The 144179-nt window shown below is 43.2% G+C and overlaps 1 protein-coding gene across 2 annotated transcripts; it reads right to left on the bottom strand.

The window, feature by feature from the left end:
• Positions 1-49172: 49172 nt before the first annotated feature.
• PCGF5 (polycomb group ring finger 5) lies at positions 49173-114308 on the bottom strand. Of its 2 annotated transcripts, none has more exons than XM_066619660.1 (10): positions 114179-114308; positions 78178-78490; positions 75986-76082; positions 70515-70570; positions 70341-70400; positions 68479-68627; positions 65998-66096; positions 63172-63261; positions 60075-60134; positions 49173-59103 (listed from the first exon to the last, which is right to left on the bottom strand). In XM_066619660.1, the coding sequence occupies exons 2-10, from the start codon at positions 78287-78289 to the stop codon at positions 59056-59058; spliced, it is 771 nt and encodes a 256-aa protein (XP_066475757.1). In that variant the 5' UTR covers positions 78290-78490; positions 114179-114308; the 3' UTR covers positions 49173-59055. The 2 variants fall into 2 exon arrangements, with proteins under 2 accessions (XP_066475757.1, XP_066475758.1); XM_066619661.1 differs by lacking the exon at positions 114179-114308 and adding an exon at positions 79357-79576.
• Positions 114309-144179: the final 29871 nt, after the last annotated feature.

Raw genomic sequence — 144179 nt, 5'->3', positions numbered from 1 at the left:
TCCGCCAGCCAGCATTTGCAGCTCCTCTCCAGCAATGCACAGCAGCTGCTCAGGGCAGCAGAGAACATACAATTGCATGCCAAGCGCCTTACCAAAGACACAGAGTATTCTGATACCTGAATTGTATTGGCAACCTTCAGTCTCGAAAGACTATGGTATCACGCTCTGAAAGGTGGTTCTGGCACAGCGTCTAGTGTGGCTGAAAAGGCCAATCCGGGAGTGACAATCCCTTCCACACCGGGAGCAAGTGCAGTCTGTCCCTGGTCTGTCTCCCTGGCTATGGGCCTTCCTTCTTTGCCTCTTAGCCTCAGACTGTTGGCCAAGTGTCTCTTCAAACTGGGAAAGGCCATGCTGCACAGCCTGCCTTCAAGCGGGCTGCTCAGAGGCCAGGGTTTCCCACTTGTTGAGGTCCATCCCTAAGGCCTTCAGATCCCTCTTGCAGATGTCCTTGTATCGCAGCTGTGGTCTACCTGTAGGGCGCTTTCCTTGCACGAGTTCTCCATAGAGGAGATCCTTTGGGATCCGGCCATCATCCATTCTCACGACATGACCAAGCCAACGCAGGCGTCTCTGTTTCAGCAGTGAATACATGCTAGGGATTCCAGCACGTTCCAGGACTGTGTTGTTTGGAACTTTGTCCTGCCAGGTGATGCCGAGGATGCGTCGGAGGCAGCGCATGTGGAAAGCGCTCAGTTTCCTCTCCTGTTGTGAGCGAAGAGTCCATGACTCGCTGCAGTACAGAAGTGTACTCAGGACGCAAGCTCTGTAGACCTGGATCTTGGTATGTTCCGTCAGCTTCTTGTTGGACCAGACTCTCTTTGTGAGTCTGGAAAACGTGGTAGCTGCTTTACCGATGCGCTTGTTTAGCTCGGTATCGAGAGAATGAGTGTCGGAGATCGTTGAGCCAAGGTACACAAAGTCATGGACAACCTCCAGTTCATGCTCAGAGATTGTAATGCAGGGAGGTGAGTCCACATCCTGAACCATGACCTGTGTTTTCTTCAGGCTGATTGTCAGTCCAAAATCTTGGCAGACCTTGCTAAAACGATCCATGAGCTGCTGGAGATCTTTGGCAGAGTGGGTAGTGACAGCTGCATCGTCGGCAAAGAGGAAGTCACGCAGACATTTCAGCTGGACTTTGGATTTTGCTCTCAGTCTGGAGAGGTTGAAGAGCTTTCCGTCTGATCTGGTCCGGAGATAGATGCCTTCTGTTGCAGTTCCAAAGGCCTGCTTCAGCAGGACAGCGAAGAAAATCCCAAACAAGGTTGGTGCAAGAACACAGCCCTGCTTCACTCCGCTTCGGATGTCAAAAGGGTCTGATGTGGAGCCATCGAAGACAACAGTGCCCTTCATGTCCTTGTGGAAAGATCTGATGATGCTGAGGAGCCTGGGTGGACATCCAATCTTGGGGAGAATCTTGAAGAGGCCGTCTCTGCTGACCAGGTCGAAAGCCTTTGTGAGATCTATGAAGGCTATAAAGAGTGGCTGTCGTTGTTCCCTGCATTTCTCCTGCAGTTGTCTAAGGGAGAATACCATATCAGTGGTGGACCTGTTGGCTCGGAATCCACACTGTGATTCTGGATAGACGCTCTCTGCAAGTACCTGGAGCCTCTTTAGTACAACTTTAGTACCTGAATTAAACCATATTTAATTGCTTGTTTGCAAACGTAGCTGTTTCTATGTGCACCTAAGGACCCCTCTCGTGTAAGAATTCCTTTTTTGTTCTTACTCCCACAGTTGCTTAGAGTAATTTTACTACATGGAACTCATGTAAGCCATTTTTCGGAATCCATTCACTGCTTCCTCTCCTCGAAGTAGTACCACACTACATACTACATGCTACAAGTGCACCTGTACAGTATTTTTCCCCATGTGTAGAAAAAGTAGCTAGGGGAAAGGGGATGTGGAGATTGACAGCCCAATCCAATGCATGTCTACTCAGAAGTAAGTTCATCTTTAGGGAGAAGCACATAAAAAATATTTTATTTCTCCAATAAAAAATGGTTTATAAATAAATAAAAGATTAACAAGTTGTGAGTTCCTGCACCTTTTCTTTTACAAAAAAAAGCACTGCCAATCAGTATAGGCTTTCTGCTATCTTATGTCCCCCCCCCCCCAAAAAAAAAAAAAATTAGGCCCTTGGGATATCCACATTCATGCACAGATAGAGTACTCCTTCTCAGGAGATACGATGAGCAAAACTTGTGGAGAATGTAGCACAAAACCTAACAGGTGCATTTAATGTCATTACAGCATAGAAATCAGATCCTAGCTCCAAAGAATGGGCAAAAAGAAAGAAGCTAGCAAAAATACCCCATTATGTCAGAGTGGTGATATGTTGATGATGTGAGTTCAGTGTCCTAGTGTTTCAAGCACATATTATACAGAGGGAGAGTCTGGCCATGATTTGAATCAGTTCCAGGCAGAGTGTTATTTGACAACAGTTCTCACCAATAAAACTGTCATCGGGAAGGCCACACCTTCCCTTTTCTCCTCTTTAATACAGTATATGGGGAACCTGACAGGGATTCGCCTCTTCTGACAGCTGCACAAGATGACCAGAAATATGTTCTCCATTCCATGCATGACCTTTGGAAGACCTTCCCCCTCCCTGCCATACATAACTCATTTTCATATGAAAACAAGCCTGACATTCAATCCAAAAGCTTATGTAAAACCACTCCGGGGTGTCTGTACAAGGACATTTATAACTCCATCTTTAAAGTACAGAAACTTAACACCAGAACTAATGCTGGTGATGGTATTGTCCTTTCCTTCTTCTCCCATTCCTGCTCTACCTGTAGAGAGGGCTACTAAACATATAGCTTGCCTTTAAGCAGAGGCATAATGCACTGCTACAGTGCCTGGGAAGTGACATCATGCCATCATGTGACATTGCATCACGTGATGTCACTTCTGGGTTCTTGGAGGAGGTGCTTGATGTAGCAGCTTCGTGTCTCTCGTTCTTTCTGTTGAGGAGGCTCCCCTTCAAGGGGAGTTTCTACAGGGGAAAGAACAGGAGGCATAAACCCGCCAGCGCCTCTTTTGTTAACTAGAGCAGAGCCTGAGGTGCAGTCATCTAACCCCCCCTTGGTGTAGCACCTGGGCCAGGTGCCTCTCAGGCTCCACCCTAGTTACGCCTCTGCCTCTAATGATTATTTGCTCCCCACTTTCCTGAGCAGTGATAAGTTTTAGAAACTGTGCTAGAGAGGTTTTGCTTTCATAGCAAGAGCACTGGATTCTTATGGTCATGTTATATTTATTACAAATGTGTAGAGTACAGTGGAAGCACTCCTATAGCAGATCCCCAGAGAGCACCTTGTAGCCCAATTTCAGGTAATTCTAATTAAAACCACCTGTACTCTCCCCATCTCTCTCCATTGAAAATGTTGGTTGCCTTTTTTGTCTATCTCTGCCCACTTTCTCCAGTTTAGAGGGAAGTCACCTTCTCTAAGCTCTGAGGAGGCACACAGCAGAAAAGCTCAGGAAATTCTTGGCTATCATCCCCTCCTATCAGCTCCTACTGAATAAGCAATGACTGATCATCTCTGCAGTGATAAAGCAAATCAGTCTGACAAAAGAAGGGTCAGCCAGCATCTGTAACAGTATGTTGATAGGGCATCTTCCCATTAGATGACTTCTTTCATTAGCTTAAACAGCTAGGGAATATGGCCTTTTTGATCAACCATGAAATAGTCTGTGAAAAATTAGCTATGGACATGTTGATTCAGTTCATTAAACAATGTGAACTTGTTCAGCAGAGTATCGCACCATCACACAGCCATGAGCAGCTATTGGCTGAAGACAGTTGTTTTTTTCCCAGTGTGTTGGAGGAGGTACTATAAAGGGAAAATTGCCCATAGTGTTGATATTGCTCTTCCTGTCACCTCTGGTAAATAAGCCTGGTAAACAAAGGGCCAGTGAGACACAAAAGCAATGCATGTACCCAACAAGGTCAACAATGAAATGCCTCTTTCAAACCACTTTCAAATGTGTTGAGAGTTGAGATAGTTCTCAAAGTATTTATGTTTTCCTTGCTGAAATCCTTTTGATGATTTAAGTTTTCTTTAATAAGAAAAGTGTCTCCTTGTTTGTTTCTTCTCTTTTTCCAGAAAAAGTAAAGAAGACCATTTTGGTTGTAGCACAGATATTAGGTTTGCATTCAGTTTTTGAGAGTTGGACCTATTTTTAAATAACAGAACAAGAAAGATAAGAACCAGCTTGATTCTTATGGTCTTATGGGATCAAGAGAAGTAGCCCCTACTCTGATGGCAATCCTGAGTACTTGCCTTTCTCCATATCAATGGATGGCTGTCTTGTACTCCTACAGGGGAGGGGGAGAAAATCATTGCAATAGGGAGACACAAGGACTGCCTGCCACCCCTGACACCAAGTGAACCAGCAGGGACACTAGCAGACAGCAGCAATGCCTCCCCTAACCTAAGCTTACAGGTTAGTAGGGGAGGAAGCCTTTTGTATCTAGATGCCACATTAATCACTATTATTGAAATTATAGGGAATGACATAAAGGGCAAATCAGGGCAGCTTATCCTCTATCATGAGTGGGACTGTAAAACATAGCAGGTGTTTCTGCCTTTCTTCCCAGTCTGCTTATGACCTTTGCCTATACTAGCCTTTGGCTAGTATGAAATCATGCACTCAGTGGTGTGACAGGGGAGGGTCCCTCTAAGAAACCAGCCAACCAAAGAGTGGTTTCCATCCTTCCCAGGGAAGTGTCTCCATCAGATGCCTCAGCTCTGTTATCTTTAAAAAAATTCAAAACCATGTGCAGCACTAAACATGTTTTCAGAAGTAAGCCCCAGTGTGTTAAATAGGACATACCATACGTGTATTTAGGATTGCAGTCTTGGTTTGACTCATCTGAACATAAAGAGCTATTGTGATGAATGGGAGGCTGAGATCCTATGTAGGTCATTACTATGTGGGCAGCAGCAGTGTTAGTCTAAGAGCCCATTGAGTGTAAAAAAAACCCAAAAAAACCAGGTAGTTCTTGAGACAAGAAGAATTTATGTGATTATTGTGAAATAGTCACTTACCAGTGATGGGAAAACCCATTGTGGCTTGACTCAAGTCGAGTCTAGAGTCACCCCCCTGCAACTTGACTCAAAAATGAGTCATAATGGGGGTACTTTCTGAGTCTCCGAGTCACCCCTTTGTGACTCGATAGGACTCAAGTCTAGTTGCCCCCCCCTTAAAAAGCCTGCTGTGGAAAAAATGAGGCTGCTGCCAGGCTGTGTATGTGTGTCAGAGTTCTCTTTGAACACTCCCCTGATGTCCCCACCAATCTGTAAACAGGGCAGGAGGGGGTGGGAGGGACTGTGAGACAGCAGGGACAGAAGCAGCAAGAGGGAGGAGGGTCATATGCAGCAGCTGGACGATCAGGACAACCTGATCCTTTACAGCTCTATGCAGAAGTAGTCTCACTGTAGCCTGTCATTCAATGAGGGTTCCTCCCCTCATTCACTTCCAGCCATGACATGTCACTTCCAGCCATGACATCACTTCCAGTGGGTCCTGGACAGATTGTCATTCTAAAAAGTGGGTCCCAGTGTTAAAAGTTAGAGAACCACTGCCTTAACTGAAAACAGACCAATGAGACATTGGAGGGGGGGGTGACACCCTAGTGACCAAAATTCTGGAAATAATTGCTTTTAATAATAGTACCATCATGTTATATACCACTTGATGCAGAATTTCATCCACTGCTTGTGGGGAAATATTCACCGCATTTATTTTTCTGGCCATTATTATTATTCATTCCATGTCATGACTATTACTATCTCTGTCTCACCTACCTCACAGGGTTGTTGTGAGGACAAAATAAGGGGAGGAACCATGTACACCACCCTGAGCTGCTTAGAAGAAGGGTGGTATAAAAAGTGAATTAATTAATTAAACAATATAATTAATAATTAATTAATCATTATTAATAATTAATTAATCAATTAATCAATCAATTAAGTTATATGGGGTGACAAAAATTTATGGACCCCGAGTGTCAAGTGACCTAGCTACGCCTCTGCTCCTTCTTTGCCTCTTCCTCCCTCTGAGTTTCTGCAGTCAAGAACCCCCTTTTCCTCCTTCTGCCCTCCCTCAGCAAAACAAAATACAAAACCTCCTGTCCTTCAACCAGTGATCATCCATTCCTTCCTTCCTATCAGAGAATCTGCTCCTGCCTCCCCCCTTCCTGCTTGGATGGAAATGCAAACATTAACCCTTCCCTGCCTCCCAGCTGGAACTTCCTTACTGCTTGCCTGGTCTGAATGATGGCCCCACAAAGTTTTTCATGCTGTTAAAACAGTAAGCAAGCACACCCAGGCACAGGCAGACTTGGGTCTGCATGCATGGGGATGAGTGCCGAGTCACAGGGCCCTGACTCAAGTGTTTTTCCGAGTCTTCCATGAGCGTGACTCATGAGTCCACAAGTCAACAAAAAACGTGCATTTTTGCAACTCAAGTCTGAGTCATCCAAGTCAAGTTCCCAATCCTGTCACTTACCAATGGTTATGTAGGGCAATAAGCGTTCAAAAGAAGGAAAGATAGTCTCTTATATTAAACTGAGGTTGACTCAAAAACCTGTAAGCATTGACTTTCACAGAATTCTTCATACACCAAGCTCGGTTAGTCTAACAAATTATATTTAACCTACCTGTTGGGTCCAAGAAAGGAGTCAATGTGTACTGAACAAAAAAAAGAAACCGATATGTTTTGAGGCTGTTTTTGTTGAAGTGACCCATGACAAATCATACTACTTGTCAAGGGCAAAGTCTCCTAGCCTAGTTTTGACAAATACAATTAAGGGTGCATGACTGAAGTGTCATGTGAATGGCAGTGGTTAGTAATGACACCTATGGAATGAGAGATGATGTTGCGGTTTTGATTCCCATCTAGGGAGCTTCAATGTGTGCCTAAAAATACCCTATGTTGGGTGCTTCTAAAGAAGCAATGTTTCCCCATGCAGTATGAAAAGATAGAGCGTCAGGTGCCACAGGAAAAGAGGGGGCATTGAAAGATTTAAACTGTTAAAGGCTAGCAAAACTTGTTTCAAATTCCCTGCTTTCTCTCCCCTGATGAAAAATGATCTATAATTAGAAATGAGTCACAGATACAATGTGTTACATTAACACCATATAGAGTTCTAATCTATGGCAACACATAATGTATGTTTTAACTATATTAGGATTACAGGACTTCCCTTTAATTTAGTTGGAAGTGAAGTTTTATATTATTACTAGGGTTACCAGATAAAAAGGGGGTCAGAGTTCCTATACCTTTAATCATTGTATAGAAGTGGGAATTTTGGCAGGTGTACCTCAACATGGAAGGATTTAAAAAGCTGCACCTGCCGAGACTCCCTCTTCTATGCAATGGTTAAAGGCACTCTGTCCCCCTTTGTATCTGGGTAACCCTAATTATTAGCCTCTTATATTTGTGTTTAAAGCAAGCTTGCTGTCAAAATGATATTAGTATTAATAATCAACTTTACAGCCAACCTAAAAAAATTACATTTTCTGATGAACAGATATGTAAAGGTGTACTGTAAATGTGACACATTGCTACATTAGCAGAACATAATTCAATACAATGCCACACCTATTGTGTAGATCTTCTCTCCTGCAATCAAAATGGTAACTGCATAACTGCTCACAATAGGTAATGGGAATTGTTGTTTGACTGACTGTAAGCCTACTAAATTTGCAAGCCACTAAACCAAACATAGGGTGAAATCCTAACCCATTATGTCAGTGCTTTCCAGCACTGGCATAGCTGTGCCAATGGGATATGTGCTGCATCCTGCAGTTGGGTGTCACTCACAGAGGCCTTCTCAAAGCAAGGGAATTTTTGTTTCCTTACCTCAGAGTTGCATTGTCCTTATGTCAGTGCTGGAAAGCATTGACATAAGAGGTTAGGATTGCACCCATAGCCCTTAGCCATCCATAGCATTCTGCTAGGTTTGGTAAATCTCCTGATTTTCTGCTTGCTTGGAACTATAAAACAGGTGTCATCAAGCATCAGTCCACTGCAGCTTAACTCGAGTCAAGAGTCTCCCTCCCATGACTCAACTCAAAAACGAGTCCTAACAGGCAGACTTTCCAAATTGTCCAGAGCATTTTTGTGACTCAAAAAGACCTGAGTCACAGGTCTTGCCCTTTAAAAAGCCAGCCTCAGCTCTGGAAAAAAGGAGCTGCTGCAGGGGGGGTCTGTGTGTCGGAGTTCTCCTTTAATAGGAGAATAGGGCAGGAAGTCTGGTCTAGAGGGTAGAGCCTCCATTTGCCCGAAGATAACATCAGAAGGTTGCCAGTTTGAGAACACCAGCAGCTCCCTGAACGGCAAGGCCTTGAAGCAGCTGACAAGCCGAGCCAAGCTATTCCATCTGCTCTGGCTGCCCTCCATGTGAGAGATGAAGGAGCTGCTTGTCATCCTGCGTGGGAGGCACTGGAGGCCAGAAGAGAGATCAGACCAGGAAGATCCAACTGAAATGTTGTGTGGTTCTTGAAAGAGAGAACCGTTTATGATTGTAAAAATCCCCTTGAGGGATTTAGAAACGCCTGCCTATGTAAACCGCCTTGAATAAAGTCAGAGGAGTAATCTGATGACCATAAAAAGGTGGTATATAAATACCTAGTTATTATTAATAATAATAATAATACTCCCCTGATGTTCCCATCCCATCTGTAAACAAGAGGGTGAAACGAAATGCATGAGAGTGGGGACAGAAGTGGCAAAAGGGAAGAGAGTCATGCTCAGCAACTATGAAGCTTACCAGTATGACCCAATCCTTTACAACTCTACTCAGAAGTAGTCCCATTTTACTTTCGTGCTGGCTCTGCAGAGCCCAGGTCTTCCCTCCTCCTCTCCTGGTGGCGTGAAAGTGCCTTATGGCACTTTCATGACACCTCTAGGCCAGCACATGTGACTTGCGCCTGTTCAATGGCTGGTTAGGATTGGGCCCTGAGTCTAGTTTAGGAACAGAAACTGCCTTGTTTCAGAAACAGAACAGAAACATTGTCACCCTACTGACAATGGTTGCCAGGAGATAGATGGGGTATGATGATCCTGGTGATAAATAAAGTTAGCATTTACATAGTGATTTAGCATGTTGAAAATGCTTCACGTATATTATCTTGATGAAAACCTTGCAACTTGCAATTGTGAGGTAAGCATAAGTGTCATATTGTAGTTGAGGCTAAGAACAGTTTGTCTAAGATCATTTTGTGAGTTCATGCAGAGGTGAGATTCAAACCAAGGAAGATGAGATTAACAGCTCAGCTTTTCAGCCTTCATGCAGCACCAACTCTTTTGAATCACACATTGGTCTTCAATACCATCAACTTTGGCAGTGTTTCCCAAACTTTTACAACTGACTGTTCCTTTGACCTACTGGGCCATTGGCTACAACTCTCCATTAGGGTTACAATCCTATACATTGTGTAGGGTGGCGGGTTTTCCGCAAGGATTTCACGGCTCACCTGGCTGGTTTATGCAGCTCCCTAGGGAGCCATGGCTCACAGTTTGGGAACCACTGAACTATGTTATTGTTTTGAGCCATTTCGCAGCAATGGGTTTTGGGGGCATCCTTTTTCAGTGGCTCTGCTCAAGCCTGGAAAGTCAGTCCCAGAAGGTGATGTTGTAGTGATAGCCTTGAACCATAGCCTTGAACCATAGCCTTGAACCATTGTTTTCAGCCTTGAACCATTCAGTCTTGAGGGACTGAATGAGAAGGTTACCAAAAGAAACCTAAGCCAGGGAAGATGTGAGTAATGATGGCTGATGATCTCTCTGATTTGGATGCAGGTATACAACATGAATTAAATAGGATTGCATTCTCCCTGAAGAATTACATGTGTATGTTGGGGAAGTGCTCTTTCATCTGACAAGACTCAGGTGGTGAAGGTGATAAGGAGCATCTCTTATCAGCTTCTGTGCATATGCGAGTTATGCCCTTTCCTAGAACAGCCAGATCTTGCCGCAGTCATTCATGCTCTGGTTATCTTCAGACGTGCAACATAAAAATGAATAAAGGTATAATTATTACAACATTATATTTTAAAATGTAGCTCTGGACACTTAACATGATGTGTAAAGTTTATATCATTGGAAAGTTCCTGCCTCGTTCCAGAGAAAGTCATTGACCTAGTGGCTGTAATGCACATTGTTCCAGTACACTATTGCTTTCAACCAAGCATTCTTTCCTTTCCTTCACCCTTCCTGTGAATTTATTTTAACCACCACTAGATGGAGCCTGCAGTAAGGATGAGGTAATGCAAGTACTTCAGAAAGTAATCTATCAATTACAGGTACTTGAAAAGAATGGAATGGATATGGGTTCCATCACCATCGTATTTTACTTACATATTTATTTATAAGAAAATGTATATCCCACCTTTTCACTCATACACATACCCGAAGCAACAAGCAACATTGAACAAATTAAAAACATTTTAAAATGATCACATTTCTTTTCAAAAGTGATAGCTAAATACAAGAAACACAGAGAGGGCAGATGAATGAGCGAAAAACAAAAATTTAAAAATCAGCAAATCATCTTCCTCCCCAAAACAAACAAATCTTAAGAAGGAGCTGGGAGGGCAACAAAGAGGATGTCAGATTGATTATTTGGGGCAAGGAGTTTGGGTACCCTACAGAGAAGCCCCTCTTCTGTGTTTCCACCAAACATACATAAGGCAATAACAAACAACACAAGAGAGCCTCCAGAGTTGATAATAAAGGATCATATGAGAGGAAATGATCCTTTAAGTTCTGGTTGCACAAGACCCAAATAGGATTGCACTGTAGAGCAATTGCCACCACAGCCAAATCAACCCTCTCAAGAAATGAGCACAGTTGTTTGACCAAACCAAGCTAGGCAGGAGCACTCCTGGCCATAGCTGCCACTTGGGGATCCAGCAGCAAAACTGGCTGAAGGAGCACTCCCAAATGGCAACCCAGGTTTTTCAAGGGGATTGCAACTCAACCTCCTCTATAATGAGTTGAACTCTTATTCCCTGATCAGCAGACCTACCGATCAGGAGTACAGTACTTCTGTTTTGTCTGGATTGGGGATGGACAGAGTGGATAGAGAGATGCTCTTTACACTCTCACATAACACCAGAACCAGGGGACAGCCACTAAAATTGAGTGTTGGGAGAGTTAGAACAGACCAAAGAAAATATTTCTTTACTCAGCGTGTGGTTGGTCTGTGGAACTCTTTGCCACAGGATGTGGTGATGGCGTCTGGCCTGGACGCTTTTAAAAGGGGATTGGACAAGTTTCTGGAGGAAAAATCCATTATGGGTTACAAGCCATGATGTGCATGTACAACCTCCTGATTTTAGAAATGGGCTATGTCAGAATGCCAGATGCAAGGGAGGGAACCAGAATGATGTCTCTCCTTATCTGGTGTGCTCTCTGGGGCATTTGGTGGGCCGCTGTGAGATACAGGAAGCTGGACTAGATGGGCCTATGGCCTGATCCAGTGGGGCTGTTCTTATGTTCTTATGATTAAGCTTCAGTTGGTGTGCCAACATCCAGTTCTTAATTGTTATGGCTGAGATATCACTACTCCTGGTTTTTAAGGATGACACTGGCAAATCAAACAAAGCAAGTCCTTCCTACAATAAAAAGAACACTGTGAAAGTTGTGGACCCTGCCCCCGTGCCACCCCAGGCATAGGACCACAACATGCCACCCGCTGCAACACACTGCCCCCTGAGGATACTTACCCAGCCACACGGAGTCTTGCACAATATTCCTAGGCGCTCTGAAAGTTTTCTGAGGTTTCCAGAGCACCTTGTACTTCCTGTTTTCCAAAGAAAATAGGAAATACTGCTTAAAGGCGCTGTGGAGGCCTCAGAAGGCTTTCAGAGTGCCCGTGGACACAGCGTGGAGCTTCACCTGCCCCCAGAATGGCTCTGGATGGCAGGTGGAGGCGGTGACACACCCCGACAGGTGCAGCAGAGCCACCCCCACGGGGCCCACAGGTGTGGGGCCTGGGACTTTTGCCCCCCCACCATCCCCAGGACCGCCGCTGCACTGTGAAACACTTCATTGGAAGAAAACACTCATTTTGACAAACAGAATGCACCCAGAATAACACACAAATTATTTGCCTAAGTAGCACAATGACCAACATACAACCTTGTTTAAAGCGTGGGTGGAATAAGTTGCTGCTCTCCAAGGATGCTACCTTACACCTACTAGTGGTGTAAACCAAGTTACAGGGCTGAAAGAACTTTAATGAGCAGTAAGGCCCTAGAATGTAGAGAGCTGACTGCCTTTGGTTTTAGTTGTCTGACAGCCCAATCCTGAGCTCCCATGTTGCACGACTGTGGCGGCACTGAAAACAGCTACCACTACAGCCGCGCACCTCAGGCAGCTGTGGGTGCCACCTCCCCTTCCCCCTGGTAAGGGAAGTAGCCCCTCAATGGGGCTACTCGATTCACCTCCAACCAAAAGGTCGGTAGTGAGGGAAGAGCATTTGTGTCAGCCAGTGAGCCCCACATGAATGCTTAGGATCTGATTGAGCAGAGCTCCACCAGTCCTGTCTCCCTCCCTCCCTGCTCCCTCCCTGACACGCCTCCCCCGCCCTCTCCCTGCCTCCCGCCTCTCCATCATACCTCCTCCCTGTCCTCTCCCTGCCCTCCACCTGCCTCCCCCCTCCCCGGAATGCCTCCACCCCACCTCCCCGCCTCCCCCTGCCCCCGCTTTCCTCTCCGCAGCTCAGTGGCTGAGCAGCGAAGGCTGGGCACCTACCCAGTGCTAGCCCAGCACCGCCCAGCGCTGGGCTACTATGGGGGCTGGCTAGGCGTTAGGCCTTGCAAACGTGCCTAATGGCACGTTTCAGACATTGCGCACCGGCGGTAAGCTGGCGCATCAAGCCCAGGATTGGGCTCTGAATCATTCATCAGATAAGGACCTCTGTAAAAATACAACCACTTGATTTAGCTATCTGACAGTTGTAAAAAAAAGATGCAAACAAATTCAGACCCAACATGCTGTGATCATCAGAATAATCATCTTCATCAAATTAACAACTCTGACTAAGCTCCTCTTTCAAAGGGGAAAAGTAATGTTTCAATTTTATCCAACTCTAAATAATAACTCTTTTACTTTTTTAAAACTTAAGTGCCTACTATTTTATTTTCATTCTATAGTTCTTCCCAGATGACTTGGATTCTTTTTGGAGTTGCATGAACTTCTTTGTGCTCGGCTTGTATAGCCCATCGCAAAGTGTGAGTTCACAGCCATGATCACCTCTAATTTGGTTTTCCAACATTGGTGTCCACTCTAATTTACACAAAGCTCCATGTAATTGTGTGATGCATGTGTGATATCACACAACTGCTTGGGACATGTAATGTGGAAGCAGATGGGGAAACACACTGATGGCTAAGACCTTTTGTAATGGATTTAAATGGGGGGGGTGTCGTATACTCCCGGGATTTGGGGTACTCAGAGTTCTTAGTTCTCGAACCCTACAGCCCTCAAGGACCCCTGTTCAGTAGTAATGCCACCACCCTGTATGTGCCAGTGTCTCAGTCCAGGGACACTGATACCCTCTAGGCTTAATTCTATCCCTTGCAGGCCCTGAGCACTTTCTTTAATTATAGCCTCAGTCCTCAAGTTACTAGTCCTCAATGGGTATTTGGTAGCTCGCTGAACGGCTAGGCAGGATTCTGAACCTTTGTCTCCAACAGACAACGAAACAACTTAGTAAAAGGATTTTTACTTGATTAAGTACATAGGGTTACATAAAGTTACATAAAGTTACAAAAAGCAGCAAATGCTAGAGGCATAAAACTTCTAGGAAACATATCAGCATTAAAATAACAAAACTAACTGGCTATTATTCCCTAACTCTCACCTGGGTCAGTTTTCTTTTGTAGATCTTTCAGCTCCAGGTTACCTCTGAGGCCACATGGCCCTGGTGGACCAGGCTCTCAACATGCAGGATGTTACACCTACAACCTTTTCCACCAAAAAGACCCAGACACATCCCTTGGGCTTTGTTCTTATACTTCTGAGGCTAACAGGATGGAGGTGACTCTGTACTTATTTAAGCTGTCCAATCAGAAACTCTTGGGGACAGAATCTTCCTGAAGTGGGGCTGGATGCTAGCCCTCTTAGTTCTTCCCCTCCCCACTGGAGATCCACAGCTGTATTCCATCCTTTATGTCCACCTTTCTGTCTACATAGGTGCTACATTATTACCTTCCATTGAGTTGTTAATTTCGTTGGCTGTTGTTACTCACATCCTTGCAGCTAGAAACTGCAAGCCACTTCTCTGTTACTGGTTTAGTTTGGTTCAGGCTCTACATGCTACTAGGCCTAAACTGTACATATTCATGACAGGGGGCAGTTGGACTTGGGGGGGGGGGTTGCTGCAGCAATTTTTTTTTCCTTTGGTGCACAGCTTGCCTCTGATGCAAGCCACAATAAGCCTCTCCCTTCTCACTAAAAACAAGTGAGAGAATCAGATCATGTTCCATCCTCACATGGTATGCATTCCCTTGAAACATAAAACCCCATGCAAAGGCAAGGCATAGGAAGTAGGCAAGGCCATTTTTTTTAGGGGAGCATGCATGTGCACCTCTGTGAAGGCAGCAGCAGCAAGTCAGGGGCTGTGTTAGGCAGCAGACCCAGTTGGGTCAGCCCTGTTCCTGTCTAAGCAGGTGCTAGAATGAGGTGGCAACAGCAGACTTGGATTGAAGGGTGTCCCAAATCCACTGTCCCCTTGCTCCCCTCGCCATCTACCACTGATGCAAGCTGCATCAGGTCACTTCATGGCAGGGCTGTCCATGGATGGAATCTATGGCCAACTTCTATGGCAGGGGTGCTCAAACTTTCAACTTTAGGGATGCTGGACCTTTAACAAGTGTATAGAAGAGAGAATTTCAGCAGGTGCAACTTGTCATCCCACAGATGACAAGCTGCACCTGCTGAAATTATCTCTCCTACACAATTTTAAAGGTCCAGGGTCCCTAAAGTTGAAAGTTTGAGCACCCCTGTTCTATGGCCATGGCCAGGTTAGAGCATGAGAATAATTAAGGGCACAATCCTAACCCACTTTCCAGCACTGACATAAGGCCAATGCAGCTCAGAGGGAACAAACATTCCCTTACCTTGAGGAGGTCTGCGCGACTGCCCCCCAACTGCAGGATGCAGCACATGCCCCATTGGCACTGCTATGTCAGTGCTGGAAAGTTGGTTAGGATTTGGGTCTAACAGTCCAATCCTATCCAGGTTTGGCCCAAAGTGCATGGCAGCACGGATGCAGCCTCCACTGTATTCTGTGAGCTGGCTGGGGACCAGGGAGCAACAGAGAGGTAAGTAAAAAATTTGAATACTTTCATACTGCGTCCCTAGTGAGCCTACTTGGATGCATGAAAGCTCTTTTGCTGGTGTAAATTCAAGTGGGTCCAAGGGGATGTTTCAGGTTCAGGCTAGAGACATAGAATACCAGTGCATTTCCGCTCATGGCCTGCCCTTGATACGCCCCCAGCCTAGGCCTGACCTCAATTCTTCCCCAGAATGTGCCTGTCATTGACATACCAGCTCCAGCAGAAACTTGGCACTGTGCTGGAGCATGCAAGGGCACCAGCCGTTTGTGCTGGTGGCTCAGGCCTATGCGTTGCTGCAGTGGCTGTTGCACCAACAACCTCGGCCTCACACTGACAGAATGTGACTTCCTTCAGTGCAAAGCCCAGATAAATGCAAAGCCCAGACAGGTGTGCGAAAAGACAGTCTTGCACACAGTTCTGGGCGGGGCAGCTACACACAGCAAAGGCTTCTAGTTTTATTGTCACTGGCTCCTGGTAGCCTCAAGCCATCAGCACCACAGCTTGCCCATATGAAATAGGTTATAATGAACACGAGCATTACAGAACATGTTCCTTCATTAATTGAGCAACTTTCAAGAAAATCAAGAATATTACATTAGGCAGTTAATTTCATTTGTGATTGTCTTGTAAAATTACTTTAATTGACTCGGTATATGCCACCTTGAGTAGTTAAAATTCTGTGATATGAAGTTGTAATCTGATTGCACTTTCAATGGTTTGGATAAGGATAATGAAATTAGCTTTTTTTTCTTTTCCATTTTCTTTTGGCTTACACTGAGTACAGATTTGAACATGTGCTGGAAAGATGAGACCCCTTGCCATACAGTTAGATCATGTGATGTATGCTGAAATGGCCATGTAGTAAGAACTGATTTACAGTTGTGTGAATTGACCAATAGCCTTTCATTCTATTGTAGTAAGGTATAGTAAGGTGACATGTAGTAAGGCATGTAAGTTTGAGGCATATCTCTGAAAAGGAGTGATAACGATGAAGGGATAAAGACAAGACCTGAGGCTTGTGAACTCTGAGCTCCTGTGGTTATAGGATGGATAAATATGGAATCATTTTTTTAAGCTGGTAGTAGAGTAGCCCTGCCTTGGCACATCAACCAGGTCACCTTGACAATGGCCTAAAAGAGGAAAATACTCTTATACATCTGGACAATAAAGAGTATGAAAATATATCCCCAGGCCAGTTTGTGCTTATCACCTTTTAATACAATGTTTGTTAAGGTTAAAGCCTTTTAGAAAGCGGCTGTGAAAGGAGCATTCTGTCTTACAACAGTGCATTCAATTGTTTGCCTTGGCCGAGTTCTCTGTTGATTTTGTGCTTCTGTGGCTGCACACACAAATTTTACTCTTTTGCAGCACTGACTTTAAAAGACGTTAATTTGCCTAGCAGAGATGTGCCAGGTACGGCTGCTTTCAGTTCTGTCAAGAGCCACTACAGATATGAGCTCATCCTACGAGCAATTGCTTGGAAGAGACTAAAGTAAGGCGGCATAACTCAGCTACCCAACTGCAGATGAAAGCTCGTGCTACAACTGCTTACATAAGCTTGGCATTTGGCTGAAAGGACAAAGGATCCTTAAACCCTGATGTATCAGCAAAAATGTCCCTATATAATGTTAGTAAATAAAAGGATCACTTTACTCATTAATCAGCAAAGTATATGATGCAATTTTTTTTTTTTTGATAAAAATGTTGTGTTATTGTGAACAATAAAGAGCTTCAATTTTCAATAAAAATACAGTTCAATCACTCCCCACTTCCCACGGCAGTGAGAAATCTAGGGGCAACATTGCAAGGATTTTGTCTGGGAGAGCACTGGAGGCTTCTGTTTATTTACAATATACCGTACTAGCAGAGCACTTTGGGATAAAGCAGATTGCTTACCCTGCTTCAAATTCAAACTGCAAACTACCCCCCCCCACACTCATACATACACTCCTCACCACCATGCTTGAATCCAAACAGCTCAGTAGAATCTTGGCGTTCTTCTTTTCGAAGACAGACTCCCGTACCATGCTGCCGTTCAAACTTTCCTAGCTTAAAAAGAGGTCTACCTCCTTTGGGCCAGTTGGACCAGCCCACCTATGAGGCGGGGTAAAGCAGCTATTTCAAGTGATGGATGGGCACAGATGACACCTTATACCCATTGACCAGTTTTGCCTCAACTTACCTCCACTTGCCCTTGTACCTCTTCTTCTTTGCACTGGTACTCTGTGTTTAGCAGAGCAGCAGAGCGAGGCCATGACAAGGAAGCCGAGAGAAGCACTGCCCCACTTTGCAAAATGTCTTCTTTTTTTGCACCTCCCCAAAAGGATTCATTTTCCTTGTTAGGAAGTGGGATGGTGCTTTTCTCAGTTTTCTCGCTTGGGCCCTGCTTTGCTGATCTATTTCAAAATACAGAGTGGGAGAGTGAGGAGGAGGAGGACAAAGGTAGGGAAGGGGGGTAGCAAGCTGGGTTGGGCGGTGTACCTGCTGACACACACTCCCTGAAAGGGGGATGGAATTTTGAGCCCCGGTTCAAGTGCCAAATTCAGCTTGGGGATGATGTCCTACATGCAGTGTGATGTGGGGGGAGGGGAGGTGCTTCTGTTCAAGAAATAGAAGTTCAGCTCTCTCTTAGGTGCACAGTTGTGCTTTTCTGCACTTCCAAGCCACCATGTGCAAAACAGCAATTTGTCTCATGCCCCGCTGCTGCAGATGTATTGCCAATTACGGACCCTCCCCCCAATCAACCAATATTTCAGCCAATCATCACTGACTATTGGCAAGCATTTAGTTTACCAAACTTTGGTTACTCAGGAGCCCTGTCAAGGCATATGTCATTGATCAAGAGCTTTAGATAGGAGCTGGCTGGCATACACTCACCCCTAAAAAAAGTTAGTTTATGACAACAGAACCTCTTTTTCTTCGCTGATGTGCAGCTCCTGATTGAGAAGCTGGCACATGTACTCATTCTGCTGGTCCATTTGGACTAGCAGCAGGCGGTATGAGCACTGGCACTGGTTTGTACTTGCAAAATGCTTCATCTGGAAATGCTCTTTGAAGTTTCGCTTTGCTGACTTGCTACTTAGACATGAATGACTAAGAAAGGAACTATGCAAATAAACAACAAAGTACCCAAAGTACTTATTGCCCACATAAAATGTGCACATGTTTATTCGGGGTTTCTTTCATGATTGATGACAATCTTCTGGACCCGGCATGCAATTTGTATTCAGCACTGCTTTTGTGGGGGAGGGCCTCATAGTTCTGCCACCCCCCACACAATAGTCTCATCTGTACTCCTTTCTCCAACTCCAGCCCTAATGGATTTCCTTTGTTTCCAACCCAGCTTTGAGTTTAGATAATCAACACAACTGTCCTGTAAGTGCTTGAACGCTCCTGATGGATTTTCTTGGTCACAGCATCAAGTGAACAGTTTGACCTGTGATGTGTGAGCAAGAAAATTGGCATCTTTTTGCTGTAGCTATTCAGAATTGCATAAGTGCCTCTGCACTTTGTGATGGTAGTTGAAAGATGTTGTCTGGTAATCATTACTGTCTCCTCCTCATGTCCTTGCATTATTAACTCATCATGGATAATGGGAAGAAAGCAAGCTTTAGGTGTTCTGCCAGTGCCTCATGTTGTCAGCCAGTTCTAGCACTATTGCTGTTATTTAAACCCTCTTCTGGTGACAGACATATCTGGAGTCTGCATCAGAAGAAAGTGTAGGAGTACCTCTGAGCCTATTGGCATTGCATCCAGGAGGGTAGCATAATGAATCTCCCCACACTATAAACTTAACCCTTGTCATTTCTCTGTTCAAGAAAGTCTGTCATTTGTAGCTTTGTGGATATCTGACAAAAAAGTCTCTGTGCCTTCACAGAGGCAGGATTCCCTGGGAGAAACAATGACAAAGTACGTACCATAAAATATAGAGACAGTATCACTAAGCTCATTGCGAGTTGCGAGTCACCAACCCCATGACTCAACTCATGAGGCATAGCATGCACCTGAAAATTGAAAAAAAATTTAAAATTTTTAAAATTATACGAATTACACCTTATATGAATAGCATGCACCTAAAAATTGAAAAAATTTGAAAAAATTGAAAAACTCATGAGGCATAGCATGCACCTGAAAATTGAAAAATTTTTTAAAATTTTTAAAATTATACGAATTACACCTTATACGAATAGCATGCACCTAAAAATTGAAAATTTTTTTAAAGTCCTTCAAGTAGTGAGTCTGAGTCATTTCAAGTCATGAGTCGTGCGTCCTTGAACAAAAATGCACAGAAAAAAGGAAGGTGGTGGTGGGGTGTGTGAGTAAGCAAGAACATACAGACACAAAAGAGATATGGACTGGGGTCATTTCAAATCCATACTCTTTTTTCAAGTCACTGGCCCCAAGTTGCAAGTTAAGTCGGGATCAGTGATGTCCACAACTTGACTCAACTCGAGTCATCAAACACAGCTGCTTAGCGCAACTTGAGTTGAGTCAGCCCAAGTCAAGTGCCCATCCCTGGTGAAAAGAATGCCACTTCAGGCAGAAGCATCAAGAATCGAGGAAGGAAGAATTTCAGTCTGTGATCTATTTTCCCACACATAGTGGCATCATAGAGTCAGAAAAGCATGTTTTCCTGTTTAATTTTTTCTTCTTTCCTATCCTGAATTGATTATTATTTTACAGTTCAATCCAATTAGGGCCTTAGGCTGCCGGAATGAGTGTTCTGGTGGCATAAGGCCCTTTATGGCTGTCACAAAATGTGACAAGCCCTTCTGTGCACGTGGGCTGCCTCTGCATGTGACAAGGTGCTGGGTGCACCAGATTCACACCAGATTCAGCAGGCACCATGTTGGTGCTGCTGCATTGCTACAGGAGGATTTTAGTAGGATTGGGCTGTTGAAGTTTGAATCAGTTCCTCATGTCATTGCAGCTGCTTTCAGATTTTTTTTTTAAAGTGTTTTATTCTTAAGGTGGGGGGACATACCTTCAAACAGAACAATTACAGGACACATTTGATGATATTTGGCAAGAATTTTTATATCCCTACAAAACCATCTCAAAAATCACAAAGGAACATCATGAATTCATATGCTGAGTAGGTATGTTTCATATATTGAACCATATAGTGCAGAAGGTAATGCTCAAATTATGGATGGAAAGATAAGGGAGCCCTTTAATGAAATACACAAGCCATTCTTTCTACTTTCCTTTATCTCCTGTTAACCAAGTCAGTTCCCTATAGCCTTCCAAAAATGTAGCCAAGGGGCCACCACAAAAGGTAAGGGGGTCAAGTCCCTTCTGGCTCCCCTTGTAATTCAAGCCCTAAATAGGGTATATCAATACAGCATACCTTCATATATGTGTGCATATGCATTAGGGAGCTGCAACTCAATCAGGGCTCCCAAATGCTCATATATGGGTTAAAGATGCACAATGGTCATTGGTATTTTACAGCACATGTTTGCTGTAGAAAACACTAGTATAACACTGGTGTATCCAGCATAAATGCAATTATCCAATCAACGGTGGATCTGTTCTGAGAATCTGTTCATACCGTTGGGTGTGCAGGTTCCACTATACATCTGGGGCCCCCAGTCCGAACTTGAGTTCTGCTGTGCTAGCTATGTGATGAACAGTTGTGCCATACGGGAACCAGGATATATGCCCATTGCACAGTATAGATAAGCTGTTTGTTGTCTTTAGAGCCAGCAAGCACAACCATCCAACACAAATGGCAACATCACAAATTACTATTGTATTTGAATGCACACCAGATAATTCTGAACTGTAGGTTGGAAATGAATGAGAAAATATTTAAAGTAAAGATGCATTTATAACTTTCTGTTCCTTCACTCATCCTTAATATGTGAACCAATGACTTGTAGTGCTTGCCTATCTCCTTCAAAGAAGCAACAGTGAGCATTGGCAGCATATTGGTAAACTCCTCTCAAAGGGCGAGTGCTGAGTGTTTATTATTAGCTCTTACTGTGCAAGTTCAGGAGCCAGGGTGAGGCATCTCAGTCATCTGAAAACCACTTTCCCTCAAAAGGCTGCGGTGCGCATTCATCTTCTGCCCTTGCAACTTGTTATTTTTAAAAATGCTCATGAAGTCATTTGCCTGAGTGCTGACAACTTTGTGATCATGTTTCAGCTCTGTGAGATGGGAAACACTCAGCATGTCAATCCTGGAGAACCCCAGAACTTGTACCAGAAGCAGTGGCTGAACTTAAGCTATCTCCCATAACCGACATGATGAACATACAGCCTGGGCATCATCGTAGGGCAGATATTGCTTTGGCTTTTTCATTCTGACCATACCTTTATTGAAAAAAATGACTAGCAAGTATCCATGCCATTATGGCCCCTGAAGCAAAATGTCCTCTCCCTGCTCTAGATTGGAGCTTATTATTATTTTTTAATGACACAAAGGAATGAAGACTGGTGGCAAGAAAATGGTGCTTCCCTGGAATCTGCTGCCAGATTTAATTACCTCCATGTTTTGTCATGGTCTTGCCTGCTCTGGCAACTTCTGGCTAAGTGTTCTCTGCTGTTTCGATTCCTTCTTGCTAGTCACAGAGTGGTGTATTGGGCACAAAATTTGACTTGCCAAGAATCATAGGTTTTTTCTTCTTCTTCAGCCTGATTTTAGCTAATGTGGCTATAAAGATATGCTCAAATGTGTTCAACAATGCCAGGTGAACTCTCAAAAGCCCAAAGGGATGCTGACTTCCAGTGATCAGGACAGGACTTTTATGCCCTGCATAGTTGCTTGCCCTTCTCCAAAATATGTTATGTGGAATACCTAATACAAAATAGGGGAAAAGAACAAACAAACGAACAAAAGAATTGTCCCAATTGAGAGGAATTATGGTCATTTGGGCAACTTGTACAGTTGACAGAATTCAGGTCTGCTTGGCACAGAATCTGTGTTACCCTCTTACCGAAATTTGAATTATCTTTGTAATGTAGTGTATATCCATGTATATAGCCATATAGGTTTATTCTAGTATTGTATAACTTAGAGCCCAATCCTGAACTCATTGGTGCTGGCAGTTCGAGTGTACCACCAGCACTGGGTGTTGCAAACGTGCCATAAGGCATGTCTGTGGCATCCAGAGAGGAAGGCCACCAGCACTGGGCCAGGGTTTTAGGTTGAGGAAACCAAGTCCCAGTTGCAAGGGAGCTGATCTTCAGTAGCAGAGAAACTAAACTGTGTTTCTTGCACTTAATGAAGGATCTCTTTATGCCTCTTTTCTGGAGCATTCATTTACAGCGCAACACTCACCAGCTTGTATTATTGGAATTTTTCTTGGTGCTGAACAAGGTTAACACCCTTTTCCCTACTTCCATGTCTCCTCTTCCAGTTGCAATTAAAAATGGCAGCCTCCTTAAGATGCAAAAGGTCTGCGGGGCGGGGGTGGGGGCAGGATTCTAGCTGCATGACCCTGGTGCCTTTCTGCACCAGCATAATAGTTTGCCAGAGGATGAAGCTGCTGCCACTAATACAGACCAATGGGTGGCCTTAACTCCCCAGGGGTCTGATGACATAAGGGGTCATTAGGATTCGACTTGCTCATGTAAAGCCTCTGAGTCTGCCTCTTCAGTCTTTACAAAAATACTGCAATGACTTGGGGATGGTTTTGGGGATGAAAATGGCACAGGGTGAAAGTGGTAACCCTTCACCTCCTAATATGCACCACAGTCCTATGTGCAGCTGATTTTGAACAGAAAAGAACTATTTCCTGTTCACTTCCTGGTTTAAGCCCATTTGTTAATTATGAGTTTAACAGCCTGTGTTGTTTGGCCTAAAGCAACCTGTTGCTTAGTTGTAGATCAAGCCTTCAGTTTGGCCCACCATCACAGTCCTAAGTGCCTTTGCTTATTCGTCTTTGGGCGCAATCCTAACCAATTTTCCAGCACTGAGGTAATGCAACTCCAAGGTAAGGGTGCAAACATTGCTTTACCTTGAGGAGACCTCCATGATTGCCCCCCAACTGCAGGATGCAGCACATGTCCCACTGGCAAGGCTATGCCAGTGCTGGAAAGTTGGTTAGGATTTCACCCTTTGACCCATTTTCACCACTGACAGCTATTCCTTGGGGAATCAAGTCTTCCATAAAATGAAATCTCCCTTGTGCACAGAATGTTCACTTCAGAAACCGCTGGGGAACTGTGACTGAAAGCAGAAGTGAATGTAATGTTTGCTTTTCCTTCTTTCACAGGTGGATAAACCATGAAGGAATTGCCTTCCTGTGCAGCTTTGCACAGCTGAGTTTGGGTCATTTGAGTGTGACATTGTGAAAGGTGTCTTCAGATTTCTAAAGACTGGGGTTGGGGAAGTACATTGACTCTGCAGCTTTGCACTGAATTGTCTAACCTATACCCTGTTCAACTAGAGCTACGGGCTACAGAGAAAGCAGCAGTTCTGGCTTTCACTAAAGTGCCATTTTGGTGCACCACTGTTTATGACATTAAGCATACCACAATCCATTTGGAATTATGCCAGTGTTTGCTTTCAATTCAGAAACAAAGGGGGGGGGGGAATCCAGCATGTTACCATCTAATGAAGCTGTGTCATGTCCTTGAGATGTATGACTGAAGTTCCTCCTGAAGGCAGACTGTCAATCTACATTCAAATCACTCCTTCAGGAACTCCCTGCTGCAAGATGCAACTAAGGTTCCACGCTGAGGGCTAGATTCCACATCTATAGGTAATATAAGGCAGAGGGCTGCTTCTCTTTTGGATTGTGCCTGAAGAAAGGTATCATTTTCAGCAAGAAGTTAGGGAAGAGAAGAGCAAGGTACTCTTGCTTTTTTCCTGAAATTCATCCCTCCTGTTATTTTCTCATGCATGGGTTCCGTGTTTACCTCAGAAGTGTTGCCCTGAGACCTAGGGAGAGTTACTTGGGGCTGATGTTTCAGGGCAACGATGGCTAGGACTCTCTAGGTATGTCTGTCTGATACTGTCTTAACTGTGTTTTAGGCACCAGGCAAAACCTGTCCTTTGGGAACTTTAATGATTTTTAGGTCTGTCCCTTTTTAATTGCCTGATTTGCTGTTTTTATTTTGGTAGTTTGTGTTTTCATGACCAGCTTCTTTTGGCTTTCTAAATCTGCATTTTCAGTATTTTTATTGAAAGTTTCTTTGAGGCTATTGCAAAAATCAGGGTAAAGATATCTCAAATCACATACATACATACATACATACATACATACATACATACATACATACATACATATAATGCACACAGGTTGGCAAAAAAGCACAGATAATGAAATCTGTGTTCCAATCTCTGGACACAACCAGAAGTGTCTTCTGGTCATGTCTGGTGGGGTTCTGAGGCACAGGGAGGTCACATGACCTCCTTGCAACTCAGAAGTCATCCCAGAAGCAACTGCTGATCACACCAGAGAGGCCCCTTGTGGGCCCTCCCAATGCAGGTTCAGAACCCACATTGGGTCATATCCAAGGATTCCAAACCTGCGAATGAGGAGGGCCCACTGGACTCATATCTGGGAGCTTTGTACAATGTGCACTTCATACCTGGTTTAAATGTAACACTGGATATGCAAAAGAAATGTAACCATGGAGATGGATGCTGATTCTTGAGACTCCAGGCCAATCTTGGAAAGTTGGCAAGCCTAACCACAGTTGACTTCATCAGATTCATAAAAGAATTATCTCAGATATGTCTAGAGAAACAAATGCTAAATAGAGTCCAATGGCTAGGAAATGAAAGAGACCTAGTCTTGTGCCAATTCTATATAAAACTTGAAAGTATACAAGATAAGCATATTCACAACTGATGATAACAACATCCTCCTAGCAACCCTAAATTAATTAACTCTATAAAGTGGCTGAAAGCCATCACTGTAATTCAAGCCCAAGAGAATGGTATCAAATCCTGTTATAAATTCTATTCCAACTATCATACACTGGAGTCTCCCTTTGAAGTTGCTCTGCTGAAGAAAGGCACGTTTAGGTCAGTAGCAATGGGTCCTGGAAGATTAAAATGCTCCCTCACTTGTGAAACTATGTTGGGTTACACATACACAACATCACATTTATATCAGGTGCCAGTTCCTATGACTTGCAGGGTTAGTGCACAAATGCAGCATCTACTTATGCTGTAGTACTTTCAGCATGCTAATGCTGCACTCATAGGAGCTGGCAACTTAGTTCAAGAAAACATGGCTAAAACATATAGAAGATTTAAAGAACCAGCGATTGCCCGTTGATACAATGAATCATTGCCATGGATCACAATGAATGGAAGTGCATTGTGATTAATGCATCGAAACCTGTGGCACCTACAGCAGCATATTGGCTGACAAGACAACCTGTAGGCCCAAACTCCAGCTAAAGGAAGAAGAAGAAGAACTTAGTTCAAACACATGTGCAACTCCTAATGGGTTGGTTTCTTTCATACTCCTAGTGTCACTTGTAAATCCAGCCTCTGACTTCATGGCCAGTCAAAAATTGTAAGGATATGTTTTAGTGGCTATTTTTCAACCACTTTCCAACTTGCGTTTTCAGGGAAGACAAGTTCAGGGAACACAGGGAAAGTGATCAGGGCCCAGAAACACATGGAATTTAGTTATTTATATGTGGTACAATCATATTATGCCTCTGACATGTCGAGCAAGCGCTTTGCCAGTGCAGATATGATGAACGTGCCACAAAGTGTGCTGCAACAGTGTAGGAGTTAGCAGTGCTGGTGGGAAGTCCTGTGCTGTCCTGCCAGTGCCAGTGCAGGGCCCAGCATGCGCTGGAGAAGGTAAACTCTGTGCTGAGCAGCAGAAGGGCAGTGTAAGGACAGGAGGAGGTGTAACTGTATGGGGGAGGGTGGGGAGGGCACAGGGGATGGGCTGGTCGGATTCCAGGAGGGGATGGGATTGGCAGTGCTGGCACATGTATTCTGCCCCCCTTGCCAGGCCAGATCTGCTGACACTGATCCACTTGGACTTGTGCCAACATTTAGCAGGTGCAGGTCCAAGTAGACCTGTTGCTACAGCTGCGGCTTTTCCTGGGGCAAGGGGACACCTTGAGAAGTTGTCTAGACTCCAGAATTCCCCCGTGGGAATAAGCCATGTTGGTGAGGGGGAATTTCAATAGATTTGGACTGCCCAAGCATTTATGCCCCCCAGTTTCCTCCACACTGTAGGCACCCAAGGAGATTAACTACAAATACACTCTTCATCATAAAACAGTAAAAATAACCATCAAAACAGCCTCCAACACATAATAATAGTAAACAATAAAATCAGCAAAAGCAACAGAGTAACAATAAAGGTAGAGGTAGATGAGGTAAAAGTTTCCCCTGAACAGTTGTGTCTGTTCATCTCCAAGATGAGGGAGCCAGCATTGTCCGAAGACATCTTCCGTGGTCATGTGACCAACATGACTAAACACTGAAGCACATGGAACGCTGTTATCTTCCTGCCAAAGTGGTACCTATTTATCTACTTGCATTTACATGCTTTTGAACTGCTAGGTTGGCAGAAGCTGAGGCAAGTAACAGGACCTCACCCTGTTCCGAAGTACCGAGATCTCGAACTCCTGGCCTGCCAGCCTTCCAGCTGATAGTCCAGTGTCCTTAACCACTCAGCTACCATGCCTCTAAAAGCAGTACAACTACTAAAAGGCAATAAAACCAGCAAGAAAAGACAGTCATAAAAAGTGACAATAAGAGGGGGCAATAAGCAGTGGTAAAAACAATAAAAAACGCAATCTTAATAGACTCACTCAATTACAACCCAAAGACCAACTGAAACAAAAAAAGTGTTTTTACTCCCCTCTGAAACATCTCAAGGAACCAAGCAGCTCTTAAGTCACAAGGAAGGGAGCTCTACAACTGTGGTGCTGCCACAGAAAAGGCCCCACTTCTTGTTGCTGACTTCCTTCTTGGGGTGACTGATGCAGAAGGGCCTTCTCTGAAGATCTCAGTTGGTGAGCTGGCATTTATTGGAGGTGGTCCTTCAAGTCCTTCCCCTGGGGGCTAGGGATAAGAATAGGCCCTCAGTTTGGCTGTACTTGTCGTAAGAGGCGACTAAACAGCCACCTGGTAGATGGAACTCGATAGCCTGGGAAGGCAGCTCATCTGAGAGAAGGAAAACTCTGATCCCAAACCTCCACTGCCTTGTGGCTACATCCAGTTATGGAAAAGGCTTCAGGAGTCAACCTCGAGGCAAAATCCGGAGCTGGAGTCCCTGAGGCAGTTTATGGCTGAACACAGTCACGTTCTGGCAACTCCTGCGATGCCGCTGGAACCAACCATATTGGCTTCTGCCTTTCCGTTGGACCATTTCAGCGACGTGGCAAGGGGGGATTTGCTGCATGGGTAACAGTTACCCAGGCTTCGCGCACTGGAGAGGACACTCTGTTCCAGAACCACCATTCAGAGCGTGATACCATAGTCTTCCGAGACTGAAGGATGCCAACAACACCTTCAAGTATCCTGGGCCTATGCTGTAAAGGGCTTTAAAGGTCACAACCTTGAATTGGGCCTGGAGACAAACTGGCAGCCAGTGCCTCTTATCAGTGGTTGTGACTCTTGGTTCTTTTCTGTTGGATCTGCCACCATGGGCACTTCTCCAAATCTTCCAGTTTCCTGAATGTGGCTCACGTGTGTTCTGTTTTCTATTTGGACAAGATTTCCCCTTTCTAATGGAAACCTTCTTGCCTTTCATGGCTTCCTTGACTCCGCTCGTGAACCATGCTGGCAATCCACAGGTGATATCTTTTATGCTTAGTGGTGTATATTCTGGTTGAATTTATGTTCTTATGGTTTAAAATAACCTCCATGCAGTTTGGACAGATTTGACTCTCTTAACTTTCCCTTTCAGATTACTTTTTACTAGCCCCCCCCCCCCATTTTTGAGAAGTCAATCCTTTTGAAGTTAACTGCGTCCAACTTCCTTGGAGGAAGTGATGGGTGTAACCTCTTTGCAACTTGGTAAAAAGCTTAGTGGAGAAGGAATTGTGGAATGTCCTTGAAAACATTTTCTTCCAAAGAAAAAGCTATAAAATTTCTCAAAACACATTTAAAAGTCACAAAAGATTTGCCTCACTAGAACACGTCTTATTTTAATGGGATGGCTAGGAAAGGTTTTGTATGTTTTGTTTTAATGCATGAAATATCTGCTTACAGGGAATTCAAAAGAAGCATTAAGTGCTGTAGAATGAGTTGAATCCTAAAAAAAAATGTAAGCTATTATTAGTCCAAGATTCAGAGCTGCCCAGAAATGGGTGTGTACTAAGCACTACAACACAGGAAAATGATTATACATCCCCTTTGCCATGTTATGCTTGTACTTGAAGAGCTGAGTTTCATGACGTCAGAATATTAACAAATGGGTTTGCCAAAGAATCTTAATTACTGGGTAGGCAGTTGTGCTGGATCACTGGCAACTAGTGCTAATCCCACCATAATGCCACAGTATATCATTCTGTAAGATTCCACCCTGTGTTCACTTGTGCTTCCAGGAACAGGACTGCCAAACAGATGAGGAAGAAGCAGTAGAGAAATAGAATAGATTCAAAGAGACAAGTTTTATAGTTTTATGTGTTACCCTAAGTAACTTTTATAGAACATAGCATATGCTTAAATGCCCCCTATTTACCAGGGGTCGTCTTTATCTTCTGACGCTTGCCCTAGGGAAAGACTGTCTCTCCTTTTTTCTTTTGGGGTACCTGCTAGAATGCACCTCCATGCATGTAGAGCCCAATCCTATTCTCCCCCACCACCATTGCAATAGCCCTAAAGGCCTATTCAGATCTGTGCAGCTGGTGTAGATCTGTTCTGTCACAGGGTTCGTATCAGGCCCATTGCTTGTCCTAGTTCCTGCCAACCTAGCACTTCGAAAGCATGGAAAAATGCAAGTAGATAAATAGGTACCACCTTGGTGGGAAGGTAACGGCGTTCTGTGAGCTTAGGCATCAAGTCATGCCAGGCACACGACCACGGAAACTGTCTACGAACAAACGTCGGCTCTTTCGCTTAGAAACGGAGATGAGCACTGCTCCTAGAATTGGACACGACTAGGCTTAATGCCAGGGGGAACCTTTACCTTTATTGAAGGTGCGTACAATTGACTGCTACATTCACTAGTGCAGGGTTTCTTAAACTTTGAGGGAACTTTACTCCCTCAGTAAGTTATTGCGGAGGAGGGGCTAGGTCAGCGATGCGATCCCCAGGATTGCACCGATAAGGGGGGCAAGGGCAGGTGCTTGTGACTTACTTTGAATGATACAGGGCTGCTGGAGGCTGCAGGAGGTGCAAGGAGCCCTGTGCAGCCTTCCGCAGCGCTCCCCAAGGCTTGGAACCTGCAATAGAAGCGGGCGCAAAGCACTTCCATTTTGCAGGAGGTGCTTTGTGCCTGGTTCTATTGAGGCTTCCAAGAGTCAGGGAGCACTGCGGAAGGCTGTGCGGGGCAGCCCGCATCTCCTGCAGCCTCCAGCAGCCCTGCATCATTCAAAGAAAGTCACAAGCACTCCTCTCGGCCCCCTTAGTGGCACGATCCTGGGGATCAGTCGCTGCCTCCCTCTCCTTCCCCAGCCCCTTAAAGGGACAGGGAAAGCATTACATGAACTGGTGGGTTGTGACCCACCAGTTTGAGAACCACTGCACTAGTGAATACCATCATTTTCTAATATTTACTTCTGGGCACCTTAGGAATGACTGGCATGTGGCAACATTTACATTTCTCTGACATTGATTGTATTTGCACACTCACTCTCAATAGCATACTAAAAATGCACGACTCAGATTGGGACACTGGCCTGCTGGTTTAACTGAGTTAACACAGCTGCAGGCCAAGGAATAATTTTAGTAAGATACAGCCAGATGGCTTGAACAAGCATGTCATGTCAGACATGCCAGAGCAAAGCAAAAATCCCTCACAGTCACCACTCAGTCTGACAACTGTGCCATGCCATGATACATTTAGATAACAATGTGCTGTGGCATTTCTCTTAATAACAGATTACATAGGTAGGACTTTTAAAAATGTGTATCTGAATTCTAAGCATAAATGGTAAATTTGGGGTGGGTGTTTGCTCTCTGCAAGTCTTTGCTGGGACATGGAAAAATGCAGCCTCTCTGAGAAGCCTGTCTCATCCTAATAAGGCAGAGTTCTCTACTGGTAGCATAGTCTGAATACCTTCTCTATGAAATAATGTTGATCATTGGGAGAACGGCATCCTCGTGGTGGAGTAGCTGTATCAGTTTTCCATCTATAATGAAGCATGATCATTTTTAAAGAATTACTCATTCTGAGCCATACAGAACTGCTTTCTTGAGTGGCTTCTCCTGTAGCAAGGAAATGACATAAAGAATCATATTAGTAAAGTGCTCTGGTGTGCATTTTGCATTTTCCAAGTATAAAATGAGTAATGAAAAAGGAATAATCATACTTGGGGAAATAATCAGTTTGTTATTTCTAGGTGCAATAGGAATTTGGATCCATGAAATCTAGAACCCTGATTCCAGTAGTGACTTACCAGAGCAGATCATTACAAGTCACTAATCCCTGATGACCTCTGCCACTTTCCATGTGTTGTATTTAAGAACAACTTCAACGTCTAGTGATATAGAAGTTTCCTGCTTCCTGTTAATGTTTGCTTAGTACTTTCTAGCCTTCAGGTTGTCTGCCTGCTTGTTGCTCTATAAACTTGCATGCTTATAGTGTTCTGTAAAAGGAAGAGACATTCTTGGTAAGAAGCAAAACAAACTTAAAGGGCACATAGGGGAATGCGATGAGATAGAATTTCTTTGTATCCATGGTTTCCAAATCTGTATCCCCCTGGAATGTATCCCCCACGGGCACAGGGAAATGCCTGTATTTTCAAAGTGCCTCTTTTCCAGCTCTTAAATGGTATTTCTCTCTTCACCCCAAAAGGAAGCTTATGTGACTTTATTTTGCTTCCATTTTCTGCAGCACCAGAAATTGCACATAAATGGATATACACCCATTTTTATTATTATTCCTCTCAAGTGTAGCACTCCCATATTTGGAAAACTCTTTTGGTGTGGGAAAATAATTCCAGTGGTAGGTTTGGCTTTAGACCTTATTCTAGGTCTTTGTGACAATGCACTGGGGATTCCACAGTCACTATTATTTTAATGCTTATTTTAACATTCTCAGAAAGGATTATTGATCCAAGTTTACCAAGTTTCCTTTGGCAGTATGAGGGACAATGAAAAACAAGAGTCTCTTACATTCTGAAGCGTTCTCTCTCTCTCTCTCTCTCTCTCTCTCTCTCTCTGTGCATGTGTGTGTGTATGTTTTTAATTGATGTGTACATGAAAGAGAAGAACCCGCTTCCTTTTTTTCTTTCTCTAATTTTCCTCAGAAATTCATATATGTTTCTCTTGGAGGCAAGAGTGCCCCGGAGTGCCCTTTTCTTAACTTTCAGTTGCCAGTATTTAACATTAGATCTCTGAGGAATCAAAGGCCTTATTCCAAGGAGGAAAAAGGAACAACTGTTCATTATTTTCTTTCACACCTTTTGCTTTTCCTCTCTCTCACCTTCCTTGTAGGTACAAGGTTGATACAACTGATTTAAACCTTTTGGTGTCCAAATAAACATACACATGGTTTCACCAGGCCTCAGGTTTCTCCCCTGATTAAGGTTTGGTCCTAGAATATGGAGACTAGTAACAAAGAGACTGCAGACCATGTACTGAGTGCTTCTCTCTCTAGTGAGCACTTGCATCTGGGATTTGGAGGAAGGGCTTCTGGGGAAGGAGAGATTTCATTAAGGTCCTACACTTTTCCTTTGTTTGGAAATCAAATAATTCTTTTAGCTCTTGTTCTTGATAAGGAGACAACAGTAAGCAAGATTTGGATGGCCACCAGTTTCTTACTCCTTTCTTATAGCTTTTGTCACCTTGCTCTTTCTTCATTCTGCCCTTTCCTCAATCATCTTTTCCCTTCCCCTTTTCTATCAGGGCTTTCTCTACAGACAAGTTTCTGAAAAACATATGGGAAGAACAGACTGTAGTTATAAGGATGTCAGTGTGTAAGTGCTGAAAAGCTGCTTAGGATTTGGGCCTGAATATGACAAACAAAAGCTCTTCAGTAGGGGGTCATTTGCCATTGGTTGGGCCTTTGCTATACTGGAAATGATGTTTTGTTCCAAAGGGCACAAAGGGAATGCTCTTCTGTTCCCTGCTTGTAACTTGCGCTTCGTCTGCACCAAGAAGGACTCCAGCCACAGATGTCAGCAAGCTGTCCTCTTGCCAGTGCTGAATGAGGAAGCCAATGCTGAGCTTTCTTCCAGTAATTGGCCTTCTTGGCCTGGAGTGTGTGGCCTGCCCAGGAAGTCGTTAGACCATTGTTGACATCCTCAGAGCAGACAAGTAGGGCTAAGAATAGAAATCTTTGCTGGTTTAAATAAGGCAGTCCAGATAGGGAGAGGTTGGAAACAACCGAAACCATGGCTGTCACCCAGCTTAGGCATACTCAAGCAATTCATTGTTTGCATTTTATCAGTTAAGTCTGCATAAATGTGCATGTAAAAAAAAAACAACCCTAAAGAAAAATATACATTATTGATTGATGTACACGTGCCATAGCAGACTGATACAGGCTAATGAAAGCAAGCCATTTATGTTAAAACCAATATTAAGAAATAAGAAAAGTGTTTATATGTATAGCAATGCTTATATGTTTGGGGGGGGGGAAACATTTTTCTGGTCTTTGTCTGCAAAATTGCAAGCAGGCAGTAAATCAGTCTCAAGGAATGTCAAGGACTAGATAAGGGTTCAGGCTTCAAAGCACTGTTTGTGAAAAGAAGCTGGATTTTCCATCTGTCAGGCTAATTGGTAGTATGAACATAAGAACATAAGAACAGCCCCACTGGATCAGGCCATAGGCCCATCTAGTCCAGCATCCTGTATCTCACAGCGGCCCACCAAATGCCCCAGGGAGCACACCAGATAACAAGAGACCTCATCCTGGTGCCCTCCCCTACATCTGGCATTCTGACTTAACCCATTTCTAAAATCAGGAGGTTGCGCATACACATCATGGCTTGTACCCCATAATGGATTTTTCCTCCAGAAACTTGTCCAATCCCCTTTTAAAGGCGTCTAGGCTAGATGCCAGCACCATATCCTGTGGCAAGGAGTTCCACAGACCGACCACACGCTGAGTAAAGAAATATTTTCTTTTGTCTGTCCTAACCCGCCCAACACTCAATTTTAGTGGATGTCCCCTGGTTCTGGTATTATGTGAGAGTGTAAAGAGCATCTCCCTATCCACTCTGTCCATTCCCTGCATAATTTTGTATGTCTCAATCATGTTCCCCCTCAGGCATCTCTTTTCTAGGCTGAAGAGGCCCAAACGGCGTAGCCTTTCCTCTTAAGGAAGGTGCCCCAGCCCCGTAATCATCTTAGTCGCTCTCTTTTGCACCTTTTCCATTTCCACTATGTCTTTTTTGAGATGCGGCGACCAGAACTGGACACAGTACTCCAGGTGTGGTGTTACCATCGATTTGTACAATGGCATTATAATACTATGATAAATGAACACTAAACTGAACAGATGAAAACACATAGGAAAAGGCTTTTTCCAGATTTAAACCTTTTGTTCCATTTTAAACCAAAATACAGTCTTAAATAAAGACTGGGAAGAGTTATAAACACCATAGCATCACAGAAGTGCCAAATAAACATGCCTGCAATCCAATAGTTCTTTAATGCCTCAATAATTGTAGAGATTGTTTTTTGAGGTGTGATCAACATATGTGAAGGCACAGTGATGAGTTTTAGCTGTTAGAATAATTTAATCAAAGCATGAAATACACAGAAAGAGGAAAGTTATTAAGTTTTACTTAAAGCCACAAGTTTGGAAATTATAATTCAGATGCAACCTTGGCAGAAGCAGACAGCTCACAGATATGGAATATGGGAGCTGTATCCCTGTAACCTTGAAAAGGCAGATGTCTGGCAAAGTTAATTAACAAAGAGACTCTATGAAAAGTTACTCCTCACGAGATAAGAACTCAGTATATCTCTGTAGACTCAAAGTGACAGATTTAGATACTTTTAACTGGAACTCAGAGACAGATTTACAACTCAAAGAGAGATTAGACTACAACTCAGAGACAGATTTACAACTCAGAGAGTTACAACTTAAAGTGAGATTAGATACAACATACAGAGGAACTAGGGAGTAGCCAGGAAGCCCTCTTGGCACCAAGAGAGGTTATACACAGGTTAGAAGCAGTTTTAATGAGAAGACAGTTTATCTTGTTTGTCAGACAGAAGATAACAAAAATAACATCTATGAGAAAGCCCCTAATTAGCAAACATTCCCAAGAACCTCTGTCAGAGCTAAAAGCTGACAGGATGGGCTACATTTAATTGAAATAAAGAGAAAGTTTTCTTAAAATCCTTTCTTTCTTAAAATCCTTAAAATCCTTATTCTTTACAATAAGAAGTTATTTTGTCCTGTATTAAATAAATGAAATTACACCACTATACAGATCACATATGAAGAATTACATATGGGATAGAGGGAAAGACCAAAAGGGCTTGGTTCAAACAGAGGTTAGCAGAAAGCCCACAGTGATTAATGAGACCAGACAGAAAGAATGTTGAATGGATAAGCAGATGGCTGCTTGAAACATGTCAGGGTCAGGCCAGTGAGGAATAACAAAAGATAAGCAAAGACATACCAAAGGCCAGTAATAAATAAGTAAAGAGTAGCAAAAGATAAGAGCAAAAGACATAAAGTTATCTGTGGCCAATCCTGAGAAAGCCTCCATTTCTGATGTCACACATCAGCCAATGAAATGTAAGACTCCTCAAACCAGAATCCAATATAAGAGAGAGGCTCACACTGGAAAATTGCTTTTCTCTGAGGGCTCTGAGAGTTCCCACATGGCTCTCATTGCTCTCTTCATTTTGGACAGGAGTCCCTGAGAAGCCCGTTGCTGGCAACGAAATAAAGCTTGCAGACGATCACCATTCTTGCTTACTGAGTTTGCTTTTGAACTCAGTAAACCTTGCAACAGACCTTGGCATTCTCTCCAGTGTGAGAAAAAAATGGCTCTCTGAATACTGTACAGGCCTCTCACGATCTTTTTAAAAGGACTTGTATTAGAAGCAGTGAATTTTTTTTAAATCAGTACCAATTAATTGGGGGTAACTTTTAATTGATTATCTCATTAATTGGCTAAAAGTCATAGTCTTGATTGAAACAGTGCTATCCAATACATGACTACACAGAAGTAAGCCCCATTAATTGAGTGGAACTTTATCCCAGGTAAATATGTACAGGATTGCAGCCTGAGAGTTACTTTAGATCAGGGGGGTCTCCAAACGTTTTGGCCAGAGGGCCACATTAAATAACTTGCACAGTGTCAGGGGCTGGAAAAATAAGTAAATTTTAAATATAAAATTTAAATAAATACATTAGAGATGGAACTTAGGTGAATGAATAAATGAGCTCAGAGCTCTAGGATTTCTCCAAGAAATAGGAGAAATAGGATTTCATCACAGAAATAAAGCACACATTCAAAGGGACTCCCATTCCCCCACCCCACAAGCAGCTTACTTACATGTACAGGAGTAAATACCTCGGCACCACCATATCACAGGGAACACCCAGAGCATGTTCTGATGGCCATGGAGGCCACCCTCAGAAAGCTTTTAAAGGCCTTCAGAGGGCCCAAAAATGGCACTTCGGGATTTTTTGGAAAAAGCTAGGAAAAGATTATTTTAACCATTCTGAGGGCCTCCCCGGTCCTCAGTACACCCCCCCTGGTTGCATAACATTGAGTGGGCCAGTGGCCCACAGAGGACCAGAGGCTTGCCGTGGACCAGATAGAGGCTTGCCACAGGCCACATCTGGCTCCCAGACCAGGATTTGGAGAATCCTGCTTTAGATGATGCAGGCATGGGTCATTGTCATCCAGCAGATGGAGGATGTAGTCCCAGACAAGCCATCAGCTCATGTGGTAGCTTTTGGCATCTTGTCCTCTGCCACAGGATAGATTTCTTCAGAGGACTCTCCAGGGATTCTCATTAAGCACACTTTGAATGAATTTATTATTTACATTTATGTCATAATGACATTTAATATGTCATATATATTATATATTATATATTAAATGTCATAATGACATAGATGCCCAGGTGACATAAATAAGACTGCACAGTTAAACAATGGTAATAATAATACATTAAACCATTAAAGCAGAAGATTCGCAGAAGAGCAGAATTTTTAAACCTAAAAGTTTAGACAATGAAACTGTGAGAAAAGCATCCATTCAAAGTCTGACTAAACAGAATGGTGCCTGAAAATCCCCAGTGAAGATACCTCCTGGATCTCTTTGGAGTTTTGTCATGTAAAAAATGCAACTGTTAAGGAGGCCCTCTTCCTGGTAAGCAGCTGTCTCACCTCCCCTTGCCAGGCAGGAGTAACTGGAAAAAAGAGCTTTTTAGGGTGGGTAGGTACATGTGTGAGAAGGCAGGCCTTTGAGGTTCTTTTCAGAGGCAATCTTCAGCACCTCATCACACAGATAGCTAGATAAATAATATATATGCTTGTTTACTTACGATATCTGTAAAATCATCAATGTACATGGTGCTTTGTAAAGTACAAGAGGACAGGTCCCTGGTGGAAAGCATATGCTGCTCTTACTTATTTCAAACAGAAGTCACATGAAGGAGACAGGATTCCTTGACATGTGAAATGACTGTGCCTTAGAACACCTAGTCATGGAGCCCACAAGAGGACAGGTGACTCTGGATTTAATATTGTGCAGTACTCAGGACCTGGTTAGAGATGTAAATGTTACTGAGCCATTGGGGAACAGTGACCATGCTGCGATCTGTTTTGACATGCATGTCGGGGGAAGAGTACCAGGCAAATCTGTCACAAAAACCCTTGACTTCCGAGGAGTGGATTTCCCTCAAATGAGGAGGCTGGTTACAAGGAGGTTGAAAGGGAAGGTAAAAAGAGTCCAATCTCTTCAGGGTGCATGGAGGCTGCTTAAAACAGTAATAGAGGCCCAGCAGAAGTGTATACCGCAAAGGAAGAAGGGCTCGACTAAGTCCAGGAGGGAGCCTGCATGGCTAACGAGCCAAGTTAGAGAGGCCATAAAGGGCAAGGAAGCTTCCTTCCGTAAATGGAAGTCTTGCCCTAATGAGGAGAATGAACATAAATGGTGGCAAAAGAAATGTAAGAAGGTGATATGGGAGGCCAAGAGAGACTATGAGGAACGCGTGGCCAGCAACATTAAGGGGAATAATAAAAGCTTCTTCAAATATGTTAGAAGCCCTCTGGATAGTGAGGGAGGGAAAGGGGAAATAAAAGGAGACTTAGAGATGGCAGAGAAATTGAATGAGTTCTTTGCATCTGTCTTCATGGCAGAAGACCTCGGGCAGATACCACTGCTCAAATGGCCCCTCCAGACCAAGGAATTAAGTCAGATAGAGGTTAAAAGAGAAGATGTTTCAGACCTAATTGACAAATTAAAGATCAATAAGTCACCGGGCCCTGATGGCATCCACCTAAGCATTATTAAGGAACTGAAGAATGAAGTTGCTGATCTCTTGACTAAAATATGCAACTTGTCCCTCAAAACAGTCACGGTGCCAGAGGATTGGAGGAGATTGGAGGAAATGTCACACCGATCTTTAAAAAGGAAAGGAGAGGGGACCTGGGAAACTATAGGCTGGTCAGCCTAACATCTAAGATGGTGGAATGCCTCATCAAAGATAGAATCTCAAAACACATAGACGAACAAGCCTTGCGGAGGGAGAATCAGCATGGCTTCTGTAAGGATAAGTCTTGCCTCACAAACCTTTCAGAATTATTTGAAAAGGTCAACAGGCATGTGGATGCAGGAGAACTCATGGATATTATATATCTGAACTTTGACATGATCCCTCACCAAAGGCTGCTGAGAAAACACCAGAGTCAGGGAATTAGAGGGCAGGTCCTCTCATGAATTGGGAACCAGGAAACAGAGAGTGGGTGTCAATGGACAGTTTTCACAATGGAGAGAGGTGAAAAGCGGTGTGCCCCAAGGATCTGTCCTAGGACAGGTGCTTTTCAACCTGTTCATAAATGACCTGGAGACAGGGTTGAGCAGTGAGGTGGCTAAGTTTGCAGAGACAACACCAAGCTTTTCCGAGTGGTGAAGACCAGAAACGATTGTGAGGAGCTCCAGAAGGATCTCTCCAAACTGACAGAATGGGCAGCAAAATGGCAGATGCGTTTCAATGTAAGTAAGTGTAAAGGCATGCACATTGGGGCAAAAAATCAAAACTTCACGTATAGGATAATGGGTTCTGAACTGTCTGTGACAGATCAGGAGAGGGATCTTGGGTTGGTGGTGGACAGCTCGATGAAAGTGTTGACCCAATGTGCAGCGGCAGTGAAGAAGGCCAATTCTATGCTGGGGATCATTAGAAAAGGTATTGAGAACAAAATGGCTAATATTATAATGCCATTGTACAAATCGATGGTAAGGCCACACCTGGAGTATTGTGCCCAGTTCTGGTCACCACGTCTCAAAAAGGACATAGTGGAAATGGAAAAGGTGCAAAAGAGAGCAACTAAGATGATTACGGGACTGGGGCACCTTCCTTATGAGGAAAGGCTACGGCGTTTGGGCCTCTTCAGCCTAGAAGAGAGACGCCTGAGGGGGGACATGATTGAGACATACAAAATTATGCAGGGGATGGACAAAGTGAATAGAGAGATGCTCTTTTCCCTCTCACACAACACCAGAACCAGAGGGCATCCACTAAAATTGAGTGTTGGGAGAGTTAGAAACAAAAATATTTCTTTACTCAGCATGTAGTTGATCTGTGGAACTCCTTACCACAGCATGTGGTGATGACATCTGCCTAGATGCCTTTAAAAGGGGATTGGACAAGTTTCTGGAGGAAAAAATCTGTTATGGGTTATAAGCCATAATGGGTATGTGCAACCTCCTGATTTTTGAAATGGGCTACGTCAGAATGCCAGATACGCCAAGGGAGGGCACAAGGATGCAGGTCTCTTGTTGACTTGTGTGCTCCCTGAGGCATCTGGTGGGCCACTGTGAGGTACAGGAAGCTGGACTAGGTGGGCCTATGGCCTGATCCATTGGGGCTGTTCTTACGTTCTTATGAGATACTGTATATGGAGCTCTGGTGGTCTGTTGACACCATACCTGGAGGTCCCCCATGGCTAGAGAGGGGGGCAGAGAAGCGGCCCACTCCCTTTCCCTTTTACTTACTGGAGCTCTGTGTGCAGCCTCACCTCCTCCTTGACACCACTTCTGTTTGAAACTAACAGAGGCAGAATGTACTGGGCACAAGCACATGCTGCTCCTGTTCCTTTCAAACAAAAGAGGCTTGGAGGAGAGTGGTGACATGCTTCACTCAGGTAAGTAAAGGAAAGGGATGGGGGTGGTTGGGCTCCAGAATTGTTCTCCCTACCTATTTGGAGCTTCATAAGCACTGGGTGGGTGAGGAGAAGTAATCTGGAGCTGCAGCAGCTTATTTTTTTTTTCTTTGCTGCCACTGCAGTGATCCTCTTTTGGCTTGCTCCTTTCCAAAGATGCCATTTCATGCAAGCATTTCAGGTCACTTCTTGACAAAGCCAGATCTGACTTACCCCCACAAATAAGGCCCAAACGACACATAATATTAAGCATGTTCAGTGTTTGTGTGCTTGTTTTTTCCCCCCTAAGTAGCAGGATGCAGGGTTTGGAGGACAAAGACTGTGACATGGGAAGGAAAGAATTTAACGCTTTGCCCCAGTGCAGTCTTAACCTGGATCCTCTGTGGGTGCAATTTTTCCAGAAGGGAGGGAAGCTTTTTCCCACTATGCCGTATCAGATTATCATTTATTTATTTGTAATGGACATGATGGATTTATATTCCACCTTTCCTAACCAATGCCACCCCAAGGCAGTACCAAATTGCATAGTCCTTGGATAACATTTTACACAGTGTATTCACATTAATTCTAATAAATCCAAAATTTAGTTGTTTGCATTGCAGATTCTATTTGGGGATTTTTTTTTTTTTTACTTTAAAAAGTGTAAAAAAAACCACTTTTTTTTACTTCAAAAAAAGTAAAAGTATGATATTACTTAAATGCCATAAAAAACATTTTCCAAATCATTTACATGAATCTTTTGGAAGCTGCATGATTTACTTTAATATTGCTTCCATATAAAACAAATGAAATCACAACAAAATGCCAACGAACACTTAAAAATAAGAGCCAAAATCATTTCTGCTGCCACTGAAACTGTCATTTTAAATTATAAAGTAAAATTTTTTTTTATAGGGTGGTTGGGAGGGAGAGAACGGCAACAAAATTGTTCCTTGATGTTATGTATAGGGTGCACTTGTTCAATCCTTGCAGCTTGAAAGAAATTTGCTATACATCAGGACCCAACATTTGAAACACAAGAGAGTTGCCTATCTGGTCCAAGTGTGGGACAACATGATAGACTGGTTTCTGGAGCCCTACATACCAGCATTCCCTACTTGTACATTGTCTCATATAATTTATAAAGCTCTACTTGTACATCACCTCATTCTCCACAAGGCCCGGTCAGACTAGCTGCATGACATACTTGTTGCATATGTTGTGATAAGTGGCTTCATGACAGGACCTTATATTTGGCAGTAGCGTAGCTAAGGGGGTGCAGGGGGTAGCTAATACACTGGGCTACAGGGTGGGGGGGGCTACAACACACAGGCAACAATGCCCACATGCCTGCTGAAAGGCATACACAGGAGGAGAGAGGCTGCTGCAGGCATGCAGCAGGAGAGAGGAGATTGGGGGAGCAACAGTCAACTCACTCGCTCCTTGCTGCCATTCCCCACCCCCAGCGACTTAGATTGGGCTGCAGGTGCGGGGCAGGGTGGGGCGGAGCAGCCTGCCAGCAGCTGAGATGGTGGTGGTGGCAGCGGCGGCGGCGGCAGCAGTAACAGCAGCTGGGGACTGTGTGGTCTGCTGCTGTTTGCCCTCTGCGACTGCTGTGATCGATCTCTGCAGGGGGGGGCGTCGGCAACAATTTAGCTCCAGACAGTCACACAGGAGGGAGGCATACAGGAGAGAGGAGAGAAGCCCAGCCCTATGCATGTCTACAGAAGTAAGTCCCATTATAGTCAATGGGGCTTACTCCCAGGAAACTGCATAGACTGTAGCCTAGGTTCGGCTGCAGGGGCGGACTGGCAGCCAAGAGGGAACTGCTTGATGTTGCTCCTCTTCTGTTCTCCCCTCACCTTCCCTCCTCCCTGCCTTCCTGGCTGCGATCTCGCCCATGCCAGTTGCGGTGGACTTGTGCACCACAATCTTTCCTCCGAACATTGTCAGGCGGGAGGGAAGAGCTGGAAACTAGACACTTGGTGCTGGGACCAGCGCGAGGTAGGGAGGCAAAAGTGCATGTAGGCCAGTGCATGCCTACAACTGCAGCCCAATCTAAGTTGCTCACTAGGGTTGCAATCTTATCCACACTTTCCTGGTAGTAAGGCCCAATGACTATAATGGGACTGACTTCCAAGTAGGCATGCATAGGATTGGGCTCTCAGTTGGCTGGCTGGCTGGCTGGCTGTGATGAGTTCCCTGCACAGGAACCTGAAGAGGAGAGCACACAAGGCAAGGCATGAGAGGCAAACTGCAGGAGCACTGAGCAGCACCTGGCACTCAGAGCAGGCCTGGCCTGGCCTGGCCTCTTAGTAATCATCATCATCTCATCATTTATTTGTAATTCATGATCCCTATTCTATTCCAGTTCCTAAAGGTAAGCTGCTGGCTCTTATGGTTGTCTCCAGCTCCCTGCACCTCTCAAACTGTATTTTCCTGGGAGTAAGCTACATTGAATATAATGGGACTTACTTCTGAATAGACAGTCACAGGATTGGGCTCTAAATTAGATATGCCTTTTAGATTTGTGGAAGGTGGTGGTTTGAAAGAGGGCCCCTTAGGTTTCCTCCCTTTTTAGAAACCTCCAGTGATTTCTAAGAACATTTCTATTTTAACAAGCCTTCTAATTTCAGTCTTCTCTAGCACCTGACACCTGCTACTTTTATTGATGAATTTATGATTTATTGTATTTTATGTGTTTTTGTGTTCATCCATAATGCCTGTGATTGTTTGCTGCTTTTTCACATTGCATTTTACAGTTTTATTTTAGATGTATATATGTTCAAATTGTTGTAAGCCACTTTGGATGCCCCTCAGAAGAGAGTGGGATGAAAAATTAAATAGGTAAATAAATAACTCAACTTAGTTTTAATTGATACTACTTATGACCCAATCCTAACTTTCAACAAATACAAATGTTTAATGTTTAAATGTACAATGTACAAATGTTTAACAAATGTTTAACTAACATTTTGAAAAAGCAAGTACTTGTTAGTTAATATTTCTACATATAATATTTCTACGGGGGGGGGGGGGCTACGAAATGTTCTTTGCACTGGGCAGCAAATGGCTTAGCTACGCCACTGATATTTGGAACTCTATTTTCCTAACAAAAGACACAAACTGGATTTCTAAAGGCCCTAGTTGCATGCATAATTTCATTCTCTACTGTGGGCCTAACCAAACCAGACATGGTATGCAGGTGCCAGTCTATTTGCATTGAGAAATTGCTATATGGGACCCTGGGTCACTGGGAGGCATTGCTCACCACAGCAGTTTGCTTAACCGGGCCTGTGTTATCTAGCTCAACCCTGGCTGCTGCAAAAGTGGAGAATCCCCTTCATCTTTAAGCAGGAGAAGGATCTGGAAGTGACACAGAACGGGTGACCATTGGTTCCCAGTCTATAACAACACGCTGTCAAGTCTAAAAGCAAAAGAACTACAAATGCAGATGAAAATTCCAATGGCATTCCAAAGGATCATACAGAATCTGCTTGCAGTGTGCTGTGGAACCTTAACAGTCCATAGTAACCTGTAAGTAAGATTTTTCTTTTTCTTTTTATAAAGCAGCAGGATTAATGGGCTGCTTTACATCCTCAGCATTTTAAGGGTAATTTCATCCTGCAATACAGTATTAGGAAGTTTGCTAGGGATATGTTCTTTGATCTTCTCACACAGTGAAAACTGGGATTCAAAGAATGTCTATACATGAGTAGAAGAGAAGCGGGGCGGGGAAGGGCAAGAAACAGGACTGGAGATTTGTTTGCCAGAAGAGAAGCTTTTTGTTTAGGTGCTTGTTTCTCATGGATACACACCATCCTACTTTGGATCCTAGTCTAAAGGTGAAATCCCAGACCCATTTTCCTGAAAATAAGCTCCACTGAACACACTGGGACATTTTTCTGAGTAGACATATATAGGACAGTGCTGCAAATCTTGTATATTGGCAAGACCTGTATACAGCTAGCATTGGGCAAAGTATGGTTTTGTGTTTCTGTTTGCATTTTCTCCCTGTGTCAACAGAATGAGGAATGAGACAAAGAGGTCTCTTTCACAGAACACTGGGAGATCATTTCTGTCCATTCTTGCTCTGGAACCACATCTCCTCCTATAAGTAACTGGGACTGTATTTGAGGTCTCTGTCCCCAGGGAAAACATTTGATCTTCAACTCTATCATTTGGGACCATTTGTGTTTCTGTTGCAGTGATATGCCAATACGTTACTTTTCCATGTTATAAATAGATGCCCCAGGCTCAGAGCAGTGCCACTTCTCTATACAGGAGATGGCACTGGCAGCATTTTGTTTATTAATCTAATGATAGAAAACTAGAGACTAATATTTCAGGTACATCATATGCTCACAATGAATGCTTGTTGGTCATTGAATATTTTTTATTGTATTCTCTCCTCATCAATATCTCCTGGGCCTATCCATCCTGCCGCATCAAAATGGGCTGTGCTGAATGCTATGGTGAGGGGGGGCCAATCAGGTGGCTTGGAAGAGTACACGAAAAATATTTCCCTTAACCCTTTGTAAGCCCCTAGGCCTCCACTGGGTCTCCTTGGGTCTGCACCTGCTCTTTAGCTGGAGACAAAGGGGTGTGTGTCAGCTTGCTCAAGAGGAGATAGCATCTGGTGCAAGGTGCCCATGCAAGGCGCCACCTCCATCCTGCCTCCAACAAGCTTGTGGTCCTTCCCCATTCCACCCCAATATGCCCACCTCCTTATGCCCATCCCACTGATTTACTGGTTTCCGTGGGTCTCTTTCACCCTGCCACTGCACACGGGCCTTCATGACGTCTCCAGTGGCAGTCTGAAAGTGTGCAGCTATGCATGGCTTTTATCACCATTTGCGGCAACCATAAAGTGTGTACCACTGACAGAACATAAGTTCCAGCAGCCATAGTGCTGCATAGGATTGGATCATAAGTATTTTTACCTCCGTCTTCCCTAAGTTTAGGATTTATCTGCACTCAAAACACCTGTCAGTTTAGCTTAATTGTCATGACTTCCCTGAATCCTGGGAGTTGTAGTTTGTCAACTATTTTGAAAGTTCTCTGCTAAAGCATCCTGGCTTTATCACATATCACTACACTCCCCAAAGTTCTCTGTGGAGGGGGAGTAATTGTTAAAGCAGTTTGAGGCACTAGCATAAATATACCCTCAACTGTTCTTTCAGAGTTCTTTCAGAGTATAATCTCTGCTCTTTCAGAGTTCAGCTTACTGTGAAACAATATTAAACCTCCTCAACTTACAATTAAACATAAGATTTTTTAAATGTTTCTGCTTTTCCTTGATTTAGTATGTGTATTTGCTCAAACCCGTTTGAAACACTATCAAATCTGTCTATCTGGACAGGTGATTGTACAGATATCTTGCTTGCCACAGGATACTGAGACAAATGTAAAATACTGTTATGCTTTCTATTAATTGCTAGGACCTTTGGGGTACATTTCTATACTGGCATATGTTATAGCATATGCCCTCAGGTGCTGACAAAATGACAGTTATGCCCAGTACAACGATAGCCCTGCCGTTGTAGCCCCAGTTCCACTGATGGAATGACATGGACAACATTGCAATGCTACCCTGACATATCTCTGATGCCAGCACAACCACTGTTGGTGCAAACCCCCCAAATGTGGTGATGTGGAAGGGATACAGAGGAGATCCAGCTGCTGCTTGGTGAGGTTGTAGACCTTCTAGTTCTAGGCAGGTCCCTGCGGTTTTGCAAGTTTCATGGCAGACAGTGAACCAGCCAGTGCAGCCAGATCTCACTGACACCAGTTATGTGGCTGCCTGTTGGATGACTTGCAACAGCACAATAACCCTGAGGAAAGGAGATGGCTGACCACCCCACTTTTGTGTTTCTCTTTCAGATGCTGCTCCACCTTTCTGAATGTGCAATGAAAAACTGACCTGATCACACCTGTTGTCTCTTTATTATTAGAGACGTCTTCCCATTCTAGTTGTTTCTTACTGAAGTTGGCCTCAGGGTAGGACTCTGCAGGGGAGGGAAGAGAGGTCTGTCTGCTCCCAGGGCTCAGTATACATGAAGTTCTCTTTGTCTGACTCTTTTGGCTTCAGAGGCAGGGAGAAGCCCTTGTTGGTCATGAACCTCCTGTTCTTTGCTGCCATAGTGTGTGAGGGGGAGAGGGGGCAGTGTATTGACAGCTGTGCTATGGCCACCCTGTCTCATTAATTAGTGGAATTTTTTTTTCCTTATGAAATAATGCAGGAGAGGCACATTTGGGATTGGAACCACAGCAGGGATCAAGTACTGAAGCCCACTTCCCCTGCCACAGTTTTGCCCTATTTTGGGTGTCCCACGAGTTCCATTGAAAGTCAAGTGCATCATTTTTCTTTTCTTTTAAAAATAGCACACATGGGGGACACAACCAGAATCAGAACTCTAGGCAAGGCAAAGCCCTCCCAACACCATTTCACCCCATTTTGAGTGCCCCCCCAGCACTACTGTTAAAAAAAATAAAACACTGGGCTGCATTACACATGTCTCAGGAGGTGCTGGTCAGCCATTAAATTTGAGCACACAAGGTTGGTCAGACTATGAGCCTCAAGAGTGCTGATAAATGTATCTCTGCTGTGCAGCCTAATCCAAATGTTGACGGTTTTAAGATTGAATATATACTGCTTCACTTATTTCTGCATCTTTTTTCTCTTCTTGCCCAATTATTTCTTCTTTATTGTTTTTAAGATTGTAATCTGCCATGGGAAGAGGTCTGTTTATTTTACCATTTTTCTGTTATGAAAGAAGAATGAGTGAATAGTTTTCACTCTACAGGTGGTTTTTCCGGTGCAACAGCTCTGTGTATCCATCTTTTCTTGCATGGAATTTTCCCTGGGATGGAAAATGTGATTTAATCATTCAGTTTTGACTTAAACAAAAATGTGCTGGCATCCTGTAATGTGAATGCCTCATTCTAGTGGCAGGCATCCAGCAACTTCATTTGGAAAGAGGCTTCGGCATTCATAATTCATAAAAAGGTTGGCATGTGTCCCACAAAAATAACAGAGGAAGAGCAAATCTTCTTACATTTAAAAGCACTCTTCCCCAGCTTCTCAGAATTATTATGCCAAAAGGGCTCTCATTTCCTAAATTAAAATATATAAAAACAATGTGTATATGTAGACGTGCGGAGGAGTAAGATTAACAAAACTTAAAAAAGGACTATTTGCAATAGTCACACATTCTTCAAATGTTTAATTATCACTCACTGCAAGCGACGAAGGAACAGGCAAACCCCCATGGTAGCAAAGAGATGCCCCGCACACTTGCCAGACTTAATAATAGGCCCTCTCTATCTAGCAGCAGGACTTTTGCTAGCAATATCTGAGCTTCTCAAACCTCGCAGAATGCCCCTTGCATTCATTTTGGCAGGAGACAGAGACTCTATGGCATGCAAGAGCTGTTGAACAGAGTAGGGAATGTGTCACTGCATTGCTTTGTAAATAAACCAATAGATATCAAGGACATTGTGTCATGTGGGGCAGTTAAGACAAAGTCAAGGAAGCACAAAGCAGTGGGACAAATCAGGAAAAATGCTCAGGATTGCAGGAGAGAGAGATGGATGTCAAAGTGACTTGGGGGTGGGTGGGAGGCTGTGGTAGGAAGGGTAAGTAAAAAGCCCCCATGCACATGTAGAAGAACCTGGCCTAAATATTAAAATGCCACATTCCAGTAATATCGTTATGAGGACCAACCAAATAAATACAGAATCTTAGGTAAGTTTCATGTTCTTCCACTATCTCCATAAGGATGGATGTTAAGCAAAGCATGACATTAAGCCCTCAAAGTCTGCAGTTTGATAAGACTTCTAAAATGGGAAGATGAGACAATAATGACTGTTTCCCACTTTCAGAGTATAATTACTGTACTGTCCAGCTGTTACTCTGTACTGTCTTCTTTCCAAAACCCCTGGGTGCAGTGGTGTCACTAAGAGGGAACAAGGGCGGGTCAATTGCCCCAGGCTCCATGTATCTGGGAGGTTTCATGCTGGCCGCAGCCAAGATGGTGGGACCAGCATGCACTCTTCCCCAGTGGTACCATAGATAAAGTAAAGGTCTTCGGAGCCTTGGCAATGGAGGGCTTGGCAGGGGCGAGCAGGAGGGGGGCTGGGTGGGGAAGACGGCGGAGCAAGGGGCAATGAGTGGCAAGGAACTGTGTTTGCTGCCACCTCTTGAAAACAGCTCCATGTTGTTTTTTTTTCTCTAAAGAGGTGGTGGCTGTGAACGCAATCCCTTGCCACTCGTCTCCCTTTGCTGTTCCCCACTTTCACAGTACGAAGTCCAGCTGTTATGTGGGGGGTGTCATTTTCAATTTCCCCTGGGCACCAGGGTGGCTAGCTATGCCACTGCCTGTGCACAAACTGAGGTCTGTCTGTGCTAGACAGGATCTCAGTTTGTGCACAGGGAGTGGCTTAGCTAGCCTACTAAGGACGCAATCCTAACCCCTTATGTCAGTTCTTTCCAGCACTGGAATGGCAGTGCCAATGGGGCATGAGCTGCATCCTGCGGTTGGGTGTCACTCATGGAGGCCTCCTCAAAGTAAGGGAATGTTTGTTCCCTTACCTCAGAGCTGCATTGCCCTTTTGTCAGTGCTGGAAAGCACTGACATAAGAGGTTAGGTTTGCGCCCTAAGGTGCTAGACCTACATCATCTAATTCCTCAAGTACTATGTTTTAGGACTGTGGCAAAACTGCAGTCTCTGGAGGCTCCGCCTCATGTCTTGCCACCCCACATCCCTCCCCTTTTTGACTTACTTAATATCCAGCCCAATGAGGAGTTAATTCAAAATCTTGCTTAAGATTTTGCGTTTATTTGGTTGGTCCTATTGCAGGAATGTGGCTTTTAAATTTTTCTTTTCTCTAATTTTCTAATGGACTAAGGGCCCAGTCCTATCCTACTTTCCAGCTCCGGTGTAGCCACAATACAGCCCCATGGTAAGGGAACAAATGTTCCCATACCTTAAGAAGGTCCCAGTGACTGCCCCTCCACCACAGGTTGCAGCGCACACTCCACTGTCACTACTGCACCAGCACTGGAAAATTGGATAGGTTTGGGCCCTAACACAGCCACCTACAATTTTGGGAGCCTAAATATATAACTCCACAAGAAAGTATGTGTATATGGGAAGTTATGCAAATTTTATTTGAAACAAGGAGGCACTAAAAAAGTGAATTGAAATTAAATGTGACAGTGCTGGTGTGGATGCAGCAACTTGATTGCCTGAGCTGGTGCTGCATAATTTGAGTCCAGAAAATACAGTCATTTCAGAACCTATTACAAATGAGACAACTTTCCAGATGAACCAAATAATTCTTTTTATAACACAAAATAAATTATATAGAAAAACAAACTGCGACAAAATGCCTCTTATGGTAGGCTGCACAACAGATGTTCCAACATGAATATATTTATTGCTTTCAGAAAGGAGCAATTTAGTGCTAACAAGTATATGCTGTCATACAACTTGCCCAACAATTCTTGTGTGATTTTATCCAACTGGTCCTGGAGCATAGTGCAGCATATGGACCACACTGGGCATCATTTCCATCCATGGCTAACAATGGTGCTGTGTTCATCTTTGATATTAGCATTCAACACATAGTTTGAAGCACACTTAAAGTAACATGTAATCTAGTTAATCACCAGCTTGTAAATGGCTATTCTCCTAGTTGCCTGTGGCAAGGATGAATCACTGCCAGAAAGGAAGGCAAGGCTTGCTAAACGAGAAGATTTGGTTCTGACTCTTTTTTCCCTTTATGCCACGAACATAGATAGCTGTGGGTAGGTGCAAATTTACAGATTTGTGTGGTCTAGTACCTTTTGTCCACTGGTTTCCAAGGCTGCTTAATAATATCCTTTAGCCAACTGGTTTGTTTATAGAATGTGAACATTCTATGAAGTGCTTTACTGGTATCTCCTTCCCGTACAAGACAAGTAGCAGCCAAATATTGGCCAAAATTAAAAACCCAATCCCAACCCAACCCACCATGCTATAGCATTCAGCAGCATCAATGGAGCACAAACTACATGCTAACGGGAATGGTGACCAGAAAGCCAGCAACTGGTAAGTAAAAAGTAAGTTTTTTATTTCCCCACCTCAGTAGGTGTTCTGGCCTTCTCTTGGTCTTCTTGGACCAACATCAGCAATCAACAATCTGACAAAATATTCAAAAGACAGGACATTCTGAGTAAAGGTGGAAAACTTTGGGTCTGCTGCTTAATTTGGAAGTAGGTCCAAATTACTCTTTTTTCCACTGAAGGGGAAGCTCCACAATTGTCCTATAGGGGTCCAATTGAGATAAGATAATCACAAATTATCTGCAGTCAGCATCTGATTGTGGTTTTGCTTCCAACACTGTACATTTTTAGCTTCTCTGTATACTGTAGAATATTTTAGTTGCTAATGGTTGGCTTAAAAAGAAAGATTAAAAACAGGAACTAGGTTTCAGCCACTGCACAATTTCTGGTGGCTAGTTTTAGTCTAAATCTCCTTTCTCCCCCATAAAGTCTTTTAAGAGAGCGGCTGGAAGCAACCCCTCTTTGTATTAGTCACTCATGAATTGGAGTTGAAACCTTGTGTGTTCCAACAGCCGTTTCCTAGGAAACAGCTTTTCAAAATATGCAGGTATACAATCCCCCCAACCCCCTGCACTGGAAAAAATATATATATTTGAATTATCCATCATGCTCCCCCCCCTTCTCAATTCATTGAACATGGGACTGTATTTTATAAGCCTGGTTGTCAAGCAGCCAGTATTTTATTAGTCCAACCACTAAAACTGTCTTCTATTGGGGTTGAAAAACCATATTCTTCCAGACTCCATATTCTTCATGACTTCCAGGGTCATGCCTATGACCCACCATATTTTGCCCTAGCTGAGCCTTTCACCAGTAAAATTCTGTCCTGGGTTTTTCCCTTAGCCGCCAGAGTCCATTCTCTTTCTGTCCATGCCTTGGCAGATTCTTCTATGTTGTACCCTGACCCACCAGATTCTGCTTTTGCTTCTCTTGCCCTATCTCTACCTCCAGTCAAAAGCTGCCAACCCCATTTACATTATTTGTCAAATACATTATTGTAAATGTTCTTGTTCTTCTCATACCAAGGATTACTTTGTGAGCCACACCACTTTCAGTATTACATATTGCTGCAGGTGCTTAATTACCTGCTGAATGTATATTTGTCTGCTCTGAAATCAGTCCCCCCCTTTAAAAACAAAAAAGATGATGGTTGTCATGTTTAAAGACACAGAAGAAAGCATATTTATCCTACAGTAGGTTAGTAACAGTTCAGAACATACCTCGGCAGCTGTAATTTAGGAAATGTGAAGGTGTGCTTTGCACACTGTAATGTTAAAGTGCATGTATTTACATGCACATGTGTTGGAGACCAAATGTATCTATCCACACACTGAGCTTCTAAAGACTGCAAGGGGAGAGATGAATCCTGAAGAACAATGGTGATGGGCTCATATAAAGAAATGTTAACAGGTCATCCGCCCAATGGTAAAAATAAGGACAATGATTTACACAAAAGATAACAGGAAATATGAACAATCACTGTTATATATTATCAACTGTAAATGGAAAGAAAAAGTACTCTCTGATACATCAGTTGGGAATGTGACCTTGACAGTGAAATCAGAACTTGGTTATAACTGTGACTACAATTAAGTAGGAATGTTGTAAGGCTGAAGGAAGCTAATATCAAAGATGATGAAACAGCATCATTACTTATTCTGCCTTCAGGTAGATTTAATAAGAAACCTTGTGGCATACTTGGCTAAGTAAGTCCACATATAAAATACATTTAGCCCAGTTGCAATTGCTCAGCTATGTACAGGATAAACATACAACAAGTGCAAAGAAAATCCAATTGAGCACAGAACAAAAAATGTTTAGGTTATTCTTTAAGCAGCAGCATTTTTTTTTTCCCAAAAACAAAACATAGGTAACAGACAGCTTAAATATTTACAGGTGCAATTCTTTTACAAAAATACATATATTCTTAATAAGTAGGATAGACTAAGTCATTAACAATGACCTGGTATTTATTTTCACTTCAATTTGAATGATTTATAAGCTAAATTTACAACCACAAAAAGGTTTGTTATAAGATGTTGCCACTTTTGACAAAAAGCTTAAATGATTTCATACTTTAAAAGAAAATTAGCAACATAATATTATGCCTTAAGATCTCTACATATTGCAAGAGCTGTTATAGTACAAATGGAGAACCACTAACCAGATACAAGGAAGCACAGAGAAATTACTATGCATGTCATACTCCTCTCTTGTCATTACTTGGATGACACCTTGCATACGTAAGGACACTTACAGCCCTATCCTATGCATGTTTACTCAGGAATAAGTTCCACTGAGTTCTGTAATGCTTACTCCCAAGCAAGTATGCATTGGAAGACAGCCCTACTTCATCTCCTTCAGATTTACCATTTACCTCAAATATGTGTTTTTTTAATGCAGTGTAGTTTGTTTTTTATATAGCTGACTGTGCAATAGAGGGAATAACTTGTATACATTCTTTGTTTTCTCTTCTAGAAACCAATAAAATAGACCAATTGCTAATCTAATAGGCATGCTTTAAAATTAAGCTTTTTTTAAATGACTACCCTGGAAAAGGTGTGTCAAATGGATGGTGATGGATACAATGCATCACACAGTGTTACTTTTATTTGCTGATCAGTGGGGCAGACCTAGTGGAAGCAATGAACTGCTAAAAGATGCTATAAATGAATGTTAATACCTTGCCACAAAGCTTGAACTTTCCAGTTTCAAAAGGTAATCAGGGTGACCAGTGATACAAAGGGGGGTAGAGTGCCTATACCTTTAACCATTGTACAGAAGAGGGAATTTTGGCAGGTGCAACTTTTTAAACCCTTCCATGTTGAGCTGCACCTGCCAAAATTCCCTCTTCTATATAATGGTTAAAAATATAGGCACTGTATTCTTGATTGCATCTGGACTCTCTGAAAGATAATATAAACCCCACAACTGATTTTTTTAATACTACCATTAGTTTGGTCAGTAGTTTGTGCTTTGCAGATTTACAAAATAGATGAGACACTGAATTTTTGGTTTATAGGCCAAGTATAGCAGAACCATCAGTACTGAAAGCAGAAGTGTCCTTTTTCTGTGAGTGGGTGTTAGCTGAACTTGACTGTTGCTTTGAATTCCATGCTGCTTTCTGCCTGGATGACCTTGGGTGTTAGAATAAAAATCAGGAAGCAATATGAAGGTTCCTTTAAAACTATATAAATATTTTAATATGCAGAAAAGAAGCTTGTATAAAAGATAATTTAAAAACAAAAACAAAACAAAAATCACAAATGGTTTCAAGGCCAATTCCACAGCAACACAAAATCCCTCTAATGCAATTCAGCATCTGCAATAATGGTGTGACAAAAATACAGTTCTATGAGAATAATGCCATTACTGGAAGTTGGTATGATAAGCCTGACATACATTTTACAGTAAATCACTTTGTTTTTTGTTTTTAAAAAGGAAAAACAGTTTCAATACTAGCCTCAGTATGCAACTAGATAGCCCTGGGGACATTTTCTATTTCGTGCCCTTCTCTTTTAAATGACCCTGCCTTTCACCTATTTCTTCAAGAAAATGCATAAGCCAAATGTGCACTTTCCTGCCTCATGGATTTATTTTATTCATGTCACATACTGTGCTCTGCACTCTTATACCAGATATACAAAGGTTGCTGCAAGAAAATCGTCCACATTGCCCAGACTTATCCTACTTTCCAGTATGGATGCAGCCCCAATGCAAGGGAACAAACATTCCCTTACCTTGAGGAGGCCTCTATGACTGCCCTGTCCCCCAAGATTCAGCCAATGGCATTAGCACAGGTACATCTGCACTGGAAAGTTGGATAGGATTGGGCCCTAAGTTATCCTGCAAATTCAGTGATAACATGCAAGTTGGACAAGCCAAGAATAATCATGGAAATGTATCCTGTAAAAGAACAAACAAACAAAAAAACCACTATCTGGAGGCAGCACACACTTTTGACCAAACAAGATGCCCCTTTTTGAACAATCTTCATGTAAAATAACAGGAATAATGGGGTTTGTAGGAATGAACTTAAAAATGGGGCAGTTGAATCTTTCAAGTTAAAGGTAGTGGCCTCATGCCGCAATCTTATCCCCTACCACTTGCTCAGAAGCAGTGGTGCCATGGAGCTATGTGCTGTATCCTATGGGGGGGGGGGGAGATCAGGAGGCCTCCTTGAAGGGAACTTTTGTCCCTTACCTCCAGGTAAGCCTCCTTTTGTCCTATGGGTTCACTCAGATCTGCACTAGTTCCTTGGCGGATGAAAAAGTGAACATGTGGACCTAAGGGGGCATGGCAAGGGGGGAAGGGATGCACAGAATATTGGCTGCAACTTTGCTGCCAATCTGCCTCCTGATTGCCCTGACATTATTCTGGCAACCCTAATACTCCCCATCCCCACCCACCCCTATGCCAACTTACCAGCACTGGGGGAGCCAGATGAACTGCTGCTGTGTAGCTGGCACTGCCCACCTTTTGAGGCAGTGACCAGGTACCATGCAACAGCACACCCATGTTTTGTGATGCTCCAAATGATACTGCACTTTTGGAGCATGAGTTGCAGCAGTGCAGATGGGGGATAAGATTAGGCAGTAAAGCTAGCAAACAAAATCTATACATATATAAGTCCATGCCATACTTTAGAGCAGTGTTTCTCAAACTGTGGGTCGGGACCCACTAGGTGTGTCGCAAGCCAATTTCAGCTGGGTTCCCATTCATTTCAATATTTTATTTTTAATATATTAGACTTGATTCTACCATGGCATGTGGCTGCATTTGGGGAAATCTTACAGACTTGTACTTTTAACAAGCTACTATGTATATTCTTTTAACAATGGGACTTACTCCTGGGTAACTGTAGGTGGGATTGCAGCCTAGGATTGTTAACAATTTTCCTGCTTGATTATGTCACGTCTGGTTATGTCATCACTTCTGATGGTTCCTGGCAAATTTTCATTCTAAAAAGTGGGAGAACCACTGCTTTAGAGGGTACCTGTGAGTCTACATTTGAGCACTATACCTTTTTCTCTGTGGGGAGAAGCTGAGCATATGGGAGGCTCATGATAAGAGATCCAGAGCAGACAGCAATGCTACTGTCAAACATGATATTTGTTTTTCTAATGGAGGGTTGTTGTTTTTTTTTACTGATTGCTTTAGAAATCCCCTTATCCATTGTACAACTTTGATGGAAAAACATTTCTCCATTTATGCGATCTTTCTCTGGCTCAAAAATCTGAAATGGTTAACTAATATCCAGTTAATCTTCCATTTTTTTCTTGACACTCAAGTATTTTCTCAGTGATCAGATGTACATGTTTACATGAATGTACAAATAAGTGAGGATGTTTTACAGAAGATGTCTGTAGCTGGCTAGCCACTGAACAACAGTGAGGAACTATGCAACTATACCAAATATGCAAAGGTATAGGCCACAAAGGAGGTTGGGTTACATGTGCAAGAAACATTTTAAGGCTCTTCATTTCACAGCTCACAAGTCTACCTTGGATTTCTGTATTTCAAGTGGAAGATATCTGCTCTCAATCCAAGTTTTTAAAAGCATTCTTAAAAAGTGAAATACTGCAAAATGAAGCAGGTATTATTTCTCAGCCTGAAAAATTTTGAAGGTCACTGAACTGACACAGCAAGTGTTTGTATCTATGCTTGTCTTTGTGTGGTCTTTTCAGTTATGTGAAAAGCAAAATTTCTTCTGAGGTACAGTGAAGCTATAAAATGTTTATCATTACAGGAATTTAATGTTTTGTCCAAATCTTCTAAAATAAACATATTATCAAAAGAAATTTACTTGATAATATATTTTAAACAAATTGGGATGAAACTTTAAAATGTTACATTAAGGGCACAATCCTAACCAGGTCTAGTCAGAAGTCCTATTTTGTTCAATGGGGCTTACTCTCAGGAAAGTGTAGTTAGGATTGCAGCCTAACTCTTATGAGTTAAACCAAAGCTTTAAACAGCTCATTTTACACAGAAAACTTAAAACAATTGTTCAGATATAGGTTTCACATACTTCATTTATGAAAATCAGATTTATAAGTAATTGTATACATGTATACATTTTAACAATAGTCAAACTTGGCAAAACACCAGTAAGAGAAAATAAATGACGAATACCTTATGCTGGCAAATTAAAATTTTCCATATCATAAGTAAAGACAGTCTAGTTTCAATATGAATGGGCAGGGTAGGCTTGCTGAAGGGTGTAGTACTAATGTATCCAGAGGATCCTTCAGGTATGGCACAATTTAAGTCAACAGCAAAATGTCAGTAATTTCGCATGGCTGACAAAAACGGTTTTCTTTGGGCGCCTTCAGATATTACTTGGAAATCCTGAAAAATGGAGCATAGGTCTCTCTTTCTAAGCTTCTGGATAACATCCAAAATGGTGACTTGCATTATCTTCCCCACAGCAAGATGCACAAGCTAGACATGCATCTAGCTCAGGAATTTCCTCCACAGGAGAGATGTGGGAGCTGCTGTTTAGCATGTTATCCAGAACTACAGACAGTCATGCAGCAATCACTTGGACTTTCAAGTAGTGTTCAAAAATTCATCCTTATGAAATAGAATGGTTAACCCATTTTTGCCCAGCCCACAGGTGTATACATTTGGTCCCTGTTGCATATATGCAACATTGGGCAGAAATGGCTTTTAAAAAAAATTGCCCCTGATCCAGGAAAGTCAGTCTGTATTCAGAAGCAGATTTCTTCAAAGCAGCCATACCTGCTGCCAGATATTAACTTGTATGTTTGTAAATCTGGCCAGTTCAAATCCAGGGCTAGTTCCATAAGCCCAAAAGAACATTAAACATGTTCTTCTCAGAAAGTAGCTCCACATGCAGTATGGCAAACTGTTTTGGAAACTGGGGGGAGTTTCAAAAGCAATTTTTGATGTGGTGGTAGTGGTGGTAGTAGTGGAGGGCTAACTATGCAATAGAGCAGCCATTTTCAACCACTGTGCCGTGGCACACTGGTGTGCCGCGACCGGCCCCCAGGTGTGCTGCGGGAATTAGGTAGAGGGTCATTTATCAATAGGACCATTGGGGGATGTGAGCCCCCATTGACAGCACAGTGTGCCTTGTCAATTGTCAAAAAGCTGATGGTGTGTCTTGACCATTTCAGTGCCTTGCCAGTGTGCCGCGAGATGAAAAAGGTTGAAAATCACTGCAGTAGAGAATAGTTCTGCACTGGGTAGGTGCATGCCCACTGTATGAAGCTAAGCAGCTCTTTGGATCCACTTCCTTGGGGGCTGTGTGGACAAGTGGATATGCAAGTAGTATCACTGCCAGTGCACACAATATTTCACAGGTGATCAGTGCTATCAACTCTGACAGTGTCAGGCAGTATGGATTGGAGAAAGTAAATACTGGTTTCAGTCCAGGAATGCCCTTTACTTCCATCAGCACTATCAAGTCTGGCAGTGCTGATCATATTGGTGAGTACAGGAGAAAGGAGAATCACATGCATAACAGTGGACACCTATCACTCTAATCTACTACTGGTTTCCTGGATTGGAGCGAATGCCTTTGTTACATGGGCTTAGGCAAATCTGGGATTTGCTCTTGAGCAAATATAACGCTTCTCGGGAAGTAATGGCCTATTATTTTTCACATTCTAGCCCCTTGATTTGGTCTTAGTTTTGTTCTGATTTGAACTTAGAAGTTGTTGAACTTCTGACACATCACCCAAAAGTGAATTAATTTCGTTCACTACTTATGTAATTTATACTACCAGTAAATGCGTTGATTAAAAAGTGTACGAATGTTTGAACTATATTGGTGTTTTGGCCTTTAAATGTGCAAAGATAATGGAAGACAGGAAACAACATACAATATATTATGATCTCTGTAATGATATCCATAACCATAAACACAACATTTTAAACAAACAGGAACACATGTGCAATATGTAAGGCAACTATCAACATTGCTTGTAACACTACCGATTCTTAGGAAAAAGCAAAACAAAACCCTGAACAGTTAGTAGTTTGGTCAGGTAGCTTTGTCTGCCATATTTCATCTACCTCAGCTTCAGATGTGACAACCAATTCCATAATAGCATCTAGATTCTAGATAACTATAGAATGCTGTTGTGATGCCATTAAACTCGCAAATTTTGCAATATGCCAATGTATATTCTCAAACAGGCTAAAAGAATAAACAGGCATAAACAAGGATGTTTAAGCACAGTGACCCCAGACTATCACACTGCTTTCCTTTTTGCTGGATTGTTGCCAGCACCAAAGAAAAGCTTACATTTCAGAAGGAAGAGTGCAATGGCAACAGTTTCAATGACATCATTAACACATATTAGTTAAAGTAAGTTTTCATGACAGTTTCAGTTTTTCTCAAAGGCATGTATTAAAAAAAAAAAGATGTGGACTTAAGAAAAAGATAAAAATCTTACCTGCTGCATGTGTGCTGATTTGCTACTCCTCCAATTCAAAATTCTGGATAAGTCATATACATTACTGAAGGGAGTCTATAAGACATTATATGATTGCCTGTACACACCATTTCAGTTCAGTTCAGTACAAACTGATTGTATTTTACCTTTGACACAAAATCTAAAATTTCAGATACTGCCAATAAAAAAGGGGATAGAAAGAGACTGTGGCATACTAATGAATGAGCTATACTTGGACCTATGAAAAATTGAACAAGAAAAAGGTGGTGGTGTAACAACCACATTTCTAAACATATATTATTTACAAAATATTTCCAAAGATATAGTTTTAACCTTTTATACAGTACTTCTTTTAAACAACTTTTTTTTTTTTTCAATAAAACAGTAAATGTGAAAAAAGCCACATGTGAAAGAGCACATGGCTATCTCTTCTAATGTCATCAATGTTACGAACCAGGGAAGGCTTCTAATAGGCAGAGCAAGTATTTCAGGGATGTGACTCTTGACTATACATTTAACAGTGTGGCTACGAATTGCAGACTTTGATACCACAAATATTTTATGAATGTTCAGTAGCAGAATGGCACTTGGCTTAATCTAACTGGGGGGGAGAGGGAGTGATACAGTCAATCAATTGAAGAAAATGTTCATATTTGCATGCTGAAATTCTGGTGGTGTTCCCCCCAATCTAGGCACATCCATTCATTGTGCAATCTGTCGATGGGTAAACATAGTGCAGGGTTAATCTCAGTGGGATCTTGCCCTTTGGTCTAACCGAAGTCAATTCTGGGTCGATACTGGAGTACCATGGGATAAGACTAAAATTAAAATGAAAACAAAATAAATAGAAACCATGACAGAATGCAGGCATAAGTACAAGAGTAGCATAATTATTAAGAAAACGAGTTAGTTAAATTTAGTTAAATTTACTCATGGCTTACATGTTAAAGGAATCAAACAACCAGATGGAGCTCTCTACATATTGTAAGAAATACTCAAAACAGAAAGGCTGTACTCCAATCGCAGCTTGTGTGTGCAGAGGGCAGCGTCTGAAAGTTCCTCGCATCTAAAAAGGACCTCAGGAGCTAGGTACACAAAACTACATGCACCACCACATCCAGCCCCCCAAAGACATGCACACATGAAGCCTCTTTATGCATATTGCACCAAGACCATGCTAGGCACACTCTGGTATAGCAACAGCCCTCCATCCCTCACTAGCCACTCTGCCCTGGAACCTCATGTACAGCTTAGTATTGGCAACCTTCAGTCTCGAAAGACTATGGTATCGCGCTCTGAAAGGTGGTTCTGGCACAGCGTCTAGTGTGGCTGAAAAGGCCAATCCGGGAGTGACAATCCCTTCCACACCGGGAGCAAGTGCAGTCTGTCCCTGGTCTGTCTCCCTGGCTATGGGCCTTCCTTCTTTGCCTCTTAGCCTCAGACTGTTGGCAAAGTGTCTCTTCAAACTGGGAAAGGCCATGCTGCACAGCCTGCCTCCAAGCGGGCCGCTCAGAGGCCAGGGTTTCCCACTTGTTGAGGTCCATCCCTAAGGCCTTCAGATCCCTCTTGCAGATGTAAGATGTACAGCTTACTGTGCTTGAAATGCATAGAACTGAGGCCTGGCTGTGGTTGCAAGGAATGGTGGCTGGGGAGGAACAGAAAGAGACGAATGCCACAACTGTATGCTATAATATGGAATTATAGGGGCACCCACCTCCCATCAAATTTGAATTACAATGTGCTGATGTCATAAATGACTGTAATGTGTACAGTCAGGAGTGCCTCTTACCTGATAAAAAGAGCCATCCTGTGAGCAGACTTGCGAAGATAAACAATTCTGACACCGAAACTGCGAAGGAGAGGATTTTCTGATCAGATAAGAGGCATCCACAACTGGACATTGATAATCAGTCATTTCATTATTTTACTTTTTTGCTTTACATGTACAAATTTTATTATTTTACATTAAGACAGGTACTGCATTGGTCTCAGATAAATAGGAAAAATTATAACTTCTAACAGATCAATTTTTGTTGTAGGTGTATTTTCAAGTTACACAGTACTTATCAGGAGAATCAAAAAAGTACCAAGATCATATGACATGTAGATTGGTAGCCAAAAGATCCTGCTGTGGAACTGGAAGGCCAGGGATTATTTGGTTTGTTTTTTTCCCTGATTCCCCCCTGCTCTCATGAACCCCCATGTCCTTAAGATGACTGCAGAGGATTAGGGGAGGCTTTGGAGAGATACCTAATTCTCTAGAGCAGGGATTCCCAAACTGTGGGTTGGGACCTGATTTTTAATGGGTTGCCAAAAGGTGATGGAAAGATCAGATAACTAATTGCCTCAAGACCCAAGGCTATTCCAAAATTAGACAGCATTGCTGTTAATTACTCTGCAAAGAGCTCAGCTCCTGCAATTTGCAAGTATGTGTGAATTTAGGGAGATAAATACCTAGAGTCTTTTTAAATAACTAATTAAATAAATTTAAATTTAGAAATTTCTTTCTAGATCTTTTTTAAAAGTCTGGTAAACTAGGTAGGGCCTGATAGAGTGTCATTTTAAAAAGTGGGTCCCAGCGCTAAAAAGTTTGGAAACCTCTGCTCTAGAGTCAATTTGAAGAACTGCTGATAGAGTTCTTTGAACTCAATTTGAAGAGTTGGCGAGTTTCTGTTCTCACAGAAGGATCTTTGGATGCAAGTCAGAGACAACAGGGTTAGATAGAAGTGACTAAAATCTTGCACTGCAAATAGTTTCTCTGTCACCAAGTGTTTAGCATTCAACTGGAAAAGAACAAATATAATGTTTTGAAATTTTATGTGAAGTGGGCTAGATCCTAAATAATGCATACAGAAGTTCTTTCAAGCGAACTTCCCTGCTCCCCATGAAGCATCAGGATTAACCCTAACTTGATGTAAGCCATGCATGAATAGACATTTTGAAAATATCTTCATGAAGTAAAATTTTATGTGATTATATATTGCAGTCAGGAGAAAGGCATGGTTTGACCAAAGCTAAGTTCTTTCAGATTCTACTGATTTCACCTGAAGAGAGAAGTGCACGCTCAAATTTGTTGCACCAAAACCGACAGGGCAGATGTGCTTCACTTTGGCTGGATCATGTCTCTTTAGTGCAAGCTAAATGGATGGGTGGTTCCAAGATCCTACACTACATCAGTAGTATAGTTATTATATTAATCAAAATAACTACTACATATTCTGTAGACTACAGGTGTCGCTTAACAACAACAGGTCCTTCCGCTTAACAATGGACCACATATGCAATGGGGGTCAAAGCACAACAAAGAGAATCTTAATGAGGCATTCAGATCTCCCATAGCCTGTAGTAGAGTGTCTGTTTACACAACGAAAAGCCTCTTAATGCAAAGAAGAGGCAATCTATCCCCAGGAGCCTTTGCAACCAGCTAGTTTCTGGCAGAGTGTCTGTTTACACAACAAAGGCACTAGATTGGGCTGAATGTTTGCTTAATGACCTAATTGCATAACAACAGGGATCAGAGAATGTATCCCTGTAGTCAAGTGACACACACCTGTATGTAGCTTCCTTTGTTTTTTAATGAATTTTATAAGCTGCCTCAAGCATCTGAAGATTTGGGGTAAAAATTATTTATAGTATCAGAATGCACTAGGGAAGTGTAATATGTAGTTCTGCTCCAATGCTGAGAGGTGTTTGTTTCTGGTAAGATAGGATTACAGCCTAAGTCTTGCTGAACACAATGGGCTTACTTCTGAGTAAAATAAATAACACCATTTTCAAGCATCTCTACTAATAATGAAAGTGCGAATAGCTTAACAAAAAATGTAGAAACATTTCATCTGCCTGCACATAAACTCACAGGTTATGCATTACAAAACTATTACCATGGAGATTTGGCCTGTCAGACCACAAGAGCCTGTGGGATGAGTGTTCTTCCCTGCCCACATTTGTTTTGACACAACAAAAGATAATGTTCTTGTTTCAACATCATCACCTATATTACAAGCACCCTGATGACTTTTAGCATTCTGAGTCAATCCTTTTCCAAGTTTATCAAAATCCTGCTATCTTTTCAACTTACTATTCTTATTTTGCAGCTCAACCAATTGTATTTATGGTACATTTGTCAAGTACAGAGGTGATACCCACAGTTCCTTTTTTCAAAATTGGACCTTTATCAGGATGCTACCTCCCCTTGGGGAGTTATCTAAATTGTGGGGTCTTTTTATACCCAAAGCTCAAGACTTACTCACCCCCAGCCTCTTCTCTGTTCACTTGCTTGGCATCAAGAGGCTTAGACCTTCTGCCCTTTTCAGAGACAAATTTGCTCCTAAGTTTTAAACATTCCTTCTCTCTATACTCTAGGGGCTCATTTATAGCATTCTTTCCAGCAAAAAAGTGGCACTAGCAGTTTCTTTTTTTATGTCCCATTCTCAGGATGGGGCTGAACTAACACTTGTAATAACTATCACTTATGTCATGGTAGCATAAAGTTTGTGAATCACAGATGAAGCTATTTGGAATTAGCAGTGTACGAGAGAGAAAGTTTATCAATAATTTTAAAAAATTTATTTTACTATAAAATTCAGAAGTATGTACATTCTAACTTAGTAAGTGCACAGAATAAACGTTTGGTGGTTTGTCTTGATTACCAACAATGATATAGTTTTTAAAATGCAAAAACTACACAACAGTAGGATGCTCCGTTGATGCTTTTAAGACATACAATAAGTAGCACCTGGAATGTCCCCTCCTCCAGAATAACAGTCAGTTCCCCTGGAGCAAGCTACTCTGGATGCTACCCATTTTTAATATACATTTATAAACATGTATAGCTGTAAATATGCAAAAGCAACAAACCAAAAAAGAGAAAAATTCACTTTATTTACATTTTCGCCTCTTAGTCTCCATCTTGTCATGTAGATGAATTCCATAGTGTGATCCTTCCCCATGATTTCCCCATTGCATAGTACATCCAGCTTAAAAAGCAAAAAGAAAGAAAAGTACAGCAAATGACAGTTAACTTCAAAAGTCATAAAAACCACTTCACTGTAACTTCTACAGTGTTTCCTAAAACTGAATTATTAGCATATAAAAAATAGGAAGAACTGAGAGAAACATTTTCCATGTACAATATACCAGTAAGATCACATTAAGCGTTCAGGTAAACAAAAAGCAAAATATAAACAAAATGGCCTTGCTCCTGTCAGCACTTTTCCAGTGTTTTTTAACTTTCATTCCCGATAGCAGACTCAAGTAACTTGTTTAAAAAATACTATTTAAAGTCAAAGGTATTTTAAAAGTAGCATCGCGCATCTGACACAGTGTCAAGGGTATGATTACATGGAGGGTAAGGGTAAGGGAAGGGTAAGTATGATTACATGGAGGACTGATGTGCTGAGAGTTCAATTGTAAAAGTGGGTGGGGTGGAAGGAGGATTTTGAAAAAGCATTAAGCAACCTACGACATCTCAGACTTTGTCTCAGTTTCTGCTCCGTTTTAAGTTTAACTGACATTATATTTATATTCCAGGTCTCTCAGCATCAGTATATATCTCATTCATTCACTAGAGGTGCTGAATGTAATGCAATGTAATGGAATAATTTCTTTCCATTACATTGCATTACAGTCTGCACCTCTAGTGGCTGAATGAGATATATACACCTAGAAGTGCATCTTGAGTTATTTTTAGTTCTGAGAGGTTGGGGAACCTCGGAGGCCAGATCCTTCCAGGGGCCATATTTGGCCCCTGGGCCAGGGTTTGGACACCCCTGCTCTTGGGAAGAGTTCTAGAAAAAATCAGTTCTGCAGGTTCTGGATTCTCCATGAAAGAAGAGTGAGCTGTAGAAGGTGCCTATTAGTTGGTGCCCATGAATTCACCAGCACATCTCCCATTCCAACAACTGGAGCAGTTCTGCAACTGATTTTCATCCTCCCAATACATTTGGAATCATATTCAATTCCTATTCAATTCAAATCATATCCAATTCAGTACAGTTATCCCTCACTGTACATGCTATTTACTTGTCTGGATTCAACTACACGCACTCAGCAAATAGAAAACAAACAACAGAGAAAAACAACAGTTTAAATAGTGCAGGCGAGTCTATCAGCTATTCCACTTATTAAATACTTGTTCTGAAGTGAGCTGGAGATCAGGTAATGAAGCTGCTGTTTCTTAGTCGGTCTCAGTTCCCACCTGACTTTGGTAATTTTTAAGGAGAGAGTATGTATTTTTCAGATGTTAGGAATTTTCAAAGTAATTCTGAGTATATGCTATTTTGGATTTTCACTCCAACCTCAGAACATAACCCTTGCGCATGATGAGGGTTAAATGTATGAGAATATATTTAAAAAGTAAAACATCTTCCCTTAACCTGTGCTACTATGCATCATGTATTCTTCTACAGTAGAGTAACTGATTGTTCTAAGACGTATCAAACCCTGCCTCCCAATTCAATTTACTTTTAATTTGAAAATGCTATTTAAAAGACATTAGGGTCAGTTAGACCCCAATTTAAGAGTATGAGTAAAATTAAAGTATTGGGAAGTCTCAAGGACCCCAACCTGGTGAAATCTCTCTTTAGCATGACAATATTTACTTTTTGTTGATGCAGCTGTTACAAGGTGGGGGAAATAAGCATTCAGTATTATTTATTTATTTTTATGCATACTTCCAACAGATTTTGAATTTTAAAAAGACGTATCAAAGTTGCATGTGGCCTAAATAAAAATTACCCCAGATACCATATCTGAAGAGTTTTATGTTGGTATTATAAACAATAATCCATGATGTAAAGCCATAATTATTTTTACATTAAATTAGAATCATTGTCAAATACATCTCATGGTCTTTTTTTAAAATTGCAGTTAATTAGATCCATTTAACCTTAACTATTAGACAAAGGGCCATTCAGAGGCAAAGGAAGGTACATGGAATTCAGGTGAGGACTGTACAAATAAACATTAAAGAAAAATACTGGTTGCAAGAAGGAAGGGGCTGATTCAGTATTCAACTTGAATAAGTTGAATAAGTTCAACTTATTCAACTATGTATAAAACAAGTAGTGAAGTATGCTGTAACTGTTTTTTAAGTTCTACTTCTGTCTGCATCCACACCCTGTTGGAGCCAATGTGAGAATTATTAATGCCTTCTTATCTGAATACATTATTTCTTATTCCATTTTACTACAATATATCCCACCCTTTATATAAAACAAAGCAGAGCTTTGAAGCAAAACTTTTCAGCCAAAGTGCAACTTTTATTGAGAAAAACTTTGTCAAAAATGGTAACATTTTCCACTGGGTTCCAAGTTAATCTTACTTTCTTGTGCACAATAATCTTCAGTAAAACATCTTATTTCCAGTTCTAACGGGTCTATCTTACCTTAGAACTATGACACTGAAACTTTAAATCATGTGCACACTTACTTAGAGGAAGTCCTCCTAAATCAGAGCCCAATGTCTACTCAGTCCCAATGCATGTCTACTCAGTCCCATTATAATCAATAGTTATGTGCGGATAGGATTGCAGCCCCAGTGGGACTGACTTCCAAGCAAACAGTTACAGGATCTGGCTGTTAAACTCATATTCAAATATTCACATTTGGCATAAAAAACCTCAAATATATAGTACAGCTAAAATTTGAAGTTTGAGCTCATTAACTTTAACCAAGATAACAAGTCTACAATCGCTAGGCTGGTGTCCATCATACCTCATAAGAACTTGGAAGCTTTAATTTTAAACTTAGAAACTTCTTGATAGTTCCTACAGTCACTCGTGTAGAACATCGGATGAATTTCTTCATCAGTCCCTGAAAGAAAGGAAACAAAAGTTCAGATACACATTTTAGATATCAGCCATTGTTTGGAGGCCCAAAGCCCCCAATGAAAAACAGACATACCTGTTCAATAATATTAGTGAGATGAGGAGAGGATCATAGTTCAGTGACAGAATACCCATTTTGTAAGTAGATGGTTTTGGGTTCAGTATCTAGCATCACCAGTTCCCTGCTGGAGAAGAACCGCTGCAAGTACTATGTAGTACTGGCTGACAGCCCAATCCTGAACAGCCCAGAGCGTGGGGCTGCTGTGGCACAAAAAACGACTGCAACGGTATCCTTCGTGCCCTTGGCAGCTGCCAATGCCTACTCGGGAGAAGGGGACATTCACAATGGGGCTACTCAATTCTGTGGCAGCTCTTGAGCTGCTGCAGAATCAAAGAGTCCTGTGTCAGGCTGCGTGGCCCAAAACGGGGCTCAGGATATGCTGGAGCTGATCCTGACCAGTTGATCCACTGGTCGTGCCCCCCTCCCCCACCATGCCTCTTCTCAGCCCTCCCCTACCCCGGAATGCCTCCCCCTGCCTCCCCTCAGGCCCCTACTCAACTTTCTGCTGCCCGGCAGTCCAGGCAACTGCCAGGCAGCGGAACACGGACCTAGCACTGCAGCTGGCGCAGCGTGGGCTCGTGCTGGGCTAGCTCCTGCACTTGGCCTGCGATAAGGGCTCGCAAACGTGCCTTATGGCACATTTGCGGCAATGCGTGCTGGCAGTAAGCCGGTGTGCAGGGCTCAGGATCGGGTCCTGAATGAATCTACAATAAAACTTAGGAGGAACTTAAAAGCTTTAGGTCACCTTTGTATGACTAAATTTTATTGTCTGTAAAAGAACTCAACTTTAGTTGATCTGTAAAGTTCAACTCTAACCTAACATTTCAGTTCGTGCAGTGCTGCTGTGGGTTTGCATGCTACAGTTTATGGACAGGTTTGTTCACAAGTGAGTCAATGTAAGTAAGTGTAAAGTCATGCACATTGGGGCAAAAAATAAAAACTTCACATATAGGATAATGGGTTCTGAGCTGTCTGTGATAGATCAGGAGAGAGATCTTGGGGTGGTGGTGGACAGGTCAATTAAAGCATCGACCCAATGTGCGGCAGCAGTAAAGAAGGCCAATTCTATGCTTGGGATAATTAGAAAAGGTACTGAGAACAAAATGGCTAATATTATAATGCTGTTGTACAAATCGATGGTAAGGCCACACCTGGAGTATTGTGCCCAGTTCTGGTCACTACATCCCAAAAAGGACATAGTGGAAATGGAAAAGGTGCAAAAGAGAGCGACTAAGGTGATTACTGGCTGGGGCACCTTCCTTATGAGGAAAGGCTACAGCGTTTGGGCCTCTTCAATCTTGAAAAGAGACGCCTGAGAGGGGACATGACTGAGACATACAAAATTATACATGGGAAGGATAAAGTGGATAGAGGGATGCTCTTTACATAACACATATCTCACATAACACCAGAACTAGGGGATATCCACTAAAATTGAGTGTTGGGAGACTAAGGACAGACAAAAGAAAATATTTCTTTACTCAGTGTGTGATTGGTCTGTGGAACTCCTTGCCACAGGATGTGGTAACAGCATCTGGCCTGGATGCCTTTAAAAGGGGATTGGACAAGTTTCTGGAGGAAAAATCCATTATGGGTTACAAGCCATGATGTGTATGTGCAACCGCCTGATTTTAGAAATGGGCTATGTCAGAATGCCAGATGCAAGGGAGGGCACCAGGATGCAGGTCTCTCGTTATCTGGTGAGCTCCCTGGGGCATTTGGTAGGCCGCTGTGAGATACAGGTAGCTGGACTAGATGGGCCTATGTTCTTATGAGTCATTTGACTGACAGTAGTCTTAACACAATTCATAGAATGCTTGCATGTGAGTGCCAAACTATGCACTCACTAATTTTAAACCTGTGTTTTAAAATGTTAGATTACTGCTGAACAGCTGTAAAGTAGGCGATTGGTGCTATGTCCTTCCCCACAAGCCCCTCCTCCAGTCACTTTTCTCCAGGTAAAAAATGAGCCCAGATTGTGGGAAAAACAGCCTGGGCAGAGGTGCTGTAGGGAAACATGGCAGAAGGTGGAAGACTACAGCAACATTCCCTACCCACTACTTCTCGACTAGAAATCACCAACACCTTCCCATGGCTTTATAGTTGTTCCGTGAGGAGTTGCTTTCTAAGACATCAATTTGATGCAGTGGCATCTAGCTTGTCCTTACACAGTTCTAGTTTAAAAAAAAATGAAAATTTTTAGATGTAACACTCCTAAGCTATTTATGGCATTCAGCTAAAAAAGAAAACAAAATGGTACTGCTCTACTGTACTAATTTAGGGAGCATAAATGCTTTCAAAACTCACTTTTACTACATTGTCCCCAGACTGTCCATTGTTACGTAAACAATCCAAACAAATAGCAATCTGTGGGTCGCTCCTGTGATAGTCTTTATCCTCATCATTTTCATCCTCATCTGCATCTTCTTTGGGATTTTCAGATTTGGGATTTTCTTCTGCAAATTAAAAGAGATTTACTATTTCTGTATGTACCATACCATTCCAACAAATGGAATACTAGCACAATCCTATCCAAAAATAACGATTGTACTGAAGAGGGTGTGGGGCAAGAACTTAACCAAGTGCAGGAGGAGTGAATTATTTGCAGTGCTAACAAAGTTGAACAGAAGCACAGAATGTTCACTAAAATAACCAAGCAAACAAAGGTATTAGATATAAACACAGAAATAAGAAGGGTGTGTTTGTATATACAGCTATTGCCGACTGATCCCAACTCAGAGAATGCCATTGTGAGGATGTCATCAACTTTAGTGATGAAGACAAGATTGAAGAAAAGGAAGAACTACTGAATCTATCATATTAACAATTCTAGAATAGTTCAGTCCTATGTTGACATTTGCCTTCACAGGGGTGCCCCTGGAGTAATATATTTTAAAGTACTTTTTATCCTGTACTTCCATCCTTATGGGAGTTCAAAGTGACTCACAGCAGGCAAAATATATGTGCAGCCTATTTATCCACGGATTTTTAATCTTTGGAACTGAAAGTCACACACACCTTTGCTTCCTTTGCCCTGCGCTGGCGTCTCCATTTCCAGGCAGCCCAAAACACTGCAAAAAGGCTCCAACTTGCCCAGGCAGGGAAATAGCCCTGGAACCATGGAAGAGGTTCCCCTTACAAAGGAACAGTAACACTCTTGGAGCCCCTGAGCCAGCAAAGAGGCTGAAGAAGGGAAGGCGGGGCAGAAAACCTCTGTAGCCAGAACACAAGGTGGAGCTCTCTCACTCACACACACACAGGGGCAGGTGCAGTAGCAACAGAGGGGACTGCTTTAAAAAACCCTGGGAGTGTTTGCTGAATTCCCTTCCGACCCCCCCCCCCCGAGATGGTGCAGGCAATTAGACACAAGCAAGCCTTCCCAGGAAGCAAAGCATGAGATTTAGGCTACAATCCTCTCCACACTTTCCACTTTCCTCTCCACGCGTTTTTTGTTAATTGCGCCGAGTCATGGAACGTGGATAAATAGGCTCCACCTGTAATAATAATAAAGCAATAAAACAAATGCATCTGCAGAAGGTACATATAGAAGACTAAGCAGAAGAACTTTTGGGAAACTTGCTGATCCTGTGAGCAGGCCATTAGATTCTTCTGTCCCACAAAGATCCATGTAGACAATCCATTCTGACAAAAAAAAACTCTTTCAAAAAAAATGCCTGATGAAAAATATCCCAAATGCATGGAAATGTATAACAGTCCAATTCTATCCAACTTTCCAGCTCCAGTGCAACTGCAATGCAGCCCCGGGGTAAGGGAACAAATGTTCCCATACCTTAAGGAGGCCTCTGTAACTGCATCCCCAACACAGGAAGCAGTGCAGACCCCATAGGCACAGCAGCACCAGCACTGGAAAATTGGATAGGATTGGACCCTAACTTGGCAACTCTTTACTCTGCATGTACAATGATGAATGAAACCTCTAGATTAGATAACAAGCTCTACTAGTTTTCCATTTTATGATATAGACTATTTTAGCAAATAAAGTATTCAAAAATATGCTACATAAACAGCTGCAACATTTATTAATGAACACAAGCTTAAAAAAAATACCAGATATGCAGGTGCAGTTTTTCAAGCACACTGATGTGGCTTTTCCACATTTTTCACGAAATTACACAAATGTTATTACATCATTACAAGAGTGTAATTACCTTCTCCATTTTCTTGCGGTTTGTTTTTCTTCCAAAACTCAGCCTCACAGTGCAGTTCTCCTAATAAATAACAAAACAAAAACAAAAAAAGGCAGAGTGGTACTTCAAATCAATAATGCTGAAATAATATTGCAGGGAAAATAAAACAGCAAACCTAGTTAGCAAAAAACTTACGTTCTCGAAGTCCTGGCACCAGCTTAAATATAATTTCTTCTAACGTATTATCCAGGCTTGAAGAGAGAAGATATATAGTTTTTTGTTTAAGTCAGATGACTTAAATTAAAAAACAAAAAACAAACAAAAAAGCTAATTATCAACACGCATTACTGGAATCCACTGCAGAACTTTAAAGGCAAAAAGTAAAAGAAACTCTTTTGAACACTATTTTTGGTTGCAATGGCTTAAGCCAGAAATTCCTAAACTATGTGTTGGGGTATGTTAGTGTGCTGCAACAAAAATAAATCAATTAAAAATCTTCTGTGAGCTCTAAACACCCACCCACTTGCCTGCTGTATTTCTACATCATTCTCTGCTTTGGCCTTGCTAATCACCTTCCACTGGGGGCTGGCAAGCCTGTCACACCTCTGCATTTGTTGTGACTGAACGATCCAACTGCTCCCAAACCAAGACATAGTAAAATAACCTGCCTCCAGAGGAAGCATGTCCAGAACATTGACTTACGTGGGAGGTGAGTCTTGTTGTGAGTGGATAATTCTTATTCTTACACACATTCTAAAACTAAACCTTTTCAGGTGTAAGAATCAAATACACCTCCAATTTAAATTCAGAAAAAGAAGTTTCAGAAAGCACAATTCATCTCCTGCACCAAACATAATGCACAAACAACCTCATGTCTTTTTCCTATCATGTGTACACTGTAGAAACATGCATCTGGGCGTCTGGGCCAACTGCAACTCCTCACACTGTGTTTCCACAATCTCTCTTAAATACTGTATCTCTCAGACTAATATTAGTAGTTCTGCTGATATTTACAAATAAGTATTACAGAACAATAAAACATATCAAGCAGGCCTGTTGCATGAGATTAGCAAACAAGACTCTTAAAGCATTAGTAATTAAGAAAACTCTTCCTTAAAGTAAGAATGTTGAGGTTAACATCCCAATCCTAATCAGTACTGGAGCAGCAGGGCCTCATGTCCTATGCTATATCCAGTGCTGAATTTGGGCAGGCTGGAGGCCTTCTCAAGGTAAGTGAAGATTTATTCCCTTACCTTGTCTTGAGCCCCGCCTGCCCAATGGGTCTAGTTGGATATGTGCTAGCTAAATTGCTGGCACAAGTCCAAGTAGTCCAATGTAGGGCTTTCAGGCTCGGGACAGGGGTTAGTATATGCCATCCCTACCCCCTCCTGGGCCTGAACTGCCCCACACACACCTCAAAACACCCTCCCCACCTCCATTCCACACCTACACACTCCCTTCCACCATCTACCACCCTCCAAATCAACTCCCCGCCCTTCCACCACAGGATGCTGTTGGGCTGGATACAGCACTGTTAGGATAGTACAGACTTTCCCGCCTGAGTTGCCTGCTTGCAAGTCATCACAAACGTGAAGGCACAACAGCTGCTGCACCAGTACTGGTAAAGGTTAGGATTGGGCTGTAAATTGCTTTTATTCTGGATGAAAGTACCTGCGAATTTGTACTAAAGTCACAATCAATTCATAATCTGTCACAATCAATTCACCACCAAAAGGTTGCATGTATGCGACAGTGTTCATAGAGCTCATTCCTTCTGGCCCGTCCAAGAGTAGACAGTCTGGGTGCTCTAACAGCACAGATGATGAATAGAGTTGGATGCAGGTTGCAGCGGTGGCACACAGGTCTTCCAATACCATTAACTGCAGGCCTAGCTGAAGCTTGGCCACTGTGAAGCAGCACCAAAGTTTGCCACCCTTCTGCACACATGCATACCACTGTCACCTTGCACACCTGGTTGTGGTGGCTTTCTTTCTTCTCCTTTGTTTTGAGTTGCTCTTGCCCCAATCCTTCTGCTTGCTTTTGGTGAGCAGAAAGAACAGTGGAAGGACAATTGAAATGGTTTCAGTGAGTAGCATACCAGAAAGGGGTGGTGGGTAGATAGAGGATACAGGGCACCCCTTGTCAGTTTACCATTCCTTCCCAACTCAATGTAAGACTTTCAGTCAGCATCATAAGATGGCCAGGCCAGCATAATTGCCTAGAATGTTGCATGTGCATCTGGTGAAGAGGAAACAGGGTTCTGTGGAGCCCTTTGACAATCCCTCCAAGTACAAGCACAGAGCCCACACAAGGAAGAATCATGCCTAAATCTATCAGATCTATACTGCAATCTTCAAAATGTGTTCCAGATATGGAAAATGATGGAAATTAATATAAACTTTAACTAAGAAATATTTTTATCAGCAAGAGTCAGGACTACATGTGTGCTGCAACTCTGAAAGACTACTAAATGTGCAGTTAGGTGCAAAACACAGCATTTTGAACATTTACTCTGGGGTAATGCCCAGCAGTCAAAACTTCCCCACGGGTTGTAGTAGAAGCTGCGCCAGTGCCAAAGCATCGCCGCACGGGGTGTTAGATAGGATTGGGCTGTGAATAACATTTCCAGAGGCTGAATATGGGGCCTTTGTCTTATTCATAGTTCTCAATCTGTTCTCCCCACCCAAAAGCAGAACAGCAAAAATGACAGCATAATGCAAAATAAAAAAAATTATGCACATATACTAAATTTGTATCATTTATGTATGTGAGACAAGGAGGAATTGTGGCTTCAGCATACCAGGTAAACTGGAAGAAATTGTAAGAGGAGGTTTGAATAGGGAACAGTAAACTTATGTGTGGCATAGACTAAAATAAATATTTGTATGTTGTGCATTCCTCTGGGGGCTAGGGATAAGAATAAGCCCTCTGTTTGGCTGTACTTGTCATAAGAGGCGACTAAACAACCACCCGGTAGACAGGACTTGTTAGCCTGGGAAGGCAGCTCATCTGAGAGAAGGAAAACTCTGATCCCAAACCTCCACTGCCTTGTGGTTACATCCAGTTATGGAAAAGGCTTCAGGAGTCAACCTCAAGGCAAAATCCAGAGCCGGAGTCCCTAACGCAGTTCATGGTTGAACAGTCACGTTCTGGCAACTCCTGCGACGCTGCTGGAACCAACTGTACTGGCTTCTGCCTTTCCATTGGACCATTTCAGCGATGTGGAGAGGGGGGATTTGCTGCATGGGTAACAGTCTATCCTCCATATCTACCTTACCCAGGCTTCGCGCACTGGAGAGGACACTGTTCCGGAATCACTATTCAAAGCGCAATACCAAAGTCTTCTGAGACTGAAGGATGCCAACTACTACGCAGATTACAGAATCCAGCTTGTTTTAGTATCTTTTTCAACATAGGAAAATATAGTTATTCTTGTGTGTGGCACACATGCATCTTTATGTAAAACTCAGATTAGATTAGGGCCAAACAACACATTACACTAAGACTGCAATCCTATCCTCACTTTCCTGGGAGTAAGTCCCATTGAACACAATAGGTCTTACTTCTGAGTAGACCTGCTTAGGACTGTGCCCTAAGTCATGCATAAATCATGCTTTTCACATAAGTGTTTGGTGTTTTTGCTTTTTAACACAGTACTGCAGTGGAGACTGAAATCTGTCTCTATGGACCTGTACTGGGGGGTTGAGGGAATATATTAATCCCTTCCCCTCTGGCACTTTTCCCTGCTGAAAAACCATCCTAAGGGGCAAAACTACACAGGAAACATAAGAAACTTGCCTTCTGCTGAGTCAATTGGGCCTTTACAACAGAGCTTTCCAAACCCTGGCCCAGGGGCTGGATCTGGAGATTGGGGAAAGCCGTCCACTCTGTCAGCAGAGCTTACTGTTCCGCTTCCGCACTGCATGCATTTCCAGTAGATCTGGGTACTGGGATGCTCTGAGCAGTCGCATCTGCCCAGACACCCTGCTGCACTGCCTTCTGTGACACTGAGTAACAGATGTGACTGCATTTTCGTTGGACAGTGGCCGCAAGTTTGGCGACCTCTGCTTTAGACAGATGTCTTTTCCAGTACTACTTGGAGATGTCAGGGATTAAACCCAAGTCATTCTACATGTAAATCAGATGTTCTATCACAGAACTATAGGCACTCCTCCCTCAGACTCAACTTGTGCCATTTGGCCCTTAGTCACATGCAGTTAAAGGATGTTGCTCTCTTTCTGCTGGCAACCACTCTTGGATGGGAAATGATAGTCACAGTAATTTATCCAATTGCATATAGAAACTTGCTACTGATTTCATTATAGCTTCTATATGTATAAATGGGTGCAGGATTTCAGGCCACATCAACTGTTGTTTCACAATTTGTTTCTCATCCAGTTAAAAGATAGTAATTTCCACTCAAAGGACTTAGATTGCAATGATCTTCAGCAAAAAAAAATTACCAAAAATCTACTGTTTGTTCTATGAGCTAACTTGCATAGAGCCACTAGACCAGCTTCATCCTAAGGCACTGTCCAAACACAGAAAACACTTGGGATAAGGCGCTTCAATTCCAACTGATATAATGAAACTAGATCAGGGGTGCTCAATAGGTGGATCGCGATCTACCGGTAGATCGCGAAGCAAAATGAGTAGATCGTGGAGTGCCGACCCCCCCCTTCAGGTGCCTCTGGGAGGAAACGCTGGGAGTACGGCCCATTGTACTCAATGGGGCTTACTCCCAGGTAAGTGTGGCTAGGATTGCAGCCTCACAGCCTAATCCTAGGCATGTCTACTCAGGAGTAAGTCCTGTTATACTCAGTGGGGCTCAAGGTACACCAACATACATTGTACACATAAATATGTTATGATGGCGCGAACATTGTAAAAAAAACTCTGGTAGATCTCCGGGCCTTGCTGGGTTTCAAAGTAGCTCTCGAGCCAAAAAAGTGTGAGCACCCCTGAACTAGATAGTCTCTGTGTTCAAATGATGGTAACAACTATAAATATGTTTCGATCGGGGTGCCCAAAACCTGGCCCTAGGGTCATTTGCGGCCCTCAGGGAGCCCCCAGTCTCCAATGAGCCTCTGGCCCTCCAGAGACTTGCTGAAGCCTGTGCTGGCCTGATGCAACTGCTCTCAGCGTGATGGCCAACGGTGCAACCTCTTCTGTGAGCTTTGGGACGAAGGCTCCCACCACTGCTTGCTGTTTCACATCTGTGATGCAGTAGTGGCAGTAAAAAAAAGGCTGGCCTTGCTTTGTGCAAGGCCTTTTATAGGCCTTGAGCTATTGCAAGACCTTCATTCATTCATATAAGTTCCATCTCTAACATATTCATTTATGTAAATTTATTCAAATTTGAAATGTAAATTAATTCTTTTTTTCCCCGGCCCCTGACACAGTGACAGAGAGATGATGTTGTCCTCCAGCCAAAAAGTTTGGACACCCCTGGTTTAGATGTAGGGTGAGTAAGATTGAGACAACAATATTTTCTTATGAGAATAAAAAATTACTCTAAATTCTGCGGACTTTCGTTATCTAAAATTCAACAAATCTTAATTAATTTTAAATTGGAGTATTCTATCTTTTTTCTTACTTCTTCCCAGTAAACTAAATTGGGATGAATTATTTTCTATTGAAACTAGTTGCATTTAACAGCCTCTTACCGTAACATTTCTAGTGGATTGGTCTCATGCACTTGATTGCCACATCTGGGACAGTCATTACTGTCTTCAAAATGCTGCACAATACAACTCTTACAAACTACCAAATGAGATAAGAAAGGCACATTAGGAAAACAAGTAAACCTGGGGAATGATTGCTAAATGCTGCCAGTTTTAAAAGCATACCTAATAACCTCAGGCCCATAACAGGCATATCCCTTCAGCATGCAAGTTAGAACTGTAGTTCCAGATATTTTCTTTCCACAGTTCAATCTCTTGAACATAGTAAAATCAGGGGGACTGTTTTTACTGATTTAGCAAGCTGCTTCCAAATGTAATTCCAACAGGAAATGCAGTTTGCTTGGGAGCTCTATGTGCACATCACAACATACATGGAGATGTAAACTAGTTCTTTCCATGAACTGAAATTAATGTTTAATACTGATCATGACCACTGCACATTTAAAGACATGAAGATGCTCATCAAACCAATTTAGGAAAGTCACAAAGAATAATTATGGATTCAGACAAGACATAGATTTATGCTGCAGGAGTAATTGCTATAGATCAGTGGTTCCCAAACTTTTTAGCACCACTTTCCAAAACAACACTATTTCAGGACCCACCAAGCTTTATGAAACTAAAAAAAGTTTCACTTTACCAGCCACTCAAGCCTCTACTTTTATTCTTTCTACTATGGGGACAGGACAGGACTGCCTTCTGGAGCATTGCTGAGCTCCACATCCATTGGACTGGGACTAGTCTGGTGACCTTTCAATCTCCTTTGTGACCATGGCACGGTTGGCTACTCATTAGTAAATGCACATATGTTGCTCCATTTGTTTCCATAGGCCTCAATACAGCTATCATTTGTCAGTTTTTCGACCCACCAAAAATCAGGTTGCAATCCACAGTTTGGGAAACACTGCTATAGATACTCCTATGTCTGCTACAATGGCCACTATAAAGGCAAAAAGGGGAGTAGGTAAGCATGTATTACGGAGCTGTTTGCTCTTTTTACACTTTCTATCTGATTGCTGTTTTTAAGATGTCTCTTGGAAATATGTTTTTATCATGTTTTTAATTGTGTTTTTAATCTTCCTTGTAAGCCGCCTTGGGTCCATTTGGGGAGAAAGGCGGGTTATAAATAAATAAATAAATAAATAAATAAATAAATAAATAAATAAATAGGGAGCTAATATTGTCTTCAGTTCTCACATATATGCCAACTCAATGTTTATATACATGCATCTCTTATATTTTGTTTCTATCACTTACACTCTACTCTTCTTCTAAAGAGCTCAAGGAGATTTAGAAATAGTTCCCAGTGTCCAATCCAAAAAATTACATTACGTGCCTCCAAACAACTCTATTTAATTTTCATTGTGACAAACACCAGCGTACATGAGGCAAATGTTTTGAGCATGCAAAGTTGTCCTAGAGTATGAATTCCTAGATCAGGACACTAGAAGCTGAGTTATTAGACTAGAAAACTTATGCGTTATCAAAGATAAAAAGTTTATAGAGCACTATAAAGATAAAAAGTTTATAGAGTACTATTTATCTGTTTTCTAGACCACTGGTGCAAAATATTACCAGGCTCCATCAAGGGAATTTAACTTTGTCTAAGATCCACTTGTCCAAGATGCACTTGTAGTCCCACTCTATCAGTTTCAGCTCTATGTCAGTTTTTCTAGTACTATATATATTTTAGCGTAGGGAAAAGTATGAGATATACTGAGAACAGATTATGAAAATTATCAGAAAGTGTACGTTGTGCTGATATACAGTACCGTGACACGTTTATGACACAGATAACCCCAATGATTTTAACTTTCTTCACTCCTTCTTAAGTTCTGATATTTAAGGCCCAATCATATCCAACGTTCCAGTGCTGATGCAGCCGCAGCATTCCCTTACCATGGACTTGTGACTGTCCTCCCATGACAGGATGTAGCATGCACCCCACTGGTACAGCTGCATCAGTGCTGGGAAGCTGGATTGGGCCCTAAATTAGGTATGCCATATGCTTTGAATCCTTGAAATGTGTGCTGTATAAATACTATAACAATTCTTAATACATATTCCTTAACTTTAAAAGCCCAAGGCCAAGGCAGTATTAGTAGCATTAACTAGAGATGTGACCACTCCCCCTTCCCCTCCTCAAGACAGATGTCTCACACAGTCTTACTTACAAGTATGGAGGCACTCAGTTACTGTAGTTGGTTTGATGAGATATCCTTTACAGAGACAACAGGTGATATAAGGATTGAAATCTTTCACAAAGTGCTTCCGCTGGGTAGCCATTCGTGGCACAAGCTGGGACAGAGAAATGGTTTGGACCTGAGTGGTGAATTTGGAAGGTGAAGGTGACAAGGATCACAGGAGCCGGTGAGCTGTCCTGTGTGGTGGGACTTCTCCAGGCATTTGACAAGAGTCCAAGGCTGCTTCTCAAAGGGTCATGATTCCTAACCTCTGCTTCTTTTTCATGTTAGACATCTTTGAGCCCTGTAGCGTGCACACACACAAAACAAGGAAAAAAAACAACCTGTCAACAGAGATAGTGCCACAGCACAAACAAATGAACAACAACAACAAGGCATATGACTTGGAAAGAGGAACAAATGAGTTTTCACTGTCAGCTGAGAGAAGACAGAACTAAAGAGTTTGTGACAAGAAGTTGTGGGAGAGATGTGAGGCAGCACAAGCTGAAGGAAAGGGCTGTTCAGCTGAGGAGGGAGGAAGCCCTTTCCTAAAAACCCTGGGAAACTGTAGCAGCACAGTTAGCCTTTCCTAGTTGCATCAGCCTGCAAATAAGAGCCCAATCCTCTGCATGTCTATTCAGAAGTACATCCCATTGTTTTCAATGGGACTTACTCCCAGGAAAGTATAGACAGGATTGCAGCCTAATCCTATGCATGTCTACTTAAAAATACATCTTATTATAGTCAGTGGGCTTATTACCAGGTAAGTGTGAATAGGATTGAAGTCTGAGAGCCCAATCCTATGCATGTCTACTCAGAGATACATCCCACTATAGTCAATGGGGTTTGCTCCCAGGAAAGTATGAATAGGATTTCAGCCTAATCCTATGCATGTCTACTCAAAATACATCCCATGATAGATAGTGGGGCTTACTCCCAGGTAAGGGTGAATGGGAGTGCAGCCTGAGCACCCAATCCTCTGCATGTCTACTCAGAAGTACATCCCATGGTAATCAATGGGGCTTACTCCCAGTAAGTGTAGATAGGATTGGAGCCTGAGAGCCCAATCCTCTGCATGTCTACTCAGAAGGAAGTCCCATTATAGTCAATGGGACTTACTCCCAAGAAAGCATGGCTACAATAATCCACAAAGTATGGATCCACACTTACCTGGGAGCAAGCCCCATTGACTATAATGAGGCTTACTTCTGAGTAGGCAGGCATAGGCTTGGGCTCTCAGGCTCCACCAATGGGGCGCTGGGAGCGGATTTGCGGCGTTTTTTGAGCCCTCGCCCCCTCCGCGCCTCGGGCAACTGCGGCTAGGCGGAGTGGCACTTTCCCTCTGCCCTGCCTCGGCCTGCGCGGCGCCTTCCTCGGCTCCCCTGGCTGACACCTTCCGACGCCACCAGCCTCACTCCGGCCGGCGAAAAGGAAAGGGAAAGAGCAGGCGCGGCGGGCGGGCAGGCGGGCGCGCGGCCTCCCTCCCTCGTGCCGCGCCGCGCCGCCCCCCTTCCATCAAGGCCGCCGGGACAGCCCCGCAGCGAGCCTTCCCGCTGCCTGCGCCACAGGCTCGGCGCGCATTGCAGGGCGGTCACGCAGACGCGGGCAGCCTGAATCAAGGCTCCCCTGGGCCTTGGACTCGTCCTCGTCTTGGAGCTCTGGTCCGTCCAGAGCTCAGTGCTGGGGGCAGCTGGCGCAGTTGTGAAGGCAGAGTATCTAAGAGCATGTGCAAAGTGTCCTCTACTTGATCACCCACAGTGGATGCCGTGAGTGGCAACCAGCACCCAGCACAGCGCAGGAACCGTGTTGTACTGGCACACCTCAGGAGAAACAGGACAAGGCACTGGCCTGGCTGTGGCGTGGCATGGCATGGCAGGCAGGGCAGCATCCTTTGGCACTTCCACACTGCACTGGTGCCTGCCTTGTGACACATTGCCCAGAGGCACATACAAGGCATGCACACACAGTTGTTCAAACTGAAGTGATGATACAGGTATCTCCTACTGTGAACCTTGACTTATGGGACACACCAAGAAACGTGTTAACACGTTTGTAGATCTGCTTCTTAGGGTCAGGATGGAAGGCTTCTAAATAGTTCTGAAGCCTGACATTTGGTGGGGAGGGGGTCATTCCTGTCCCTCTCCATGTCCTCCAGGCTCTTACAAAAACACCTCTGTGAGCACCTGTAGAATGGACCTATAGTGCTAATGGCTGGGGAGGAGCAGGTGGCAATGAACTCATTGCCTCCTGCACACCTTAGATTTTGAAGTTATTTATCACTGCAGATCACAATACTGCAGATCACAATAATACATCTGGTACATTGAGGGGGCTGCAGTTCAGTGGTATAGCAACTATTTTGCAAGCTGAAAGTTCCAGATTCAAATCACTGCCATTGCCAATAGAGTTGGGAAAGACCCCTGGCTGAAATTTTGCAGAATTGCTGCCAGGAAGCATTGACAGGACTGAGCTAGGCGGACCAAATATCTGACTCATTTTTAGGTAGCATGGAAGCCAGCTTGTGATATGGTCCAGACTGGCCCGTGCTCATATAGTACTCCCTCAGGGCCTGAGTGATGACATACAGTGAGGTCCAGGCCTGGGAAGTCACAACCACATGAATACTCTCTCTCTCTCTCCCCCACCTCCTTTTCAGTGGATCTTACCTTCCTTGAAACACACTCTCTCAGGGCCCAATCCTATCCAACTTTCCAGCACTGATACAGCTGCAACGCAGTCTCGAGGTATGGGAACAAATGTTCCCATACCTTGAGGAGGCCTCTGATACTACCTCCCCAATACAGAATGCAGTGCATACACCATTGGCACAGCAGCCAATGGAAAATTGGATAGGATTGGGCCCTCACACACTCTCTCTCCCCCCTCCCGTTTTCTAGGAGTAGGCACCATTGAACCCACTGGGACTTACTTCTGAGTAGACATACATAGGATTACTTTGTTAGACCTGCTTAAGCTTCAACATGAATAGTTAGGCCCTCAGCCTCAAAGGATTGTTAAGAGAGGTTTCTGAAAAGTTCTTGCATGCAGGAAATAATTTATAGTACCGCTTGTTGGCATGTATGACATTTATACTTAATAGATGATTATTTGCCAGGTACCCAGGCAAATACCTAGGATCTGGTCCCCATGATTCTACAAGCATTTGATTATAACTTTTTGAAGTTCTTGGCATTTGGGAGGATATTTGTGTGGCAGCAAAATATAAATCATAGTTAAAAACCCTGTAGAAATGGTTGCCCCACCACTTTTAATATGAAATGTGTTCTGTTTAAGTGTTCTCTTTTTCTCAGTGTTGGAAGACATACAGTCCCATAGAACATTACAAAATATTACATTTATAGTCTCCAGGTATTTTTTTACTACTACAGATTACTACTACACATACCCTTTTAAATTTTGAACTTGTACATGTCATTTGGAACAGAATGCTTTTTGTATGTACATTCATTTCAATCTCTTTTTAAAAACAAAACAATTCAATCTTTTCTTGTAAGTCAATTACATTCAAACAGTTAAGTGCTATGAGATATTGGTGTGCTATCTTCAGAAGAATTAATTTTCTGCAACACACAATGAGTATTAGATACACTGTACACTTAATTTTTTTTAACTCGCCATATAAATAGTGAGACTGTACACCTGGAAAGAACTAAGGTGCTTTTTGTAGTGGCCCACTTCTTATATAACAGAGATTATTCAAGCACAGGCAAACCTTTGTTAATCCAATAATTAGCCTGTCTCTTGGTTATGAATTGCCGTTTCAATATTATGCACATATTTGGTACAAATAAGACACTTTACTCATTAGGGTAGGACAGCGCAAATGTAGTTGAAACTGCGCCCCCACTGATGCCCCCACTGATGCAGCCATTAGACCATGTGCTGCATCCTGCGGGAGGGGCAGTCCCAGATGTCTCCTCCTGGTAAGAAAACTTCTGTTCCCTTGCCCAGGGAGTAAGGCTAACTGTGCTGCTACAGTTTGTACTGTTACAGTTTCCCAGGGTTTTTAGGAAACCAGCTGAGCAGTCCTTTCCTTCAGCTCATCCTGCCTCACATCTCTCTCCCACAACTTGTCACAAACTCTTTAGTTCTGTCTTCTCTCAGCTGACAGTGAAAACCCTTCTGTTTTCACCCTTCTGGTCTAATTGGACCTGCGCCAGCAATTTAGCGAATGGAGTGGGGGAGAGTGGTGGTGGGCAATGGGTGGATCAGGCCTGAGATGGGGGCAGGACTGACAGTGACGGTGTGTGGCATATCCTATCCTTCCCAGGCCTGATCTGCTGACATGGATCAACATGGACTTGTGCCAGCATTATTGCTGGTGCAGGTCCAAGTTGACCCATAGTGGCTGCTATGACCCAGGGCAAGGGGGGGAAAGTCCATTTTCCCTGAGACCTTCAGCAGCTTAAATTCTCCTACAGGATGCAGTGGCACCTGCACCGACACTGCTGTACTGCCATGGGAATTTATTTGGTGTTGGGCTGTAGGTCTTCATAGCATTGTTTACCATAAGTTTCCATGCACTTGTTTATGAATTCTAAGGATCAAAATATATGTTACATTAAACTCATTATTGGGGATTCAATTCTTGGTTTTTATAACTTAAATAGCAGTTGGGGGAGGTGATCAGAAATCAGACTGTGTCATTGGGGAGGGGGCTGTAGCATTTTGCCTCCACCAAGGTCCTGATTTGGATCTCCCCTCCCAACTCCAATTGACTAGGAAGAAAGCTCTAATGGGTGCCAACTTATCTACCTTTGTTCTTGCTACCCCTCCCCTATGTACAATATAAGTGGATCTATCAATGACCTTTAAACCATCTTTCAAATATGATACATAGGGTCCTTGACAGGGTGTTGCCTTAGATATTCACTTCTGAATTCCATGGCACCTAGTCACAAAAATCAATTGTAAAAAGTGAACAAGCCAAGTCATGGCATAAAGGAAAATGATTTCTTGAGCTGTCACCTGACTCAGAGCCCGATCCTATTCCCTTCACCCAGAGGCAGAACAGGGGATGGAGTAGTAGGATCGGTGGCGCTCATGTGTAGTCAGATCCTATTCCTATCCCTTTCCACCACCATTATATTCCTTGATTCTGTGCTAGCAAAATAGCTGGCACTGGACTGAGAAGACACAAAGGAAAAGCAGAGACTTCTCTCAGGGCAAGGGAACAAAATTCTCTTATCATAAGGAGACCTCTGCAACTGCCTCTGAACCCTAGGATGTAGTGCACGCTCCATTGGCATGCCTGCATCAGCGGGGAGGGACAATTGGTATGATTTCTTTCCCCAGCGCATATCGTAAGTAATCTGTGGAACTCCTTGCCCCAGGATGTTGTCATGGCACCTGGCCTACATGTCTCTGAAAAGGGATTAGACAGATATACGGTGGAAAAGTTCATCACAGGCTATGAACTGTGGTAACTATATGCAACCTCCAGGTTTTAGAGGTAGCCTATCTCTGAACGCCTGATTCAAGGGAATGGCAGTAGGATACAAGTATCTTTTTGTCTTGTGTGCTTCCAGAGACATCTGGTGGGCCACTGTGAGTTACAGAAAGTTGGACTGGATGGGCCTTTGGCCTGACCCAGAAGGGCTCTTCTTATGTTTTTCTTATGTTCCTCACTAAATACCATCATCCTGGCTGATCATTAAGCCACTATAGAATGCCTTAAAGCAGTTGTTCTCAAACTTTTTGGAACCATTTATACTCCTAAACGGATACTCAGGGAGCCCTGTCAAAGCATGTGGAGAGTCTTGGACAGCCCCAAGCATTGGCACATGTGCAGAGTGGTACAGTACTGAGCATATGAAGGGGCTCAGGGAGCCCCAGGGCTCCTAGGAGCACACTTTGAGAAACACTGCTTTAAGGTATTGTCATGAAAGGGGGGGCCCTCTAGTGACCACACACTGATCCAGGGCAGTGATGCCTAATGCCAAGCTCTCACTCCCTTCCCATCCCCCACTCTGCCAACTTGTTTAACGTGCAGCTTGGTGGGACAAGATTTGGTATATATCTAGTTCACTTGGATGCCACATTGACAATGTCTGACGATGTCCCCTTGGCAACTGCTTGTCCAGTGTTGTGGGATTCTTTTCAGCTTGTACAGCCTGAGGATGGGGACAGACTCCTTTGGAGTGTGAGGCCATTTGCCTGCCTGTTTGACCCTTGCCCAGCTTGGCGGATAAGAGCTGCTCGGGGTGGACTGGCTGAGTGGACAGGGAGGGTGGTCAACTCTTCTTTGATGGAGGGGACGTTGCCACTCACTTTGAAACGGGCGGTGGTTCGCCCCCTCCTGAAGAAGCCCTCCCTGGATTCCACTGTGTTGGATAACTACCGGCCAGTCTCCAACATCCCGTTTCTGGGCAAGGTAATTGAGCGGGTGGTGGCGGCCCAACTCCAGAGGGTCTTGGATGAAGCTGATTATCTGGATCCTTTTCAACCTGGTTTCAGGCTGGGCTTTGGGACGGAAACTGCCTTGGTCGCCTTGATGGATGACCTAAGCCGGGGACTGGACAGGGGGAGTGCGTCCCTGTTGGTCCTGCTGGACCTCTCAGTGGCTTTCAATACCATCAACCATGGTATCCTTCTGGGCCGATTGGCCGAGTTGGGAGTTGGAGGCACTGTTCTGTGGTGGTTCCGTTCCTACTTGGAGAGTCGGTCCCAGATGGTGGTGCTGGGGGATGCCTGTTCGACACCCTGGCCTTTGAGGTGTGGGGTGCCGCAGGGTTCAATTCTGTCCCCCATGCTATTTAATATCTACATGAAACCGCTGGGAGAGGTCATCCGGGGGTTTGGAGTGGGGTGTCATCAATATGCTGATAACACCCAGCTCTGTCTCTCCTTTCCTCCAGACTCCAGGGTGGCGGTTGAGGGCCTGGAGCGCTGTCTGGAAGCAGTGAGGATCTGGATGGGGGCTAACAAGCTGAAATTAAATCCAGATAAGACAGAGGCTCTCCTGGTTTGGAAATCCTCGATGCAGGTGCTGGACTATCGGCTTGCTCTGAATGGGGTTGCACTCCCTCTGAAGGAGCAGGTCTGCAGCTTGGGGGTCCACCTGGACTCGCAGCTGCTCCTGGATTCCCAGGTGGCGGCTGTGGCTAGGGGGGCCTTCGCTCAGCTTCTGCTGGTGCGCCAGCTGCTGCTGTACTTGGATCGTGCAGAGCTGGCCACGGTGATCCATGCCATGGTGACATCAAGGTTAGATTATTGTAACACGCTTTATGTGGGGCTGCCCCTGAAGACGGTTTGGAAACTGCAATTAGTCCAGAATGCGGCGGCCCATGTGGTCACTGGAGCTAGGCAGTTTGACTCTGTCAGCCTGCTTCTCCGGGGGCTACATTGGCTGCCCATTCGTTTCCGGGCCCAATTCAAGGTGCTGGTTTTGACCTTTAACGCCCTGTACTGCTCTGGGCCAGGGTATCTTAGAAATCACCTACTTCTGCACAATCCGGCTCGTCCTCTTAGATCATCAGAGAAGGCCTTTTTACAAGTGCCGCCGTCTAAGGAGGTATGTGGGGGGGGGGTGGCAAGAAATAGGGCCTTCTCAGTAGTGGCACTAACGTTATGGAATGTCCTTCCCCTTGACTTGAGAATGGCTCCCTCTCTTGAGACTTTTCGGCGAGGCCTGAAGACCCTTTTGTTTAAACAAGCCTTCTGAGTTCATGGCCTTTTTAACAACTTTTTTACATCTTTTAGTATTTTTTACAGGCTTGAGTCCTCTATGATCTGCTGCTTTATGCTCTTTTTTATCTGACTTTTTATCTGACTACTGTTTTTATGGTATCTGTTAATGTATTTTAATATGTTTTTATCTGTTTGTTAAATTATGTTTTAATCTGTTTTTAACATGTTGTAAGCCGCCCTGGGTCCCTTTGGGGAGAAGGGTGGGGTATAAATAAAGTTTATTATTATTATTATTATTATTATTATTATTATTATTCACTGCCACCAACCCCCCCAAGAGATCCAATTCCCATAGGGGTTCCCTGGGCAAAACCCTAACCCACTCCAAGAATGCTACTCAGAGTTGTTAAAACGACCTCTCTTTGACAGTAGTACTTGCAGAGTGGGGCAGCTGACAAATCCACTGCTCCCAGAATGTGGCAGAGGTTTTAAGCCAAAAGCCAAAGAGACAAGAAAAAACAATGTAAACAGGCTTGGTTTCTCCCAAAGAAATGTCCCCAGAATGGTGCTGGCTCTGCAAGGAAGCCTCACACATGCAAGCTCTGCTGGACTAGGCTGGGAGCATAGATCCCAATTTGGTCTAGCCTGAACTGAGGGTATAAGAGACCCCAGTATCTGGAGGGGGAGAATCAGTGGCGTAGCTAGCAGGGGTCGGTCTGCTCCGGGGGGGGGGGTGACCACCACTAGTGACCAAAATTGCAAAAATTGCAGTTATTAGGAACAGTACCATTATGTTATATACTGTTATATATATGTGTAATTTACAGCAGAATGCAATCAGAGTGAAATGTCTCCATTCTATCAAAAGTTATACCCCCCCAAAAGAAAACAAAAATACAACTGCCTTATGTAACAAAAAGTAGATTTTCTTTAACTCAAAACAAACCAATGAGACTGATTTGAAGAGCCAATGAGATGTTATTATGACACAGCATGGAACCAATAAGATGTTAGTAAGGTAAGTAAGACACTCTGGGGGGGGGGTGACAGCACTAGTGACCAAAATTGTGGAAATTGTAGTTTTTAGGAATAATATCATCACGTTATATACCATTCAATGGTATATATGCAATGAAACAAATGCAATGCAATGAGACACACCAGAACGAAATATCTGAGTTCTATCCAAAGCTAGAGCCAAATAACCAGAAAAGGAAACACAATTGCTTTATGTCACAAAAAGTAGATTTCCGTAAATCAAAACTGGCCAATGACCCTGAGCGTTATGAGAGCTAACTAAGTATTATGACACAGCATGGAACCAACAAGGTGTTGTTATAATGAGTTAACTCCCTTTTCCTTGTATCAGAACTAATACTCAAACTCCTATTCCGTTGTGTGAGTGTCATCAAGTTGGCCACTGTTTTTTTGTTGGTTACTGATTGGTTGAGTAACCTATATTGTTCTATACTTAAATAAATAAATAAATGGGGTAACACCATGAGTTACCAGACTAGGTGAAACCAACCCTAGTGATGCCATTGGAATGTTGGGTGTTGTTGGGCACTGATTAAGATGATTTTTAAAGTGGATTCTAAATATTCATGATGGACTGTAGTAGGGGTGTCCAAACTTTTTGGCAGGAGGGCCAATCACCTCTCTGACACTGTGTCGGGGGGTGGGGGGGTGGGGAAGAATAAAAAAGAATTAATTTATATTTCAAATTTGAATAAATTTACATAAATGACTATATTAAAGACAGAACTTATATGAATGAATGAAGGTCTTGCAATAGCAATAGCAATAATAAAAGGCCTTACAAAAAGCAAGACTGACTTTTCCGTCACTGCTGCAGCTGCATCACAGACGTGAAACAACAAGCAATGGAGGGAGCCCTCATCCCCAGAGCTCATGCGAGAGGACAAACAGTCGCCCTCATACTGCGAGCAGTTCATTGGGCCAGCACAGGTTCCAGCAAGTTTGCAGAGGGCCAGAGGCTCATTGGAGACTGGGGTCTACCCACGGGCCAGATTGGGAATCCTCGAGGTCTGCAAGTGGCCCCTGGGCTGGGGTTTGGGCACCCCTGGACTATAGTCTATCAGTGGTTATAGTCTTTCAGTCATAATGGCTGCATTGAACCTCCAGATGCAGAAGCAGTATGTTACTGAGGGCCCAAACTTTCCAGCGCTGGTGCAACTGCAATGTAGCTTCAAGGCAAGGGAACAAACATTCCTTTACCTTGTGGAGGTCTCCATAACTACCCTCCCACCACAAGATGTCATGCACACCCCATTGGCATGGCTACACCAGGGCTGGAAAGTTGGACAGGATTTGGCCCCATGTCAGGGACAGATCTAGTGTTTATGTTTGGGGGGGGCATGAGCACGCTTAACTCCAGTGCCCAGGTCAACCAGGCAGGTAGACCCGGGCTCTTGGTTGAACTTTGGCCACTGTGAATGATGTTTGCTGGGTGGGTAGACTTGGGCTCCTGACTGGACTTGGAGCCCGGAGCTCCCACCTGGGTAGACCTGGGTTCCCAATCTGACTGCCTTCTGGAGACTCTCTTCCAGGAGGTTAGACCTGGGTTCCTGGTTGAACTTTGGCCTATGTGGCCAAGGTTTGCTGGGTGGGTACACCTGGGCTTCTGCCTGAACTTGGAGCCCAGATTAATTAATTTTGTTGTATGGAGGGTCTCAAAAATTTGACACCCAGGGCCCATAAATGATCTAGCTATGCCACTGGGGAGGACAGACCAACACAACAAACGCTCCTGGCTGATACTTGGCCCCTCACTGTGTCCCTGGGGTTCTCCCCAGCAGCCTTCCACTCTGCTCCCCAGACAGTGGCTCTCCCTGTCTTGTCTAGTCAGAAGCGCACAGAAGAGAGAGTGAAAATATCCTCAGGTGTGGTGATCTTTTCCCTGGCTCCACCGCCTCAGGCCCCCTAAATTGGCTGGCTCCCCCTGGAACCTGAAGCACCTCAGAATTGGAGGGAAAATCCTCCACAATGAAATACAGCTGTTAACTATTTCCTCACAGGTACAAAAAGAATTCCAATATTGTTTGGAAATAATAATAATTTTTATTTACAGGCAGGAGGTCTGGTCTAGAGGGTAGAGCCTCCATTTGCCTGAAGATAATATCCACAGGTCGCCAGTTCGAGGCCACCGGCACTGTGCAACCTTGAAGCAGCTGACAAGCTGAGCCGAGTTATTCCATCTGCTCTGAGCGTGGGAGGATGGAGGCCAGAATGTGAAACCAGATCAAAGTGAAACATCTGGACTGTTGTGGTTCTTGAAAGATAGAACCTTCTTTCAATTGTAAAAATCCCTATGGGGATTTAATCAGCCTGCCTATGTAAACCACCTTGAATAAAGTCTGAGGAGAAATCTGACGACCAAGAAAGGCGGTATATAAATACCTGTATTATTATTATTATTATAAGCCTAGCATGTGTGGAACACTGCAGTGACATGACTAGACAGTCAAGTGAAAAAACTTCAAGACATAATATGCAACTAAACAATAAAATTGTGTTTATTTTAAAGGAAGTCAAGATTTACATGGCATTTGAATGCAAAAGGAAGAATACTTCTAAAACTCCAGGCAAACATACCTTTGCATACCATATCTAGGCATCAAAGTGAAGAGTCAATCACAACTTTTCTTAGATCTGCTAAGAAACTCCTTTCGAATGTTGCAGATCTGTCCTTTGGTTTTGAATACTTATCTTATCAGACTGATGGAAAAGCCTTCTTAGCCAAAGAGGGGAAGGACTGAGGACCAGTCATTCATAGAAAGAGTAGACAACTGTGGTTTTCAAAACTCATAAAGATGAAGGGGAAATGGGTTCTTTTGTCTAAGTGGCAGGCAGAGAATTCGTATCTGCCTTATCTGGGCAGAAGTGTCCCTTGTCTACCAAAGATAAACACACCAGAAGATAGCTTGCTGGAATATGGGTGGTCTTGGAAGAGGAGCTGGCCAAGTTAACCTGACCAAACTTTAGGAGTCTGATCAATATCAATCATTTTTGTCACCTGGCCCTCCCAGGCCAACATGCCCACTGAACCTAAAAACATGGGACTTGGACAACTGCTAGCACTTTTTTAACCAAGTGGATTTTCATGAGAGGTTTCATTATGCATTGCCCTGGATTATTTTTGTGTCTGATACTACCATCCAAATACTGAATGAAGATTCACTAGTTGTCTACTTTACATTCTATTTTACTTCTATTCTGTTTCACCATCTAGGCTACTGTTTATATGGTCTCCTTACACTGGAGATGAATTTGCAATAAGAGAGTTCCACATTACAGCAGATGCAGATACACATAACAAAAAATGGCATATGCCCAGTTCTACTATGCTAAGTATAACCAAAAATAACAACATGGAACAGTTTTTGAATTCTACTGGACTGCAGATTAAAATATGTTGTGATGAAATCTGCATTATGCCATCCTAGGCACAATGCCAGGCTACATCTCAATTTCTTTTCTGTTCATACCACAGAATCTTATTGAAAGCTTTGTTTCATATCATTTACATTTGTTACAACATCCCTTCTCCTCTTGTTTTCTTTGTGTTCAGAATTGAGAAGTTGGTTCAAATCAGTGCAATTAAAAATCTGCCTTGTACCTGACAGAGCAGGATTATAACTCCTGTTCTAGCTCATTAGAACACACATAGCTGTTTTCATTTAAAATGTAGCTGAATTAAACTACACAGTAGCATCATCTTTCTAGAATGCAATTTTTAAACTAAATAAAGGAAAAAAGGGCATCCAAGCCCAACAAAAATATCTTTGTCTCCAATTAAAGCCTTAAAATATCTGTCAGCACTAATCAATTTCTGAGTTGAGACTGGAGGGGATATGCATGCCTTCTCAGTGGTTGCCCCCTTTCTATGGACCTCACTCCTGTGGTTGGCTTGTTGGGCTCCCTCCCTCTTTTTGTTTTGTCACACACTGTAGAAGTACTTAGCCTCTCAAGCTTTTCTATATTACGTTTAGTTTTCTGGTTTTGTTCCCACTCCTCTGTTGTTTTTATGAAGTTTTTACTTCATGGGCAGCCCAGTCCTAACCTACACTTCAATAGGAAAACCAACTGGCCTGCATCATATCCAATGCAGGGTTGGAGGTGGCTGAGGTGCAACTTAGGGTAAGGGGATATTTTTCCCCTTACCCTGAGCAATGCCCCAGCCACCTCAGTGGAGCTACTCAGATCTGCGCCACCTGAATCACTGACACAGATCCAAACAGGCTGATGTAATGCCAGTCTGCTCAGGAGGGGGGTTAGGATCCAGACTAGGTGTCGGGGGCTGATCCCAGCCACCACCACTCCCCCCCCCCCCGGGGCCCAGTCCACTCACTACAGTTTCTTAAACTGTAGGTCAGGACTTACTAGGTGGGTGCTGAGCCAATTCCAGGTGGGTCCCCATTCACTTCAATGTGTATTTTATTTTTAATAGAATTGATGCCACCATAGTATGTGACTGCATTTGGGGAAATGTTACAGATTTGTACTTTTAACAGGCTACTATGTATATGCTTTTAACAATGATAGTCAGTGGGGCTTACTCACAGGCAGTGCTTTTTTTGTGAAAAAAAGGTGCAGGAACTCACAACTTGTTAATCTTTTATTTATTTATTTATTTATTTATTTATTTATTTATTTATTTATTTTTAAACCATTTTTTATTGGAGAAATAAAGTATTTTTTATGTGCTTCCCCCCTAAAGATGAACTTACTTCTGAGTAGACATGCATAGGATTGGGCTGTCAATCTCCACATCCCCTTCCCCCTAGCTACTTTTTCTACACATGGGGAAAAATACTGTACAGGTGCACTTGTAGCGTGTAGTATGTAGTGTGGCACTACTTCGAGGAGAGGAAGCAGTGAATGGATTCCGAAAAATGGCTTACATGAGTTCCATGTAGTAAAATTACTCTAAGCAACTGTGGGAGTAAGAACAAAAAAGGAATTCTTACACGAGAGAGATCCTTAGGTGCACATAGAAGCAGCTACGTTTGCAAACAAGCGATTAAATATGGTTTAATTCAGGTATCAGAATACTCTGTGTCTTTGGGAAGGTGCTTGGCATGCAATTGTATGTTCTCTGCTGCTCTGAGCAGCTGCTGTGCATTGCTGGAGAGGAGCTGCAGGCTGGCGGAGGGCATGCTTGTGGGGAAAGGATGAGGAGGATCTCTGGCAAGGCTGGACAGCACATTGTACACACGTAGAATCCCTTTTCACCTGCCCTTAGCATGTGAAAATGGGTGCAGATATATATCTCTGCCAGGATTAAGAGCCCAATCCTAGATATGTCTACTCTGAAGTAAGTCTCGTTCTAGTCAATGGAGCTTACTCCCAGGAAAGTGCCTAGGATTGCAGCCTAAGAGCCCAATCCTATGCATGTCTACTCAGAAGTCCACTTTAGTGAATGGGGCTTACTGTGGATAGGATGGCAGCCTTAGAGTCCAATCCTGTGCCTGTCTATTCTGCCTCTGTTTTCTCCCCCCCTCCTGGAATGCCTCCGAAGGGGAGGGGCCCCTGCAAAAAGGTGCCGGAACTCCGTCCCCCCCGCGTTCCATTAGAAAAAAAGCCCTGCTCACTGGTAACTGTGGATTGCAGCCTTTGGGATGTTTGGGGAATTTTTTTAAACAGATCAGCAACTGCAAATTATTTGCAGCAAAGATTATTTAATCTTTTTTAAAAAATAAATTTTTAAACTTATACTAATCTTTTAAGGCTGCAATCCTATACACACTTTCCTGGGAGTAAGCCCCACTGAAGCAAAGAGACTTACTTCTGATTAGACATGCTTAGGATTGTGCTGTAATTTACTTACTTACTGGATTTGATTTAATCATATGGGGGGTGCCCGGAGATGTGCTAATGACTACTGGCTCCAGCTCTGTTCCGAGATACAGATAGCAGCTGACACGGGCAACATCAAGGGGATGTATGATGGTATCAAGCAGGCCCTAGGTCCAACACAGAAGAAAATTGCCCCTCTGAAGTCTGCCGCAGGCGAGGTCATCCAGGATCGGGCGCAGCAGATGGAACGCTGGGTGCAGCACTACTCTGAGCTATATTCCAGAGAAAATGTAGTCACCGAAGAAGCACTGAACAACATTGAGTACCTGCCTGTGCTGGAAGAGCTTGACAGTGAACCAACCCTAGAAGAACTTCACGTGGCCCTAGACTCCCTTGCCTTTGGCAAGGCACCTGGAAAAGACAGCATCCCTGCTGAAGTCCTAAAGTGCTGCAAAGAGATCATCATCATTGAGCTGCATGAAATCCTCTGTCTTTGCTGGAGAGAAGGTGGAGTACCTCAAGACATGAGGGATGCAAACCTCATCACGCTGTACAAGAACGAAGGTGACAGGGGTGACTGCAAGAACTACCGCGGCATCTCTCTTCTTAGAGTTGTAGGAAAGCTGTTTGCCCGAGTTGCACTAAAGAGGCTCCAGGTACTTACAGAGAGCGTCTATCCAGAATCGCAGTGTGGATTCCGAGCCAACAGGTCCACCACTGATATGGTATTCTCCCTTAGACAACTGCAGGAGAAATGCAGGGAACAATGACAGCCACTCTTTATAGCCTTCATAGATCTCACGAAGGCTTTCGACCTGGTCAGCAGAGACGGCCTCTTCAAGATTCTCCCCAAGATCGGATGTCCACCCAGGCTCCTCAGCATCATCAGATCTTTCCACAAGGACATGAAGGGCACTGTTGTCTTCGATGGCTCCACATCAGACCCCTTTGACATCCGAAGCAGAATGAAGCAGGGCTGTGTTCTTGCACCAATCTTGTTTGGGATTTTCTTTGCTGTCCTGCTGAAGCAGGCCTTTGGAACTGCAACAGAAGGTATCTATCTCCGGACCAGATCAGACGGAAAGCTCTTCAACCTCTCCAGACTGAGAGCAAAGTCCAAAGTCCAGCTGAAATGTCTGCGTGACTTCCTCTTTGCCGACGATGCAGCTGTCACTACCCACTCTGCCATAAGAATAATATTCTTGGCAGCACATTTGACTTAACTGTTGCTATTCTACCCAACAATGATAAATTTAATCCATTCCATCTTTTTATGTCTTTCTTAATCTCCATCATTAACTTTAGATAATTATTTTCCATCAACTCACTACATTTATCTGATACAGTAATTCCCAAATATTTAACTTTCTTTGTGATATTAATACCAAATTCCTGTAGTTGCTGTTTCTCTTGTTTTCTCATATTTTTCACGAATATTTTCGTTTTATCATAATTTATCTTCAATCCTGCCATTTTACCGTATTCTGTCAGATTCTCTATCAAATATTTTAAAGACTGGGTTGGATTCTCCAAGATAAAAGTAAGATCGTCTGCATAAGCTTGAATTTTAAATTCTTCATTTTGGACCTTCACTCCCACAATTCTTTCATCTCTTCTTACTATATTATTTAATATTTCCAGAGTTATAATAAACAGTAATGGAGAAAGAGGGCATCCTTGTCTTGTTCCCTGCTGGATTTCTATCATTCTTGTTATGTCACCATTTATCTTTATTCTTGCAGTTTGTTTGGTATATATCTCCTCTATAACCCTTATAAACTTTGGCCCAAAGTTCATCTGGTACATTTGTTGAATCATAAAGTTCCAATTTGCTCTATCAAATGCTTTATGCGCATCTACGAAAATTAATCCTAATTTTTTCTCTGAGTGTGCCTCAAAATATTCTATTATATTAATAATAACTCTCACATTATTTTTTAAGTGTCGTTTTGGCAAGAAGCCCGTTTGATCTTGGTGTATTATTTGCAGCAGAACTCTCTTTAATCTCCCAGCCAAAAGAGAAATTGGCCTATAATTTCTAATTTCTTTCTTTTCTGTTCCTTGTTTATGTATTAACGTAATTAAAGCTTCTGTCCATGAGTATGGAATATTTCCCGTTTCCCATATATCATTAACCAGATTCTTAAATGGTAATTGTATCGTCTCTTCAAATAATTTATAATATTCTGCTGGAATTGCATCTGGTCCGGGGGATTTCTGATTTTTCTGTCTTTTGATTGCTTCTGATAGTTCTTGCATGGAAATTTTTTGATCTAAAATTAGTTTCTGTTCTGATGTCAATTTTAGCATATTGTTTTTTAATAAATAATCCATTTGCAGGTCCGGATCTACATTATATTTCTTGTATAATTGTTGAAAAAAATTTTCAATAATAAGTTTAACTTCTGAGGATTTGTATTTCTCAATTCCATTTTCATCTATCAAACTATTTATAAAGTTCCTCTGTCGTTCTTTTTTCAGTCTGTGTGCCAGCCATCTTCCAGGTTTATTAGCGTTTTCAAAATAATTCTGTTTAATTAATCTTAATTTTCTCTCCATTTCTTCCGTTTGTATGATTCTGATCTCATGTTGAAGTTTCTGTATATTCGCAACTAATTCCTCTCTAGATGGATTTTCTTGGAACTCCCGCTCTTTCTTCTTTAATTTTAAGGTTAGTTCTTTGATAAGTTGGATTTCCTTCCTTTTTTTCCTTACTGAAAATTTCATCATAATTCCTCTAAAGTACGCTTTACTTGTATCCCAAATAATTTGTGGTTTCATTTCTGGATGATTATTTATTTTAAAGAACCAGCTCATTTCTTCTTTAGCTAAGTTCACAAAGTCTTTATCTTTCATATCAATAACATTCAATCTCCAGAGCCCTTTCCTCCGAGATCTATTAAATTTTAAACTAATTGGATTATGATCCGCGAAGGTATTTGGTAATATTTCTGCTTCAAATGCTTCTGTTGTTGCTGTAATCCAACACATATCTATTCTTGACCATACTTTATGTCGTGTTGAAAAATAAGTATATTGCCTTTTCTCTGGATTTTGGACTCTCCATGCATCAATCAAATTAAATTCTTCTGCCATTTGTAAGAATGATTTGGGTAGATTACCTCCTTTTTTTTCCTTTTAACCGATCTGTCTAGGTTTAACCGATCTGTCAAACGTTGAGTTAAAATCACCTAACAAGATCAAGTCAAATTCATTTAGAGTAGCCAATTTTCTATGTAATTTTTCAAAAAAATTTTCACGAGAGTCATTAGGAGCATATATATTTACCACCAATAATTTCTTTTCAGCATATGTGATTTCTACTATCAATATTCTGGCATCTTCATCTGTATAAATCAATTTTGGACTCAACCAAGGTTTAACATATAAGGCTAAGCCTTTTTTCTTCCTTTTTGTTTCTGTTGTATAGAATAGTTCACCTAACTTCTTATTTTGTAAAAATTTCCAATCTTTTTTCAATATATGTGTTTCTTGAATTGCTATTAGATCTTTATGCTCTTTTTCTAACTGATGAAAAATCCTTTTTCTCTTTCGTGGTGCGTTTAATCCATTAATATTTATGGATAAAATCTCAAGTTGGGTATCTGCAGCTATCATTCTATACTTTTCCTTTTTATTTTCACTTCTCTTCTTGGTTGACATCTTTGTTGTTTAATTTTAATGGTTTCTTTCTTTTCAGATTCATCATCCTGCTCCTCTTCCTCTTCATCTTCTTCTTCCCCTTCTGCTTCTTCATCTTCTATGCTGTGGTCCAATCCTACTTCTGATTCTTTCTCTAAGGATGTTGTATCCTCTAGAGATGCTTTAATTTTTCCTCGATCACAGTTATCCTTTCTTACGTCTTTTGGTAGTTCTTGTTCCTCTTGATCTCTTTGCAAAGTCTCCAAGAAGTTTCTCATTTTCATTCTTGATGTTATACTATATCTTTTCAGTTGATATGTAAAGACTAATCCTTCTGGGAGTAACCATCTATATCTAACATTCTCTCTTCTCAAAAATGATGTAAGAGTCCTATATTGTAATCTCTTTTGTCTTATGCTCCATGGTATTTCCCTTAAAATTCTCACAGGATTTCCTCCAACCATTAATGTTTTCTCCATCAATGCTTGTTGAACCATATCTCTCACCCTTTTCTGTGTAAACTTCAACATTATTTCTCTTGGTAGATTGTGAGCTTTTGCATATACAGATCTAAGTCTATACACTGCATGCAATCCACCTTCTAAAAGTTCTGTTTCAAACTCAGTTTGTTCTCCCAACCAATGAATCATCGTTGCTCTGATATCTTCTTGTTTTTCTTCTGGATAGTTCTGAACGCGGAGCATGTAGCCTGCCTGTTGAAGCTCCAGTAACATAATACTTCTTTCAAGGACTAAGTTGCGCTGATCAGCAACCTCCACGCATTGAGTGAGCTGTTCAATCTTTACCTGGTCTTTTTTTGCTTGTTCTTTCATCTTATTGATCTCTTTCTGATTTCTATTGACCTTTTTACGTGTTTCCTTTGCCATCTCATCCATCTCCTTCAGTTTAAATGATAACTGGTCTAGTTTCTCAGTCAAATTTTTATCTAGATTAGAGATCTGGGTTTTCATCTGTCTGGACTCTCCGCGGATCTCTCTGAGAACATCCATAATTCCTGCTTGGTCCTCTTTCTTTCTTTCTGTACTCTTCTCAAGGGTTAACATTGTCTGAATGGAAGTACTGGTATTTGGTGAGGCTTTCTGAGCTTTTAAAGATTGTTTCCTAGAATATTCCATTGTACATTGAGATAAATAAAAAATAGACAGGGCATCCAAAACAATATATCCCTACAAAATAATTTCAATTGCTCTTATACCAATAACTACCGTATCAATTCCATAAATCAAAGTCTCATTAAAGCTTACAATATTGATTTCTCAGCATTAACACTCAATCTCCAACACAGATAGACAGTCTTTTTAGCATTCCTTCATCCAGAGTCTTCTTAAAGGAGACACCAAAAAAAAAAAAAAAAAATCAGTTATATTTTTTCTCCACTAGATGTCTCTCTACTTCATGGTATCCGTATCCAGTGTTTGAAATGTCCCTTACAGTCTGTAGATTATTTTTCCTTACTTGTTGATTGCAGCTTAAAAAGGCAGCAGGTCGCTCTGAATTTCCCAAAGTTATTGTTTCCTTAATTAGTCTTATCTTTAGTCTTTCAAATTGTAAATCACAGCGTCTTTGATGCGGGTTTCTGAGGGAACGCCATCTCTTCAGCTCCTCCTCTCTCCACCAAGAACAAATTCCCTCAGTCTATTAAGCAACTGTATCTTCTAAATAACCCGGTCTTCAAAGACATCAAACTGGGAGATTACTCACTCCTTGACTGAAGAGTTGAGAAACGGCCCCAAACGTTTTTTCTCTTCCCGTTTTTTCTCTTCCTTCGGAGCTGCAGTCCCAGCGATAGGGGAAGAAGGAGGGGAGAAACCAGGCTGCCTCTGCCAGAAATGGCTGACAGAGTTCCTTCGATTTGTTGCTATGAAGACAGGCTTTGCCCCGCTCCTGGGGTTGCTTTCCCCAAGAGTTAGATAGCCTCCAGTCTCAAGCACTTTCCTGGCCTCTCTTAGCCAGAAAAAGCCCCCCCAAATCCTTGGAGGAGTTTACAAATCAGAGGGACCGACGGAGCTATAAAATATTATTCTTTTTTCAGACAATCCCAATTTTATTAAAAAAGGTTTTCTTTCAAGATTTGAATAAAATGATGGCTAATTTCATTTGGCAAGGGAAAAAAGCTAGAATAAAGATGAAATTATTACAAGATGTTAAAGAACGAGCTGGTTTTGGAATGCCAAATTGGGAAATTTATTACTATGCAGCGGCATTAAATTGGATAAAGGATTGGGCAGAAGCTGAAAAATCTAGAGAGTTAAAATTAGAACTACACGATTTGCAGGTTGGTCCACATGCCTTTTTGATTTATGATAAAGCCAAATATCATAGTTACTTTAAACAACATCTGATAAGAAGAGCATTGTTGTTTGTCTGGGAACAAATCAGATATAAAGTTTACGAGAAGATTCCAAGATGGGTGAAACCGTTAGAAATTGATACTAGGCCAATGTGGTTGCGAGGTTCACAGAATAGGAGATATGATGAACTATTAGATGAGAAAGCAGTTATGTACTCAAAAGAGGTATTGTGGGAGAAAGGGATTGAACTGGATTGGTTGACGGAGTTACAGATTAAAACAAGATGGTTGAAAGATAAAAAAGAAGGAATCTACCCAGAGGAGACGGAATTTGATAAAATATTTTTATCAAATGAGCAAAATTATATCAGAAGGATGTATCAATATCTGTTGAGTATGGAAATGGTAGACGAATCGGTAAAAGAGGTAATGATTATATGGGCAAAAAATATTGGACATAATATAACAATGAATAATTGGGACCAGCTTTGGAAGAGAAATATGAAGATAATTAAGGCAGTAACAATGAAAGAAAACATATACAAAATGTTTTATAGATGGTACCTGTCTCCAGATAGATTAGCAAAAATGTATCCCGGCACATGCGATAAGTGTTGGAAATGCAAAGAGGTGAAAGGTTTTTTTTATCATATGTGGTGGCTTTGCCCTAAGGCCAAAAAATTTTGGCAAAAAATATATAGAACTATTCAAATTATTTTTAATTGTGAAATACATTTCCAACCAGAACTGTTTCTCTTGAGTATTTTTCCTGAAAGTTATAACAATGATCTTAGACATATTTTGTTGTATGCAATTATTGCAGCGAGATTGGTGTATGCTAGATTGTGGAAGAACCCTGATACTCCCACTGTAGAGATGTGGATTGAGAAATTATATGAGATGGTCAAAATAGATGTGTTGACGGAAAGATTGGGAGATGGCGAAATAGAGAGAATACAGAAATTGTGGAAACCATTGTATGAGTGGTTAGATAAACAATAAGTTATTCAAGGATGATAGGTAGGGAAACATAAGAGTATCGGCTACAGTTCTGCGATTTCCTGGTGTTTTTTCCCTTGTGTATTACCCTGTACATATATGTTTGTGATTTTTCCTGTACCCATGTCTTAAAGTAAGTAAATAAAAAAATTAAAAAAAACAAAAAACTACCCACTCTGCCAAAGATCTCCAGCAGCTCATGGATCGTTTTAGCAAGGCCTGCCAAGATTTTGGACTGATGATCAGCCTTAAGAAAACACAGGTCATGGTTCAGGATGTGGACTCACCTCCCTGCATTACAATCTCTGCGCATGAACTGGAGGTTGTCCATGACTTTGTGTACCTTGGCTCAACGATCTCCGACACTCTTTCTCTCAATACCGAGCTAAACAAATGCATCGGTAAAGCAGCTACCACGTTTTCCAGACTCACAAAGAGAGTCTGGTCCAACAAGAAGCTGACGGAACATACCAAGATCCAGATCTTCAGAGCTTGCGTCCTGAGTACACTTCTGTACTGCAGCGAGTCATGGACTCTTCGCTCACAACAGGAGAGGAAACTGAACGCTTTCCACATGCACTGCCTCCGATGCATCCTTGGCATCACCTGGCAGGACAAAGTTCCAAACAACACAGTCCTGGAATGAGCTGGAATCCCTAGCATGTATGCACTGCTGAAACAGAGACGCCTGTGTTGGCTCGGTCATCTTGTGAGAATGGATGATGGCCGGATCCCAAAGGATCTCCTCTATGGTGAACTCATGCAAGGAAAGCACCCTACAGGTAGACCACAGCTGTGATACAAGGACATCTGCAAGAGGGATCTGAAGGCCTTAGGAGTGGACCTCAACAGGTGGGAAACCCTGGCCTCTGAGCGGCCCACTTGGAGGCAGGCTGTGCAGCATGGCCTTTCCCAGTTTGAAGAGACACTTTGCCAACAGTCTGAGGCAAAGAGGCAAAGAAGGAAGGCCCATAGCCAGGGAGACAGACCAGGGACAGACTGCACTTGCTCCCAGTGTGGAAGGGACTGTCACTCCCAAATCGGCCTTTTCAGCCACACTAGATGCTGTTCCAGAACCACCATTCAGAGCACGATACCATAGTCTTTCGAGACTAAAGGTTGCCAACAACAGATGGGGGGGTGCTAAAAATTTTCCTCCTTGCCATTTCCTGCCATTTCTGGCCATGATATCACTTCCAGGTTAATGACATCACTTCGGGTGGTTCCCAACAGATTGTCATTCTAAAAAGTGGGTCCCAGTGCTAAAAAACTTGAGAACCACTGCTTTAGTATATTTAAAAAATGTGGCGTTAGTGGCCTTGAGTCTTAGAATAAGACATAATATAAACCTTTTAAAACAAATAAATGAGTTCTTCAAATTACTTTGCTTGAATTGGGCAACTGAATTTGTACAATTATTATGTACTGTCATTGACCTATGACAATTAGTAAATATATCTGCAGCTCATTCATTAACACATAATAAACCACAACTTCAGGCTACTTTAGTGAATATCATTCTGATCCTCATTACAAGGACATGGCTGAATTTCAGAAGTAGGATCCAATACTTATTATGCAACAAAACATCTTAGGTCAGGTTGTCCTCACCCACATCCCACATGCATTTGCTCTCATTAGGCATTAGCTGTTGGGCATGAACCAATGCTGATTGTCTTCCTCAAGGAAACTACTGAATCTGCACCATAGCAGACACCAACCCTACATATTCTTGTCAGTGTAATTGGACATAGTGGTAAACTGGAACCATTTGAAAGATTTTCCTACTCCCACTTTCATGGCCAAAGCCAGCCCCAATAGTCATGCGAAGGAGGCATAATCACAGTTTTGCTCCACAGCTTTTATTTAATGTTTGTACAGTTATTTAAATTCAGGAAACATTCTGTCACTGGTTTTAAAGTTCACATTGGAGAACAAAATACTAAAACATGCAAAATTCTTAGCCATAGTCAGGCCACTTACTGCAGGGCCATCTCCATATGGACGCAGAAGGTGATCTGCCTACAGTGAGCTATTCCCAGCTCTGAATCATTATTCACGTGTTGCACATATAATGATCTTTGTGCTATATACAATTGGCACCAAAGGCCCCATGGGTGGATCTTCTCTGATCTTAGAGAAAGTCCTGAATGCTTTAGTAAACATTCACAATCCCGTTTACATTTTATAAAGTGTGAAAGGTGAAAGACTTGCTTCGAAGTAGGGCACATGCCTCCAGCCAAAGGCACAACTCTTCTAATGAAGAAGGTGGGTGGAAACCACAGTAGCTGTTACTAGTAATGAAGAATAGTTACAGGTTTTTTCCCCTCAGGTATATGCAGCTATTTGCAGTTAGTGTGTATGGTGGATGGAGTGTGCATCTCTCATCTGTCTACACCCATTTAGTCCAGCCATTTTTCCTACTTATGAAGCATGAGACTTTGAAAAAACACTAGCAACTAGAGGGTGAGTAGTCTCACATTATGATTTTATGGTGCAGCTTCCATAATGTACTTCCAGCTGGGCCACCGCTGCAAGTGGAGAGCAACTGCAGCAGCACCCCAGCACTCTGTAAAGGAGCCCCAGTGCTGGTGAGTCAGAACGGGAGTGTGTGCAGAGGAGGATGGGGTGGAATGGAAAGGGAAAGGAACAGGACTGAGACCAAGGCAGGGAGGGGTACGTGTTGAAGCTGTGCAGGGGATGGTATCAGCTGTGGCAGCACCACCAATATCCTAACCCCCTTCCTGGCCCCCTTTCATCTTCCTGGGTCCCCTCAGACTTGCACCAGTAAAATCACTGGTGCAGGTCAGAATAGACCCATTCAAGCAGCACAAACATAGCCCCAGGCAAGGGAATAAATATTATTTGTGCCAGTGGCATGGCCGTATAGGCAGATATGTTTAGATAGGATTGGGTTGTAAAGCTCATAGTGAGTTTAGCTAAATATCCGCAACAGCTCTTCATCAGTTACACACACATCCCTGGCAGTTGGTGCCAAAGTTGTAGAGTGTTATTACTTCTATTCAATACAGTTTGTTATATTCACCTGTCTATTAACAACTCCTTTTGACCTTCACTGGTCAGAGGATTTTATTATCGGGCATAAAAATCAACATGGAATTCAGATATGACCTTTGAGAGGAATTAGAGAGTTTAGATTACCTCATCTTTCTGGGAACATTAAGAAGAACTAAATTATCTGCAATAAGCAAGACCTTGCCTCCTCTGATTCCTTTCTCTTTGCAAAGAAGAATAGAACAGACTAACTGCACAGCTGTCAATCAAATTGTGATGGTTGCTTTTTTAATTAAATAGAATTCTGGTTCTGGTCTAGGGTGGGGTGCTTTCACACACATACACACACTTATGGAAGTGTATGAAATGATAGTTACTGAAGACAGCTATGTTCAGATAAGAATCCCAGATATTATGCTGGATGGGTATACAGAAAAGTCTACTTACAGATGCATTTAGCATTTGTTTGATCTTGTGGTGAGTGAAGTTTCTTTATTTAGGACTAACTGATCCAGCACAGCATCCTGTTTCCCTAGAGTACAGAGATTGCTTTCATGACAGAGGTTTGCTTTTCTCCCTTCTAGACCCAATGCAGCCTGTACTAGTTAATGGGATGAGCAGGTGTCCATCTCTCAAATATTTCTATGCCACCTTCTGCTGTCAGATGAATGCCAGCAAAACTGAGCAAAGTGGCACTAACTGCAGCCTGTGGTACATGTGAGATCTGCATGCAATGCTACAGCAAAACCATATTACAGTATTATACTGGCATGGTGCTCATTGTGCCCCATCCTAATATACACTCAAGAAGAGGTTGCAGGATTGAATATCAGGAGAAATACCTCTGGCTTTCAGATCTTGCCGAGTTTGAAACATTTACAGTGGCACAAAAGGCTTCATTGGTAGCAGCCTGATCCTGTTCATCAGCTCTGACTTCCACAGTTCTTAGAATTTGATGTTGTGACTCTTCTGCTGCTGTTTCCAGTGGCATCACTAGGGTTTGCATTACCCAGTGCAGGAGGCCAACGTGTCACCCCTGTGATGGTCCTCCTCCCATGATGTGGGCAGGACAATGCTCCAGGCAATGGGCATGGTGATGTACCATCACCCCGCTGTCATTGGTTTTTTGGCTATAACTGATATAATAGAGATATTTCAACACTGTTTGTTTCATTGCATTCTGCATGAAATTACGCATTGATTGATGTATAACATGATGGTATTATTCAAAAACAAGATTTTAAAAATTTTGGAAAGTAGTGGTGTCACCCCCTGTGCATGTCACCCAGTGTGGGCCGAACACCCAGCACTCCCCAGCAATGCCACTGGTTGTTGCATCAAAGCATGCTGCATAGCATCAGAAGCTGACACAGTGTCAGCTGTCAGTGCTGATGCCCTGAGCACATATCATACAAAAGTATTTGAATGGTACTAGCAGGATACAGCATTCAGGACAGCCTGTCTGGTTGAATGGAATCACATGAATCTAAGGTCCAATCCTATCCAACATTCCAGCGCTGATGCAGCCGTACCAACAATGCACGCACCAGCAGTATTGGAAACTCGGAGGTCACTGGGTGCAGGATGGAAGTGATTGCTGGTGATGTGATGAAGTCATCACATAAGCGCTAAGTACTTTCAACTTGCCCAAGACACTCAGCAGCCATTTCTTCAACAGTCAATTTCCTTGCTTGGCTATCTTCAGCAACTCCACCTTCAAACCAAAGGCAAGTCGCTTCTTTGCAAAGAAAAGACACCCCCAAATATGGGCAAGCCAAGGGGTTCACATCTCCACAGCAACTTGGGAGTGGCCAAAGAAGACTGCCCAGTCTTGGTGATATGGCAGCCATGGTGCACCCCCAAAACTGGTGTCACTTGGTGTGTCCTGCACCCCCACACTCCTCTAGCGATGCCCCTGGAGTAGGGAAGCAGTCATGGAGGTCTCCCCAAGGTAAGGGAATGTTTGTTTCCTTGCCTAGAGGCTGCATTGCAGCTGCATCAGTGCTGTAAAGTTGGATAGGATTGGGCCCTCAGCAACTTCAACTATCCTGTAGAAAAGGACTCTGTGGAGACCTTTCCTATCCATTTTCCTCAACAGGGAGAATACTCTGTTTTAGCAGCAACAGTGCAAGTTTCTGTTCCTGCTGCTGTAGCTAATGCGGACAGAATCAAGACTGTAAGGGAGAGGCTCATTGCTGGCTCCGCCATGAGGTGACTTGACGCAGCTTGCTTCAGTGGCAGATCATGAAAAGGTGGTGGATTTGGGGTGTCCGTCACCCCATATCTGTGCCACCACCATCCAGTATGCTATGAATGTGGGTCATCTACTTCCTTACCATGCTGTCATGCAGTTTTCTCAAACCTGGAAATGCAAGATTTCTGGTCTTATTTAAAGGGATTGGGCAAATACAATGGCCTTGCACAGCATCCCTGGTCATACCAGCCCTTCTTAGATAAGGCCTAAGCCTTATAAGAAAACCAAATAAGAAAAAAGACAAAACACTAATAATATAAATACGCTGGAAATCACTCTTTAGACAACACTACTACCCTGAATCAATAAAGTCAATATTCATCCTTCTGATCCCCAAATTACTACAACTGAAATGGGCAGTTTTCATAGTGAGACAATAAAAATGAGTAAAGAAGAAACTACACAAAACTGAACCTGCCATTTTGCAGAAAACTGACACAAGTTGACAGCCACATAAAGTTGAAAATTCTGATCCCATTATGCTATCTTTAATATTAGTGGTTTTTTGCCTTTCCAAAGTAAAATGGTAGAAATCAAAGAACTATCAGGTGATGCAACCAAAATGCTGTTGCCACTTTAATGAGTGTTTAATTCAATTACTTCTGTCAGCACCAAATCCTATCCGTCCTCCATCTCCCTCCCCATGATGCAGTAGTGCAAAAAAAGTACATGCTATATCCAGCCTGGGGGAGGGGGGGGCAAATCAAGAGGCTTCAAATGGGAAAGGGGAATTATTTGCCCTTACCTCTCCACAAGCCTCTCACTTTGCAATGGGTCTCCTCGGACCTGTGCCAGTTTATTAGCTGGCACAGGTCCAAAGAGAAAAAAGAGGCAGAGAGGTTGTTTAAAGAGGAGATAGGATCCAACATGTGCACTTGCCACTGGATCCACCCCTTCGTGCAGCCTCCCCACTCCATTCTTGTTGGCACTCATTTTATGACAGGTAAAGTGCCTTCTGAATGAGGAAACTGTCCGCATTGCATTGCTCTGAATAGATGAACTTCTTCCTGTGTATTTAAATGTATATTTCATCTAAATTCTCAAGAAACTAATTATATGTTAATACTTTAATCACATGTAGCTAGAATAGGATTGTACCAGGGTGACAGAAGATGTCGAGTATGGACTTGCCAATAGTAGTTCTGTATAATACAAGACTCAATACAGCAACAATTATCAATATCAACACATAGTTAGCATGGTTCCATAGCACTTAATATATGAAACTTCTTCAAATCTTATACCATTTCCTGTCCATCAACACATTACAACCACCATGTTTTGTGAAAAATATACCCACAAAGATTATTTGTCTTTCATTCTTTGGAATCAACCCATCAATGAAAACCAAGTTTAAAGGAAATACCTAGACATTATTGCATAACTAATTCTCTTTCCATGTAGTATCTGACATTTATCCTTTGTCTTGGACCTGTGAATACCAATCTCTAATTAAATGAAACTTTAATTAACCAGTTTTTGTTATGACAAAATTAAGGTTGTCATTCTGATGCATTGCTCTGATGGCACACCTGGCAGCTCACACAAACGCAGCTGCAACTACATCCCATATAGCATAAATGGGGAAGTCCATCAGGCTTATTTCATGCAACCATGCTGTATTACCTGCTGCCTGTTGAGCACAAAAAGCTTGTACTTTTGTAGGTATACCAAACGTATTTGGAAAGGCTTTACCTGTATTTTTATTTTTTGGCAACTTAGGTTGGTGAATCAAGGATCAGAGTTTCACTACCAAGATGCTCTTTCTCTGCCCAACTCTGTGCCACCTAATAGCTTTGCAGTATACTGCTGTATCACATCTGGCAAGAACAGCTGCAATGACCCCTGATCTATGGTGTAACAATGTCTCCTGGAATACATTGTAATACAACAGACTCCATCATAAGTCGGTAATTTGCTGGCTCAAAGTCTAATAGGATCAACTAGTGCTTAATAGGAATTCTATCAGTTTAAATGATACACAAATCATATGAAAGCCCCTAACACTTGCATGCTTAGAAATATTTCTTCACTTAAATGGTTTTCTGGGATCCAAATTGCTACTTACATATAATACTGGGCTACTGTTTCCAGTATTGTTTCCAGTACTGTTTCCAGGGCAGGAGGTCTGGTCTAGAGGGTTGAGCCTCCATTTGCCTGAAGATAACATCCGAAGGTCACCAGTTCGAGGCCACCGGCACCGTGTGACCTTGAAGCAGCTGACAAGCTGAGCCAAGCTATTCCAGATCAAGAAAGAAACATCTGAATGTTGTGGTTTCTTGAAAGATAGAAACCATCTTTCAAATTGTAAAAATCCCTACGGGGATTTAAATTGCCTGCCTATGTAAACCACCTTGAATAAAGTCTAAGGAGAAATCTGAGGACCAAGAAAGATGGTATAGAAATACCTGTATTATTATTATTATTATTATTATTATTATTATTATTATTATTATTATTAAAGTCTGCCTGACAGAGAGAACTGGAGTTTTCATTTGCAACCTGTATAAGAGGATACTAGATAGTAACTTCTTCTACTTTTCATCTGGCAGAAGCAAAGGGAGCCAGCAAAATACAGTCATGCAAAATATTGGTATTATTGTAGCCATGAGACCAACCCAGACCATGTTAGAAGAGTACTATAATCTATGTTTTGGATCGGAATGGATAGGTGAGACATCAGCATAAATTATAAGACTATTTAGTATTTATGTGGCACTTTTTCCTATGTTCAGAACACTTCACATTTTTATGGCCGAATCCTATTTCTTGTCAGCATGCCTCTGCTGCATCCTGCATGCTGGATGGCCATAGTCACCACTTGGGGATCCAGGAAAAAGTGCAGGAGCCAGGAACACTTTCATATTCTAGCTGGAAGAGGTAAGAAAAGAAAAGAAAATACTTACCTCTCTGGCCTCTGCCTGGTCCCCTATGGGGCTCCTCAGACCTATGGCAACTCTTTTGCTGGCACAGAACTAAAGAAACACGGGGGGGATATCTAGAACCAGGGGGCCAAGGGTTTCTGTCAGTGTTGCCATGATCTGTCCCCATCACACCCCGCTTTCAGGCCCTCCTCCAGTAGAACTCTGCTGGTGGCTGGTCTGCATAGTTCTGCTGGCGCCAAATGGCCTTACAGCCCTTACACCAGCAACAGTGCTCCATGGACCAGCAGAGGGCCTGCTGTGATGATAGTTGGTATGCTGGTATACCACAAGCATAGGATTAGGATTAGGAGCTAAACAAACGCATCGGTAAAGCAGCTACCACGTTTTCCAGACTCACAAAGAGAGTCTGGTCCAACAAGAAGCTGACGGAACATACCAAGATCCAGGTCTACAGAGCTTTCGTCCTGAGTACACTTCTGTACTGCAGCGAGTCATGGACTCTTCGCTCACAACAGGAGAGGAAACTGAATGCTTTCCACATGCACTGCCTCCAACGCATCCTCGGCATCACCTGGCAGGACAAAGTTCCAAACAACTCAGTCCTGGAACGAGCTGGAATCCCTAGCATGTATGCACTGCTGAAACAGAGACGCCTGCGTTGGCTCGGTCATGTTGTGAGAATGGATGATGGCCGGATCCCAAAGGATCTCCTCTATGGAGAACTTGTGCAAGGAAAGCGCCCTACAGGTAGATCACAGCTGCGATACAAGGACATCTGCAAGAGGGATCGGAAGGCCTTAGGAGTGGACCTCAACAAGTGGGAAACCCTGGCCTCTGAGCGGCTGGCTTGGAGGCAGGCTGTGCAGCATGGCCTTTCCCAGTTTGAAGAGACACTTGGCCAACAGTCTAAGAGGCAAAGAAGGAAGGCCCATAGCCAGGGAGACAGACCAGGGACAGACTGCACTTGTTCCCAGTGTGGAAGGGATTGTCACTCCCGAATTGGCCTTTTCAGCCACACTAGACGCTGTTCCAGAACCACCTTTCAGAGCGCGATACCATAGTCTTTCGAGACTGAAGGTTGCCAATTTAGGATTAGGCCATTAGAATCCTTGATAAACCTCAGTTGTCACAGCTGAGCTAGTGCTTGACCCAAGATTTGAAGTGAGGACCTTTCTACTCATGCTTTTAACTATTACACTAAAGTAAAAATGTACATTAAACATACATCTACACGTGGATGTCCCAAAGGAACAGCTTCTAAAGAAACATCATGGAAAGACTGACTCTTATCTGTCATTGATAAATTAAGCTATTGCATGAAATATTCCAGAGAATGCTTTAGCATATGTGGTAGTGGATATGGAACACAGGCGCTTACAATTCTGATTAGACACAACTGCTGACAGAGGGTGACAGACTGAAGACTTACCCTTACAAATCTGCAATACATTTATGGAGCTAATTGGCTTAAATCCCCAAGATGCTTATTTAATGATACCCTCATGAAGTATCAACTTTAATTGTTAAATCATCACTGTTTATTGATTGAGCACACTTATACCTCACCTTTTCATCCTTGCAGGAGCTCAAGGTTCTCATGTGACAGAATAAAGTCAAACAATAGAATAATTAAAACAATCATTAGTCCTACAAAGCCACCAGTAAAGCAGCAACAACCGTAAATAAAAGCACAGTGAAATTTAAAAAAAAGTTTAAGTCCCAACCTGCAGAAGGCTGCTAAGGAGGGGACAGCCTTAGGTTCAAGGCAGAGGGAATTCCAAAGCCCCAGGAATTCCATCATGGTCAAGGACCATGGTCCCCAACAGGTAAAGCAAACTGAACTTCAATAATATGCAAATGAAGTTAAATGCAGTTAAAGCCCTGTTCAATTGTTCTAATCACATGGATACTGTCCATGCAATTGGAGCCCCCCCCCCCCCAAGTGCATCAGTAACCTTTGCCCTACTCTGTCATGCTCCTGGAGCTCAAGAGACAGGTATTTTCATATGGGGTGAGGCAGTCCTTCAGGTAACCTGGTGCTAAGACATTGACAGCACAATCATAACCCCACTGTCCATTGGCATGTTTGTGACTACTGGAATAAGGGAAAGATATTCTGCTATCACAAGGAGACCTCGAGCCTGCTCAAAAGCTGTGCTGGATACATAGGAGGCCATGCAGCCCTGTTGCACAAGTATAGTTTAGGAAGGGTTTTAAAGATAATGATCATCATCTTGATTGCATCTGGAAACAGATTGGCAGCCAGTTTAATTAATGTAATAATGGAGTAATATGAACAAACCACCTGACAACAGTCAAGAATCGGGTGGCAGCATTCTGCACCAATCGTAATTTCCAAATGTTGTTCAAGGGCAGTCCAGTGTATAGTTTATTACAGTAGTCTAACTTAGATGTAACCAACAGGTAACTATAGTCAAGTCTGATTGGGACAGGAAAAGGTTCATATACTACAATAAGGTATACAATAAGGAAATGATTATTGTTCATATACTACAATAAGGTGGAAAAAATGTCCTGAGTTATACAGGTCAGCCTTCCTTATCCACATGTTCAGGACCAGTGGATTTGACCCAATACAGGCACCTTCTGAAAGGCACTTTCAGTTTATCACTAAACTGGAAGTGCCTTTTAGAAGGTTCTGGCAGGCCTTCTGAGGCACCAGGAGGCCAAGTGCAACCTCTCCATGCCTCAGAACAGCTCCAGATATGACCAGAAGGCACTAATCTAAATGGATTAGCGATCCATTTGAGACATTTGTTAGCATTTCATGAAATCTTCTTTCAAACTATGACAGGATAAGCAACTCAAGACTGTTGGGCAAGATTCAGAATTTCTACTCCAACTTCAAACAACATGGCAGTCTTGACGACACACTTCCAATTTCAGCAACTGAAGATAATTTTCAAACATAAACCTAAATATAGTCTTGACGACACACTTCCAATTTCAGCAATTGAAGATAATTTTCAAATATAAACCTAAATATATAGACTTGAACACAGGGCAATTTCAGATGTAAAAGTTATTTTGAAACACTGCAGATACTTCTCCCCTCTTCCAATTCTGGACTGAGAACTACAATCAAGACATTTTATTAGGGTGCGCACGTGCACATTTGCATGTGTTTGTGTGTGCATGTGCACAATCAGGGCCCATTAGAGGGGGTAAAGGGGGTAATTTGTACCTGGGCCCAAGGTCAAAAAAGGGGGCCCAGGAGCCAAAGAAGGGGAACCCAAAATTTATTGGGATCTTATATTTTCTGTTGTCACCCAAACTCACTGACTGCATAAGATGCTGGGTGCGCAGTGGTAATTGTTGCCACAAGCCATAACTGCTGGGCTGAGGAATTACATGACACTCCTTAACACACTGTCAAATCTTGGAGGAAACTGGCCTGCTACAGTAGCTCTTGGGCTTGTGGATCTGCTAACCATAAAGGAGTGCATAGGAGCTCAGGGGCACAGCTGTGGGGCTACAGCTGCTGCAGAGGTATGTTTTGGTACACATAGGACACTTTCCATTCTAGTGTGAGCTGAAATACTATGATGCTAATTTTCTGCAATAATTTTCTATACAGCAGAACATCTTTAAGTTGACCACCCAAGGGACTGGAGGAAATTGGTCAACATAGGGAGGTGGTCAACATACGGAGGGAAAAAGGCATTTATCATGTTTAGCTCCCAGGACAATAAATACAAGGCCAAGTTATTATTTAGATTGGATTTTTAAAAAGTTTTATTGCAAATATCAATGAGAATTGATCCTCTTGTGATGCTTACTATTTATATCATCTATATCAAGAGACAGAGAATAAAGAGTCCACAATCAGTGTAAAAAAAAAACCTGAAAATTCATAAGCTTAAAAAAATTGTAAGTTAAAAAAATACTTGGTTTCATAGCAGACAGGCAGACCAATGCTATCCCTTGCCAGCCCATAGCTTTTAGCATGTTACATAGCCTCAACAGCTAAAAAAAACACCACTTTTTTTACTTAGGCTGCCTGGCCTCCACTGGGTCTCCTCAGATTCACTAAATGCCAGAAGGTGTTTGATATGGTCCCTCACTAAAAGCTGTTGAGAAAACTCCACACTCAGGGAATAAGAGGACAGGTCCTCTCATGGATTGGGAACTGGTTGAGGACCAGGAAACAGAGAGTAGGTGTCAATGGGCAATTGACAAAAAAGTGGAGAGAGGTGGAAAGTGGACTACCTCAAGGATCTGTCCTGGGACTGGTGCTTTTCAACATCTTCATAAATGACCTGGAAACAGGGATACGCAGGGAGGTGGACAAACTTGTGGATGACACTAAACTTTTCTGAGTGGTGAAGACCAGAAGGGATTGTGAAGTGCTCCAGAAGGATCTCTCCAAACTGGAAGAATAGGCAGCAAAATAGCAGTTGTGTTTCAATATAAGTGTAAAGTAATGCACTGGTGATGGGAACCAAAGTGGAAGGACAGTGGCTTCACTATGCACAAGCAGTATCGCGTTCAGTGGGCTACTTATGGAGGGTAAATTAATACTCTGTGCAATAGTTGAAGTGGTCAAGATACAACTTACGGAGGTGGTCAATATAGAGAGGATGGTCTCCCATAGTGTATATGCAGTGTCTGTCCATACTGTGAAAATTAGGTCAACTTAAGGAGGTGGTCAACTTTGGAGGTTCTACTGCTATTTAGAGAGACCTGGGAGTGTATCTGGTTTTCCATATTACTATATCTAGCAGCTGACACTGTGATGGGTAGGCTAGCACTCTGGATTGGGGTGGGCTCCAAAGACTTTTCTGGCTGTTGTCACCCTACCCCTTCCGTTTTGCTGCCTCCCCACCACTTTGGAAGGGCCCCCCCTAATATTGTGCCCCTTGATAAATTCCTCTTGGAAACCATGCGTGAGAGAGAGAGAGAGAGAGAGCAAACTCTGTGTATGAGAGAGAGCTCTGTGTGTATGTGTGAGAGACAGCAAACTGTGTGTGTGAGATAAGACAGAGAGAGAACTCTGTGTGTGTATGAGAGAGCTCTGTGTGTGTGTGTGTGTGTGTGTGTGAGAGAGAGAGAGAGAGAGAGAGAGAGAGAGAGAGAGAGAGAGAGAGAGAGAGCGGGAGTGAGAGAAAACGAACTGAGTCACCAGTTCTTATTCCCTTGAACTGATGATTCATCCATTCAGTCATCATCTCCGGGCAAAGCAAGCAAAACACACGTGGGTTGTAATTCACAAACCACTTTACACCCCAGCGCTCCTCAACCAGTGGCTTTTGATAATTCCATCTTAGAAAGGAACGGACACTGAGTTCACCCCAACTCTCCCCATATATTTATTGTCTACATTTACTGCACGAGGGAAGGGGGTAGGAAAGAACTACAGTATGTGCCCACCCAGATTGTCATCAGTGTTTGGCACGTTTGTGCCCCAAATACCCTTTTACACACACACACAGGTATAAGACCAGCTTGTCACTTTCGCTGTAGAGCTCAGACAGGTGTGTGCAAGCGAGAGAAAAGGAAAGAGAGCGAGTGCGCGCGCGCGCACTTGCCCGCGGGGTCCGGGCCCCTGGTCACCGTGCATGCCGAGAGAGAGAGACTGCACAGCTAGCTGCCTTCGCCACATGCAGGGCTTGCGTCGTTCCTCCATCATCTCCTCCTCCTGTGACATCTTATATAATAATGATTCAAAGCAGCTAATCCAAAGCGGAAGCCCTCCGAGCCGCCCCTGAAGCCTGAGCGGAGATCATTTCCTTGGGAACTGATGCTCCGGACAAGGAACCTCTCCGCTCTTTCTGAACTAGGGCTTTGCTAGAAAAATCCGGAAGGGAAGAAGCGACGCAGCAGCCAAAGGCAGGCGCCTGTTGTCACCCCTCAGAGAGGGTGAGCTGCTGCTGCTGCTTTCGGTTCCCCATGACGAAGCTTACCACAAACATCGCAAACCACCCCTTTGGGGTTTCTCCCCCCTCCCCTTTCCAGCGATCAGAAACCCCAGCTTGGCTGAACTGCCTCTCTCAGGCTGCAATCCCAGGCACACTTTCCTGGGAGTAAGCCCCATTGACCATAATGGGGCTTACTTCCGAGTAGGCAGGCATAGGATTGTGCTGTCAGCCCGCGTACTTGAAACAAGCTCCTCGAGTAAAAAATAAAGGGGGGGGGGAGGGAGAGAGAGAAGGCGGCAAGACTGCGAGAAAGTTAACTCTCCTGCGCTCCAGTCCCCCCAGAGCCCCCTGCACGCTTTGCAGCCCGCCCCTGCTGCAGCTGCAACGCGCGATCCGGCAGGAGCCAGCCAGGCAGGGGCACCTTAAGCAACTTGTCCTGACCGACGACGAGCCGTCCTCGGAATCCGAACTTTCCGGGGTGGCGGTGGCGGGAAAGCAGAGGCAGAAGCAGAAGAGGGGCGCGCCGACGGTGCCTTACCTTCCCCCACAGAGCCCCGAGGGAGCGCCCCGGGGACGCGGCGCAGGAGTTAGTGTGTGTGCTGCTTGCTAGGAGGTGCTGGAAGCTGCTGTTCAGCTGACAGGAGTTGCACCGGGGAGGGAGGGAGGCAGGCAGGCGGGGAGGAGGGGGAGGAAGACTCGAGCAGGGGAGGCGGAGGACTTTCCCAGGGCTGGTTGTTTACGCATTGCTGCCCTGCTCGGTGCACACAATTCACTCTCTGATTGGACACAAAGTGGGGCACAGCCTTTCGCCGCCTGCCTGCCCGCCCGCCCTCTCTCCCTCCCTCCCTCATCTCCCAGCCATGGTGCCACACGGAGCCCCGCAGGGAACAGCGGCAGGCAGGCACAGCAGGCAGGCCGGCAAGTTTGCCCGCCGGAGGACTCGGGCTCCCAGGCTGGCGCGCGCGCACCGCCCACCAGCCTGCCGTCTCCGGCGCCCCTTGGCCCGCGCCTCTTGCGAGCTCCAGCCCTCCGCGGATCTGCCTCGCAGGTTTTTTTTTTGCTTTTTTTGCACCCTTCCTGGTCCTGTGCACATGCCGCTGCCAGGGCTCCGGAGGAAGGAGCGTGTGCGCACGGGCTTGCACATGCTCACTGGGCTCCCTGAAGCTGCCGCCGCCGCCCTTACCCTGCTGCCCTCTCCTTCCCTCACTGCTGACCAGATTCTCATTCATACGTTACGTAACGCACGCTTTGGCTTTCCAAAACTTCACCTCACCCAGTGAACACTCTAAGAGCCCGATCCGATGCCAGTCTACTCAGAAGTAAGCCCCATTATAGTCAGTGGGGCTTACTCTCTGGAAAGTGTGGATAGGATTGCAGCCTCGAACGGTTTGTCCTTACATACCTGAACCTCCTTACATCTCTAGGGTAAAGGGAAGGGGTGCAGATAGGGCCTCCAAGAGAAATTCTATCAGGGGCTGCAAAGTTTCTTTGAGGTGAAAGAGGGGGGGCAATGGGGTGGACGGCACTTCTGTAGCAGCTGTAGTCCCAAAGCTGTGTCCCTGAGCTCCCACCCACTCTTTCATGGTAAGCAGATCCTCAAGCCAAAGAGCTCCTGGAGCCTCCCAGATGTGACACTGTTGAGGAATGTATGCATTCCTGAGCAGCTTGTTGGCTCAGACCTCATCCCAGGGCAGAGCAGAAGAAGAAAGCTGGGAGTGTACTTGACCTCGCCCAATACAATAGAAATACTGCCCTTTTATTTAGTTATTACACCACCCTTCCTCAGGGCGGTGAGCTCAGGGCGGAGTATACAACTGCTCCCCTCCTTTTGTCCTCACAACAAGCCTGTGAGGTAGGTGAGGCTGAGAGAAAGTGACCTGGCCCAAGGTCACCCAGGAAGCTTCATGGCTGAGGGGGGATTTCTTCCATGTCTAAGTTCACCTCCCAAACCGCTGCACCACTCTGGCTCTTAGGGTGGTTTTTCTTTTAATCCTCACTACAGCACTGTCTTCATGGCAAGTTGCACATGCTGAAGTTCACCCCAGTCAGGCTGACCAGACATCCTCTTTTTCCTGGACACGTCCTATTTTTAGCCTTGTGTCCTGGAAAAGAACTTAAATGTCCTCCTTTTCCCTGTGAGCAGGCAGCACAGAGCCTTATTATAATGAGTAAATTGCATGTAATAAATTATGGCTGCAATCCTAACTGCACTTTCCTGAGAGGTAAGCCCCACTGAACAAAATAGGGCGTACTTCTGAATAGAGCTGGTTAGGATTGTGCCCTATAAGTAGCATAGTTTTAAATTTAATAAGGGTGCAATCCTAACCCCTTATGTCAGTGCTCTCCAGCCAATGTGGTGCCAATGGGACATGTGCTGCATCCTGCAGTTGGGCGTCACTCACGGAGGCCTCCTCAAAGTAAGGGAATGTTTATTCCCTTACCTCAGAGCTGCACTGACATAAGGGGTTAGGATTGTGCCCTAAGTAATATAGTGTTTAAATTAACCACATGAAATCAATATATATGAGTGTTCTAAGCTGTTATTTTGTCATGTACTACAATTTTCTTGGATGTCCTACATTTTGGGGTGCTTTGTCCTCTTTTAGTAGTTGGCAACCTTCAGTCTCGAGAGACTATGGTATGTCCTCTTTTGCAGTTATGAGATCTGGTCACCATGACCCCAGTATACAGTGATTAACCCATTTCTACCCAGCCTACAGGTGTACACCTTTGATCCCTGTTGCGTATATGCAACATTGGGCAGAAATGACTGACAGCCCAATCCTATGCATGTCTACTCAGAAGTCCCCTTAGAGTCATTGGGACTTACTCCCAAGAAAGTGTGGATAGGATTGGGCTGTAAAAGTACAGAAACAATGTTACCTTTTGCCATCATCTGCAACAATTAAAAAGACTTTCGAAGAAAAGTAACTCTTCCAAAATAAAGGTATTGCTGTCCCTGTCTACCCGGAAAGAGTCCACATGGCCCAACCAAAACCAAAACAAGAGGATAGGATATGGTGGAGCAGGACTCCTCCTGTCCCACATCCCTCCCAGGCTGGTTCCTCCCCCTGCCCTGTTCTGCCCACTCTATGCCTTCCCTCACCCCAAAAATGCTCACAGTTGGCCAGCCCTGCAGGAGTGTCAGCTGGCCATCCATGCGGTGTAGAGCTCAGCGCTGACTGGCACTGTCCCAGCACTGGTGGCCCCCCTCCCCAGGTGCTGCGGACATGCCTTATAGCATGTTTGCAACACCCAGCATCATTATTGGAACTCTGTGTTGGTGCTCAGGGAGCTTAGGATTGGGCCCTTAAACTTCCATATCTTCTGAATCAAAATGGTTCCCAAACCCATGGCATGTTCTCAAACTATCGTAGTTTTCCATTGTGAAAACTTGGAAACATAGGCCTTACTCTTGGTCTGGTCTGTCATATAGTTTCCCATGTTCACATGGCAAAGAAGAGTTCATTTGGCTGGCAAATCATATTTCTAATTATATTGCTTTCATTTCCTCTTCTAGTGAATTTTTTGATTGCTCTGTGGGACTCTGTTGTAGCTCCCAGCATTTACATGTTTCTTCTAAGACACAGATCTTATCGTTTAAGTTATCTCATTACAGCTAAACAACAACTCTTGCATCTTCTTGTACATCTAATCCTATGATGATACAAATCTTTAGAGATCAAGCAAACCTAATGTGGTTTTGTAGCTGTAAAAATTTGTGGTTGACTTTTACAGAGCTGTCTTTTACAAAGCTGAACATTGAAAGGGCCAAATTGCTGTGCAGCTGTTTGGATTAACAAAGACATAGGAGTGAGTAATTTGCCAACCTGCTACTGAAGTACTAAATGCGCTTTGTACAAATGTTCATGAAGAAGATCTCATTGGGGAAGAGTATTTGGAGAGGGGTGTTGCTCTACAAGTCGAAGAGGGCACGGAGCAGAGATTTTCAACCACTGTGCCACAGATGGTCTGAAGGTGTGTCGTGGTAGTTTGGGAGAGAGTCATATATTATTAGGGCCACTGAGGGATGGGAAGCCCCAGCTGACAGTGTGATGTGCCTTGTCAATTGTCAAAAAACCGATGGTATGCCTTGACAATTTTAGTGACTTCTCAATGTGCCATGAGATGAAAAAGGTTGAAAATCACTGGCATACAGTGTAATAAACTAAACAACCGAAGAGGAATAAACTGCACAGAATTATTGTGGGTGAAAATACAAACTGCCAAATTAATTTAGTACTGGAGATATCATGCTCTTGACCAGAACTCTGAAAGTAATCTTTGATGGAGAAAGAAATCAGAGAGGCTGTCAAAGGAGAAACAGTTGTAGTAGAGAGTGACTTTAATTACCTTCACCTTGACTGAGTAAATGAACATTTGGGACATAATAATGTCTAGTTGAGGAGAGGTAGCACTATGTATTGTTCAGCCAGTTGGGAACAGTGACCACAGTACTTTCCAACTGAACAAATACATAAATGGAAATTTGCCCAGAATGTCTAACATAGATTTAATTTCAAAAGAGGAAATTTCTCAAAATGGAGCCTTCATTAAGTTGAATGGGAGAGTCAAAAGGTCAAATTTCTTCCTCAAAGCATTTGAAGGTCATTTCAAACCACAATAAGAGAAACTCACCTAGCATATACCACAGATTAGGCAAGAGACAAATAAATAAAAGAGGAGACCAATATGATTAACAAGCAAAGTCAAGGAAGTTATAGACAAGCAAGATTTCCTTTAAATTAAAAAGTGGAATCCTGGCCTAAATAAACACAAGAAGGAGCACAGATTCCGGCAAAACAAATGCAAGTTGACAATGAATGAAGTCAAACAAGAATTTAAAATGAAAGCTCTGCTTTTTTCCCCTTAGTTTTTGACCATGCTTTCTTATTTTTGGAAACTTCTAAGTTCCTGAGCAGCCAAACCTTACCATCTACCAGGGGTGCTCACACTTTTTTGGCTCGAGAGCTACTTTGAAACCCAGCAAGGCCCGGAGATCTACCAGAGTTTTTTTTACAATGTTCACGCCATCATAACATATAACATTTATGTGTACAATGTATGTTGGTGTACCTTGAGCCCCACTGAGTATAATAGGACTTACTCCTGAGTAGACATGCCTAGGATTAGCCTGTGAGGCTGCAATCCTAGCCACACTTACCTGGGAGTAAGCCCCATTGAGTACAATGGGCCTTACTCCCGGCGTTTCCTCCCAGAGGCACCTGAAGGGGGGGGGTCGGCACTCCGCGATCTACTCATTTTGCTTCGCGATCTACCAGTAGATCGCGATCCACCTATTGAGCACCCCTGATCTAGACAAAGGGGTGGGGTGGAGAGGCCAGGTGGGCTCCGCTCTTCCAATCAGGTAACTATGATGCATCCAACATGCAGCCAAATCCTAACCTGCACTGGAACAGGCCAGCCAGCTGGCCTGTGCTGTATCCAGCACAGGGTTGGAGGTGGATGGAGTGCAACTCGGAGTAAGGGGACTCATGTCCCCTTACCCTGAGTAATGCCCCAGTCACTACAGCCATAGTGAAATCACAGGAGCAGATTCAAGCAGCCCTGTGTAATGCCAGGCAGCTCCGGAGGGGGTTAGGATCTGGTCTAAGAGCCAGAAGCTGGTTCCACCCTCTTCTCAGTTTCACAGCAGCTCTGGCCTCTGTCGACCAGCACATATTGCGCCTGCCCCCCAACTCCCAAGTCATTGCAGATGTGCTTACAATATGTTTGCAACAGTCTGGTGCCAGTGCAAGGGACTTGTGTTGGCCCAAAGAGGGCTCTGGACTGCGCTCATGGATTACTTAACTTAAAGCACAGGGCTACTTGTGTGTGTATTCTGCCAAGTCTGCTGTGAAATCTTATTGTTGGAAAGCACACCCACTTATTCTCCAGTACATACCGAGACCAGGATTCCTGGGACAATGTCAGTAGCTAGCAAAAGAGTTACTATGTAATTGTAGCTAGATGCATTTAGAGAACTAATTTTGTTAGAATTACTTGTTTTCACTCTAAACCAGTTTGCAAACTTGACAGTTTCCCTAGGTGTTGAAGGACTATCTGTTTTGCTCTTGAGTAGCATTACAAGTCCTTCTGCTAGGCATTACTGGTTTACAGTGGTTCTCACACATTTAGCACCGGGACCCACTTTTTAGAATGAGAATCTGTCAGGACCCACCAGAAGTGATGTAATGGCCAGAAGTGACATCATCAAGCAGGATAATTTTTTACAATCCTAGGCTACAATCCTACCCACACTTACGCAGGGGTAAGTCCCATTGACTATCATTGTTAAAAGAATATACATATTAGCCTGTTAAAAGTACAGTTCTGTAACGTTTCCCCAAATGCTGTCACATACTATGGTAGCATCTGGTTTAGTATATTAAAATTAAAATTTTGAAATGAATGGAGACCCATCTGAAATTGGTTTGCGACCCACCTAGTGGGTCCTGACCCACAGTCTGAGAAACACTAGGTTATTGTATCCCAGAGATGGCTCAAGGTGGCACACAAAAATGTTTGACAAGTGGCATGCAGTGCTGCTCACTAAATGCAAGCAGGATTTGGATCATCCCCTTCCCTCCCTGCACTACATTCTTGCACAGGATTTGAAGTTTAAAGGGAATGCATCCTTTCCTACTTTAAATGCTGTACGAGGAAGGAGCACTTTGCTACCTTTCCCCTCGCTCTACACTTGCATAGCACTTTAAGTTTAAAAGGACATGTTCCCTTTAAACTTTAAATCTCACATTCCATAGCACAGTGACAAGATAAAGAATTTTTTTCTCCTTGCAGTCCTGTAAAAGGGGGGCTGAGCAGGACTGCTGTAATCCAGATAACCTCTCCTTGTCTACAAGTAGGCAGGGACAGGCAATTTGAAACCTGCCCCCCCTTTAGTTTATTTAGGAGTTGTGTGACTTGCAGCCTGCCTGGTTCATGCCACAAGTCACTAGTTTAAGATGGCATATAACTGAGAGAATGTTAAAAACCCTGGTGTAAATTTTTTGATCTTCTGACAAGAATATGCAGCTTTGACCACATAATTACAATTGACCACATAATTATCTCGTAGATATGCATCAGAAAACTTGTGCCTGTTCCAAAGCTCCTATTTTTTGTCTTTTTTTCCTTACACTGTACACACATCTATTTTATTACACCTGCAAGGCTACCTTCAGTGAAATAGGTGTGTGTCTGAATGATGGTCCTGTGAGACAACCTAAACTTTTCACACTCTCTAGACAGGAAGTATTTTCCATGACTGTACTCACTGGCACAGTTATGTTTGCAACTGCTGTAAAGTACATCACGTTGGCAGAATGCATAATGTGTCCATAGGATTGGGCCATAAAATGTCCAACTCATTTCCTGCCTTTATATAGATCCTCCACATTTTTCTGCTTGACCCTATGGCTACCCTGATGCAGCCTCCTTTCTCTCAGCATGATCCAGATACTCTTACCATTCCATGCTCCTTGGGGCCAATTTCAACATGCTTACTAGAGGTTGTATATATGATCCTCATGTGGGGAGAGCATCAGAGGTAAGGACACCATTAGGTAAGGAGGGTAGGATTTGGCATGCTGCCTCAGGCATCAGGAGGACTTAGGCCAGTCCTGGCTACCCCTGAAGAGCAGGCTGCTTGCCTCATTCCCATTACACTGCTTTTCCAGCAGCTATACTGCTTTTATACAATCTGAGCACCACTTGAGGCAATGTAGTGTTGCTATGCCTGCTGGGCTCAATGGTTTTGACCCCTAATGACCAAGTCTGACTGGTCAGTACATCTGAAAGGCTGACTTCTGCCTTGTAATCCTTTAAGGCAGTGGTTCCCAAACCTTTTCAACTGCTGCCTCCCTTGACCTACTGGGCCATTGGCCACAGCTTCCTTTTAACGCTACCCATTATTTTGTATTGGCAACCTTCAGTCTCGAAAGACTATGGTATCGCGCTCTGAAAGGTGGTTCTGGCACAGCGTCTAGTGTGGCTGAAAAGGCCAATCCGGGAGTGACAATCCCTTCCACACTGGGGGCAAGTGCAGTCTGTCCCTGGTCTGTCTCCCTGGCTATGGGCCTTCCTTCTTTGCCTCTTAGCCTCAGACTGTTGGCAAAGTGTCTCTTCAAACTGGGAAAGGCCATGCTGCACAGCCTGCCTCCAAGCCGGCCGCTCAGAGGCCAGGGTTTCCCACTTGTTGAGGTCTATCCCTAAGGCCTTCAGATCCCTCTTGCAGATGTCCTTGTATCGCAGCTGTGGTCTACCTGTAGGGCACTTTCCTTGCACAAGTTCTCCATAGAGGAGATCCTTTGGAATCCAGCCATCATCCATTCTCACGACATGACCGAGCCAACGCAGGCGTCTCTGTTTCAGCAGTGCATACATGCTAGGGATTCCAGCTCATTCCAGGACTGTGTTGTTTGGAACTTTGTCCTGCCAGGTGATGCCGAGGATGCGCTGGAGGCAGTGCATGTGGAAAGCATTCAGTTTCCTCTCCTGTTGTGAGCAAAGAGTCCATGACTTGCTGCCAAAAACTACCGCAGCATCTCTCTCGCTACCCATTAATGCTCCCTATTAACCTGCACATTGCATTGGGTGGTGGGTTTTTTGCAGGGGTTCAACGACTCCCCATCTGGTTTCCATGGCTTGCTGGGGAGCTGCAGCTCACAGTTTGGGAATCACTGTCTTCAGAGCAGCCAAGAGTAGTCTCTTGAGTTGGTCATATCAGGACAGGAAGGATAGCTGTAAAGACGTATGGCTGCAAGTGGTGGAACTCTCCTTTCGGGGAGATTTGCCAAAGCCCAGACTTGAGTATCTTTCTGTAATATCATAAAATGGTGGTGGGTGCATGCTAAATTTGGGTGGACTTTGGTGTGTGTGAACATTTGTTATGTTCCATCAATTGCATGAATGGTAAATGCCCCCAAGTCTTTGAAGTATGGCTTTATGCAGTTTAAAGTAATAACTAAATTTAGTGCAGGAAGGATGATCTGGAGTGTATGTGTATGTGTGTGTAATAACAGGAGATAGTAAGAGGGAGGACAGATGGAAGGGATGGGGATGGAAATATTTCAAGTCTGCATGCAGCTAAAACCGTTCCACTTGGAGATGTGGTTGCTAACTGCAGGTGTTGCCAATTTTTTAAAAGCTATTAGTAGATTTCATTCATAAAATCTGTAGGCGGAAACCAAGAGAATCAATGTCTTCTTTATTCCACAGTTGCTTTGGAGATCATGGTATGAAATCTGCCAGTTGTGTTAACAAGCTGTTAGGTCGTAGTGTCTCGTTTTTAATTACTGCAATTTTCTTTTTGTTTGAAGTTGCATTTTCTTCATGAGCTTCTCTACTGTTTTTAGCCAAAACATCCAGCCTCTCTCTTTCTTAGTGACAGAGTAGCCTGGTGCATCACAAGTAGTGATTGAGTAGTCTGGTGCATCACACCTCACAGGGGAAGCAGGGGTCAAGACCAGAGAAGAGAGAGGCTCTTGGCAAGAACATATGAACAATTCAACTGGATCAACTCAAAGGCCCCCCTAGTCTGGTATCCTGTCTCCCACACGATTCCCAACTTCCCTCTAGGAAGGTCATAAGCAGAAGAGGAAAGGCATACAGTACTTTTCTCCTGCCATTGTTCCCCTGCAATCTTTATTCAGAGGCATACTGAATACAGTGTACTGAACCTGGGAGGTGGCATGTTATTATCATGGCTAGTAGCCGGCTAGTAGTCTCCAGCCAGTCCATTTCATTGGATTACCCTTGGTTTTAGTATTGTGAAAGAGGTAAAGGGAAACCAGACTTTCCTGGAAGTGTGGTATTGTGTTGGGAAGAAACCCTATAACATTTTCCTGAAAGTAGGCCCTTTGAATAGCGTGGGCCTTACTTCTGAGTAAACACACATAGGATTGCACTGTTATTCATGCCTGATCCTACCTGACTCCCTGCACAATGATGCAGTAGTGCCAGCATGGTGTCTGCTGCATCCTGCAGGGGGGTTTTGATCTCCAGAGGCTTCCTTAGGGGAAGGCAACATTTTGATCGCTGGCACAAGTCTACATGGGCCTGTAAAGGGGGATTGAGCCTGGGAAGGGATGAAAATTTGGCAGATGCTTCTGTCATGGGGTGGGACACAGTGGCTCAGTGGGCTAAACCTCTGGGTCAATGAGCTTGTTGACCGCAAGGTTGGCAGTTCCAATCCATGTGGTGGGGTGAGCTCTTGTTGCTTGTCTCAACTCCTGCCAACCTAGCAGTTCAAAAGCATGTAAAAATGCAAGTAGGTAAATAGGTACCACCTTGGTGGGAAGATAACAGCGTTCTATGTGCTTAGGCGTTTAGTCATGCCAGCACATGACACTGGAAACTGTCTATGGACAACGCCAGCTCTTCGGCTTAGAAACGGAGATGAACAATCCCCTGGAGTCGGAAACTAGGCTTAATGCTGGGGAAAACCTTTACCTTTTACTGTAAGGGGACTGATCCACCCTCCTTCCCACCCCCATCGCCTCCCCGTTTCACCCCTGCCCCATTCCACCCCCTTCCTGCCTCTCTCTCACCCCCATCTGAGCCTACCTGGGGTGGCAGGTGTCCTGTGTCTGTTGCTGCATTGAGCTAGCCACTTGCCAATAGCAGCAGCAGCCAGCCCATGTGCTCTGTGTTGCCTTTCATGATAGCCAGAAAGAGTGTTACGCTGCTGGAACGTTCATTCTGGCAGATTAATGCGACTTCAGGATTGGGCTGTCAGTCAACATACCTAAAATACTGTCCCAGCTTCACCTTTCCTGTTATTGCAAAATCTTCAATAGGCTTCCTTGGTGCTTGACCTGTTTAATGCAAATGTTTTGTTTTTTCTCTCACCCATAATAAGCCATACTTATCCATCATTAACATCTGCAAGACAACATAAAAAGGGCTTTTATTCCAGCTTGACTCAGCAAAAAGTGGAACAAATACTCAGTGACGTCCCATGGCATGCCAGTTTAATAGTTCATAGTACAAAAGGGCACCAATATAATCTTTGGAAAAATCAGCATTTTGCATTGAAGGCTATTCAGCTTTGCAATAATGGGATGAATCATTCTGCAGACAACACTGCAACAGTTGTGGGGTTCAGTGTGTGTTATACCACAAGGGTGGTGGAACATGATTTAGGCAAAGATATGCACCATTGCTTAACCATGGTGCCAATGGGAGCTTTACTTCCAGGGCACATAGAAATTATACTGGGAAGGGAGATCTGGATCAGGATCATGGGGGGCCAGAGGGCTAATCCCCTTCCCCATAATATGATCCTGACCCATGGGGGGGGGGCTGATCTGGCAGCTATATACTAAATAAAAGACTAACATTCTAACAGCAACCACCTGCTTAAAGTAATGTCCTCTTTCACCCTAAGTTCCATTGATTTCAGTGGAGGAAATTTAAGCACAAGCTTCACTTTCCCATTGTGGTAGAGTTTTAAAACTGATCCTATCATTTGTACTTGGGAGAAAGCCCTGTTGAGCAAGGATAGGATTGGGCTGCACTTTGATTGGAGCTGGCTTATCAATGGGCAGGCTCAGCACAGGTTTAAACTGCTACTGCTGCATCCGGCATGTGGGCGGGGGCAGTTGCAGAGGTCTCCACTGGGTAAGGGAACATTTATTCCCTTACCTGAGGGTAAGTCTTTATGAAGGGATAGTGATCTACTCAGACCTGTGCTAGCTAAATAGCTGGTGCAGGTCCACATGGACCTATGGCACAGCACTGAGTCCAGAAATAGGATTTGGTGCCCACTGCCACTACTGAATCTGCCCCCTTCGTGGATCCAATCCATCCACCTCCCACCCTGTTGCTACCCTGTTCTGCCCTCCTCACCCTTGTTTTGCCCTTCCCCACACCTTTAGACTCCTCAAATCTGCTGGCAGGAAAGCTTTGGCCTTCCCACCCATGTCCCTGGCAGAGCACTGAATAGCATGCTGCCGGAGTGCCTTTTATGATCAGTGCTGACTGCTTTAGGACAGTAAACACCAGCAGAAAATATGCTGTAATGACGGCTGGCCCAGGCCTGAAGAGGGGAGCCAGTGGGGCAAAATCCCCAGTGTCCAGGCTTCCAGGGAGCCCAGGCCACGACAAAACAAACCACACTGTAGTAATTTAGGAAAGGGGGGAAATCCAGCATCTTGCCCCCTGCCCAATGCCAGCTCTCATTGGCTCTGGGTAGGACTGGGCCATTAGAAAGGCTTACAGCACAATCCTGCGCAGGTCTTCTCACTAAGTCCCATGTTCAAAAGGGCATGTTCCCAGGAAAGTGTGATAGGTTTACAGCCTTATTAAGCTAACAAATACTTTACTACAGACTATAAAATAACAAATATTTATATACCACTTTTCAACAAAAAAGCTCACAAAACAGTTTACAGAGCACAAAAATAATTAAAAAAAACAAAAACCCTTTCCCCAAAGAGCTCATGGTCTAAAAAGAATCAGAAGAAAGTCTAGCAAACAGCCACTGGAGGAGACACTGCACTGGGTTGACTAGGGATAATTACTCTCCCTTAGAAGAGAGCCATCATTTTAAAAGGTGCCTCTTTGCCCAGTTAGCTTTGCTGATGGCAGTGTTTGTCTTCCTGCAGCCTGCATCATTATGATCATTGTAATAAGTGATGTGAAAACAGGATCTATTAACAGGCAAACAAACAGTAGAGAGAATTGTAGAAGGATTGTCGCTCGGTGGCAGAGTATACACTTTACATGCTGAAGGCCCCAGGATCAATCCCTGGCATATCTAGGCAGGACAGAGAAAGGTTCCTCTCAGAGATCTTGGAGAGTTGAGGACAGCCGTTGTTGACAAAGCTGAGCTTGATGAACCATCTGACTTGGTATAAGCCAGCAGGGCCTCTGAGAGGAATTTTATCAGGGGGTACAGAGTTTCTTTTGGGCCCCTTGGCAAAGGGGGAGGGGTGAAACAGAGTGGGGGGAGGGTGGTAACTGGTGAGCAGAATGGGGGCAGGGATGGGCAAAACAAGGTGGGGGGAAGGTAGAGACAGCTGGAAAAGTCTTTGGAGCCCAGGTCTACTAACACATGTGGCATCAGTAGGGTCCCCAGCATCCCATGCGGGCTACAAATCTGAGTAGATAGGAAAACGTAAGATCTCAGGAAATTTCTGGGCCCCCTCCTTTGGCTCCTGGGCCCCCCTTTTGACCCTGGGCCCGGGTACAAAGTACCCCCTTTACCTCCCTCTCCTAGGCCCTGTAAGCCAGCTTCCTATGTTCTACATTGGTTTGAAAATGCACACAGCAGTTTTTGAAAGGTCTTCATTCTAACCTGGATTTTTTTTTTTAATTCAGTGTAAACTTTAATCATTTAATTGAGCCATTGGTGATTAAAGCTGGCACCAATAATTAGCATGTATACAAAGGAAACACATTTCATATTCCAATAAAAGACCAAGCAACAAAAAGAACTCTACAATACACTTGGTAGCTAATGGATTTCTAGGATTCAAGGCATATATTCATCCAGTTAGCAAAACTATAATTCAAAATGGAAAAGAAATGCACAGAAATGCAAGGGGCCTTTTCATGATCCCACTGTCATGCATGCAGTCACAAAAGTTGTTGCAGTACGCAGCCAACACCGCAGCTCCAAAGACCCAAGGTCAGGCAAGTACTCCGGGGAAATAAGGAGACACGCAGCAGTTCCACCACCAGATATTCCTTTACTTGCAGTATGTACAATATTTACAGTTCAAAGGCAATTTAGCAAGCAAACAGCACAGATAGCTCACTTTCTCGACACTCGGATCACGATCCTCACCGACTTCCTAGCTTCCTGCAGACACTCCACATAACATCTCCCACACAGCAGCTTGCACAGGCTGCAGTATATACTGGCACTGGCCAATGAGAGGTGGGCTACAGTCTGGTGAGCCTATGACTCACCATCTGGTGACACATTGGGTGCTAAGCTGTTGCATCAGCCACTCCCATGATGCTACACTGTATGCAGGCCAGGACATCAGGGCCTTGCTCTATCCAGCCTGCAAATTCTCTACAGACCTGGGGCATATAACATAACAAAAGTACATTTGCTAAATCTCATCCATATCTGAACCTTCTTTACTTGTAGGACAAAAAAAAATCCACCTGCAAATGACCTGTTTTTGTTTTAAATCATTTTAAGGTTTGTGCCACACTGCAATAATAATTTACTGTGACAATTGTAATTTTGAGGTGAGTTGCATTTTGCTAGAAGAAGAAATGCTGAATGTTATTGCAGAGGAGAAAAATAGAAGGTAATGGGCTTTTCCAAGCAGTTTTCCCAGAAATGGTGCAATTAAAAGAATGCGTTATAAAATGCTTTTCATGTACTCCCATTTATTATGTGCAGAGTGAGAATTGATTCATGAAATTTGCTGACTCATGAAATGCAATGTTTTTATGATGGCTTTTTCATGTACAACTGATCACCTTCCCATATGCAGAGTATTGGCAAAAGGAATCAACTGGCTACAGAAAGGTAGCCAGTCAGGCCTGCCTGTTTGATCAATGACCACCATCACCATTTTCTTCTGTCCTGCTGAGTGGCTTGGCCACTAATGCCGAATCAAAATGAAACTGTTAACTGTTAATAATGAAATCAAAATCACCTAGAACAGTGTTTCTTAAACTCTGGGTGGGGACCCACCAGGTGGGTTGTGAGCCAATTTCAGATGGGTCCCCAATCATTTCAATGTGTATTTTGTTTTTAATATACTAGACTTGATGCTACCATGGTATGTGCCTGCATATGGGGAAATGTTACAGATCTGTACTTTTAAAAGGCTACTATGCATATGCTTTCAACAACGATAAACCAATGGGACTTACTTCCAGGTAAGTGTGGGTAGGATTGCAGCCTTTGAGATGTTTGGGCAATTTTATCTCAGCAGATCAACTTCAGAGGGTTAAGAGGGTTCTTCTTTAATATAAATAAATATTTTAACTAATACTTATGTTAAACTTTTAATTTACTTACTTATTTGATTTGATTTGTCATATGGGGATGTTAAAAATTTTCTGGCTTGATGATATCATTCTAGCCATGATATCACTTGTAGGTTAATGACATCAGTTCCAGTGGGTTTTGACAGATTGTCATTCTAAAAACTGGGTCCCAATCTTTAAAAAGTTTGAGAATTACTGGCCTACCTGCCAGGGCGGGGCCTGTCAGCCCAGTCCTAGGCATGTCTACTCAGAAGTTGTTCCACTGTAGTCAATGGGGCTTACTCCCAGGAAAGTGTGGATAGGATTGGACTGTAAGACTTGCCTAGGAATGACTGTGTGTGGCAGCAAGGAAAGTAAAATGCAGTTTTAAATGTAGCTAAAGAGAAGTAAGTTTGAGTTTTTGCAGCTGGTTGGCAAGAAGCAGTCTTGGGGGGTGCTGTTGCTTGGACACAAGTGTGGGGGGGAGGGGCTGATGCTGTATTTTAAAGTTTAGGGCTATCTGTCTGGGTGTCTAGTGGCTCAGCATGTATACTTGCAAACAAACACCAGTCTTCTACTCACCTTACAGTGAAATTGACCTGAAACAGCTGCCTGAAAACCCTACCACTCAGGGACATTCAAATAATTTCATTCACATATTATATGACATTATTCCCATATTGCAGAGAGGGGAACCAAGAGTCTAATGCTTTGCCTGAGACTATTGGCTGAGTTCAAAGCTAGGAGAAAATCTGCATCAGGAATTTTTCTGCTCCCAACAAAGATAGGAGGTAAATAAACAGGCATGATATGCTCTGAATAATTAGAAGCTTCTTTTGCTACTGTGAGTTGGGAGTTCTCTAAATCTGGTCTCACCTAATTTGATAATCCAGTTAGTACAAGATGACAGTGTATTCCATCATCTTGCTTTTAGAAAAAAATGTTAAACCAAAGCTAATAGAACCAAAATATTATGAAATGTTGTAATCTTCCCATATTTATTTGTGACAAGAGTTGAACTCTGATCTGATGTAGAGCATCTTCGGGACTAGCAACAAGTGAGGACTGTTGCTCAAAGAAAGAATTTCTGGGTCTGTGCCAGCAGGAGATGACATCAGTTTATGGCTTCAGCTTAGTACTCAAGTCACCTCCTAGACTAGTAACAGCTTTAAAGAGATGCTAAATCATATGCAGGATAGTCAGTGTTTTGCACCTTGTATAAATACAGGCGTCCAGCAATTTTTTTTTTTAAAGAATCAGCATCCTCTGAACTGCTCACTGAATTGGACAGAGTGGATAGGGAGATGCTCTTTACACTCTCACATAATACCAGAACCAGGGGACATCCACTAAAATTGAGTGTTGGGCGGGTTAGGACAGACAAAAGAAAATATTTCTTTACTCAGCGCGTGGTCAGTCTGTGGAACTCCTTGCCACAGGATGTGGTGCTGGCGTCTAGCCTAGACGCCTTTAAAAGGGGATTGGACGAGTTTCTGGAGGAAAAATCCATTATGGGGTACAAGCCATGATGTGTATGCGCAACCTCCTGATTTTAGGAATGGGTTAAGTCAGAATGCCAGATGTAGGGGAGAGCACCAGGACGAGGTCTCTTGTTATCTGGTGTGCTCCCTGGGGCATTTGGTGGGCCGCTGTGAGATACAGGAAGCTGGACTAGATGGGCCTATGGCCTGATCCAGTGGGGCTGTTCTTATGTTCATATGTTCTTAATTTCAGCACAAAAGAAAAAAAACCTTGTGCATTTCATAAGCTAACTATGAAAGCATTTACAATAAACAGAGCAACATCTTTAGAAGTATTTCCATTGCAGCAAAAAATCAGTCCCCTGTCACTTGTGTTATGTGACACAATTGCACCATGGCAAATGGGTTATTCTATAGAAAGGCAGGGATCTTTGGCACTCTAGTCAATGCAGTTAGCTATATAACTTGTTGATTTTATTTCAGTGTTCTTTACCTGCCCGCATTCTTCCAAGAACCAAGGTACATTTTTACATTACTATATGTTATATAGCAGCCTTGAATAGTTTGTGCAGAAGACTGGTCATAATTCATTCTTTATAAAAATAGCCATGGAGGGCCCAGGCTGCCCTAAAATCATAGTGCTGGCAGAGAGACGCAAGTGGAAGGATTAACTCCCCACCTGCACTGGTTTCCCCACTAAACTCTCCCCCTCAAAGCAACTCAAAAATACTTTTAATGTAATATGCAGTTTGAACTTCAGTGTGGCAAATACTCCTATTTTATCCTCCTAATATACCTGTGAGGAAGATTAGACAGAGATAGACTGACTGGCCTAAATTAATCCAATGAGTTTAATTTCAGAGCAGGGGTCTGAACCCTGGTTAAGCCTATCCAGCTGAACTTTCTATCTGCCATAGAACTCTGCAGCTCAGCTTCTGCAGTCATCTTAAAGCAAAATCTGCACAGCTGAGTGTTGGAAATAGATACAACACTGTCTGTATGATGGGGCAACATATTGTCCAGGAGGCAGATGACTCAGGGGCTATCTATCTTACAGCCCAATCGTGTCCCGTCCAGTCCCCCACTTATGCAGTTCTGCCAAAAACAGGTATCAAGACATTTTGAAGGCAAAAGGGGATTTAAATCCCTTTACACTTCCATAAGCCTCCCATTTTGCCTTGGGTCTCCTTAGATCTGCAGTAGTGATTTTGTTAGTGCAGATCCAAGGAGAGAAAGAGGGCAGGGATGCTGCAGAAAAGGGGATAGGATCTGTCACATGGCATCACCACCAAATCCACCCTCTCCTGCATCTTTCCCATGCCCCATTCCTCCCCCTCCTGCCCAATTTCTCCCCTCCCCACACCGCTCTGCCCTACCTCTTCACTTTCCCCACTCTCTTACCTTGATTGGCGGGTGGGTGTTTACCAAATCCCCTTTCCAAAATTGATCTAGAGAACTTATGCCCACTTGAAGTTAATTAGTTCCCCTCTTCACTGAAAATAGCCCTAATTCTGCAGAAAGCACTGCTGGATCCCATCAGTAGGGTAGCTTGCCTGTTCAGCCTGTAGAGTTCCTCCTTCCTCCACTCTCCTGGCAGCAGCTTCTCTAGCCACTGCAGCAACACCTTGGTTCCCAGCAGGTCTTGAGTATGGAAGACACACACCAGTCTCTGTTCTAGCAGTCCTCAGAAGTCCATTTACCTGTCTGTCTGTCTGTCTGTCTGTTAATCAGTTCATTGGCCAGTCAGCAGGTCTAGTTTCAACCAGCCCATTAGTTCCACAGTCCATTAATCTGTCAGTTTAGCACTCGCTTGCACTCTCCCCCCTTCCTTCCTCCAAGATTTCCTCCTTCTATTACCCACACCCCTTTTGTTTCCTTTGGTGCTGCCTTTAACCCCCCCTTTTGCCTCCAAGTGGCTGCAGCTGTGCAGCACACTCACTGCAATATAAGGCCCTGGTGTTAATCCCATGCTTACCTACCAGAGCAAGGGGTCACTATTGATACCACTCCCTATCTCCTTAAGGGATATTGTGGATTTCCATTACAGTGGGTGAGTTCTGCTGGCATGGAGTTCACCATGCCACGAGGTCTCACAAACACATGTAGAGGGAATTTCCTGTTTCAAAGTTTGGAATGGACATGTTTGCAAACAGTAAGTAAAGTATTTTTTTGTTTGGCCCATCAAAAGAAGTAAAACCAAATGGTTAACAACTCCCCCCCCCCCCCCAAACTAGGAAGTGTGTGCCAGGTTAGCTCAACTTTGAGGCTTACTGAAGTGACCAGTTTAAGTGGAAGGATGGGGGAAATGGAAAAATGATGAAGTGCACCCTGCATCTGCTTCCTAATCCCTTCTGGCCCACTGCCTTTCTAGCTGCTTCAGTTGGCTGTCCAATCCTCCATGCCCACTCTCAGTGAGCAAAAAAAGGTTCAGAGAAATGGTAGCCCACCTATTCCTCCTGTTTCACCTTCACTGTGAGCAATTACTGTGGCAGAGCTGCAGAAGAGAGGAGAGTGATCCTGTACTGACTACTTGTCCACCCTCTTGCCTGCCCAGGCAGTGAAGAAGGAGAAGTAAGCAGAGCCTCCCTACTCCTTCATATTCTTACTTTTGGGGATTTCTGCTGCCACCTCTTTGCCCTTGCTCTCAACTCAATTTTGCTGAAACAATTGGGTTGAGCTCCAAGCATACTCTACCCTCAACAGGCCAATGGAAAGCAAGGGGGAAGGAATCTGGCAGATGAAGACTTGCCTGAAAGGTAAGTGGAAAGTGGGGTCTGGATCATTTGTTGCACTATGCCCTCCTCTTCTTGTCTGTCTGTTTTCTTCCCTAAACACCCAGGCAGGTAAGGAAGAGGCTGTGGTGGTGGCTGCATTCATACTAATGTGCACACAGCTTTTTTTTCTTTAAAGTTGGGAGGGATGATCACAGGGGCTGTGAATCTTTGTACACTCAGGCAGAAGATCCGCTGAGACCTCCCTTGGGTTGGGGATGTGTGTGGAGGGAAGCTGTAATTCCCTCCACTCACATAAAGTCTCAAAAACTTAGTTGTAATCTTATGTCACACAATAACAAAAATCAGATCAAGAAACAGAAAATATTGTACAGATTTTTATTCTTATATATGCAGAAAATGCTTGATTTACATGCAACAAAAGTTTTGGACATGTTATACTAACATCCAACAACTATATTTTATATCAGTTGCAGCTTCCCATTTTTCTTTGAATAAATGTTATGCGAAGATCTATCAAAATTAAGTTTCGCTGTCTTTTTTTCCAAATGCAAGTAAAAACAAATTTGATAAATGTTTGTGAGTCATCAAAAGTCTCTGCAGCCAATTGATCTTCATTAGAATGGAAAATGTTAACTCACAGATGGCCGTAGTGCAGCAGCAATCAGAAATTTGTAGATAGCCATCCAATGTCATTCCTTGACACATTCCTTGAAATGCATTTTTGTTGCTTTGTTTTTTTCAAAATAAATTTTTGGCCACAGAAAGTTCATTGTCAGGCATATAGTTGAGAGAGTGAGGTAGGGTGAAACCTTTTTCCTCAGGACCTTTGCCAAGAAGAAGCATCATTTCCTCACATTTCTTGTCCTGTTTCTGGATGTACCAAAATTAGTTCTAGGTTTCCACTTTGGGTGAGAATTCTTGAGTGAAATGCAGATGGGCACAATCTGATATTCATTGTTAAACAATCTATCTCACCCACAAGAAAAACTACAAGCTCTCCCCCCCCCAATATTGAAGATAAACTGATGGCGTGCTTTATGAAATTGCATGGTACTCAAAATGTGCACTGTTGCCCTCTGCAGGATTTCTAGGGAGCTACTCAATCTTACAACAAAACATTGGTTGCTTCTGCACCAGTGTTTCTCAATGTTTGTCTCCTGCTGTACCACTTAGCATCATCCACCTATTGGAAGTGCCACCAGAAGTAACTGGCGATGATATCCTTACCAGTTATTTCTGGATTGAGAGGTCAGATGCAACATGACAGGGGCTCAGGATGGACGGGAGGGCCTTTTTGACACAAGAAAAATGCTAGCTGGAGCTCTGCCTGCCTAGCCAAGCCTCCTACCACTGCTTGTTGCTTGTGTTGCTAGTCTTGTTCTCAGGCAGCAGAGATCTGAAGGTCCTGTGCTTACCACCAGACACCACCTTGAGTACCACTGGTAGTACCCATACCACTGGTTGGGAAACTCTAGACTAGAGCCTTTTAGTGCTGCTGAGACATTGCTTTCCCTATCTAGTGGTAAGTGGATTTGAAATGAACACTTAATATAACCTGCAATGCCATCATAGAAAGCCAAGATCCTTCTACAATATTTACTCACAAGTAAGTCCCATTCAGCAAACATACACCTTCAGAATTGGTGCATTTTCCAACTTTGATGTTCAAGGGCAGAGTCTCTTGTCAGTCTGGCTGGGTTGGGCCCTGGAAGCTCGAGTCAGTGGCAGGGTTAAGAGGGTGGCAGATTTGGGGTGCCCTTCACCCCAAGTCTGCCACCACTGCCTCCCTCCAGCCACAAATGCAAGCTGCTCCTTGCTTGCTGAAAGTGCTCATTGTAAGGAAAGGGAAGGGCTCCAAATCCCCGTAGCACCAGGTAGGTGGGAGAAGTGATTTGGAGCTGCTGCTGCTTTTTTTTCTCTTCCTCCTCCAGCAGTGCTGGAGGGAGCAGAAGGCTGAGGCTGCTGTGATCCTGAGGCTGAGGCTCAGCAGAAGGCTGAGGCTGCTGTGATCCTTTTGCAACTTGCTGTCAGCCAGTTGGAAAAGGATTGGGGCCCACAGTGGAGTGGAAGCTTGGATTGGGGTGAGCAGATGGGCTGGAGATCTGTCCAAGAGTGCTACTCTGCACAACTGTTTCAAGTTGCTGAATGGCAAGGCCGATCCTGGACATACGAGTAACAGAACTGAACATTTCTTGGTGTAAAATCACAATTTTTCCCCCAGATCCCTATTAATCTGGTATGGACCATTCAAATGTTTAACCTTTGACTAATTTGCAGTGGTGTTTCTTTATCATTTTTTTGTTTGTTCACATCCTGAAATGGCCTTTGCACTTTATTCCACAATGACCACTTCAGTAACTTGTGCTCCAAATAGCAGCCTTGACATCACAGTGGAAGAGATTAAATTAGCTGGGCTTTGATGAAATTAGCAGCCTGTGTCCTTTGCCCAGACACTTCTGTCTGCCTAAATTTAATTTGGATGTTAAATTAGACTCCTGATAACTTATGTTGAGACTTGTATCTGGAGAAAGTTGGTTCTTTCTATGTTTGCATCAGAACTAGGGAACTGATTCTCTTTCTATGTTTGTACTAGAAGAGGGAATAGCCAAATACTGTATACTCTTCCTTTGATCACCAGTCCAGTGTTACGTGAAAATCCCCTTTTTTCTTTTAGTTGTGATTTTATATCTGGTTATGTTACTATGGACTAAAATATCATGCAGGCCACAATCAGGTCAAGTCACAAGCTCATGGTTACAAAATTCACCTCCCTATGATTCACATATAGGAAGAAGTCTGGCATAATAAATCATTGTTTAAGTGTCTCCTATTCATTGTTTTAACCCAATCACTGTTTGCAAAAGTGTCTCCTAACTCAATCACTGTTTAAGTACTCTATGCAAATTTGAACTGCCTTCCTGGGTTACTGTATTCATTGTATTGTGTAAGTTCCCCCCACCTAGGAAGCCAGCCATTGCTGATAACTGACTTCCTGATCCTTTCATTGTTTTACTTACTCAAAGCTTCCTGCTGGGTGGTAGTAAGCAAAAGCTACCATCCAGCTCAGCATGTTCTAAAAAACCCCTTTTTAAGAGAGGGCTGACTGCCACATATTCTCTCTTGCTCCCCCTCCAAGGACACAACACATCTGTGTTGTGTCAGAGGGTCCTCCACACAGGACTCTCCGCCCCCCCATCCAACTGCTCTACAAGACATGTAACTATCTCACATCTGGAACTCTTTCCCTTCTTTCACCCCCCCTTTTTTCCCCTTCTCTCCCCATCTTTAGTCAGCAACTGGGTTTGGCAGATCAGGGACCCCTAAAATCCTTCCCTACAACCTTTCCTTTTTCTAATTTCCTCTGATGCACCAAATACTTTTTACATGCAACCACCATGAAAGCTAGGTACACTAGATTCAAGTACTAGGACCAAGAAACATATACTTACTCATTTTTCCATGTGCATTGTTTACCTTTGTGCTTTTGTAATAAAGCTATAATCTTTTATTAAAAGTTATCTTTCTCCCAGTCTCCTCTTTAAGCTAAAGGGAATTTCTCTGCATTACGCTGTCTTGCTATCCAGCCTGAGGTTCCAAAAAGGGTAGTGTAATAATTCCCCCTAAACAAAACAGCCCTTTTGGTAACACCAGAGGCTGGAACAATTTGATTCATGTCTCTTCATCAATGGGCAGCCTCTAGGAATAGGCTCGAGTTGGCGTAACCTAGTAGTAAACGCTACACAGGTAAGGAGCACTACTGCTCAGATGGGGTATGAGGAAGAACTTCCTTAAAGATTCTGTTCAGAGGCATATGGGCAGTACTGCTTTGCCTTTCAGAACTTGCATAAAACATTACAGTATCATTTATATGAAATACATGTAGAGTTTCATCTGTATTTCTTATCAAAGTGCAATTGCAAGCAGAAATTTATGGAGGAAAGTCCATCACAGCTTACAAGCCATGATAATTCTAAACCACTGGGTTTTAGAGGTAGCCTGCCTCTGAATGCCAGATATAAAGCAGTGGCAACAGGATACAGGTATCTTTCTGGCCTTGTGTGCTCCCAGAGGCACCACATGTGTCACTGTGATACACAGGAAGTTGGACTTGATGGGCCCTGGTCCTGATCCAGCAAGGGTCTTGTTCTTATGTTCTTAAGGCTGTTCTAAGGGCAGGTCAATAGTTGCTCTTTCTTGTCCTTGTTTAGTATCAGCTATTGAGTCCCCAGATTCTACAGACCTGTATGATACTGAAAAATGTTTTTCCTATAAGTCTGCATCTGATGCTGATCCTTTTTATTACTTTATCCTACTCAGACTTTGCTGCTTCTGTCACTGGAAATCTCTCTCTTTCTCTCTCTGCTCAAGGTGAGTTTTTGCCTCTCCCTTTGTCTCTTCCTCAATGACTATCCCCTCCTAGGTCTCTGTACAAGTGCAAGGATGGTCAATGCCAGATCTGGCATCCAACCTTTTCAGAATCAAATCCACCCCTTCTGCACTCCCCTTGGGAGCCACTTTGCTATGGTACAATCCTACTGGGTTTGAGACTCCCCATGGACAGGTTCAGTCATATGGGTTTTTTGAATTCATGTGTATTTTTAATTCAATATATTTCCAGTGCCATCTATACATTTGGAGTACCTCTGAAGCCAACTTTTTCTGAATTACAATTGGTGAGCTACTGAACATAGCCACAGCACATAAATCAATGGTTGTCATTACTTGCTGCTTCAGTAATGTCACGTAATGACCAGAAGTCACCTTACTACTCCATTTTTATACAATAAAAGGCTTCCTGTCCCACTGCCTCCCCACCCCCATCTCCAGAACTGGACCCTTAAAATCTGTATATCATAATAACTGTGAAAGCTAATTCCAGTCTGGCATGAAAACTGCTAGCTCCCCCCTTTTTTAATGCAATTAAGGAACAGCAAGCTTGTTTTGGCAATGTCTCCAATGGAGCACTTTTCACTAGTCAATGGTCAACAGTTCAGTAGAAGTGGCTCAAACTGTTTTTCATGTAATGGCAGCAGAACGGTAATTAAAGCCTTACATGTGGATATTAACGGGCTCTGCATAAAGTAGTTGAAAGCCGTTCATAACTAATAGAGGCCCTTCCACAAAAATCCAGTTTTTTTCTTGGTAAATATAACTGCTGAGATGAAAATGCTCGCCTTTAAAGGATCAAATTCTCTTTATGTGTTTGATAAAGAAATCAGAAAGTGAGTCCAATTCCTTTGTTGCAAAAGGCAATTGATGCAAGTGGTCTGCTCATGCTTGCTGCCTGCATTTTCTATTTTTTCAGCCTGTATGACTCCAAGCACGCAGCACTGTGGATCTTAGATATATATGTTAAAACACTGCGCGCGCACACACACCCACCCACACAAACTTATATGTGATAAACCCAGATTTGTAACCGTCAAACAGGCAGATACAAGCACTAGGATACTGGGGTTGATTGGCATGCCTTGCCAAATGCATAGATTTACTCCAGATAATTTATGAAGCGGTGAATGAATCTCCTCTTTCTGCAAAAGTAGCGCTAGTTTCTTAATGACCTAATCCTATTGGCCAGTTGCACTGGATGACCACAAAATCTGCCAGCATGCTGGCACAGCAGCCTCTCCACTGATCTGTGGAGCTCTTCTGTTGCTGTGAAATCCAGAAGGTTGCGCGTTCCCAAAAGCAGCCCACAGATTTGTTGTTGATGGACCTTGGCCAGCAGAGAGGTAAATTCAGGGCCGATTGGGTGGGAATTGGGCTGGTCCACGATCAGATTGGGGGCAAGCTGAGGTGGATCTCACCAGCACCTGCAACCATGAGATTCAGAGCCCCTGGCCCAGGCTTGACACATTACCTGCATTGGTTCAGATCCATTCAGCAAAATAGCTGATAAGGATCTGAGTAGGCCCATAGGGGACCGGGAAGCAGCAGAGGAAGTAAGTAAAAACATTCTTACCTCTTCCAGCCACTCTATGGTCCCCAGCTGGCCTGTGGGATATAGTGGAGACTTACCAGTGGTATTGCACACCAGACGCTGGATAGACTTGGGCCATTAGAAGTGTCACCGTTGGTGAACAACAGCCCCACATGACACACCTCATTAGACTCAAACATCAAATGTTGCTCTCATAGTTAAAAAACAAAAAAAAACCCCTCCATGAACACACAAACTAGCATGTCAGGGAAAAGATTATCTTGTCTTCTTCCTGACAAGGTAGTTGTGAAAGTGAAAAATGTTTTCACTGAGAGTGTGAATAAGAAGCTGATCTAGCATGGTGGCTAAAGCTACAGTGCTATACACTTACCATAGGAGTAAGTACCAGTGAGTTCAATGGAGTTTACTTCTGGGTAGACACACATAGGACTGCTGTAAGAGATGGGAGCTGCAGCAGATCAGAACTTTCCCAGTTTGATTCTTACCTCTGCCATTAATTCTTACCAGGTGGATGTAAACAATACAGGATAATCATGTTTAATCACTTCACAGTTCATAGGGTAGTCGTAAGGACAACATCAAGAATAATACACACAGTGCTTTGCCCACTTAAAAAGTACTAGTAAAAAGTACTTTTTATATACAAAGGAATATGGAGTGGTAGAACTCACACATCACATGGGGATTACCTCTTATTTTCTCTTTGGCTAGTCCCTAGTTCTTTATTTAAAGCACATCCTCATTTTCTACTTGTACTTGCTCTACCAGATCTTTTTTTCCCTTCAGTTTAGCTATAGCATACATATATTTATTATTACTCTATTTATAGCCCAATCACCATTTGATTACATTTACAGATGAAGAACCTGTTTATTTTCTACTTCATAGGAACTTGCAAAGTATCTAAAAGATACAGAAACAAATTTAAAAAAAGAAAAGAAATCCCAGTTGTCATGGTAAGGAATAGATGCATACCACCAGTTCCTGTTAGAATTGTACACTTGTGTTACGAATGGGCCTTCACCAACTCAATGCAGTTGATGCCTTTGTCAATAATGATTAAAAATCATGATGTCATCCCTCTTTCTTTCAGTCATTTTGTTTCCTGAGTATTCTAAAGATTCTTTTTAACCCCAGAATTGGGAAGTTGTGTAATAAAGGCAGGTCGCAAAGTTTTGTTTTGGGGCATAACTTTCTACATCCGTTCCTCCATTGGGCCCTTCAGTTTCTGCATTTTGGAGATACAATAGACCATTTAATCTGTCAGCTGCTTTTTCTTTTGCTTTGAGTGCCAAGCTGAGCCACCTTTATTACTGTCTTAAAAGGTAGATGAAAAATCATCTTACTGCCCCAGTAAAAAGATTTTTATTATAAGCTGCTGCTCAGTTTTCATTTGTCTTTCAATGTTTCCATTGGAAATACCAGCTGACATATTATGGATTCAGCAGTAATTCATTCCTTTCTGCATATCTCATTTTATGGATTTGATAATCTTCCAGGAACGGTGGGAGAATTTAGGTGTGGGTGTGTGTATGGGCACAGGGAGATAAATTCAGAGGCTCCTCCACAGTAATTGGTTTTCATTAGGATGCGTTTCTGTAAAACGTTAACAGACGTTAGGAGCAGAACAATTTATCAGGCAATCTTGGCATCTTAAATTGCACAGGTTATTATTTCCTTAAGTGTCTGAATAGATGACTGAGGATATGAACTTTTTAACACCAAGACAGGCATGATACACTTGGAAGATAATACTCTGTTTGGGCAGCCTTTGAAAAATGGGGACAATTTGGATGTCACATTTGGATACTGTAAATTCCCAGGTCACCATTTGTTTTTGACTTCTTTTCCATCATCAGCCTCATAATGATGCAACTTGTTCTGTTTTGTGGAACAGCGACTAGAATAGAGGCCACTTCATCATGCGATGACTGCAATATCAAGTGAAGACCCATCTATTTAAAAGAGCTGTTACAGATCTAATAGCACTGGCAGATTTTTCACATCCTCTTACATCCCCTCCAACACAAAGAGTTGGGCACCCCAATCCTAAGCCTCCGGCACCCACAGCTCCAGTGGTACCAAAATGGTGACTGCCGGATACAGTGGGTGCCAGGCTAGTGCTGGGAGTCTCCTCGGGGTAAGGGAGCATTTACCCTGGATAATGCAGCTGCGGTACCAATGGTTCTCTATGAATCTGCACCTGCTTTTGATCAGGCACAGACACGAGAAGGCTCGTGTCAGGCTGCCCAGGCTGGGAGGGAGCCGCTATCTCCATCCCCCTCTCAAGACCGATCCTCTCTCCACCCTCTCCCACCCACTCCTCACCCTAAAAATACTCACCACTGGCTGGTGCTGCAGAAGTACCACAGTCTGTGCGGTACTGAGGGTCAGCGCTGCCAGCTACTGGCCCAGCACTGGTGGCCCCTCCTCTCCGCGTGCTGTGAAGGTGCTTTACAGAATGTTCACAACACCCAGGCCCAAGCCTTCAGGATTGGGCTCTCAGTGGAGTTGGTTTACCTATTCAGCCAGCCGCCATCAAGTGTTTGATCTAGTGTCACCAGCCCTGCTGCTACTACTTTCCTGTAGCACCTTTCAGTCTTTGGAACGAAACCTAATAATAAATGTAAAGTCTTGAAAAGAAAAACACAGCATTGTGAGGATATGCACCATATTTAACACAAAAGGTGGAAAGCACCAGCAAAGCTCCTCTCCGCTTACAGCAGTGGCTCATCTTTGATTTCCAGCTGTGGGAGGGTGGGTGCGCACCTCCTCTCCTGCTGAGATCAAAGAGAGCCTTTTATCCACAACACAACTGCTAAGTGAAAAGGTGGGCATGCGCCATTAATGACGGCACACTTGAATTCATGGTAGCAGTTATAAATCTTACTTTTAACAGTATCCCTATTTTATTATTCAATACAGCTCCATCACTGACTTTCTGGTAGCTCCTAGTCCTTTCGGCCTCCTTCCCATCTTTCTCCTTTCCTCGGAAAAATTTTACTACTAACATTGGCAGTCCTGAATGACTGTATAACCAAATATTTTTTGAAAAATTGCTGAACATGCACTTGTTTGAATCCTTTTTCTGATAAGATTTTCTTTCACTGCCTTTAGCCCTTTATAAGGGCTTGTTTTGCTATAGAAGTATTGGAAGTTCCATATATACTATTCTCATTTTTATTAATGCTCAGATACTTGTTTCACAAGGAAGGGTGCCCATGAATAATTCTGAAAATGAGATTAAAGGGCTATGCTCACAAGGCAAGGTATCGATTGGGGAAATAAACAATCAGAACGGGTTGTCTTCACCCCTCCCCCCAGCTCAGCTTTATTTTAGTATGAAATGAATCACTTTATTTAACATGCTTCCTTCAACAGTACTGCTGTTTCAGATTGGAGCTTGTATCCTGATGGCTTTGGGGGCTAAGAAAGAACTCAGTACATAGACAGAGAGGCAACATCCACCACGTTTCACAGATCTCTGCTGTTGCTATGGAAATGGGTCCTTTTTAAATCTATGTGCAAATGCAAGCCCTACAAACTGTCTGTCGAAGCAAAAGGTGTGCATGAGTCAAATTATTTGTTGTGTATTATTCCCTCATGACCTCAGTGCCATCAGGGGAAGAAAAGGATTATTAACATCCCTAAAGAGAACGCCTGTCATCAGGAAGGGATTTGCAAGTCAAAAAGACCCAAGCCAAGAACATCTGCCAAGTACATTTTCTGTGTCACATATAGTTGATTAGTTATTAAAATAGTTAAGAGGCAGTCAGTTAAGCGGTAAGCGTATGTGCACAGTGTTGGAATATACAGTAGGTGCAACGCTGCCCTTAGGACTCTGGAAGACAGTGCATTGTCCAGATACCTTTCACATTGTCCTCTGTAGTACCTGTAGGAGGTGTGTCCTTTACACAGTGGCTTGTCAAGGTCATTTGGCATCCAGGGCCCGTAAATTTTTGGCATCCCCCCCATGGCAAAATTATTTTCAGTAAGTCATAACATGAAAGGAATAATATTAATGGCCAGAGAAGAAGCGCAGACAGTGAACATTTTCTTTTATTGAACTTTGTATATATATTATATATGGACTTTTTAAGTTTGTATATTGATATTTGTATATTTATACATAACTTTGTAACTTCGCATATAGAATCGTATCAATAAACATGCTTCTTTTGTGTGCAGCTGCAGCCAGTGCTAGCCAAATTGCAGCTGCAACCACGGTCACCCCTGTTGCCATCACCATCTTGGGGTGGCCTCTTTGACACTCCCCTGAAGCCTTGCACCCAGTGCCAGGGGCCCCCAGCCACCCTCTTTGTACGCCACTGCCTTTACATGACTTCCTTCCTCCCTTCTCCCACATGTCTCACTCTTTCTTCCTAACTATGAATGGTGGGACACCACTGCTGAAGAATGTTTCCACACAAGGAGAACAGCATTCAGGGTTCCCTGTTCCCTAAGTTGTAGAAACCTCTGATACCTCAGAAGATGTATATGATTATAAATTATGAGTAAGGTAATTTCTTTTGAAACCTGAAAGACCTCTGCTCCTGTGTATTTGTTGACTAGCTCGGTGGTGTAATTTACAATACGACAAGGGTTCATCTGCTGATTGCTTTGTTTATGGGGATCCTCCTTTTCCAACAGACAGCAGCAATGAAGCACAGGGCTGTAGCATTTGGGAGGGGGGGGCAGAGGATTCCAGCACTGTCAGTGCTACTGCTTTTGCAGATAAGAAAAATGAGTAGGATGTTAGGGTAGCATTCTAAAGTGCACATCAATAGACAGTGGTGGCAAAAGAGAATATTGGGGTCTTTTTCTTCATGAGACCGCTAAGTTTCATATCAATTCCTGTAAGGAAAGGAAATTAGCACACACTGGCTTTGGCTGGCTCATATAACACATCAGAGTGCTTCATATGCATTAGCTCAGTAATCTTGGCAAAAAACTTGTGGTGTAGTTTAGGAGTATTATCTCCATACTGATGACTTGAAGTTGGGCTGAGAGAAATTGACTTGTTTCTCTTTTCAATCTCCTTTCTCTCCTTCCCCATGCCTTCTCTCTGTGAAGTAATCATGGCTCAGTGCCTGCTGAGCTGCCTTCTAAGAAGCTTTCCTTTTATAGCACACCACCAGTGGCAGTGCAGGAGACCTGCCGCCGGACCTGGAAAGGTAAGTCCAGTAGCGGTGGAGGCAGAATGGGGAGTGGTAGAAGCAGTGAATTCACAGACGGGGTAGCGAGGGAGGTGGAAGAAGGGGAGAACTGGCAGCACTCACATGCACCCATATCCTAGCCCCTTCCATCTCCCTTTCTGCCATAGTCAGAGTTATGCTTGCAAAACAGCAGAAGTAAATCCAAGGAGTTCCATGGCATCAGTGGAGGTTTTCCTAAGAGACCTTTCCAATAACCCCTCAAGGATGCAGCACATACTCTGTTAGC

This window comes from Tiliqua scincoides, chromosome 3, assembly GCF_035046505.1.
Source record: "Tiliqua scincoides isolate rTilSci1 chromosome 3, rTilSci1.hap2, whole genome shotgun sequence".
In the NCBI taxonomy this organism is placed as follows: domain Eukaryota; kingdom Metazoa; phylum Chordata; class Lepidosauria; order Squamata; family Scincidae; genus Tiliqua; species Tiliqua scincoides.
The sequence above is the reverse complement of the archived record's forward strand: the minus strand, read 5'-3'. Positions and strand labels throughout refer to the sequence as shown.

What these genes read in the sequence shown, in the direction of transcription:
- PCGF5 (XM_066619660.1), bottom strand. Translation starts at nt 78,289, where the DNA reads ATGGCTACCCAGCGGAAGCACTTTGTGAAAGATTTCAATCCTTATATC. An exon ending in CTGGGGACAATGTAGTAAAA is followed by an intron (nt 66,097 to 68,478) that starts GTGAGTTTTGAA and finishes CCTTTCTTTCAG; the next exon opens with GGACTGATGAAGAAATTCAT. An exon ending in GGAGACTAAGAGGCGAAAAT is followed by an intron (nt 60,135 to 63,171) that starts GTAAATAAAGTG and finishes TCTCCTTCGCAG; the next exon opens with TTTCGGTGTCAGAATTGTTT.